This window comes from Theropithecus gelada, chromosome 3 (assembly GCF_003255815.1).
Source record: "Theropithecus gelada isolate Dixy chromosome 3, Tgel_1.0, whole genome shotgun sequence".
Lineage (NCBI taxonomy): Eukaryota > Metazoa > Chordata > Mammalia > Primates > Cercopithecidae > Theropithecus > Theropithecus gelada.
The window spans coordinates 151,909,065-152,053,243 of record NC_037670.1 but is presented as its reverse complement, the minus strand read 5'-3'; the positions used below and the strand labels follow the sequence as shown (position 1 = coordinate 152,053,243).

Genomic DNA, 144,179 nt, shown 5'->3' with positions numbered 1-144,179 from the left:
TAATCACATTTTAATAATATCGATTCTTCCAATCCATGATCATGGAATATTTTTCCATTTTTGGTGTCCTCTTCAATGTCTTTCATCAGTGTTTTATAGTTTTTGTTATGAGATCTTTCACTTCTTTGGATTAAGTTAATTCCTAGGTATTTAATTTTTTGTGTGGCTATTGTAAATGGGATTACTTTTAAAATTTCTTTTTCACATTGTTCACTGTTGGCATATATAAACACTATTGATTTTTGTATGTTGATTTTGTATCCTAAAACTTTGTTGAATTTATCAGTTCTAATAGTTTTCTTGTGGAAAACTTAGGTTTTTCCAAACATAGTATCATATCATATGCAAACAAAGATAATTTGACTTCTTCCTTTCCGATTTGGAAGGAAAGGAAGTGTGTCTTTATAGTTTTCTCTTGTCTGACTTCTCTAGTGAAGACTTCCAGTACTATGTTGAATAACAATGGTGAAAGTGGGCCTCCTTGTCTTGTCCAGATCTTAGAGGAAAGTCTTTTAGTTTGTTCCCAGTCAGTATGATACTAGCTATGGGTCTGTCATATATCCCTTTTATTTTGGTGAGATGTGTTCCTTCTATACACAGTTTTTGAGGGCTTTATCATAAATATATACTGAATTTTGTTAAATGCTTTTTCAGCATCAGTTGAAATGATTGTGTGGTTTTGTCCTTCATTCTGTTGATATGATGTATCAAAATTGATTTACATATGTTGAACCATCCATGTATTCCTGAAATTAATCCCATTTGGTCATGATGAATGATCCTTTTAATGAGCTGTTGAATTTGGTGTGCTAGTTTTTTGTTGAGAATTTTTGCATCAATGTTCCTCAAAGATATTGGCCTGTAGTTTTCTTTCTTTGATGTGTCTTTGCCTGGTTTTGGTATTAGAGTAATACTCATAGAATGAGTTTGGAAACATTCCTTCCTCCTCTGTTTTTCTGAAATAGTTTGAGTAGAGTTAATACTAGTTCTTCTTTAAATGTTTGGTAGAATTCAGCAGTGAAGCCATTGGGTCCCACGCTTTTCTTTGCTGGGAGACTTTTTATTACAGTTTCAATTTCATTACTTGTTATTGGTCTGTTCAGGTTTTTGATTTCTTCTTAGTTCAATCTTGGAAGGTTGTATGTGTCTAGGAATTTGTCCATTGCTTATCAGTTTTTCAGTTTATCGGTATATGGTGGCTTTTAGTAGCCTAGAAATTCAGAGGATCCTCTGAATTTCTGTGGTATTTGTTGTAATGTCCCCTTTTTCATCTCTGATGTTATTTATTTGAGTCTTCTCTTTTTTTTCTTTGTCAGTCTGGCTAAAGGTTTGTTGATTTTGTTTATCTTTTCAAAAAACCAAGTTTTTGCTTCATTGATCCTTCATATTTTCTTCATTTCAGTTTCACTTATTCCTGCTCTGATCATTATTTCTTTTCTTCTACTAATTTTGAGTTTGGCTTGCTCTTGCTTTTCTAGTTTTTAAAGATGTATTGATAGGTTGTTTGCTTGAGGTTTTTCTACCTTTTCAACGTAGGTGTTTATAGCTATAAACATTCCTGTTAGTACTGCTTTTGCTCTATCCCATAGATTTTGGTATGTTTTATTTCCATTATCATTCGTTTCAATAAATTTTTCAGTTTCCATCTTAATTTCTTCATTGACTCACTGGCCACTCAGGAGCATATTGTTTAATTTCTACGCATTCATATGGTTTCTAAAATTCCTCCTATTATTGAGGTTTTATTTTTTCTTTTTTTCTATTTTGTGTTATTGATTTTTAATTTTATTCCATTGTGATCCAAAAAGATACTTGATAGAAATTTATTTATTTGAATGTTTTATGATTTCTTCTGTGGTCTAACATGTGGTCTATCCTTGAGAATGATCTACATGCTGAGGAGAAGAGTGTATATTCTGCAGCCAGTGAATGAAAAGTTCTGTAAATATATATTAGATCCATATATAGTGCAGATTAAGTCCAGTGTTTGTTGATTTTCTGTCTGGATGATCTGTCTAATGCTGAAAGTGGAGTATTGAAATCTCCAGTTATTATTATATTGGGGTCTTTGTCTTTCTTTAGCTCTGGTAACATTTGCTTTATATATCTGAGTGTTCCAGTGCTGGGTACATATATATTTAAAATTGTTATATCCTCTTGCTCAATTGACACGTTTATCATTATATGATGACCCTCTTTATCTTTTCTTATAGTTTTTGTCTTGAAATATGCTTTGATAAAAGTATGGCTACTCTGTTTTTTTTTTTGGTTTCCATTTGCATGGAATGTTTTTCCATCCCTTTATTTTCAGTCAATGTATGTCTTTATAGGTAAAGTGTATTTTTTTGTGGGAAACAGATCGTTGGGTCCTGTCTTTTTTTTGTTTTTGTTTTTGTTTTTTAAACCTATTCAGCCAGTCTTTCTTTTGATTGGAGAGGTAGTCTGTTTACATTCAATGTTATTATTGATGAGTAAGGACTTACTCCTGCCATGTAGTTATTTGTTTTCTGGTTGTGTTGTGGTCTTCTCTTCCTTCTTTCCTTCCTTCTGGTCTTCCTTTCAGTGAAGATGATTTTCTTTGGTAGTATTAATATGGATTGGCTGTATCCCCACCCGAATATCATCTTGAATTGTAGCTCCTATAATTCCCACGTGTAGTGGGAGGGACCTGGTGGGAGATAATTGAATCATGTCAGTGGTTTCCCTCATACTGTTCTTATGGTAGTGAATAAGTCTCATGAGATCTAATGATTTTATAAGGAGTTTCCCCTTTTGTTTGGCTCTCATTCTTTCTTGCTCTTTCATCATGACTGTGAGGCCTCCCCAGCCACGTGAAACTGTGAGTCAATTAAACCTTTCCTTTATAAATTACCCAGTCTCGGGTATATCTTTATTAACAGTGTGAGAACAGACTGATACAAGTATGTTTTAATTTCTTGCCTTTTATTTTGTGTGTGTTTGTCATGTTTTTTGATTTGAGGTTACCATGAGGCTTGCAAATAATGTCTTAAAATCCATTATTTTAAACTGATGACAACTTAACACTGATTGTATAAATAATCAAAGGGAAAACTAACAAAAACTCTACACTTTAGCTTCATCCCCACTCTTTTTTTGTTGTTTCTATTTATAGATTATTGTACTATTACTTGAAAAGTTGTTGTAGTCATTATTATTATTATTTTGAGACAGGGTTTTGGTCTGTTGCCCAGGCTGGAGTGTAGTGGTGTGATATAGCTCACTGCAGCCTTGAGCTAGCAGGCTTGAACAATCTTCCCACCTCAGCCTCCTAAGTAGCTGGGACTACAGGCACTTGCCACTACACCTAGCTAATTAAAAAATTTTTTTTTGTTAGGAATAGGGTCTCACTGTATTGCCTAAGCTGGTCTCAAACTTCTGGGTTCAAGGGATCAGCCCGCCTCAGCCTCCCAAAATGCTGGGATTGTAAGAGTGAGCCACCAAGCCTGGCCTGTAGTTATTATTTTTGATAGGTTCACCTTTAGTCTTTCTACTCAAGATATGAGTAGTTTACATGCCACAGTTACAGTGTTATAATATACTATGTTTTTCTGTGTATTTATTATTGCCAGTGAGTTTTGTTCCTTTAAATGATTTATTATTGGTCATTAATATCCTTTTCTTTCAGATTGAAGAACTCCCATTAGAATTTTCTTCTTGTAGAACAGGCCTGCTGTTGGTGAAATCTCTCAGCTTTTGTTTGTCTGGGAAATACTTTATTTCTCCTTAATTTTTTTTTTTTTTAAATAGAGATGGGATCTCTCTGTGTTGCCCAGGCTGGTCTTGAACTCCTGGGTTCAAGTGATCCACCCACCTCAGCATCCCAAAGTGCTAGGATTACAGGCGTGAGCCACCAGACTTGGCCTCCCCTTCACTTTTAAAGGATATTTTCACTGGATACACTTGTCTAGGAAACCTTCTCTTTAATGCCAGGAACTCTTAGTTTGCCCTTTTGAGTTTATTTTTTAGATTTCCTAGGTATGTTTCATTCTTTTAAATACTTTTTCTTTTGTCTCTTGTGACTGTATATTTTCAAATAACATGTCTTTAAACTTACTAATTCTTCCTTCTTCTTCATCAATTCTGCTTTTAAGAGACTCTGGTGCATTTTTCAGTATGTTAATTGCATTTTCAACTCCAGAATTTCTGCTTGATTCTTTTAAATCATTTCTATCTCTTTGTCAAATTTTTCTGAGAGGATTCTGAATTCCTTCTCCGTGTTATCTTAAATTTCATTGGGTTTCCTAAAAACAGCTACTTTGAATTCTCTGTCTGAAAGATTACATATCTCTGTCTGTCCAGGATTGGTCCCTGGTGCCTTATTGAGTTTGTTTGGTGAGGTTGTATTTCCCTGGATAGTCTTGGTGCTTGTGGATGTTTGTTGGTGTCTGTGCATTGAAGAGTTAGGTATTTATTGTAGTCTTCATAATCTGGGCTTGTTTGTAATCATCCTTCCAGATATTGAAGGGTCTTGGGTATTGTGATACAAATTTTGTCATTGCAACCATATCTGCATTAGGGGGCACCCCAAGTCCAGTAATGCTGTGGCTTGTGCAGACTTGTAGAGGTACCGCATTGATGGTATTGGATAAGATCCCAAAGAATTCCCTGGATTACTAGGGGGAGATTCTTGTTTTCATCACTAAATTTCTCCCAAACAAATGTAGTCTCTCTGTGCTCAGCTGCCTGGAACTTGGGGAGGGGGTGACACAAATACCCTGTGGCCACACCACTAGGACTGCACTGGGTCAGACCTGAGACCAGCATAGCAGTTGATATTACATAAGGCCCATGGCTACTGCCTATGTTCCATCAAGGCCCTAGGGCTCTAAAATCAGCAGGTGGTGAAGCCAGTCAGGCTTGTGTTCTTCTTTTCAGCGTAGTGAGTTCTTCCTGGCCCTGGGTGGGTCCAGTGATGCTGTCCAGGAGCCAGAGCCTTGAGTCAGACATCTTAAGAATCTACCTGGTGCTCTATTCTACTGTGGCTGAGCTGGCACCAATGCAACAAGACAAAGTTCTTCCCACTCTTTCCTCCTCTTTCCACAAGAAGAGGAGTTTATCCCTGTGGCCGCCACCATCCCAGGCCCATGGCATGTACTGTTTGGCTCCCACTGATGTTCACTCAAGGCCCAAGGGTTCTTCAATCAGCATGTGGTGAATGCTACCAGGCCGGGGACTCTCCTTTCAGGCAGTGGGCTCCTCTGTGGCCCAGCGCAGGTCCAGAAATGTCTTCTAAGGGCCAAGACCTGGAATTGGGGATCCCAAGAGTCTGCTTGGTGCTCTGACCCCACTCCATTAAGCCATTTTTGCATTGCTATAAAGAAATACCTGAGACTGGGTAATTTGTAAAGAAATGAGGTTTACTTAGCCCACAGTTCTGCAGGCTTTACAGGAAGCATGGTACCCACATCTACACAGTTTCTAAGGAGGCCTTAGGAGGTTTCCAATCATGGCAGAAGGCAAAGGGGAAGCAGGCATGTCACATTGCAAAAGCAGGAACAAGCGAGACAGAAAGCGGGGAGGGGGATGCCATACACTTTAAACCATCCAGATCTCGTGTGAACTCAGAGTGAGAACTCACTTACCACCAAGGGGATGGCTGAAGCCATTCATGAAGGATCTACAACCATGATTCAAACACCTCCCACCAGGCCCCACCTCCAGCATTGGGGATTACATTTCAACCTGAGATTTGGGCGGGGACAAATATCCAAACTATATCAACCACTGTGGCTGAGCTGGTACCTAGGCTGCAAGACAAAGTCCTCTTTACTTGTTCCTCTCCTTTTCTCAAGCAGAAGGAGTCTCTCCCTGTAGTGACCACAGCTGGGAAGCCGGTATGTCTCTGAATCTCACCCAAGGCCAACGGTGAGCACTGCCTGATGCTTATTCATCAGTGCTACCACTGATGATTATTCAGTGCCCAGGATGTCTTTAGTCAGCAGGTGATACATTTTGCCAGGACTAGGTCTTTCCCTTCAAGGGAGTGGGTACCCTTCTGGCCAACAATATGGCTAAAAATTTCATCCAGGCGCAAGGGCCTGGAATGGGGCCTCAAATCTCTGCCTGGTGTCCTATCCTACTGTAACTGAGCTGGTATCTATGTTGCAAGGAAAAGTCCTTTTTACTCTTCCTGCTCTGCCTCTCAAGTAGAAGGAAAGAGTCTTCTGAAGCTGTGAGCTGCACTGCCTGGGGTAGGGAAAGGGGTGGCATATACACTCCCTTGGCTGCCCTGGCTAATGTCTCACTAGGTCACATTCCCAAGTCCACTGACTCTGAGCCCAGCACAGCACCAGGCCTTGCCCAGGCATTTCAGTCCTTATGGCGTAGACTACCTTTCAAGCTTATTTAGAACGACAGAGCATTTTACCTCATGGTGGCAGGACTTGCTGGAATTCAGGTTTTGACTGCTGGGATGGGCTATTACTCTCTGGCTAGGGCTGGTCTAAATCTTCCCTCTGTCAGTGCTGGGTGAATTCTGCTTGGTGTTCCCTTCTGCTGTGACAACAGTGTTGCTAGGGCAACACTGAGTTCCAAAGCCCCACAATTACTATGTTCTCCCTCCCCTAAACACCCTGATTCTTTCTCGGTGCCACATGGTTGCAGCTGGGGGTGGAGAAGGGGTGGGGCTGACAATTAAAGACCATCTTTCCGAGCCTCTTTAGTGCCTCTTTCAGTGATGTGAAGTAAAAACCAGGTACTGTCACCACTCACCTGATTTTTTTTCTTATGAAGGTGCAATTTTTTTTTGTTTGTTTTTGGCATGGATAGTTTTTCAGTTTGGTATTCTAGGGTGAACCATCGATAGAGGCTTCTATTGGGCCATTTTACTGCCAGATTTTCAGTTTTCTTCTAGATATTTTATAGTTTTAGCTTGTACATTTAGGTGTATGATCTATTTTGAGTTACTTTTTGTAAAGGGTTGAAGTTCATTTTTTATTTTTATCTTTTTTTTTTTTAAATTATACTTTAAGTTCTAGGGTACGTGTGCACAACGTGCAGGTTTGTTACATAGGTATACATGTGCTGTGTTGGTTTGCTGCACCCATTAACTCATCATTTATATTAGGTATTTCTCCTAATACTATCCCTCCCCCTGCCCCCCATCCCACGACAGGCCCCTGTGTGTGATGTTCCCCGCCCTGTGTTCAAGTCATCTCATTGTTCATTTACCACCTATGACTGAGAACATGTGGTGTTTGGTTTTCTGTCCTTGTGATAGTTTGCTCACAGTGATGGTTTCCAGCTTCATCCATGTCCCTGCAAAGGACATGAACTCATCCTTTTTAATGGCTGCATAGTATTCTATGGTGTATATGTGCCACATTTTCGTAATCCAGTCTGTCACTGATGAACATTTGGGTTGGTTCCAAGTCTTTGCTATTGTGAATAGTGCCACAGTAAACATATGTGTGCATGTATCTTTATAGTAGCATGATTTATAATCCTTTGGGTATATACCCAGTAATGGGATTGCTGGGTCAAATGGTATTTCTAGTTCTAGATCCTTGAGGAATTGCCACACTGTCTTCACAATGATTGAACTAGTTTACACTCCCACCAACAGTGTAAAAGTGTGCCTATTTCTCCACATCCTCTCCAGCATCTGTTGTTTCCTGACTTTTTAATGATTGCCATTCTAACTGGTGTGAGATGGTATCTCATTGTGGTTTTGATTTGCATTTCTCTAATGACAAGTGATGATGAGCATTTTTTCATGTGTCTGTTGGCTGCATGAATGTCTTCTTTTGAGAAGTGTCTGTTCATATCTTTTGCCCACTTTTCGATGGGGTTTTTTTTTCTTGTAAATTTGTTTAAGTTCTTTGTAGATTCTGAATATTAGCCCTTTGTCAGATGGATAGATTGCAAAAATTTTCTCCCCTTCTGTACGTTGCCTGTTCACTCTGATGGTAGTTTCTTTTGCCATGCAGAAGCTCTTTTGTTTAATTAGATCCCATTTGTCTATTTTGGCTTTTGTTGCCATTGCTTTTGGTGTTTTAGTCATGAAGTCCTTGCCCATGCCTATTTCCTGAATGGTATTGCCCAGGTTTTTTTCTTGGGGTTTTATGGTCTTAGGCCTAACATTTAAGTCTTTAACCCATCTTGAATTAATTTTTGAATAAGGTGTAAGGAAGGGATACAGTTTCAGCTTTGTACATATGGCTAGCCAGTTTCCCCAGCACCATTTATTAAATAGGGAATCCCTTCCCCATTTCTTGTTTTTGTCAGGCTTGTCAAAGATCGGATGGTTGTAGATGTGTGGTGTTATTTCTGAGGCCTCTGTTCTGTTCCATTGATCTAGATATCTGTTTTGGTCCCAGTACCATGCTGTTTTGGTTACTGTAGCTGTGTAGTATAGTTTAGAGTCAGGTAGTGTGATGCCTCCAGTTTTGTTCTTTTTGCTTAGGGTTGTCTTGGCAATGTGAGCTCTTTTTTGGTTCCATATGAACTTTAAAGTAGTTTTTCCCAATTCTGTGAAGAAAGTCATTGGTAGCTTGATGGGGATGGCATTAAATCTATAAATTTCCTTGGGCAGTATGGCCATTTTCACAATATTGATTCTTCCTCTCTGTGAGCATGGAATGTTCTTCCATTTGTTTGTGTCCTCTTTTATTTCATTGAGCAGTGGTTTGTGGGTCTTCTTGAAGAGGTCCTTCACATCTCTTGTGAGATGGATTACTAGGTATTTTATTCTCTTTGTAGCAATTGTGAATGGGAGTTCACTTATGATTTGGCTGTCTCTTTGACTGTTAATGGTGTATAGGAATGCTTGTGATTTTTGCACGTTGATTTTGTATCTTGACATTTTGCTGAAGTTGCTTATCAGCTCAGATTTGAGCTGAGATGATAGGGTTTTCTAAATATACAATCATGTCATCTGCAAACAGGGACAATTTGCCTTCCTCATTTCCTAATTGAATACACTTTATTTCTTTTTCTTGCCTGATTGCTCTGGCCAGAACTTCCAACACCATGTTGAATAGGAGTGGTGAGAGAAGGCATCCCTGTCTTGTGCCAGTTTTCAAAGGGAATGCTTCCAGTTTTTGCCCATTCAGTATGATATTGGCTGTGGGTTTGTCATAAATAGCTCTGATTATTTTGAGATATGTTCCATCAGTACCTAGTTTATTGAGAGTTTTTAGCGTGAAGAGCTGTTGAATTTTGTCAAAGGCCTTTTCTACATCTATTGAGATAATCATGTAGTTTTTTTCATTGGTTCTGTTTATGTGATGGATTACTTTTATTGATTTGCATATGTTGAACCACACTTGTATCCCAGGGCTGAAGCTGACTTGATTGTGGTAGATCAGCTTTTTGATGTGCTGCTGGATTCAGTTTGCCAGTATTTTATTGAGGATTTTTGCATTGATGTTCATCAGGGATATTGGTCTAAAATTCTTGCCAGGCTTTGGTATCAGGATGATGTTGGCCTCATAAAATAAGTTAGGGAGGATTCCCTCTTTTTCTATTGATTGGAATAGTTTCAGAAGGAATGGTACCAGCTCTTCTTTGTACCTCTGGCAGAATTTGACTGTGAATCCGTCTGGTCCTGGACTTTTTTTGGTTGGTAGACTATTAATTATTGCCCCAATTTCAGAGCCTGTTATTGAATCTCTATTCAGAGATTCAAATTCTTCCTGGTTTAGTCTTGGGAGGGTGTATGTGTCGAGGAATTTATCCATTTCTTCTAGATTTTCTAGTTTATTTGCGTAGAAGTGTTTATAGTATTCTCTGATGGTAGTTTGTATATCTGTGGGATTGGTGGTGATATGCTCTTTATCATTTTTTATTGCATCTATTTGATTATTTTCTCTTTTCTTCTTTATTAGTCTTGCTAACAGTCTATCAATTTTGTTGACCTTTTCAAAAATCCAGCTCCTGGAGTTATTGATTTTTCGAAGGGTTTTTTGTGTCTCTTATCTCCTTCAGTTCTGCTCTGATCTTAGTTGTTTCTTGCCTTCTGTTAGCTTTTGAATTTGTTTGCTCTTGCTTCTCTAATTCTTTTAATTGTGATGTTAGGGTGTCGACTTTAGACCTTTCCTGCTTTCTGTTGTGGGCATTAAGTGCTGTAAATTTCCCTCTACACACGGCTTTAAATGTGTCCCAGAGATTCTGGTATGTTGTGTTTTTGTTCTCACTGGTTTCAAAGAACTTATTTATTTCTGCCTTTATTTTGTTATTTATCCAGCAGTCATTCACGAGTTGTTCAGTTTCCATCCAGTTGTGCAGTTTTGAGTGAGTTTCTTAATCCTGAGTTCTAATTTGATTGCACTGTGGTCTGAGAGATAGCGTGTTGTGATTTCTGTTCTTTGACATTCGCTGAGGAGTGCTTTACTTCCAATTATGTGCTCAATAAGTGTGATGTGGTGCTGAGAAGAATGTATATTCTGTTGATTTGGGGTGGAGAGGTCTGTAGATTTCTATTAGGTCCGCTTGGTGCAGAGCTGAGTTCAAGTCCTGGATACCCTTGTTAATCTTCTGTCTCGTTGATCTGTCTAATATTGATAGTGGGGTGTTAAAGTCTCCTATTATTATTGTGTGGGAGTCTAAGTCTGTTTGTAGGTCTTTAAGGACTTGATGAATCTGGGTGCTCCTGTGTTGGGTGCATATATATTTTGGATAGTTAGCTCTTCTTGTTGAACTGATCCCTTTACCATTATGTAACGGCCTTCTTTGTCTCTTTTGGTTTTGTTGGTTTAAAGTCTGCTTTATCAGAGACTAGGATTGCAACCCCTGCTTGTCTTTGCTTTCCATTTGCTTGGTAGATCGTCCTCCATGCCTTTATTTTGAGCCTATGTGCATGTTTGCACGTGAGATGTGTCTCCTGAATACAGCACACTGATGGGTCTTCACTCTTTGCAATTTGCCAGTCTGTGTCTTTTAATTGGAGCATTTAGCCCATTTACATTTAAGGTTAATATTGTTGTGTTTGAATTTGATCCTGTCATTATGACGTTAGCTGGTTATTTCGCCCGTTAATTGATGCAGTTTCTTCCTAGCATTGATCGTCTTTACAATTTGGCATGTTTTTGCAGTGGCTTGTTCCGATTGTTTCTTTCCATGTTTAGTGCTTCCCTCAGAAACTCTTGTAAGATAGGCCTGGTGGTGACAAAATCTCAGCATTTGCCTGTCTGTAAAGGATTTTATTTCTCCTTCACTTATGAAGCTTAATTTGGCTGGATATGAAAATCTGGGTTGAAAATTCTTTTCTTTAAGAATGTTGAATATTGGCCCCCACTCTCTTCTGGCTTATAGGGTTTCTGCTGAGAGATATTCTGTTAATCTGATGGGCTTTCCTTTGTGGGCAACCCGACCTTTCTCTCTGGCTGCCCTTAACACTTTTTCCTTCATTTCAATGTTGGTGAATCTGACAATTATGTATGTTGGGGTTGCTCTTCTCGAGGAGTATCTTTGTGGTGTTCTCTGTATTTCTTGCATTTGAATGTTGGCCTGTCTTGCTAGGTTGGGGAAGTTCTCCTGGATAATATCCTGCAGAGTGTTTTCCAACTTGGTTCCATTCTCCCCGTCACTTTCAGGTACACCAATCAAACGTAGATTTGGTCTTTTCACGTAGGCCCATATTTCTTGGAGGCTTTGTTCGTTTTTTTCACTCTTTTTTCTCTAACCTCGTCTTCTCACTTTATTTCATTAATTTGATCTTCAATCACTGATACCCTTTTTTCCACTTTGTCAAATCAGCTATTGAAGCTTGTGCATGCGTCACAAAGTTCTCGTGCAATGGTTTTCATCTCCATCAGATCATTTAAGGTCTTCTCTACACTATTTATTCTAGTTAGTCATTTGTCTAATCTCTTTTCAAGGTTTTTAGCTTCTTTTTGATGGGTTCAAACATCCTACTTCAGCTCGGAGACATTTGTTATTACTGACCTTCTGAAGTCTACTTCTGTCAACTTGTCAAAGTCATTCTCAGTCCAGCTTTGTTCTATTGCTGGTGAGGAGCTGCAATCCTTTGGAGAAGAGGCACTCTGGTTTTTAGAATTTTCAGCTTTTCTGCTCTAGTTTCTCCCCATCTTTGTGGTTTTGTCTACCTTTGGTCTTTGATGCTGGTGATCCACAGATGGGGTTTTGGTGTAGATTACCTTTTTGTTGATGTTGATGCTGTTCCTTTCTGTTTGTTGGTTTTCCTTGTAATAGTCACGTCCCTCAGCTGCAGGTCTGTTGGAGTTTGCTGGAGGTCCACTCCAGACAGACCTTGTTTGCCTGTGTATCACCAGTGGAGGCTGCAGAACAACAAATATTGCAGAACAGCAAATATTGCTGCCTGATCCTTCCTCTAGAAGCTTCGTCCCAGAAGCTGCCTATATGAGCTGTCTGTTGGCCCCTGCTGGGAGGTGTCTCCTAGTTAGGCTACACAGGGGTCAGGGACCCACTTGAGGAGGCAGTCTGTCCATTCTCAGAGCTCAAATGCCATGCTGGGAGAACCACTGCTCTCTTCAGAGCTGTTAGACAGGGACGTTTAAGGACATTTAACTCTGCAGAAGTTGCCTGCTGCCTTTTGTTCAGCTCTGCCCTGCCCACAGAGGCGGTAGGCCTTGTAGAGCTATGGTGGGCTCCGCCCAGTTTGAGCTTCCTGGCTGCCTTCTTTACCTACTCAAGCCTCAGCAATGGCAGACGCCCCTTCCTCAGCCAGGCTGCCACCTCACAGTTCAATCTCAGACTGCTGTGCTAGCAGTGTGCGAGTCTCTGTGGATGTGGGACCCTCCGAGTGAGGCACAGGAGAGAATCTCCTTGTCTCTTTGCTAAGACCTTGGGAAAAGCACAGTATTTTGGTGGGAGTTTCCTGTTTTTCCAGGTAGTCTGTCACGGCTTCCCTTGGCTAGGAAAGGGAAATCCCCTGAACACTTGCACTTCCTGGGTGAGGCGACACCTTGTCCTGCTTCAGCTTACCCTCCATGGGCTGCACCCACTGTCCAACCAGTCTCAATGAGATGAACCAGGTACCTCAGTTGGAATTGTAGAAATCACCCATCTTCTGTGTCGATCACACTGGGAGCTGCAGACTGGAGTTGTTTCTATTCAGCCATCTTCTGTACCTCATTTTCTTTATCCAGCCCAACACTGATGGGCACCTAGGTTGATTTCATGTCTTTTATATTGTGACTAATGCTGTGTTTAACATGCAAGTTCATGTATCTTTTTGGTAAAGTTATTTATTTTCTTTTTTATGTATAACCAGTAATAAAATTGCTGGGTTGAATGGTAGTTCTGGTTTAAGTTATTTGAGAAATCTCCAAACTGCTTTTCACAGTGGTTGAACTAATTTACACTCCCAGCAACAGTGTATAAGTGTTCTCTTTTCTCTGCAGCCTCACCGACATCTTTTGTTTTTTGACTTTCTAATAGTACCCTTCTGACTGGTGTGAGATAGCATCTCCTTATGGTTTTGATTTGCATGTCTCTGATGATTAGGGATGTTGAGCATTTTTTTTTTCATATTTTTGGTGGCTGCTTGTATGTCTTCTTTCAAGAAGTGTCTATTCATATCTCTTGCCCATTTTAAATGGGATTATTTGTATTTTGCTTTTTGAATTGTTTAAGTTCCTTATAGATTCTGGATATTAGACCTTTGTTATATGCATAGTTTATTAACATTTTCTCCAATTTTTTAGGTTGTCTTTTTACTCTGTTCATAGTTTCTTATGTGGAGAAGAATCTCTTTAGTTTAATTAGGTCTCACTTGTGAATTTGTTTTTGTTGTAATTGCTTTTGAGGACTTAGCCATAAATTCTTTCCAAAAACTGATGTCCAGAATGGTGTTTCCTAGGTTTTTTTCTAGGATTCTTATAAGTTGAAGTCTTATATTTAAATCTCTAATTTATCCTGAGGTAATTTTCATGTATGGTGAGAGGTAGGAGTCCAGTTTCATTCTTCTGCATAATGACTAATGAGCTATCCCAGCACCATTTGTTGAACAGGGAGTTGTTCCCCATTGCTTATTTTTGTTGACTTTGTTGAAGATCAGGTGACTGTAGGATATGGCTTTATTTCTTTGTTCTCTATTCTATTCCACTGGTTTATGTGCCTGTTTTTGTACCATCCTGTTTTGGTTACTGTAGCCTTATAGTGTAGTTTGAAGATGGGTAATGTGATGCCTCCAGCTTTGTTGTTTTTGCTTAGAATAGCTTTGGCTATTTGAGCTCTTTTTTGGTCTATATGAAGTTTAGAATAGTTTTTTCTAGTTCTTTGAAAAACGACACTGATAGTTTGATAGGAATAGCTGTGACTCTGTAGATTGCTTTGGGAAGTGTGGACATTTTAATGATGTTGATTCTAATCCATGAGCATGGAATGTTTTTCCATTTGTTTGTGTCATCTGTGATTTCTTTCAGCAGTGTGTCATAGTTCTCCTTTTAGAGATCTTTCATCTCCTTATTTAGATATATTCCTAGGTATTTTATTATTTTGTGGCTATTGTAAATGGGTTTACATTCTTGATTTGGCTCTCAGTTTGAACATTATTGGTTTATAGAAATGCTACTGATTTTTTACATGAATTTTGTTTCCTGAAACTTTACTAAAGTTGTGTATCAGTTCCAGAAACCTTTTGGTGGAGTGTTTAGGGTTTTCTAAATGTAGAATGATATCATCCATGAAAAGAGATAGTTTTACTTCTTCTTTTCCTATCTGGATCACTTTTATTTCTTTCTCTTATCTGATTGCTCTGGCTAGCACTTTCAGTACTATGTTGAATAAGAATGGTGAGAGTGGGTTTTTAAAATTTTGAGGTATGTTCCTTCGATACCTAGTTTGTTGAGGGCTTTTGTCATGAAAGGATATTAGATTTTATTGTAAGCTTTTTCTGCGTCTATTGAGATCACCATATAGCTTTTTAAAAAATTTGGTTCATGTGATGAATCACATTTTTTGATGAGCTTCCATCCCAGGAAAGAAGCCTGCTTGATTGTGGTGAATTAACTTTTTGATGTCCTGTTGGATTTGGTTTGCTAGTATTTTGTGGAGGATTTTTGTATCTATTTTCATCAGGGATATTGGCATGTAGTTTTCTATTTTTATTGTGTCTTTGCCAGGTTTTGGTATCAAGGTGATGTTGGCTTTGTAGAACACGGTAGGGAGTAGTCCCTCCTCCTCGATTTTTTGGAACAGTTTTGGTAATTGGTATCAGCTCCTCTTTGTATGTCTGGTAGAATTCAGCTGTGAATCCATGTGGTTCAGAGTTTTTTTTGGTTGGTAGGTTTTTTATTACTGATTCAATTATGGAACTCAAATATTAGTCTGTTCAGCATTTCAGTTTCTTCCTGATTCAGTCTTGGGAGATTGTATGTTTTCAGGAATTTAGCCATTTCCCCTGGATTTTCTAGTTTGTGTTCATAGAGGTGTTCATAATAGCCTCTGAGGATCTTTTTTATTTCTATGGGATTGGTTGTAATACCACCTTTGTCATTTCTGATAGTGTTTATTTGGACGTTCACTTTTTTTTCTTTGTTAATCTAGTTAGCGATCTATTGATCTTGTTTATCCTTTCACAGAACCAACTTTTGGTTTTGTTGATTTTTTGTATGGATCTTTGGGTCTCAACTTCATTCAGTTCTACTTTGATTTTAGTTATTTCGTTTTTTCTTTTTCTTTCTTTCTTTGTTTCCTGTTTTTTTTTTTTGAGACAGAATGCTTTGTTGCTCAGGCTGGAATGCAGTGGCACCATCTCGGCTTACTGCAACCTCTGCCGCCTGGCTTCAAATGATTCTTATGCCTCAGCCTCTTGAGTAGCTGGGATTATAGGCACATGCAACCACACCTCACTAATTTTTGTATTTTCAGTAGAGATGGGGTTTTGCCATGTTGGCCAGGCTGATCTCGAACTCCTGACCTCAGGTGATCCATTGGCATCGATCGGCCTCCCAAAGTGCTGGGATTACAGGTGTGAGCCACTGCTCCTAGCCTGATGTTATGATTTCTTCTGCTAGCTTTGGGGTTAGCTTGTTCTTGTTTTTTTCAGTTCCTCTGGGTGTGATGTTAGGTCATTAATTTGAGATCTTTCTAACTTTTCAAGATAAGCTTTTCGCACTATGAACTTTCCTCTTAACACTGGTTTTCCTGCATTCCAGAGTTTTTGGTATGTTGTGTCTGTTTTCATTCATTTCAAAGAAATGAGAGACCTTCTTGGTATTGATATCTATTTTTATTTCACTGTGGTCCAAGAATATGGTGGATGTGAATTTAACTTTTAAAAATGTATTGAGACCTCCTTTATGGCCAAACCTGTGGTTGTTCTTCAAATATGTTCTGTGGGCTGATGAGACAAATGTTTATTCTGTGGTGGATGGGTGGAGTATTCTAAAGATGTCTATTAGACCCAACTGGTGAAGTGCTGAGTTTAAGTCCAGAATTTCTTTGTTAGTTTTCTCCCTCAATGATCTGTCTAATGCTATCTGTGGAGAGTTGAAGTCTCCCAGTACTATTTTGTGGCTGTTTAAATCTTTTTGTAGGCCTAGAAATACTTGTTTTATTAATCTGGGTGCTCCAATGTTGGGTGTATATATATTCAGAGTAATTAAGTTTTCTTGTCGAATTGAACTCTTTACCATTATGTAATGCCCTTTTTTGTCCTTTTTTACTGTTATTGATTTAAAGTCTATTTCATCTGATATAAGAATAGAGATCCCAGCTCTATTTTGTTTTCCATTTGCATGGTAGATCTTTCTCTAACCCTTTACTTTGAACCTGTAGGTGTCATTACATGAGATGGGTCTGTCAAAGACAGCAGATAGAGGAGTCTTGCTTTTTATAATCCAATTTGCCACTCTGTGCTTTTTAGGTGGGGTGTTTAGACCATTTTACATTCAAGGTTAATATTGATATGTGAGGTTTTGATCCTATCATGAAGTTGTTAGTTGATTTCTTTGTAGTTTCTATTATGTGATTGGTTTATGGGATCTTTGGGCTATGTACTTCAGTGTGTTTTTATGATAGCAGGTATTCTTTTTTCCCCATGTTTATGACTCCCTTAAGGATCTCTTTTAAGGTTGGTCTACTGGTAACAAATTCCCTTAGCACTTGCTTGTCTGGAAAAGTTTTCCTTTCTCTTTTGCTCATGAAGATTCATTTGGCAGAATATGACATTCTTACTTGGAATTTCTTTTAAGAATGCTGAACATAGTCCCCCCGCCCCCCCATCTCTACTAGCTTGTAAAGTTTCTACTAAGAAGTCCACTATTAGCCTAATGATGTTCCTTTTGTATGTGACCTGACCTTTTTATGTAGCTGTCTTTAAGACTTTTTTCTTTAGCATTGACCTTGGACAGTCTGATGACTATATGCCTTGTTGATGTTCATTTTGTATGGTATCTTTCACATGTTTTCTGGATTTCTTGTATTTGGATGTCTCTCTTGCAAGATTAGGAAAGTTTTCTTGAATTATTTCCTTAAATATGTTTTCCAGGTTGTTTACTTTTTCTCCTTCTCTCTCAGGAATGCCAATAGTTGATAGGCTTGGGTGCTTTACATAATCCCATATTTCTCAAAGACTTTGTTCATTTTTAAAAATTCTTTTCTATTTTTGTCTGCCTGGGTTCATTCAAAGGACCAGTCTTCAAGCTCTGAAATTTTTTTCCCCTGCTTGGTGCAGTGTAATGATAAAGCTTTCCATTGTATTTTGAAATTCCTTAAGTGTGTATTTCAATTCCAGAAGCTCTGATTGATTTCTTTTTAAGATATTTATCTCTTTCTTTGTTTTTTTGGATTCCTTTAGAAGTTTCTTTGGGTTGATTTTCAACTGTGTCTTGGATCTCACTGAGCTTCCTTGCAATCCGTGCTTTGATTTCTCTGTCATTTCTGAGTTTCCATTTTGATTAAAGACAATTGCTGGAGAGCTAGTGTGACCCTTTGGTGGTGTCACTACATTCAGATTTTTCGTGGTGCCAGAATTCTTGTGCTGGTTCCTTCTCATCTGGAGATACTGTCATATCTAATTTTTGTAATTATTTCCATGTGGGTAGGGTTTTTTCTTTTCTTTCTTCCCCTATAATAATAGTATTATGTTTTTCTTTCATTTCCTTTCCCTCCACCCCAGAGGTGTGACTGTAGAGAATGTTGGGTAGGGTCTTTTGGTTTTGCTTCTATAGCCCTATGTGCTTCTTTCAGCAGGTTTTATATTGCGCAGTGCAGTTTGACCTACAGGCCAGTAGATGGCAGTTATAGGTAAGAGCTGCTATGGCTATTCCTAATCTGGGAGAGTGGGTGCTCCAGATGCCTGAAGATCTGCCTGGATGTGGAGTAGAGAGGGCCCCCCCTTCACCAAAGTCTGCACAGGAAGGCTGGGGTGACTCAGGCTGCTGAACCAGGCAAGCAGGTGCTCTGAATGCCTGGAGACTTACTGGGGCATGGAGTGGAGAGTCACTCACTCTACCACTATCTATATCCAGGAAGGGCATGTGTGTGGCTCAGGCTGCTGAACCAGATGAGCAGGTGCTCTGAATGCCTGTAGATCTGCCTTGGCATGAAGCAGAGAAAGTAGAGAGGGCCCCCCCCCCAAACTAGGATCTCTGCATAGGAACAGTGGAGCAGGTCAGGCCGCTGATCCAGGTGAGCGGGATCCAAATGCCTAGAGATCTGTCTGGATGTGGAGTGGCGAGAGCTCTGCTGCACCATGATCTATGCCTGAGAAGGGTGAGGCGACTCAGGCTGCTGAACCAGGTGAATGGGTGCTCTGAATGCTAGGAAATCTGCCTTGAGGTGGAGCAGAGAGGGCCCCACTGCACCACAATCTCAGGGGAGCAGTCTAGGGTACCCAGCAATGGCACATGCAGATTGGTTCCAAGTCATCAAGCTAGCCCTGGCTGCAAGACTGGTTGCTGAGGAGAAACTGAAGCTGTAGCTGCTCTCCTCCAGCTCCAGGCTTGTAATAGGGGAGAGCACAATTGTAGCACCTACTGCTGAGGTGGTTTTCACAGTTCTGGCTGTGGAGGCCCCTACCCTTTTCCAGAGCAGGTACTCCAATCTCTGGCTTGAGACTAAAATGCCTGCACAGTCACGCTGCTGGATTGCTTAAGAATGGCTGCCTTTGTATGTGCCTGGATTAAAAATGGCATCCTACTCTTGGTCCCAGGTCTGAGAAAATGTCTGCAGCTTTGCCCACTGTCTTTCCATCACTGAGTCTCCAAGCCTCTCCCTAAGTTAGCTCCCAGGTTTGGGAGAAACAAAGCTTCTCCTTGACTGAGTTGCTTGGATTCCCAGTGGAAAGTTGAGTCACAGAGATGGACTCTCTGTCTCCTCACATACTGGGGCTTCACTCACTTTTATCAGCCAGATGCTATTATAGAGGCTGTTCCCACATTCTTCTCCCCAGAATCTAAGGTGTCCTTTATAATTCTGGTGGATTCCCATTTTCCTTCTTAAATTAAAGCTCACAGAGTTGATCTTTATAGACTATCTTGCTATTTCCAAGTGATGGAGGCACACTAAAAGCCTCCAATCCACCATCTTGGAAAAAAAATACTATCTCTTTTAAAACTCAAGGACAGAATGTCTGGATGATTCTGTCCAAATTTCGTATCTGCACATGGTATATTTTCACCAAGTGCTAATGAGCCTCCAGCCATTCTTAATAAGACAGGGTGAGATGTCTTCCCAGAAGTTTATAAGGGCAAGTGTCAACATTTGTACATATATGACTATTGTCCAATCATTAACTCTACAAATATTTATTAAGGGCATACTAGGTACCAAGTATTGTTCAGATGCTGTGGTTGCTGCTGTTAACAAAGCAGATGACAAAAATTCCAGCCCTAAGAGAGCCCATCTTCTCGCCTTGTGGAGAACTACCACTCTATAGGCTTGATTAAAAGTAGAACCTTAAAAATTATTCTTCTATTTCTGACCTTCTACAATCTCTTCTAAGAATTTAAACAAAGAAAATATCAGAAATTTATTTTAAATGTTCATTGCAGCATTTATGATGGCATTCTCTAGAAAAATTATAAATATTAAATGATAGGGGAATAATTAAATTTGCATCTGATGAAATATTAGGTAATCATTAAAAATTTAAATAAAAAATTGTAACACCATAGCACAGATAATTTAAAATGCCAAATTGTTTTCTAGTAAGGTTGAACCAAGTTATATGTCTACCCATGGTGTTTGAGAGTATCCATCTAACCTTAACCTTGTTGCAGTGAGTACTTTTAAAAAACAGAACATGGTATAATCCTATGTATGTGTGATATAATTAAGTAACAAAGCCAGTTTGGATGGCCGAAATGGTATTTCACTTTAATTTATAAATGATTTTTGTCAACTGTTTCATAAGGGAATTTGGATGAAGTTAGGGTTTGATTTATTGAGAGCATACCTGGTTAGTGAGGTTTTGGTATTTTCTTAAGAAGTTTACTTATTGTGCCACAATGTGGTTTACAAAAGATACTATAATTTTTTTTTTTTGAGACAGAGTCTCACTCTGTCTCCCAGACTGGAGTGCAGTGGTGCAATCTTGGCTCACTTGCTCAAGCAATTCTCTTGCCTCAGCCTCCTGAGTAGCTAGGATTACAAGCACACGCCACCACCCCAGGCTAATTTTTGTATTTTTAGCAGAGATAGGGTTTCACCATGTTGGCTAGGCTGGTCTTGAACTCCTGACCTCATGACCCAACCGCCTCGGCCTCCCAAAGTGTTGGGATTACGGGTGTGAGCCACTGCGCCCAGCCTACTTTAAATTTTTACTTTAAAATTCTTGAAAGTTTTTATGTATTCTTTAGGTTTACTGGGAAAATCACTAACTTACTTTAAATACTTTTAATTTGAGGAAGTTCACATCCAAACTAAGTTGAACAGTAAGTATTCATTATTCTTTACCCATATTTCTTTGTTGTTTAAACGGCCTGTTATTAGGTAAGGCATTGGTTGTTGCATTGTTGATTTTGCTTGTTATTTTAGATAGTTAAAAATACATATTTCTTGCATATTTGAGTACTATATATTTAACTGCTTTATTCTTCCTGTTCTTGGGAGCATCTGCTTCTATAACTTTTGACATTAAATTTTTGATTGGAGGAATAAAATATAAAACTAGTAAGCTAGGGCCAAAAGAAAATTGTTAAGTGTATAGCTAAGAAATGGAAAGCATTCACCATCTGTTACTACATTGCTTTTCTAAAATATAATGACAGGATGTAGAAATATACTACATTATTGAGTTTAAGCACTGAGTTTGGGCATAGCTTCTTGATTTCCCAACTCAGTCATTTGCCAGGAGCTTGAGTTGCAACATAATTTGAAAAAGCAGAGGGCGGGGGAAGGGGAATCTGTTTAGAGGGAGAAAAAGTCAGATAACTCCAGCAAATGCAGAGTTGGGAGTTAGTATAACACATTTGGGAGGCAGGAGAGATGGATACCAGGAAGGGTGTTGGTACTGAAAAAAGTTTGAGGGAAATCTGGGTAGAAATGTGGAACTAGATCACAGGAGCCATAGACCTCATGCTGAAGAGCTTGAAGTTCTTTCTGTAGGTGATTGATAGCAGTAGAAGCATACAAGTTTAGATATAATGGATAAATATATAAATGTTTTATTGGTGGTCTTGGTTCTATTTACAGCTAGACAGTGGAGTGTTCTTCTTTTAATATCTGGGTCACTCCCTTCCTCTCCAGACCACTTATGTTTTTTCCAGTTTTGCTTAGTTCCAGTCTAAGCAAAGCAAACAGAATGAGTCCAAGCACCACTCACTTAAGCAAAAGAAGATTTGCTTTTTTTTTTTTCCAAAAAGAATCCTGTTATAACCCCAAAAATTAGAGGGTCAGAGGTCAGCAAAGAAGAGTTCTGGTTTGTGGTGTCTTTGGTGGATCATCACAGTGATGAAGGCATCAGTGTCTGAGCCTTCATCACACCAGTCTTGTATGATCCTTGATGAACTGGCATCCATCTTCAAGATGAAGATAATTCAAAAACTATTGAATTATACACTTTATTTATTTATTTTATTTATTTGTTTTGAGATGGAGTCTCGCCATGGCTCCATAACCTAGGCTGGAGTGCAGTGGTGTGATCTCAGGTCACTGCAACCTCCACCTCCTATGTTCAAGTGATTCTCCTGCCTCAGCCTCCCGAGTTGCTGGGACTACTAGTGTGCACCACCTCACCCAGCTAATTTTTGTATTTTTAGTAGAGACAGGGTTTCACCATAATGGCCAGGCTGGTCTAGAACTCCCAAGTGATCCATCCGCCTTGGCTTCCCAAAGTTTTGGGATTACAGGCATAAGCTTCCACGCTTGGCTGAATTATACACTTTAAATGGCTGAATTGTATCTCAGTAAAGCTGGTGTGTGTGTGTGTGTGTGTGTGTGTGTGTATTTGTATATTAAATAAGTCCCAGAGGAAAGGAATAAAGAAGGGAAGAAAGAGAAAAGCAAAGAAAATAAAGAAGGGAGGCAAAGAACGAAAGAAAGAAGGAAAAAAAAAAAAGAATCCAGTGGGGAGGCCATTACAACGGGAACAAAGAGGAAGAGATGGCAGTGATAAAATATATACAAAGAAACCAGTGGATTCAGTGTCCATTAGTGTTCAATTCTCTGTTTCTAGAATGATGCTGATTGATAGAATTAGGAAAGGTTTGAAAAGAAAGTTTGTTTGAGTAGAAAAGCTAATGGTTTTAATTTTGGATAATAACAAGCAAGGGAAGTCATCCTGTTGGAAGCTGGAAATGTGTGAATAAGCATGGCCATGGAGATAGGGATTTGTGCCTTATTAGCAAGGAGATGCTGGGTTAAATCATTGCAGTCAGATTGGCTGAACAGAGAACACAGAGTGCAAAGCTCAAAGGTTAAGGACATGCACCTTGAGGAATAAACACTGTCAGGCAGTGGGAGTAGAAACCAGTAGAGAAGGAAGGCAGAGAAATAGGTGAAGGCAAAGTGTCAGGAAATCTGAGAGAGAATTTCAAGGAAAGGGATGATTGACTTTATTAAATGCTGCAGAAAAGTAGGAAGAAATAATTGAGGAAAGGCCATCACGTTTTGTGAGCAGGAGTCAATTATGATCTTTCAGAATGTGTTTTGTAGAGTGGTAAGGATGCCGACTAATTGTTATCCTTTCCCTATGAGCTGGATCCTTGCCATTAGAATTTAAATACATTCCAGTAGCTTCTGAATTGAAAAGTCACACATTGACTTCCATCTCTCCATAGCTACTTCTCTGCCTCTCCCTTATTGCTGTCACTGCCAAACTTTTCTGAATTTACGCTTGTCTCTACCTCTTCACCTAATATTCACTCCCCAGTCAGGTATTCTCTGACTTCTATACTGACACTTCACTGAATCTGCTGGAGCCAGGGTCACCAATTGTCCTGGTCAGTTTGGTCTACTTATAATAAAGATGCCATAGATGGGTGGCTTAATCAACAAACACTTATTTCTCATTGTGCTAGAGACTGGGAGTCCAAGATCAGGGTGCCAGCATAGTTGGGTTCTTGGGGAAGGCCCCTTTCTGGATTTTAGACAGCTACCTTACTGGATCTTCATATGGCAGATAGAGGCGGAGGGAGAGGGAAGGAAAGAGGGAAAGAGGGAGGGAGGGAGAGAGAGAGAGAGAGAGAAAGAGAGAGAGAGAGAGAATCTCTCACATCTCTTCTTATAAGGACAGTAATCTATTTATGAGAGCTCCGTCCTCATGACCTAATTACCTCCCAAAGTCCCACCTCTGAATCATCATTTTGGGGATTAGAGCTTCAACATATGAATTTTGGGGGACACTTTCAGTCTATAGCACCAATGATCATTTTGTTGCTAAATGCAATAAATTGTTGTATTAGTTCATTTTCATGCTGCTGTTAAAGACATACATGAGACTGGGTAATTTATAGAGAAAAAGAGGTTTAATGGACTCATAGTTCCACATGGCTGGGGAGGCCTCACAATCATGGTGGAAGGTGAAAGCCATGTCTTACACGGCAGCCAAAAAGAGAGAAGTGAGAATCAAGTGAAAGGGGTTTCCTCTTATAAAACCATCCGATCTCATGAGACTTATTCACCATCATGAGAACAGTATGGGAGAACTGCTCCCATGATTCAATTATCTCCTACCGGATCCCTCCCACAACACATGGGAATTATGGGAGCCACAATTCAAGAAGAGATTTGGGTGAGGACCACAAGCCAAAGGGGAACAGCATGGCATGATGTCACCATTGCCATGGGAAGAGAAGAATGGACTGGCAGACTGTGACAAAAGTGGCAGAGATGCCTTCTGCTTCTGTCTTTCAGGGGTGCCTCTGTTTCTCTTTGCAAGTCAATGTTTTTCTTAGTTCTGAACTTGCATCACTTCTATTCTTATTTACAAATATTTCCAAGGTGATCTCAACTAGATCAGTTGCTTCATTGACCACCAATAAGCTGATGACTCCCAAATCTCTATATTCAATCCAGATAGCTCTGTTAAACTACAGATGCTGAAATGTTGATTAAGGGATTATATTGTTGGAAAGGTGCTAGTCAAGGGTCTTGCTGGGATGAAATGTGGTATTTTGGCTAAAATATTTATCTATTTTAATGTGTGTGTATATTTAAACTGCAGTTATCTAAAATCCATGATAATCATGTGAGACTGTTCTAAAGGCTCTGGGAATTACTTTAATTTATACCAGTAACACATAAATACATTCTTGCTACAAATCCTCCCCCCTCCAATTCAACACAGTTTGCCAACAGTAAGCAACATGGGGGAGTTGGACGTGTATCCTTCACAGATTTTTATATACATGTCCATCTATTCCATATGTACATATTGAATTATATCACTAGGTGAGTCACTAGGACTGGGAGAATATAACCATCAAATTACACAGTAGCCCATAAAGGCAAGTGGTAAGAGATGGGCCAATGACACCATTTAACAATTTTTATAACAACTGTTTTCAGTTCTTACTGTATTTAATCCCATTATTCTTAGCTCTGGGCTAAACATTTTCTCTTTCCTCTTGGCATTAATATCTTTTACATATTTTTGTAACTTTATCTCTTTATTCTGTCATCTTTTGGCAGGTTCTGCATATTTAATTTCTTTCTTTCTTTGTTTTTTAATGAATGAATCCCTGAAGGCTCCTATTTATATGCTTTGCTAGACCTACTGTTTTCAGGTGTCTTATGTCCCCAGTTGGAACATGCATAGGACTGGATGGTCTCGGCAGGCAATCTTTTGCCTCTATACCTAGTCCAAATCAGCGCTGACCTGTTTTTCACTTACGTCGCTGGAAACTGATCTCAAACTTGTTATTCATTATCATCCAAAGATCTTACCCTGTTTCTCCATTGTTTTTCCTCCTTGCCATTTGTTGCTTTCCAGGCTTCTCTATTATTGAATAACTATGTGAAAAGAATTTCCCCAGAGGTATTGGATTACATTTTCTCAACATTTAAAAAATGTCCATGTTTATTAATGAACAATGTGGGCAGTTTGTGTCTGGGTTGGCCTGTTTTTGTATCATTCCCTATTGCCTTGCCAGGATACTATTTGAAATATGACTTAATATTCCTTGAACTTCCTTTTGGAAACTGTTAATATATTAAATAATGTCAGGCAGGGCGTGGTGGCTCACACCTGTAATCTCAGCACTCTGGGAGGCCAAGGTGAGCAGATTGCTTGAGTTCAGGAGTTTGAGATCAGCCTGGGCAACATAGTGAAACCCTGTCTCTACTAAAAATACAAAAAATTAGCCAGGAGTGGTGGCATGCGCCTGTAATCCTAGCTACTTGGGAGGCTGAGGTGGGGCCATCACCTGAGCCCAGGAGGTCAAGGCTGCAGTGAGCTGTGATTGCACCACTGCACTCCAGCCTGGGCAACCAGAGTGAAACCCTCCATGTCTCAAAAATAAATAAATAAATAAAAAAAAATAAAAAATAATGTCAGAACCAAAGCAACAATAGCCCATATCACAATTGCCTTAAACGGATAGAATTAAGGCTTTTTATTTTTTTACACGCAATTCTACCCAATGCCTGCATTTTCTTTTCTTACATTTTCTGATTATAAAAATAGCATATCATAATTAAGGCAAAATTGGAAATTACAGAATTTTTTTCTATAAAAATCAAATTTATTTTTCAGCATGTTTTAAATTTAATTTTTTTTTTTTTTTTTTTTTGAGACAGAGTCTTGCTCTGTCACCCAGGCTGGAGTGCAGTGACACTATCCCGGCTCACTGCAGCCTTGAACTCCCTGGCTCAAGCAATCGTCCTGCTTTAGCCTCCCTCCCAAAGTGTTGGGATTATGGGTATAAGCCACTGGGTGCAACCTGTATTTTTGTTTTAATGAAGTCGTTGGTGAACTATGCACCAATTTGGATATATACATAAAACTGTTCACCCACTTATTCAGCATATTTTCAGTGATTATGATAGTAGTTATTTGCTTTTTACCTTCTATTTTCTTAAATTATACTTCTATATAAATATCACTTATACTTTTAAATTATTTTGAATTGAATATGATTTTTTGTGTTGATCTAATACACTTAAATTAGACTTTTCTGGAAAGTGCAATGTCTCTATAGAATTTACCAAGCTTTCAGAAATTTATAGCAAAATTTCCTTTTAAACTGACGACACTGATTCTCTGTACTTAGTAGAAAAATATAAGCTGTCAACAATATAATTTCATCAAAGTCCTCAGTATAAAAAGGTTTAAGTGGTTGTAGTATGAACTTTTGAAAATGATTTTATTTTTATCATAAGAAGTTTAAGTATATGTGTAGAAAAAACTATACCCAATATACCAAAATATTGACAGTAGCTACTTCAGCATAATTATAGGCAATTTCCCTCCTGATTTAAAAAATGTGTTTTTTAAAAGAACCAGGATACAATCAAGTATGGTCATTAGGTTGTTATGTTCGTTTAGTCTCTTTTCATGACACGGACATTTGAAAAGGCCAGTCTTATATAATGCCCTACATTCTGGTGGGTGACTATTTCCTCAAGGTGACATTTACCTTGTTTTTCTGCTACCTGAATTTCCTATCAATGAAGTGAGATAAAAAGACTTGTTTACATTCAGAATAATGTTTTTGGCAAGACCGTTTCATAGATGATGCCTCAAGCAATCCTCCTGCCTTGGCCTCCTAAAGTGTTGGGATTACAGGTGTGAGCCACCACTCCTGACCTATACTTCTTTTTAATTAGTATACTAGAGTTAGCATTTTCTCATACTTGGGAAATACTGACTCATACTGATTTGTAAATTTCTTCTTTAATGACTGCATATAATTTTCCCATAGTGTTGCACCAAAATTTTCTTTACTGTTCTTTTCTAGTAAATGTTTAGAATGTTTTCAGTTGGTCAATGCCACAAATAATGTTCTAGAACATTTTGTGACTGAATCTTTAAGTGTTGAATTACTTCCATAGGATAGAATCTTTCTATTTTCTTAAAATTCCAATTAAGCATGTAACTACATAAAGTACCCTGGTTAGTGACTGGCTCACAGACATATAATAGGTTTTAATTAAATGCTAGCTTCTTTTTCTTTATGTCTAATGCCCATCTAGTGCTATAGTTTGCCTCATGCTACCTTATATTTTACTTCACTTTTTAATGTATATGCTCTTTTTTTTTCATCAGCCTTAAAAGCTCTTTGAGGTCAGATGTTGTGTTTTATTTGTGTATCCCTACAGCATTGATATGGTTTGACTCTGTGTCCCCACGCAAATCTTATCTTGAATTGTAATCCCCATAATTCCCATATGTCATGGAGGAACCTGATGGGAGGTGATTGGATTTTGGAGGTGGTTCTCCTATGCTGTTCTTGTGACAGTGAGTGAGTTCTCACGAGATCTAATAGTTTTATACGTGTTTGGAAAGTTCCTCCTTCCCTCGTCTCTTTTCTCTCCTGCCACCAGGTGAAGAAAGTCCTTGCTTCCCCTTTGCCTTCTGCCATGATTGTTAGTTTCCTGAGGCCTCCCTAGCCATGTGGAACTGTGAGTTAATTAAACTTGTTTTCTTTATTAATTACCCAGTCTTGGATATTTCTTTAGAGAAGTGTGATGGACTAATACAAGCATGTGTTATGTTTTAGTCATCATAGACACTACAGAAATGTTTGTTGATAATAGTGATTTAGTGATATTTAACTTTGTTGTGGCAAATTTAGTAGCTTTAAAGTGATTAGGCCCAGGTGCAGTGTCTCACATCTGTAATCCTAGCACTTTGGGAGGCCAAGACAGGTGGATCGCTTGAGCTCAGGAGTTCAAGACCAGCGTAGGCAACATGGCAAAACCCTGTCTCTATTAAAAAAAAAAATTAAAGTGATAAGAACTACCTCTGATTTTGGGGGCTTATGTCTAATGGAAGGCTTGCTTAGGTCTATTCCTCCTGTTAAAAGGCTTCATCCTTTTGTATGTATACAGTGGGATTGGGGAGGATGCTACTAATGTGTTTCTTAAATCAGTTCCATGTCATGGATAAGATATTGTTAACTTTGGTGGTCATAATTCTTTTATTTTAACCACAATCTACCATATATTTTGTGGTATGCTGGTGAGAGGCCCTTGGTGTGGACCAATGAGTAAGTAATGTGGCTGGATGTCCCCTCCAGAATGTGGCAGTGTCTTTTCTTGGGAAGATTTCATTGACAGATGAGTCTGCACAAAAGTGGTTAACATGCATATTGGGACAGCGAAATTAGGGGATGTAAAATGTTTATTAATCTAGAACAGTTATTATTTATTTGATATTGATAGACATTAATGATACCCTAAAACAAATACTTTAAAAACTTTTTGTAGGTTTAATTTTTTGTAGAGATGGGATCTCTCTATGTTGCCCAGGCTGGTCTCAAACTCCTGGACTCAAGTGATCCTCCCGCCTCAACCTCCCAAAGTGCTGGGTTATAGGCATGAGCCACCATGCCCAGCCCCAAACAACTACTTTTTAATGCCTTATTTTTATGAAATGAGGGTGGACCAATGGTAAATCTTTCTCTTTGAAGGTCCTTTGGTATTACTTCAATTGAATTAAAGTTGATATTTAATTCAATATTATTACTTATAATCTATTAAGTAATTTTTCTTGGTTATAGTTCACATCTTTTTTTTTTTTTTAACAGTTTACAGTTTACAGTTTTTAAAATGCTTCTTTTAGTTTGAAATATTTTATATTCAGAAATGTTTAGACCAAAAATTACAAATTGTCTTTCAAATTAAAACTGACATTCTTCTCCATGAGGAAACTATATTTTTGTTGCATAGACCATAGAATAAACTTTGAAATGGATGATTACATTTAACTTTTACAATTATTTTAGAATGGAAGAGAATTTTTAAAAATACACTTAATCTATATGGATAACAGGAATCATATGTTATTAATAAGTAGAACTACAAATAAATAATAAATGTTTCTTGAGTAAATGAATTTTTTCTCTGCTGCTATTGGTAAGGCCTAATGAAAGAATAAGCACACAGTCTACGAATAATATAAAATCTTCTGCAGTCTTTAGAATAGAGGATAATAATACCTCCTTTTAACTTAAAATAAAGAAGCATTTAATTTGCCTTTTGGGCCTACAAGATGAATATTGTTATTTTTCTTTTCAAGATGAGAAACATTCACAAAACTTCCTCTTCTCTGCCCCCATCATGGAAAAACTTGTCAAAGTGAATTAACCTTCAGTATTTTCAATGTTATAAGCATTAGCCCCACTCACCATCATAACATCCTTATAAAATAAGTATTATTATTTTTTTTGCACATAGGTAGATAAATTGAGAGACTATGTCTCAATATGAATGCATTGTGTTATTTAGTGTCATAACAGTTTTCTCATTCTTATATTCTTATATTAGGTACACAGAATCCATGCATACTTTTGATGGAATGCTGTTTTCCACTGTTATTAATTGTAGTTAGTACAAACCAATTTCTCATTCTGCAAAAATACCAAAAGACCTTGGAAAGTAATTCAAGTATCTTCCAATGGACAAATGCTTTAATTAACTGGGGGAAATAATACAATGAAATAGAAAGACTAAGCACTAAATTGCATCCATTCCTGTATTTGTACTTACCACCAACTACATCAAGTTCATTTCAAACTCCTCCTATATTAGTGGCCTAGGATTATTACTTTTGTTACCATTCTCTCAGACCTCCCCACATACATGTTTCTATTTTATTTGACAAACTCCTAGAAGTTTCTTTGGGACCATGTCTCTCACACATTTCATAAAGTTCATTTGTTCCTTACCTTCTAGTACTCCACTTGATCTCCATAAGACTAAGTGACCCTATACATATCTAAATACATACATGCAAAGCCATGCATCAGCTTTTATTCCTATCTCAAAATCCACATCTATCCCCAACCTGGCTTGAGGAGAGAATGTGGTAGTGATTTCTGGAGGGGAACTAGATCGGTTGGACAGATGGTGGCAGTGCTAGGGTGCATTTAAATTTTGCTTTCTTCTGGGATTTTTTTTTTACCACCAGTACTCAACCTCATCCTAGAAGCTCTTCAGTTTAGAAGATCTTCCCAGGCTTTGTTAAAAACTTCAAGAAAGCCACCTGAAAAAGATCACAAGCTGAAAAAAGATAAGGTATATGTCAAGTAAGTGCAGGGTGTATATGTGTAAATGAAAATGTGTGAAGGACAAATTCTAAGCTCTATTCTGAAGGCAGATTTTATTTCCTTTGAATTATACTCTTTCTATTCCCTTTACTTCATGCTACCTGGGGCACTTGAGTCAGGACAGAAAACAATAAAATTAATCACTCTAAAGTTTTACACCATTACTAGTATATTATTTGTTTTTATAACCTCTGTGATGTTAATATGACTCCCATTTTACAACTAAGAAAAGTGGGGTTCAAAGAAGTTAAGTGATTCATAGAATCAGTAAGTGGTGGAACTTGGACTTAATCCAGGGCTTTTGACTCTACTTCTGTGCTTTCTTTAGTAAGTCATAATAGGAAGACAATAGCACAGTATTTGGGAATTGCCAAAAATGAACATAAGAAAAAAGACCATATTTGGAATTTCAAAAGTTATTCTAACAACATTACATACAGAATCATTATTTGGGTAGGAAATTGTAGAGAAATAGACTGCCAAACTTTCTTCTAGCTCACTAGATTGTTACAAGGCAACCCTGTAAAAGGCTATGCTTTACTGGTTTCAGAAATGACAACCACAACAATAATAAGAATGGAGACCCATAAAATTCACAGGAAGTACCTAAAAGAAATCTAAATGAAAAACATTTAAAAATGAAAACAATAGATCTATGTAAAAGAAAACATCTTAAAGAATCAAAGTGAGGAAAATAAAAAACTTCAATCTCAGTTGCAGCAATAAAAAGCAAGCAGCTAAAATATGAACTCCTTTTTATTACAGTATAACTGCCAAGCAAACAAAGAGAGAAACAGCCCATGCATGACAAGGGATTATAGACAGTGACTCTGTGTATTATAGGAAGAATTTCTCTATAGATTCCAAAGCATATTCTTTATTTGGAGTAGGAAATATTTCAATATTTTAACAAATTCAGTTATAATTAAAATAAGTCTATTTGGACTTCTCTAGAATAATTTCTACCTAATTCTCACCTAATATTATCAGCCCATCCATCACATGTTAGAAGGCAAAAAAAAAAAAAAAAAAAGAAAGGTAATGGAAAATAATGTGTTTGTTCAATTTAGTTTATTAAAAATGCTTTTTATGTCAATTTAAAAAGCCTGGGGTACCTGGCAAGATGGCCAAATAGGAACAGCTCCGGTCTGCATCTCCCAGCGAGATCAATGCAGAAAGTGGGTGATTTCTGCATTTCCAACTGGGGTACCCAGCTCATCTCATTGGGACTGGTTAGACAGTGGGTGCAGCCCACAGAGAGCAAGCAGAAACAGGGTGGGGCGTTTCCTCACCCGGGAAGTGTAAGGGGTCAGGGAACTCCTTTCCCTAGAGAAGGGAAGCCGTGAGGGACCATGCCCTGAGGAACGGTGCATTCCGGCCCAGATACTACGCTTTTCCCACAGTCCTCACAACCCACAGAGGGGAGATTCCGCGGGTGCCTACACCACAAGGGCCCTGGGTTTCAAGCACAAAACTGGGCGGCCGTTTGGGTAGACACCAAACTAGCTGCAGGAGTTTTTGTTTTTTCATATCCCAGTGGTGCTTAGAATGCCAGTGAGACAGAACTGTTCACTCCTCTGGAAAGGGGGTTGAAGCCAGGGAGCCATGTGGTCTAGCTCAGCTGATCCCACCCTCATGGAGCCCAGAAAGCTAAGATCCACTGGCTTGAAATTCTCGCTGCCAGCACAGCAGTCTGAAGTCCACTTGGGATGCCCCAGCTTGGTGGGGGGAGGGGCATCCGATATTATGGAGGCTTGAGTAGGCGGTTTTCCCCTCACAGTGTAAACAGAGCCTCCTGGAAGTTCAGACTGGGTGGAGTCCCCCGCAGCACCACAAAGCCACTGTAACCAGACTACCTCTATTTTTTTTTTTTTTTTTTTTTTTTTTTTTGAGACAGAGTCTCACTCTGTTGCCCAGGCTGGAGTGCAGTGGCATGAGGCGTGATCTTGGCTCACTATAAGCTCTGCCTCCCGGGTTCATGCCATTCTCCTGCCTCAGCCTCCTGAGTAGCTGGGACTACAGGCGCCCACCACCACGCCCGGCTAAATTTTTTATTTTTTTTTTAGTAGAGACGGGGGTTTCACCGTGTTGGCCAGGATGGTCTCGATCTCCTGACCTCGTGATCTGCCTGCCTTGGCCTCCCAAAGTGCTGGGATTACAGGAGTGAGCCACAGTGCCACCTAGCCAGACTACCTCTCTAGATTCCTCCTCTCTGGGCAGGGCATCTCTGAAAGAAAGGCAGCAACCCCAGTCAGGGGCTTACAGATAAAACTCCCGTCTCCCTGAGACAGAGCACCTGGGAGAAGGGGCGGCTGTGGGCACAGCTTCAGCAGACTTAAATGTCCCTGCCCCCTGGCTCTGAAGACAGCAGCAGATTTCCCAGCACAGCACTCAAGCTCTCCTAAGGGACAGACTGCCTCCTCTAGTGAGTCCCTGACCCCTGTGCCTCCTGACTGGGAGATACTTCCCAGCAGGGGTCGACAGACACCTCATGCAGGAGAGCTCTGGCTGGCATCTGGTGGGTAACCCTCTGGGACAATGCTTCCAGAGGAAGGAACAGGCAGCAATCTTTCCTGTTCTGCAGCTTCTGGTGGTGATACCCAAGCAAACAGGGTCTGGAGTGGACCTCCAGCAAACTCCAATAGATCCGAAAAAGAGGGGCCTGACTGTTAGAAGGAAAACAAACAGGAAGGAATAGCATCAACATCAACAAAAAGGGCGTTGACACAAAAACCCCATCCGAAGGTCACCAACATCAAAGACCAAAGGTAGATAAACCCATGAAGGTGAGGAAAAACCAGCGCAAAAAGCCTGAAAATTCCAAAAACCATAACGTCTCTTCTCATCGAAAGGATCACAATTCCTCGCCAGCAAGGGAACAGAACTGGACGGAGAATGAGTTTGACGAATTGACAGAAGTAGGCCCCAGAAGGTGGGGTAGAACAAACTCCTCCCAGCTAAAGGAGCATGTTCTAACCCAATGCAAGGAAACTAAGAACCTCGAAGAAAGGTTAGAGGAACTGCTAACTAGAATAACCAGTTTAGAGATGAACATAAATGACCTGATAGAGCTGAAAAACACAGCACGAGAACTTCGTGAAGCATGCACAAGTATTACTAGCTGAATCGATCAAGCAGAAGAAAGGATATCAGAGACTGAAGATCAACTTAATGAAATAAAGTGTGAAGACAAGATTAGAAAAGAAATAATGAAAAGGAATGAACAAAGCCTCCAAGAAACATGGGGCTATGTGAAAAGACCAAACCTACGTTTGATTGGTGTACCTTAAAGTTATGGGGAGAATGGAACCAAGTTGGAAAACACAGTTCAGGATATTATCCAGGAGAACGTCCCCAACCTAGCAGGACAGGCCAACATTCAAATTCAGGAAATACAGAGAACACCACAAAGATACTCCTCGAGAAGAGCAACCCCAAGACATATAATCATCAAATTCACCAAGGTTGAAATGAAGGAAAAAATGTTAAGGGCAGCCAGAGAGAAAGGTTGGGTCACCCACAAAGGCAAGCCCATCAGACTAACAGCAGATCTCTCTGAAAAACCCTACAAGCCAGAAGAGAGTAGGGGCCAATATGCAGCGTTTTTAAAGAAAAGAATTTTCAACCCAGAATTTCATATCCAGTCAAACTAAGCTTCATAAGCAAAGGAGAAATAAAATCCTTTACAGACAAGCAAATGCTAAGAGATGTTGTCACCACAAGGCCTGCCTTACAAGAGCTCCTAAGGGAAGCACTAAACATGGAAAGAAACAATCGGAACAAGCCACTGCAAAAACATGCCAAATTGTAAAGACGATCAATGCTAGGAAGAAACTGCATCAATTAACGGGTGAAATAACCAGCTAACATCATAATGACAGGATCAAATTCACACATAACAATATTAACCTTAAATGTAAAGGGGCTAAATGTCCCAATTAAAAGACACAGACTAGCAAATTGGATGAAGAGTCAAGGCCCAGGCTGGGCTCGGTAGCTCACACCTGTAATCCCAGCACTTTGGAAGGCTGTGGCGGGCAGATCACGAGGTCAGGAGATTGAGACCAGCCTGGCTAACATGGTGAAACGCTGTCTCTACTAAAAATACAAAAAATTAGCCAGGTGTGGTGGCATGCATTTGTAGTCCCACCTACTTGGGAGGCTGAGGCAGGAGAATTGCTTGAACCCGGGAGGCAGAGATTGCAGTGATCCAAGATCACGCCACTGCACTCCAGCCTGGGGGAAAGAGCAAGACTCCGTCTCAAAAAAACCCAAAAACCAAAAACCAAAAAACAAAACAAAAGTCGAGGCCCATCAGTGCGCTGTATTCAGGAGACCCATCTCAAGTGCAAAAGCACACAGGCTTAAAATAAAGGGATGGAGGATCATTTGCCAAGCAAATGGAAAGAAAAATAAAAGCAATGCTTTCAATCCTAGTCTCTGATGAAACAGACTTTAAACCAACAAAGATAAAAAAAGACAAAGAAGGGCATTACATAATGGTAAAGGGATCAAAGCAACAAGAAGAGCTAACTGTCCTAAATATATATGCACCAATACAGAAGCACCAAGATTCATAAAGCAAGTTCTTAGAGACCTAGAAAGAGACTTAGGCTCCCACATAATAATAGTGGGAGACTTTAACACCCCACTATCAATATTAGACAGATCAATGAGACAGAAAATTAACAAGGATATTCAGAACTTGAACTCAGCTCTGGACAAAGTGGACTTAATACACATCTACAGAACTCTCCACCCCAAATCAACAGGATATACATTCTTCTCAACACCACATTGCACTTATTCTAAAATTGAGCACATAATTGGAGGTAAAACACTCCTCAGCAAATGCAAAAGAACAGGAATCATAACAAACAGTATTTCAGATCACAGTGCAATCAAATTAGAACTCAGGATTAAAAAACTCACTCAAAACTGCACAACTGCATGGAAACTGAACAACTCGTGAATGACTGCTGGGTAAATAACAAAATGAAGGCAGAAATAAATAAGTTCTTTGAAACCAATGAGAACAAAGACACAATATACCAGAATCTCTAGGACACAGCTAAAGGAGTGTTTAAAGGGAAATTTATAGCACTAAATGGCCACAGGAGAAAGTGGGAAGGATCTAAAATCAACACCCTAACATCACAATTAAAAGAACTAGAGAAGCAAGAGCAAACAAATTCAAAAGCTAGCAGAAGACAAGAAATAAATAAGATCAGAGCAGAACTGAAGGAGATAGAGACACAAAAAACCCTTCAAAAAATCAATGAATCCAGGAGCTGGTTTTTTGTAAAGGTTAACGAAATAGATAGACTGCTAGCCACACTAATAAAGAAGAAAAACAGAAGAATCAAATAGACACAATAAAAAATGATAAAGGGGATAGCATCACTGATCCCACAGTAATACAAATTACCATCAGAGAATACTACAAACACCTGTATGCAAATAAACTAGAAAATCTAGAAGAAATGGATAAATTCCTGGACACACAAATCTCCCAACACTAAACCAGGAAGAGGCCAAATCCCTGAATGAACCAATAACAAGTTCTGATATTGAGGCAGTAATTAGTAGCCTACCAACCAAAAAAAGCCCAGGACCAGATGGATTCACAGCCAAATTCTCCCAAATATACAAAGAGGAGCTGGTACCATTCCTTCTGAAATGATTCTAAACAATAGAAAAAGAGGAAATCCTCCCTAACTCATTTTATGAGGCCAGCATCATCCTGATACCAAAACCTGGCAGAGACACAAGAAAAAAAAGAAAATTTTAGGCCATTATTCCTGATGAACATTGATGTGAAAATCCTCAATAAAATACTGGCAAACTGAATACAGCAGCACATCAAAAAGCTTATCCACCACGATCAAGTCAGCTTCATCCCTGGGATGCAAGGCTGGTTCAACATATGCAAATCAATAAATGTAATCCATCACATAAACAGAACAAATTACAAAAACCACATGATTATCTCAATAGATGCAGTAAAAACCTTCGATAACATTCAACACCCCTTCATGCTAAAAACTCTCAATAAATTAAGTATTGATGGAACGTATCTCAAAATAATAAGAGCTGTTTATGACAAACCCACAGCCAATATCATTCTGAATGGGCAAAAACTAGAAGCATTTCCTTTGACAAGACAAGGATGCCCTCTCTTACCACTCATATTCATAGTATTGGAAGTTCTGGCAAGGGCAATCAGGCAAGAGAAAGAAATGAAGCATATTGAAATAGGAAGAGCAGAAGTCAAATTGTCCCTGTTTGCAGATGACATGATTGTATATTTAGAAAACCCCATCGTCTCAGCTCCAAATCTCCTTAAGCTGATAAGCAACTTCAGCAAATTTTCAGGATACAAAATCAATGTGCAAAAATCACAAGCATTCCTATACACCAATAATAGACAAAGAGCCAAATCATGAATGAACTCCCATTCATAATTGCTACAAAGAGAATAAAATACCTAGGAATAAAATTTACAAGGGATGTGAAGGACATCTTCAAGCAGAACTACAAACCACTGCCCAAGGAAATAAGAGAGGACACAAACAAATGGAAGAACATTCCATGCTCATGGATAGGAGGAATCAATTCGTAAAAATGGCCATACTACCCAAAGTAATTTATAGATTCAGTGCTATCTCCATCAAGCTACCAATGACTTTCTTCACAGAATTAGAAAAAACTACTTTAAATTTCATATGGAACCAAAAAAGAGCCCATATAGCCAAGACAATCCTAAGCAAAAAGAAAAAACCTGGAGGCATCACGCTACCTGACTTCAAACTATACTACAGGGCTGCAGTAACCAAAACAGTATGGTACTGGTACCAAAACAGATATGTAGAGCAATGGAACAGTACAGAGACCTCAGCCATAATACCACACATCTACAACCATCTGATCTTTGACAAGCCTGACAAAAACAAGAAATGGGGAAAGGATTCCCTATTTAATAAATGGTGCTGGGAAAACTGGCTTAGCCATATGTAGAAAGCTGAAACTGGATCCCTTCCTTACGCCTTATACAAAAATTAACTCAAGATGAATTAAAGACTTAAATGTTAGATCTAAAACCATAGAAACCCAAGAAGAAAATCTAGGCAATACCATTCAGGACATAGGCATGGGCAAGGACTTCATGACTAAAACACCAAAAGGAATGACAACAAAAGCCAAAATTGACAAATGGGACCTAATTAAACTAAAGAGCTTCTGCACAGCAAAAGAAACTGTCGTCAGAATGAACAGGCAACCTACAGAATGGGAGAAAATTTCTGCAATCTATCCATCTGACAAATGGCTAATATCCAGAATCTACAAGGAACTTAAACAAATTTTCAAGAAAAAACCAAACAGCCCCATCAAGAAGTGGGCAAAGGATATGAACAGACATTTCTCAAAAGAAGACATTTATGCAGCCAACAAGCGTATGAAACAAAGCTCATCATCACTGGTCATTAGAGAAATGCAAATCAAAACTACGATGAGATACCATCTCAGGCCAGTTAGAATGGCAATCATTAAAAAGTTAGGAAACAACAGATGCTGGAGGATGTGGAGAAATAGGAATGCTTTTACACAGTTGGTGGGAATATAAATTAGTTTAACCATTGTGGAAGATAGTGTGGCAATTCCTCAAGGATCTAGAACCAGAAATACCATTTGACCCAGCAATCCCATTACTAGGTATATACCAAAAGGATTATAAATCATTCTACTATAAAGACAAATGCACATGTATGTTTATTGCAGCACTATTCACAATAGCAAAGACTTGGAACCAACCCAAATGCCTATCAATGTTAGACTGGATAAAGAAAATGTGGCACATATATACCATGGAATACTATGTAGCCATAAAAAAGAATGAGTTCATGTCCTTTGCAGGGACATGGATGAAGCTGGAAACCATCATTCTCAGCAAACTAGCACAGGAACAGAAAACCAAACACTGCATATTCTCACTCATAAGTGGGAGCTGAACAGTGAGAACGCATGGACACAGGGAGGGGAACTTCACACACTGGGGCTTGTTGTGGGGTGGGAGGCTCAGGGAGGGATAGCATTAGGAGAAATATGTAATGTAGATGATGGGTTGATGGGTGTAGCAAACTACCATGGCAAGTGTATACCTATGTAACAAACCTGCACGTTCTGCATATGTATTCCAGAACTTAAAATATAAGTTTCTTTAGCTATTTGGGAACTTTTGTGGTTCTATATATATTTTTGGAGTTTTTTTATTTCTGTGAAAAATGCCATTGGAATTTTGATGGTGATGGAATTAACTCTGTAAATCGCTTTGGGTGGCATGGGCATTTTAATATCAGTTCTTCCAATTCATGAACACGGGATACAATTTTACTTGTGTGTTCTACATTTTCTGTCATTAATGTTTTATAGTTTTCAATGTGGAGATAGTTCATCTCCGTGGTTAAACGTATTTGTAAAAATTTTGTTCTTCATTAAGAAGCAAACAACAGACACTGGGTTCTACTTGAGTGAGCAGGGTGAAAGCAGGGAAAGGAGTAGAAAACATAAAAATTGGGTACTGGGCTTAGTATCTGCATGATGAAATAATATGTTCAACGAAGCCCCAATATACGTGTTTAGCTAATATAACACACCTTCACATGTACCTTCAAATGTAAAATAAAAGTTAAAAAAAAAACCCCTTTCTCTACTATTAAAAGTGGATCTGGCTATAGCCATTATGAATAATGGCTTTTTATTGAGTTTGATAGACCCTCATATTGCTTATTTAACCTTACCTTAATATTTTTAAGAAAAAATATTTATGTAAAATATTAAGATGAGAATAAAACTCACCCATAATTCCCTTGCTCAGAGATAACCATTGTTAATATCTTGGTGTATTCCTTAGATTTCAGAATACTTAATGGAACAGATAATGTTCCAGAAGGATATTTTTGTAGGAATATCAAAAATTTAAGAAAATTAAGTTCCAATGATTTATAATTACACAATTATTTTTGTGTATTGTTCTCCCGCAATGCTCACAGACTTTTCGTGTTCAAGGGCCACATACAGGAATCATTTCCAGAGATGGTGTTGCATCTTTGACAGAATATGATTTAACAATTGGTAAGGGTCATTCTGACAACTTTCCCTTTAAAAGCACTTATTAAAGATTTTGGAGTTTGGTATTTCAAGACTTTTAAAAACATTTTAGTACCTACGGAGGAGTGTTTCTAAGACATATATGTGCGTCAGAATCACCTGGAAGGCTTATTAAAGCACAGATTGCGGAGTTTCTCATTCAATACGCCCAGGAGAGGGGCTTGAGCCTTTGTGTTTCTAAATTTTCACCTGAGTGATACTGATGCTGCTGGCCCGGGAACTACACTTTGAAGACTTCTGACACATGAACACAGTTTAGAGGAGGCAATTTCTCCTGCAAACCTAGTTTCATTTTTCATTTGCGATACTTCACACCACAGTCATAAACTGTAGGTTTTATTTTGGATTTTTAAAATGAAATTTTATAATCCAGCTTTAATGAGAATGTCAAGAACAAGCTTGAATGTAGACTACAGGAGTTCAATTTAAAGTGGAGTTCAACTTAAAGCTCTATAAGCATGACAGAGGAAAAGCAATTCCTTCAAAAGAAACCCTCCTAAATCCCAGAATTTCCTATTTAGGTACCAATTGTATAAAAGCATTTAGGGTATATGTGAACTTATGAATCTGCAGGTATGGCGAAAACTGTTCCTCATCTTCTAAACCCCACTACTTGAATATTACTCTTCAAACCTTAAACCTTGTCGGCATGGCCTCTCCCACTTCTGTTATGTTTGATCAGTGTCCAGACACTCTTACACATGTCCCTAGTCCTTAGAAACTTCACACACTTTCCAACGTACTCATCCTCGATACTCATTGAAATATTTGTAAAGATATTGTAGAGCGTGAGGCATGTCCAGTGGATCTCACAGCTTTACCAGGCAATGTGTTCTAGCCCATTCACTTTATAAAACTTTGTATTTAAAAAAGTCCTTATAGTAATTGAGGCAGGATATGGTTTGGGAGTTAGGTGACCTCCATTCTAGGTCTAGTTCTGCTGTGACTTAGTTGTTAAATTTATGCAAATTGCTTAACTCATTTCTATGTAGTGTTCCAGAGTTCAGGAATTTGGTGTCAAGCAAATCAGTCTGAATCCAAGTTTCTGGTGTTCACTCACTCTGGGAATCTGTAAAAATGGGGACGACAGTAAATACACAGCAGAGTTGATGTAAATATCAGAATATATTATATGTCCCTTACAGTGTCTGTCACACTAAGATCTCAATATTGCTAGTTATTATTATTATACATAAAATGATAGGTTGGACTGAATAATGGATGCTTGGGCATTTTCCAGCTCTACAGCACCATGATTTTTAAGTGAAAATACGCTGAAAAATAATGATGGCCTGTAGTAGTTTGCTAGGGCTGCTGTGGTGAAGTGCCCACAAACTGGGTAGCTTAACAACCAAAATTTATTTTCTCACAGTTATGGAGGCTAGAAGTCTGAAATTAGGATATCAGCAGGATTTGTTTCTCCTGAGGCCCCTCTTCTTGGTTTGTAGATGGCTGTCTTCTTCCTGTGTCTTCACATGGTCTTTTCCCTGTGTGTATCCGTGTCCACATTTTCATTTCCTATAAGGACAGCAGTCTTTTGGGATTAGGGCCCAGCTCAATGACCTCATTTTACCTTAATTACCTTTTTAAAGACTCTATCTCCAAATACAAGCACATTCTTAAGTACTGGGAGCTAAGACTTCAACATATGAATCTGGGAGAACACAGTTCAACCCGTAACAATGGCAAAGCATGCAATTTTGGCCCTTTTCCTCTTACTGGGGTTGATAAAGGATTATGATGAAGTTATCCTTAACTTTTGTTTTTCAGTTTCTGTTTTGGCGAGTCATTTCATGATGAACTTTTCTCTATACAAGAGCAAAAAAACAAACCAAACCAAACCAAAACAAAAAAACAAACCAAAACACCACCACCACCACCATCAAAACCCACAGGGAAGCATCTGGTTGTGACTTTGCTTTTGATACTAATATATGTCTCACAACAGATGTCCTTGTTTTCTGCAAATGAATACTGATCATCCACTAATTAAATGCATTAGTGGCAAGAAGCAATGTTCACATCCCACGTTTTCTGCTGTGTGGGCATTCATTAACCAACAAGGTAATGCCCTGATGAGTAGTTCCCTGGCAAAGCTCTGAGATCCACTGGACCACTCGTTCCTGACTCGTGCTCTTAATTTGAGGCATTAATGATTGCCTGACCAGTAACTGTGCTTGTTAAGACACATTTACACATAGTCCATTGGCAAACCAATTATTTTATCATTAGAATTGGGAAGAATTCATTGGCTTACCTTGGCTTGGAAGCTGTTACAACAAGGAGGTTCTCCTAGGTGTGAAAGAGATCATGTTTAAATGAATGCCAGCCTTAAATTGCTTGAGATATACTTAGTGCTCAGTGAATGTCAACTTATTGAATTTATTATTCATTCTGTCAAAAAGTCCCAATTCGTTGTGGGTAGAAACATGAAATGATTTTATCTTTTCAAGTGATGCTCTGTCTTTGGGTAATGGGCTCCTTTGAGGCATAGTAGAGTGCTTCCACAACTTTGAAGACGCACATTTGTTAAGACAGTTTATTAAACATGTTTTAAGATTCAGTGGTATTAGTTTTTAAGTATTAAACTCATGCTAGGCCCAAATCTCTATCCACCCCCTAACATGTACCAGTAAGACCTCTGACCCTAGGCTGCTTGGTACTGATAGTGATGGTGGGGACAGTGCTGGTGGTGGTATGGTAGTAGTGGTAGTGATGTGGTGGTGGTGGTGGTGCTGGTAGTAAGGGTGGCAATGGTGTAGTGGTGGTGGTGATGGTGGTGGTGATAGTAGTGGTGGTGGTTATGGTAGTGATGGTGGCAATGGTGTAGTGGTGGTGGTGGTGATGGTGGTGGTAATAGTGGTGGTGATAATGGTGGTAGTGATGGTACTGATAGTGTCAATAGTGTAGTGATGGTGGTGGTGGTGATGGTAGTGGTAATGGTGGCGGTTGTGGCAGCTGTGGTGGTGGCAGGAGCTGGAGTGGCGATTCGGGCATGGCTGGCAGGAGTGTGGAGAGAGCACACACAGTGGACACTATCTGAGACACCTCTCTTCATCCCTCCTTTCTCACTGCTTCCCCTCTGGTACTCGGGTGGGAAGTGAGTGGGAAAGGTAGAAGCTGAGGTCTCCTTACAGAATGACTTATGGTGAGGCAGTAGTTTCCACTCCGTTGTGACTGAGTTACTGATTCTCTAACACTGACTGGTGCTTAACACATTTGCATATTTGGTAGCAAGCACATATGGATTCTCTGAGGTGCGTTTGTTGGTTCCTGTAAGGGTGCTAATAGAGACCTCGTCTTTGCATAGTCCCTGGCACTGGCAATCTGGCTTGGACTCCACAGCTATCATGTCTGCAGCCCCTGCCCCAGTTGGTTCCTGCCACTTGCCTCTTGCTGTTGGGGTCTCATTGGCTCTTTGGCCATTGTTCAGTGGAGTAGATCACTGAGGATCAGGCTCCTTTAGCAGTGTCATCTTGGCCCACAGGCATTCAGAAATCCTTGTTGCTGCCGATAGTGGAAATGCAGGTTGCCCCTCACAGGCAAACCTCTAAGATCTATCATCAGTCTCTGAAGCAGCATCAGGCCCTTTGCTAATCCAGTTCTTGATCCACTCTTACATAAGATGCTAGCTCTAGTCCCTAGCTTAGTTGAGGTGGGGGGAGTTTGGGAATCCTCAATCTCTCTGATGAACTTTCTTTGGCTTTCCAGAGGTAAAGGAAGAGAATACCCTCATTTCAATAAGTGTAGCCTCCTAAATTGTGACCTCTCCTCTCCCAAATCTTTCCTCCTTAGTTCTTTCAGAATGTTGGAGCCCTGTGGGATGGTATCTTGGCCTTCAGCAGCTGCAGCTGTGACTCAAAATGTGGGGATTTTCTGGATCTTCTTTTTCAGCAGTGGCTCTGAACTGCCAGTTCTGTCACTCAGAAGAAAGCCATGCACTTGCTTTCATTTTGTTACACTAAGCAGAAATAGAAAATGAAAGGGCTGGATCAGATGGTCTTGAATATCTCAACTAACTCTGAGATATGAAAATCACTTGCTAAAAAAAGAGGATGAAACCTCGAGAAATAGTTTTGCTAAAGAAAGTGTAATATTAGATTTTATAGGGCTGGGACTACCAATACATTAAGTAATGCTCCAAATATAATCAGAGTAGGTAGCTACTTGAATAACAGCTTTTCATTTGTTGGGTGCTCTAGGCTAAGATTTATGCAGTCTCTCATCTTTACAACATACTGCAAGGGGGTGCAGTGGGGAGGGCGGTTACTATCAGCTCCATTCATTCCATGGATGGGGAAATTGAGGTTCAGAGAAGTTAAGTGGTCCAAATTATGCAAACTTTTTGACTAACAGCATCAGGAGCGTGAATATTCTCATTCCAACATTTGTATTATGTTGTACAAAATACTTTTCCTAAATGTGTAAGGGTAGTCTAAGTTTATTTGGTAGCAAATAAACTCAAGCACACAAACTCAGCACAATAGAAGTTGATTTCTTTCTCACATGACAGCCCTGAGCAGTTGTTCAGGTCAGTGGGTGGCTCTCCTTGAAGACATCATGCCAGCTCCTTTAATCTTGTGACCCTGCTATCTTCTAGCAGGGCGGTTTTTTTTTTTTTAAAGTTACATTTACAAAACCTAGGTATAATTTAGATATATTAAAATTCTCTCTTTTTAGGTGTACAGTTCAATGAATTCTGACAAATGTATACAGTTGTGTAACCGCCATCATATTCAAGATATAGAATATTTCCATTGCTTCAAAAAGTACTCTTGTGTCTCTTTGTAGACAGTTTCCTTCCTTCCTCACCAATTTCTGTACTGATAAGTTTGCCTTTTCCACAGTGTCATTTAGATGGAATCACATAGTAAATAATCTTTTTTTTTCTTTTTCTACATAGAATTTTTCTCCTTAGTGTAATCCTATCAGGGTTTCTAAACTTTTTGTATCATGGGCCATGTAAGGAGGTCTGGTGAAGTCTCAAGACTTCCTTCTTAGAATAATGCTTACAAGTGCATAAAATTAAATATTAAGATGACATAATGAAAACTATGTTGAAATAGTTTTAAAATATTAAAAGATCTAATTTGTCATATATAGTATATGTACTTTTTATTCATGCTTAAATAATTAACAGTGGATCTAATTATTACTATAATATTACAGTAGTGATGAGAATACATTGTATTTTGAGATGTCTGCAGCAACTGTAATAAAATATGACAGCACTGGTGATTTTTATTGGTTAAAGAGTCAGTTACTGGTCATCACACTGTGCTTTGTTGCCTATATTAATAGTGAAAAGAAATGCTACATCCCAAATAGAGGTCAGTGAAATAAAATTTTAAAGGTTTTTCTCATCTAAATCATAGAGTCCACGAATTCTATCTAGAGAATTTCTGGGGTTCCATGTACCCCTAGTTAAGAATTCCTCTTTCTAGGGCCCCGCTATCACCTACAACCAGTCTAAGAAGGGCACAGAGAAGCAGCTGTGGGAGATTTTTCTGGGCCTGGCCTGGAAGTAGCATATGTCATTTCCAGTCACATTCTGTTGGACAGAAGTCAGTCATAGGACTCCACCTATCCGTAAGAAAGTCTGGGAAATCTAGTCTATCCTGTACTCAAAGATGAGATGAATAAATTTCGGTAGCTAGCTCATGGTTTGTGACACTAACCTTATTCAGTTTAGCTGTTAGAGGATACCGCCTAATATGAGACCATCATAAGGTGGAAAAGGCATGGTTTTGTGCAGTTTAATGATAATATCATTTCTTTAATGATAAAGTAAGTCTGAAACTCAGGACACAAATTTGAATCTCTCACTCCAAATCCTATACTATTTGCAGGATGTTTTGATGTCTCTTATGATGACACATGATTGAAGAAATACCACGAAGGTCTACTTGTATGAAAACATTGTTCCCTTTTCTGTGGAGTCCCTGCACTTGGGGTTTAATGCTCTGTGGCTTCTGTCTTAAAACTTCAATAATTTTATTTTTGATTTTGTGTTTTGTGAGTGAAGTCTGATAGGACAAAGGAGCATTTGCTGGAGACATGGGGCCCAGACTTACACAAAGTGCTGCCTCCCTACCTCTCCTGGACAGGTTCTCTGGCTGCCTGCCCTCTGGCCCCTGGTGCCCTGGGCCTGCCCTGCTATCTCCTGCCCAGTCTCGCCTTATGACCAGTGCCACCCTCTGCCTGGGCCAGGAACCAGGTCCTGGGTGCAGGTGCAAGGAGGGCCAGAATCTGGTACATGCCCTGTGGTATCTCAGGGCAGGACAAGGTGGCAGCTGTCTCCATCACAAGCTTGACACCATTTCACATTGTGAAATGCCACAACCCATTTCACAGGTGACTTCATGGAAGCCTCTTGAACAACACCCGATCCAGGCACTGAGTATATATTGACATGGAAGTGACAGTCCTTTGGGTTTGCCTGTTGCCCCAGGGCTGGGATGCTGACCATGGGGCCCCGCGTTTTCATTTTGCACTAGATCTTGCACATTATGTAGCTGACCTTGCCTGAGATTCCCAACTAAAGGCACTATACTGAATTATATAACAGGGTCATCCCCATTGTCTCCAGAAGTTTTTTTTTTTTTTTTTTTTTTTTTTTTTTGATACATGGATTTACCTAGAAGGTATGGAAGGATCCTGGGTAACTCCTTTATCTGTCTTCCACTGCCACATTAGTATGGATCAATTCATGAGTTTTGCTAATTGTGATCAAAGAAGGCATGTTAGTCTGATCCTAAAGAAATCCAGGGCTGTCAGATTTCTGCAAGTAAACTCATGATAAGAAATCCTGTCGTAGAGGGAGGCTGGGCCAAATTGCAAGGCTGAGGCAGAATAGCTAGAGGACCTCAGAAGATCCTGGCCGGGAAAGGCAAATGAGACACAGTGAAGTGCCCCAGGCATGCTGTGCAAGGAGAGGAGATGCAAGAGTGGAGGGAAAGGGGATAGGCGAAAAAGGAATTCTCCTTTGCCTGGCAAATTTTCTTGGGGTGAGCTTTGCTTTGAAGATTCTTAACCTTGAGGAAAATGGCAGCTGGAAGGTGAGGTGTGTATCAGCAGTGTTTATATGCACAAATCTAAAAGAATCTTTGAAGTTTGGCTGGTAATTTTGCATATTCTTCTATGACAAGTAGTTGTAGCTCTGTTGGTATTATGTTACCTCTCACACAAAAACAAGCCACTCAGAGTAACTTATAGACATATAATTGTGCCAGACTTCTGGTGTTTTTCTACTTCAGTATCAAGAAGAAAAATAAGCAGGAGGCCTAGAAATTGAAACTAGAAGTTGTGGTTGCTATACCACTATTCAAAACCACTATTTGACTTCCTTTTGTATAGCCATACTTTCTCAGATAAGTCATTACTGTTTTTAACAAAAAGGTGTTTTGGGTTGGACTGTGTTTCCGTCCCCAAGAAATTTGTATGTTGCATCGTGAACCCACAGTATCTGAGAATGTAACATTATCTGGAGATAGGGTCATGGCAGAGTAATTTCTTAAGATGAGGTTATACTGGAGTAGGGTGTATCCCTAATTTAATACTGGTGTCCTTATAAAACTGGAAATTTGGACACAGAGATACATACACACAGGGGAAATACCATGGGATTATTGGAGTTCTGCTCCCACAGCAAAGGAACTGCCAGAAGCTAGGAGAGAGGCCTGTAACAGATCCTTCCTTAGTGCCTTCAGAGGGAGTATGGCCATGCTGAGGCCTTGGTTTTGTACTCCTAGTGTCCAAAACTATGAGACAATACATTTCTGTTGTTTAAGCCACTCAATCTGTTTGGCGTGTTGTATTGTAGCCCGAGAAAACTAATACAGTAGGCAGAAGTATTTCTGAATCTGTAAGATAAGAAGTCGTATTTCATAAAGATTCCCCATTTTATTAGGAAGTGACTGATTCAAACAAGAGAAAAGAAACAGGAACCATGTGTCACTAAGGTATACAGAATAAACCAGCAATTTCAATAATATAATCCACCAGTAGATGACTCAAAGAACCCTAAATCTATTTTAGTTACAGTTCTTAAAGAATCACAGAATCCTCTGTCTGAAAGGGACAAAGAAATCCAGTACTCCTGTCCTTTCTATTTCCAATAGACATAAATATTATTGAATATTTCTCATGAAAAGATTCTATGATCCTTCTCAGAAATTTTTCTTGCCGGTCATTTGGACTTAGTTATTCCATATCTACAGTTTATACCCATTTTCTCCCCAAAATGATTCAAGGCAGTTGATGACCCTATTCCTGTCTAGTCTGGAAAGTTACAGCCATGTTGGTGGCTGGATCAATAATACAGTCTTCGTTAAACCATTTACAGGGATCAATGTGACTCTTCTTGCTATAAAACCATGTAATAATTATAGGAGATGTGTTGATATTGTATTTAATTCAACTTTATTAAATCATATATTAAAACAAACACAATGGGAGAGAAGGCGAGATGCATAAAGTCTCTGTATTTTCCAGTTCATGCAGCAGCAACTAGACTCCCATTCGAGTCATTCCCTTTATTAGTGAGAAGTGCAGAGCCCCAGACCACAGCTGAGCAACTATGTTACTTGAAGATAAAATCAATATATACATTTAGGATATAAAGGAGCTAGATTCTTAATATCATTCCTTCACAGCAGCTGGAGATTATCGTTGCTTCCCATCCTGCTTAAAACATTTATAGCTAGCAATCATTACAATAATACATTTGAATCTGTCCCTTAAATCGTGAGTTTTATTGTCTTCCCTTTCTGAAGCTGAGCCTTGAGACTCACTGCAGTGGGAATGAGAGAATAGTTACTTGACTTCTTTCATCATGAAACTAGGCTTGGGCTAGAGTTGATTATCTAAATTCTTTTAGCATATCAAGTACCAAGCCTACTCACCCGAGATCATCGTGCCTGCCATAGTGCAGAGAAAATGTCCTTTTCTTGTGTGACAGCCAGCCCTTGAAGCTTGCACCCCTGCCTTGGATAAAGATACAATGTAGACCAGTGATTTTTAACGCAGAGTCCCATTTTCATAATTAATGTTTTGTAATACCTCCTTTCTAATTCTGAAATGAAAGTCATAGGTAACAGAAATTATCTCTACATACAATTTCCAAGAATCAATATAATAACCTAAGCCTAATATAAAAGAGACATAGAGAGAAAGCAATTTGTTATAAAATAATAAGTCTTTCAATGTGTAAATACCTGGGCATGTCTAGACTAGAAGATATAATGAAGCAGTTAGATGCTTCTCTCTTGTTATAATGAAAAAGTTTAAATTTAAGAGAAGTAAAAAACTCTTGTGTATAAGAAATACAAGAAAATGAAGAGCAGAAGCACAATGGAAATGAAAATGTAAACTAGAATAATAAAAGATCAGACTTATTTGTATGTGATAAGAGAAAGAGGAGAAATAACCATAATCGAAGTGTGGATAACAGCCAGTTACAGACAGTTGAAAAGGAGAAAATGAGGAAGTATAACATTTGTACAAATGAGTTTGGTCTTGTTGGTTAGTACAATGTAAAATGAGTCTCTTTATTATGACATTGGACAGATTGTATCACACACACAGAAAACATATCTCCTGTCTTAAAATCCTACTGCATTCCATTTTTGGTATTTAAAAAGACCTTGGATACTATATCCTAAGATAGGCAAAGAGGATGAAGGCAGACTGAAAAAGAAAATAACATCAGAAGAGGCATCCAATTGCTTGACAGGCTTCTGGGAACAGAGTCAAAGAAAGATTGAAAACCAACAGACCATTAAAATTACTTAATTTTCATAATTAAGTAACTTTCACAACATAGATAACATTTTATACAACATAAATACATAAGTTGGAAATTATATAAAATATTTTTAAACAACCCTTATTGTTAGCATTCAATTATAGTTCTGGGTTTCTAAGTCTGTTGAAAGGAGTCTCAAATTCCATCTGATACATATTTGCATCTCACAGCAACAAATGCAGACTGATAAAGAAAAGCATGTTGCGCCAGCAATTCAAATACGACGAGGGCACTGCCAGTAGTGATGAGATATTCTGAAATAACGAACAAACCTTACTAAGCTTCCAAATAAAACAAGGTATAATTGGCACACAATTTAGATGGTGGTTGCATTCCTTGAATTCACTGCATATTAAAACCATGCAAAAATACTTCATGATTCCACGTAAACTGGAGTTAGATTCTAGGCTCAGAAAATAAGCAATGTTTATGAAAGTCCAGTGAGATATTCAAAAGTCAGCCATGATATTTATTGAGAGAAGGTATACAAATGGCCAACAAACACATGAAAAGGTGCTCAACATAATTAGCCACCAGGGAAATGCAAATCAAATCACAATGAAAAAAAAATCACAATGAGGTACCACTTCATACCAAGTAGGTTGGCTATAATAGAAAAGACAGACAACAAGAAGTATTGACAAAGATGTGGAGAAATTGGAACCCTCATATGCTGCTGGCAAGATTGTAAAATGGCACAGCTACTTTGAAAAACAGTCTGGCTTTTCCTTAAAAGGTTAAGCATAGAGTTGCCATATGACCCAGGATTATACACCTAGGAATATACCCAAGAAAAGTGAAAACACATGGCCACTCAAACACTTGTACATGAATGTTCATAGCAGCATTGCTCACAATAACCAAAAGTGAAAACAACTCAAATTTACCAATGGATGAACGGATAAATAAAATGTGGTATGTCAATACAATGGTATATTATCCAGCCATAAAAATGAATGAAACACAACATGGATGAACCTTGAAAACATGCTAAGTAAAAGAAGTCAGGCATGAAAGGTCGTATATTGTGTGATTCCATTTATATGCAATATACAACATAGGTCATAAAGGTAGAGAGTAGATTTTTGGTTGCCCAGGGATAGAGAGTTCGGGGGAAATAAGGAGTGATTGCTAATAGGTACGGGATTCATTTGGGGGTGACGAATGTTCTATGATTCTGGTGATGGCTGTGTAACTCTATGAATACACTAAAAACCATTGAATAATACTTTAAATAGATGAATTTCCTGGTATGTGACATGTATCTTGATAAAACTGTTGCTGAAAAAGCATAAGGCACAATGTTGCAAGGGATGGTCCTAAACACTGCGAGACATCTGGTATTCCGGAGTCTGTTCAACTAAGTGCTAGTCACACTTCCCAATCATTGGGCCAACTAATAATACCTCCGCAGAGTTCCAAAACATTCCCTAGTGAGAATCATTGAATTGTGTAAGACATAAAAAAATTCTACCAATTTTGGTGGACCAGAAAGGAGGAGACAGAAATGAGGGTGGGAAGATTGTTGAACAAATTCTCATCTTTGTTCTGAGGCCTTGAAACTCCAAATGGAGAAGAGACATGCTGGCTTTTTCCTAACCTCACCAATTGTGGAAAAATATATTAGATAAATTGAGGAAAGTATCACAATTGGATGAATTATCCTTTCATTCACTGTTTGGGATCCCGGGAGGAAACCATAGTGCAGGACAGTCCTGCACCCACTTGGGGGAGTGCATACCATAGTTAAAAGGGTTATGTGGTGTGTTCAGTAATGGTGTGCTCAGTAAGAGAGAGGTTTAATTTGCATTCCTGATTCTCTCTCAGTTCCTGTGTGGCCTGGATGCTGAGTTTAGAGTTGGCAGGCCTGCTATGTACAGTCTGGGCTGCGAGCTGGATAGAGTATGTGGCAAACACACAGATGCCAGCATGATCCCAGGAGAGGCTGAGCCTGGACCATGGGGCAGTAATAGGCTCTAAGCAGAGTGAAGAACAGGCCAGAAATTCATCTAACATAGATGTTAATAGTGAACACTAGCAAAAGATCCACATGACCCAAAAATTTCACTCCTAGGTATACACCCTAGATAAATTAATATATACATCCACATAAAAACTGATGCACAATGTTCATGCCAACATTATTTGTAATAGCCAAAAAGTGGAAACAACCCAAATGTTCATCAATGGATGAAGAGATTAAAAAATGTGGTATGTTAGTACCATACACTACTATTTGGCATTCAAAAGAAATGAAGTATTGATGCATGCTACAACATGGGTGAACCTTGAAGGCATTAGGCTAAGAAGCCAGACACAAAACGCCACATATTCTATGATTCCATTTATATGAAATGTCCAGAATAGGTGAACTGATAGAGCTAGAAATCAGATTAATGTTTGCTAGAGACTGAAGGAAGAGGGTAATAGAAAGCAACTACTAATGAGTACAGGATTTCCTTCTGGGGTAATTAAAAGGTTCTGAAATTAGATAGTTGTGATGGTTGCACAATTCTATAAATGTACTAAACCCCACTGAATTGTTCACTTTGAAAGGGTAACTTTATTATATGTCAATGATATCTCAATCAAAAAGTGCACACATACATAACAACTCCACATTTTGTGTGCACATTTGAGTGTAGTGAGCACATCTATAAATTTGCTACATACTCTGATGTTTTTACTTTGCTGTTAAGATAAATGACCCCTGTATATGGCCTATAAGGGTCTTCTTGATCTCATCCTGTACCATGCCCACTGTGCAGCAGCCACACTAGCTCTCATTCTTTCATGAAGACTTTTGCACTTGCCAGACCCTCTGCCTAAAACATTCTTTCCACTACACTTTAATTGGGCAATTTCTTATTTCCTTAAGCAAGGCTTCCCTGACCTCCCTGGCAGGCTCAAATCTCTCTGTTATACCCTCTTCTAGCACCATATTTCTTACCACACCACTGATCGTATTATGTATATTATATTTGGTGATTTTGGGTTAATATCTGTCTCTTCAATTAGACTGTAAACTCCTTGAGGGCCAGTGTAACCATGTCTGGTTTTGTTTACCCATACATACCCTAGAACAGTATCTGACACACAGTGCATAATCTATGTGTAGAAATCAGTCAATATTTATTAAATGAGTCAATGAGTGAGTCATTTTTCTCCTTAGTCCCTGTTATGCCATTTCTGAGTTTACTTCCACTTCTGTCCATTTGTGCCTTCACTCAAAAATGTTCATTGAGGCTGGGCACAGTGGCTCACACCTGTAATCCCAGCACTTTGGGAGGCCAAGGCGGGAGGACTGCTTGATCAGTCTGGGCAACATAATGAGACCTGTCCCTACAAAAGAAAAAAGAAATTAGTAGGTGTGGTGGTATATCCCTGTAGTCCCAGGTACTCAGGAGGCTGAGGTGGGAGGATCGTTTGAATATAGGAAGTCAAGGCTGCCATGATTGTGCCACTGCACTCCAGCCTCTGGGTGACACAGCAAGTCTCTGTCTCTAGAATATATATATGAATATATATATATATGCCAGAAACTTAAGGCTTCATGGACTATCCCTATGGACTCTTCAATATATTATTTTTGATAATGTTAGTCAACTAAATTATCTAATGTAACCTTGAAAGATTTTTTTCTAGCTCCTAACCTAATCCTACTTCCAGATTTCTTGCTCAACTGCAAATTTAGTTTTGTAGCAAATCAAACTATCAGTATGTGTAAGAACTAGACATAATAACCACAAATGTTTCAAATCCTGACCTAGTTATGTATCACCTATATGAAGACTGCAAAAAGCCAGCTGATTAACTTTCATCAGTGACTTTTGATTATACAAGTAATTGTATTCTCTTAATGAAATCATATTTTAGGCAAATGACGTAGTCTATATAAATTAGTTATAGCAAAACAGATTTTCACATATTATGCATATTTGTACAAACTTCATTAGTATAAGCAGTAAGGTATTTTCGGTAGAAGTAGAGTTTCTCAAATTATGTAAATTGGACACTTCTGGGTTGACAATCATGAATTTTCTGCTGAGTGTTTAATAGAAGGAAAATGCTTTTTTCTTTTAACAATTATTTTGAAAAACAGATTATTTTTAATCAGAAAGTAAATTAATGAAAACCTATGCTAAAAAAGTAGACTTCATATCACCTGTAGGAGAAAGCAATTATACTAGACTACAAATGCCATGAAGGTGGAGATCACGTTTTTTTTTTGTTGTTGTTCACCATTATATCCCCCACACTTTAGTACCGTGATTGGCATATAGTAGATGCTCAATCGTGAATTGTGTGCTTGATATTTATAGAGGATAAACTAACAATGCTTGATCTCGGTGTTGGTGTTAATAGGTCAAGTTGCTGGCTTGTGTCTCAGTGTACGAAAGAACCCACAGTAAAAAGTATATTCTAACTTTGAATTAGGAAGGTCAAAACAGTAAGTCTGACTTCTTATTGCATGGTTCATGTGAGAAAAGTTTATTCAGATTTGTTATATTTCTACCTATATGAGTTCAGAGGCATGAAGGTTTGGTTCAATTACCAGTCTTATCCCTTTCATTTTTGCTCATTGTCAGGGTGGGAATTAATTTTAAAACTACCCTTTTTACTCCAAGTTTCCATCAAGTGTTTGAATCCCTTTCACCATACATCTACTAATGTCCTGGCCAAAGTCTGAACATTTCCTAGTGGTGGGAAACTTGACACCTCCTGAGGCAATCCATTCAATTATAGGATAGCTTAGTCAGAAAATTCTTTATTCTGTTGCATTGGAAGTAGCATTCCTGTGCTTCTCACACCCCAGCAAGGATGAGTATATAGAACACATTCCTTTTCCATACAACACTCTCATATAGAGCTGAATACTTTGCTGGCAAGGCAAAATCTCCCCACTTCATGCGAACATTCCATGCAGGACATGGTTTCAATTCTCCCTCTCCAGGTCCTCTCCCAGTGTGAATGTGTATCCATTTGTTTATATCTCTTTTAAAGTTGGTGTTCAGACAGATCTCAGTATTTTAGATGTGGTTTATTTGCAGTAACCATGATCCTGCCAAAATCCTGGGTTTGTAGATAGCCATGTGTCTCACACATTTTCTTCTGGGTGCATAGTGACAATTTCTATGAATCTGTAACAACCTCCTGTGTAAGTAAAGCTAAAGAAAGATTGGAGAAAGTGATTCTTTCCTAGGTCACATAGAAAACTACTGGAGAGAATATGTAACTCCTTTTATCTCCATGCTTAGGGAACATATGAAGGCTAAAATAAAGCTGGTTAATGCTTTTGCTTTGTTTTGGTTCATATTTCCCTAAGTAAGGTAATGGATATAAAGTGTCTAGCCTGGTGTCTCATACAGAATAGTGATTCAACAAATGTTAATTAGCTTTTTCTTTTTCTTAATCTCATATGTCTATATATATGTACACATCATATATGTACATATAGATACACATATATGTACATATCGGTACACATCATATATGCACATACAGGTACACATATGTTAATATGTAAATATCACATATATGTACATATGTATTTTTTGAGATCCTCAAAAAAAGAGTCTACAGAAGATATTTTATAGTCCACTTGAACAGCTGGGCTCAGGTGATTCTCCCACCTCAGCTAAGTAGCTAGGACTACAGGAAAATGCCAGCATGGCTATCTAATTTTTAAATTTTTTATGTAGAAATGAGGTTTTCCCTATGTTGCCCAGGCTGGTTTCAAACTTCTGGCCTCAAGCGATCCTCCAGCCTTGGCCCCCAAAAGTGTTGGGATTATAGGTGTGAGCCAATACACTCAGCCTGTCTTCATATTTTTTCTTGGAATTTTTCTGTCCCTTTTAAACACAAGGATAATGTAGGGATGAACAAGTGGACTATAAAATATCTTCTGTAGACTCTTTTAATTATTTGAAGACAAGAGTTCTTGGTTTTTTTTAAGTGAAATCCTAAGGAACAGTTAAATGAAATACAAGTCTAGATATGTTTCAAACATTTCCAAATAAAATATAGCACTTTCAGAATATTTATTTTTATTTGTATAAATTTAAGGGGTACAAGTGTACTTTCGTTATATGGATGTATTGTGTAGTCTTGAAGTCTGGCTTTTAGTGAGTAATTTTTAAGAGATTAATTCTACTTACCTAGCTGACTTGAGCGTTATTTTGTATCTTTATTCATCTGGCTGGGTTGTGTGTTTAAAATGAGTTTCTTAAGACTAGAAAGACAAGAGTTTAAAAAAATAAGGGGTTTCAATGATATCTTTTTGCACCTTCTTGAATTATAGTTGTCAGTTTAATAAATGATTAAGAGAACTAACATTGTTGGGGAAATTTTTAAATATCCTATAATAGTTGTTCCTTAAAAAAAAAAAATCTTCTGAGAACCGTAAAGCTATTTCGTTCCCACAAATGAAACTGCCACTAATGACAGCTAGGGCACATGGTCTCTTCTAGCAATGAGATCATTATAAACTCATTGAACTTTGACCCACTTTTTTCCAAAGGCATTTATTTTATAAATGAGAGTGACACTAGATTTAGGTATTCAGCCACAAAGAACCAAGAAAAAAATGTCATTCTATGCCATTGAAAACAGTGCTATTAACTCCAGCATCTAGGTGTTATGGGATAATTTAGTACTGCCTGGCATCACAGGTCTTGCCAAGAATGTGGACACTATGGATTCTGTGGGGCTTTTTCCTAACTAGATAAAAACAAATCTGCCTGAGTGGAGGGAGTAATTTCTTGTTGTTCTTTTTCAAAATGCTCAGCAATATACCTTTTCTTTACTCTGTATATGAAGATCACAACACTGAAAATTGCTTTCTAGTCTGTTGACTGTCTATAGCTGATGACTTGAAAGTAGAAGTAACACTCACTAAGCCCCCTGACTTTTTGTAAAGTACCTTCGTGTGCTCTGACTCTAGAGATTTCTCAGATTCAAGATATACAAGTTTCATCTGAATAGAATATAGAGTTTGAGAAAAATCGTCAGCTGAAAAAGATAAAAAAATGATCAGTTTGTAAATCGGGGTACTATTTTAGAAATTACTTAAAATATTAGAGAGAGCATCTATGCAAATACCAGACATCTAACTAACATTTTAATTTTGTTGTAGGTTATGGTCTGGTACACAGTAGTCTGTGTGTTCAACGAGAATTAAGACTTGAGATATGGGTATGAATTTTTAACTTTTCACTCAATTCCTATATGCCAAAAGTGAATTTTTTTTCTGACATTTTGTCATTGGAGATGAGACATAATCTCACTTTTCCAGAGAAGATTTCGGATTTGCTGGTTGAGAACAGGATGTGATTGAAGTTAGAGTAGCAGATTCATGCATATAAAAGAGCTAACTTCATTCTATTCCACAGTCTTGAACTGCTGGCTTTTTGTCAGTCTTGCAAGTAAGTCTCCTTGGCCATAAGGAGGAGCAGTTGAGAGAATCAATGAAAAACTCAAAATGCCTTTTGATGATATGATATCAAATACAAAGCTCTCCAATAATTACCTATTCAAATAGAATCACATATCATTTACATCTTATGATTTAGGATTAATTACCCTGCTTACATGTAACAATAGATAATCTATCAGTAAGGTGTCTTTAAGAAATAAGTCTTGGTAACATGATACTATTTACTTGGAAACAAACCCATACTATTATCATCAATTATTATTATCTCCTCCCTAATTCAAGTGAGTTTACAAGCTGATGCTGCAAACACTCCTTCCTTGTGTCCAAAAGCTGCTGCTGTCTATTTAAGTGCCTTACAAATTCCATGGTTTCGATAATCTCTTGTGCCTGGCTTATGTGATTATCATGAAAAAATACACCCCTTGCATGCCTCCACTGTTAGACTTCAGTAATTAGACTAGAAACCCCAGGAGCATAGGAACTTCCTGTCTTATTTATGGATTTATTCCTAGGACCTAGCACATAGGCACTAAGTAAATTTTTGTTGAATAAAGGGAAAAGACCTTGTCTTACTCATCAGTTTCGAATGATGTTTGGAATATAGCAGATACTCAGAAATATTGTTTGAATCGATACTGATAATTATCACAGGGTAATGGTATGCTTTTTCTAACTTCATCTTACATATAAGTATACCAAAAGGTAGTTTCCAGTTACATAATTGATCATTAGTTTCTAATTATATTATAGATTCAATTCAATTCAGTTTACTCTTTTACTTTTGCTTTGACCCTGATAATTTCTAAAACCTAAGTAAGATTATCAAGATCATTATTTAAAAGGAGTTTCTGTGCTAAAGCCATTGTTTCCTCCTCACAAATTACTTGTTAACAAAAGGAAAAATAGTAACTATGCAGTGGAGACACTAAATAACCCCTTAAGCCAGTGATGAAGATTAATATCAAATAGACATCGCATGCCTCTGGATGTGATACCCTGTGAAAGATACCAATTCTTTTAAATATGCTGTCAATATTTTTTCATTATCCCAATAGAAATGGAAAGTCATTCACTCAGGCCCATGCGGTAACTTTTAATGATTGCCTGTTATGTGCCAGGTACTGTGCAAGGGGAATATGTTTACTGAGGAAATTGAGACTAATGGGAGAGTCAGATATTTAATCAGAATGATGTAGTACACGAGCAGGAGGATGGAGAAATTAGTTATCTGTGGGAGTTAGTTTCACAGGAGTCACATCTGAGGTGGATCTTGAAGGCTGGAATAAGAGTTCTCCAGGTGGAGGGGAAAGAGATCTCCGGGCAGGAGGAGCGGCATGTGTAAAGGAACAAAGCCTTGAAAAATTCAATAATCATGTCTAATTTTATGCCAGATGTAGTTCAGAGGCATTAAAACTGAGTTCAGCCACTTAAAAATACTTTCACTATGAAATATTACACACATAATAAAAGTGCATAAAACAACTATCAGCTTATTGAATTATTATGAAGCAAATATGCATGTAACAATCATTGAGGTCAAAATCTACAAAATGTCTGGAAACCCCAAAGTCAGTATCCCTCCATTCAATACCACTTCTCTTCCTCCAAATTATTTTTAATAGTTGCTTTAGAGTTAATAGAAGGTAGACTTTTCATAGTCTACCTTCTAGTGATATACCACTTTGCATGTGGTATAAGACACTATTCTGATTTATCCATGTCTTTACATTTATTTAGTTTGAGATGGAGCTTGCTCTGCCACCCAGTCTGGAGTGCAGTGGTGCAATTTCAGCTCACTGCAACCTCCACCTCCTGGGTTCGAGTCATTCTCCTGCCTCAACCTCTGGAGTAGCTGAGATTACAGGCACCCACCACCATCTCCCTGGCTAATTTTTGTATTTTTAGTAGAGACGGGGTTTCACCATGTTGGCCAGGTTGGTTGCGAACTCCTGAACTCAAGTGATCCACCTGCCTCAGCCTCCCAAAGCGTTGGGATTACAGGTGTGAGCCACCGTGCCCAGCCCAATTCATGTCTTTACTATTTAGAAATGCATTTCTATGCAAATCAAAACCATAATGAGATACCATCTCATGCCATTTAGAATTGTGATCATTAAAAAGTCAGGAAACAACAGATGCTGGAGGATGTAGAGAAATAGGAATGCTTTTACACTGTTGGTGGGAGTGTAAATTAGTACAACCATTGTGGAAGACAGTGTGGTGATTCCTCAAGGATCTAAAACTAGAAATACCATTTGACCCAGCAATCCCATATACCCAAAGGATTATAAATCATTCTACTATAAAGACAAATCCACACCTATGTTTATTGTGGCACTATTCACAATAGCAAAGACTTGGAACCAACCCAAATGCCTATCAGTGTTAGATCAGATAAAGAAAATGTGGCACATATACACCATGGGATACTACGCAGCCATAAAAAGAATGAGTTCATGTCCTTTGCAGGGACATGGATGAAGCTGGAAACCATCATTCTCAGCAAACTAACACAGAAACAGAAAACCAAACACTGCATGTTCTCACTCTTAAGTGGGAGTTGAACAATGAGAACCGATGGGCACAGGGAGGTGAGCATCACATACTGGGGCCTGTCGGGAGGTGGAGGGCAAGGGGAGGGATAGCATTAGGAGAAATACCCAATGTTGATGATGGGTTGATGGGTGCAGCAAACCACCATGGCACACGTATACCTATATAACAAACCTGCATGTTCTGCACATGTATCCCAGAAGTTAAAGTATAATTTTAAAAAATGCATTTCTAAACACTATTTACTTAAAAATTTTAACAGGTGTAAAATATACAGAGAATTATGCACAATCACATATGACTGCTTAATGATTTACCATAAAAGGAACATAGCACCATCACACAGCTATTGGAGTAGAATATCAACAATTGCCCAGAAGCATTTCTTGTGATCTTTTCCAATCAATTACTGCCACTGTCTTCTTCCTCACAGGAATAAAACCATTCATTAGTTTTGTGGAATCATATAGTCTATGTGTAGAATTATACATTATCTGTATATTTTGTGTTTAACTTTTTTATTCCACATTGTTGTTTTGATTTCATCCATTGTTTTGTGTAGCCATACTCTTGCATTTTCAATGATCATATTCCAGTGTATAAACTTAACGTAATTTATCCATTCAGTTGATGAACGTTTGAATTGCTGCAAAGTTTTTGGATGTCACGAATAAAGCTTCTGTCAAGGTTATTGTACCTGTTTTTTGGTGTTTATGTGCATACATTTCTGGTGTGACATACACCTTAGGAGTAAAATTACTGGGTCAAAAGATAGTGGCATCTTCAAATTTAGTAGATAATGTCAAAACAGTTCCGTACACTCTCATCAGCAATTTATGAGTGTTCCCATTGCTCCACACCCTTTCAATGGGAATTCCAAATCAGCATTTGGAATTGTCTTTACTTTTAGCCATTCTGCTGGGTGTATAGTGGTATCTCATTGTGATTTTAATTTCCATTTTTTTTGTTAGTAAGTTTTAACATATTTTCATATTTTTTAACTTACAGAAAATTTTAAACATATGCAGAATAAACAGAATAGTATAATAAATCTTCCTGTACTTATTACACAGCTTCAACTGTTATCAACATTCTGCCATTCATTTTTTTTTTTGAGATAGAGTCTCGCTCTGTTGCCCAGGCTGGAGTGCAGTGGCGCCATCTCGGCTCACTGCAAGCTCTGCCTCCCGGGTTCAACGCCATTCTCCTGCCTCAGTCTCCCAGTAGCTGGAACCACAGGCGCCCACCACCACGCCCGGCTAATCTTTTTTTGTTTTTTGTATTTTTAGTAGAGACGGGGTTTCACTGTGTTAGCCAGATGGTCTCGATCTCCTGACCTTGTGATCCTCCCGCCTCAGCTTCCCAAAGTGCTGGGATTACAGGCACGAGCCACCGTGCCTGGTCAACATTCTGCCATTCTTGTATCATCTATATAGCCACTCATATCCACTCCCACTCTATTACTTTTTACATTTTTAAAGCTAAATTTGCATACATTGAAAAATGTTAGTAGTCCAATTTTAACAAACGGACACACTTATGTAATCAACAGCTCTATTATCTTCCCCTAAAATTCCCCTGTGTCCCATACTCCCTCCCCACCCAGTTTAATTAATTTTTGCTTTGTTGAATTTCTGCACAGGGTAAGAAATCTAGTGTGTTTGAAACACAAAGTGTGTGAGGTTATGGCAGGACCAGGTATAATAGTATTTTTTTGTGTACTGTATTTTAGGTCCTGCTGAGTGCTTTCTTCATTAACTGATTTCTCAAGAGAGGGTCTCACTAGAGTCATAAAACTTGTGATGGAGACAGGATGCTCAGATTTTTTCTGACTCCAAAATACAATCTTTGCACTAATGTTTTTTGTTGATTTATTAGTTTATGCAGTTGGCAGTCAAAAGGGATTTTGAAATGCAGAGTAATGTTGGGTTTGTTTGGACTATAATTCTGTTGATAGTGTGCAATATTGGAGTGAGGCTGAGATCAGTGGTAGTAAGAGCACAGAGGTGTTTATGGCAATGGTTCAGAGGTGAGGTTTGGGACTAGAAGACTGATGGTGCATATGAAGAGAGGAAACTGTATTTCTTAGGTCTTTTTGAAGTATAACCAATAGCTTATGGTTCCAGGTTAGGTGTTGGGGATAAGTGAAAAGAGAAACCTTGTAAACAGGTAATTCATTACTTTGCATCTTTCCAGATGCTCCTCTCTATAACTCCAAGGCTTCTACCTTCGGTTCCCAAATTGATAGCAACACTGTTATTAAAATCTGGAAGAGGAAGAACAGGTTTGGTGAGAAGATAAATTCAGTTTTGGTCTGGCTAATTTTGATATGCCTGGGGAAACGTAGATTGTCTGTCTTGTGGGCAGTTACAAATAGAATTGAGAGGCTCTAGAAACAGGTCTGACCTGGAGATAAAACTTTAGGAATCATCAGAATATATATGTAACTGGAAGCACAGGCCCTGGACTCAGATAGATTTAGGTTTAAAGATCTAGGTCTAGCTCAGACACCCATTGTCTGTTTCCTTATTGGTAAAATGGGATAATATCTAACCCAGGATCTTTGTAAGGATTTGATGGAAAAATAAACAGCACTTAGCATGGTGTCTGAGTTCAGTAAGTGACAAAATTATCATTAGCTATTATTAGATTGCAATACAGCTAATATTTTTATTATTATTGTAATAGCTAACTTACTATAACAAAAACCCTTTTTTCCCCATGGAATTCGCTTAAATGCTACATGAAATGCATTTAAATGAAAGATCTGTAAGGTATGGTTTGATAGCCACAAGGCAGCATGGTACATGCATCATTGTGTCATTTGGTCAGCAAGACCTATGAGTGCCTTTAGCACAGGGAATGGAAGATACGAAGCCATGTCAGCAGTTCTCCAGTAGGCAGCTTACCTCCAGGGTAGCAACCCAGTTATATCCACTCCCCACCCTCCTTAAAACAAGCATTTTAGGGAAAGGATTATCTTCGTTTTTCATGTTATGTTGTTTGCAAAATACTTAGGTGTTATATTCTACATAATTGATAACAGATCAACAATTTAATATTTGTCCTTCTAAATCAATTTTTCCATGACCTTTCTACAATCTCAGACCCTATCTTGGCTCATAATTTGATTTCTGTATCATTTTGGATTTAGTTATGTGTGGTAAACTGCCACATCATAATCAAAGCTGTCAAAATCAGGACCAGAGTACACAGGTCCTTTAGGAACTATAATTGCTTCTACTTGATGTTAGGTTCTTATGCTGTGTTTTAGTGGGATCTGCTTAGAATAGATGGAAAACTAAGAATGAATCTTAAAACAACATTTGATGAGAAAAACAAGTTCAGCAAGAAAACTTAAGGAATCACCAAAATGTATTTATAGAAGGCCACCAGACTGACTCAGTCAGTTGTAAGAATAAGTCTGACTAGTGTTTCCTTGTTTTACTGTTCTTAAAAAAGCATTTAAAAAAATCAGCAGCTTTAATTAGCTAGTATTATTTTCAAAATAATTATATACTGTGAGAGATTAAATGTGAAAATCATCACAATAATTCCTCCTATTCCTGAATGCACATCCTTTTGCAATGTGATTTTGCTGCTTCTCCCAGCAAGAGGCAAGTCTAAGTGTCTACTTCCTGAATTTAGGCTGGCTCTTTGACTTGACTAACAAAATGTAGTGAAAGTGTTGTCATATAAATTCTGAACTGAGGGCCTCAAGAAATCTTGTAATTTCTATTCTCTACTGGCTTGGCATGCTGCCACTGTATGAGGAAACCCAGGCTAGTCTCCTTGAGGTTGAAAGGCTACAAGAAGAGAGGTCCAGCCAACAGCCAACACCAAATACCATGTGACTGTACCCAGTCAAGCCGCTAGATGACTGTAGCATCTGCGTGGGTCACCCTAGACAAGGCTAGCCCAAATTACTAATCTTCAGAATTGAGAGCACATAAAATGACTTTAAGCCACCAATTCTGGGTGGCTATACAGCAATAATATACCGTATATGTGTGTGTGTGTATAAGAGAGAGAAAGTGTTCTTTCATCTTGAGGACGAGAGAATTTTAAACTATAAAATGGATTTACGTTAACCATTACAATGTACTTCTAGACTTTTAGGATGAAAAAGTAATGTGTCACCTAGGTTGCTGCAGTGAACAATGAAAGGGAAGGCAGATCATATTTTTGGGATGGTTTGTGTGCATTGTTTTTAGAGGTAGGGTGACAATTCTAGATGATGTCTAAGGTTCCTTTAAGCTCTAGAGCCCTGTGAAATTTCAATTAAATTCTTGTAATTTAGCAACTCATTTCCACTTCATGAACTTGCACATAGCATTTTAATACGCAATACCTTTCGCAACTGGCAGGATCTACTGGCTTGTCTTTCACATACAATGTGAACCAAAACAACTATGGCATAGTGAAGGTAGCATAGTATAGATGGTACAGTGTGATGGCTAAGTTCACGAGTTCCAGAGCCAAACTGCTTGCGGTCAAATGATGGCTCAGCTACCTATCAGCTGTAACCTTGGTGTATTAGTCCATTCTCACATTGCTGTAAGGAAATACCTGAGACTGGGTAGTTTATAAAGAAAAGAGGTTTAATTGACTCACAGTTCTGCATGCCTGGGGAGGCCTCACTTACAATCATGGCAGAAAGCACCTCTTCACAGGGCAGCAGGACAGAGAATGAGTGCCAGCAGGGGAAATGCCACATGCTTATAAAACCATCAGATCTCATGAGAACTCACTAGCAGGAGAACAGCATGAGGGAAACCACCTCCATGATTCAGTTACCTCCCACTGAGTCCCTCCCACAACACGTGGGGATTACAGGGACTACAATTCAAGATGAGATTTGGGTGGGAACACAGCCAAATCATACCACTTGTTAAGTCATCTAAACTCTCTTTACCCCAGTTTTCCCACCTGTGGAATGGAAGGATAGCAAAACCTCATTAAATTGTTGATAGGATTAAATGAGCTAATATTGAGTTTAAAACATATTAACTACTCAATACATGTCAAATAGTAGTACTGTTAATTATAGTAGGGAGTAATCTAGGTCCTGACCCCAAGTTCCTACTGACTGGCACATTACTTAATCTCTCTGGGTCTCAATTTTTGATTCTTTCTTTCTTTTCTTTCTTTCTTTTTTTTTTTTTTGAGACGGAGTCTCACTCTGTTGCCAGGCTGGAATGCGGTGGCGCGATCTCGGCTCACTGCAACCTTCGCCTCCCGGGTTCAAGCGGATTATTTCATTTTTATAGATATGTTTAATATTTGTTTTACCCACACGCACATTTAATCTTGACTCTAATTCTAATCATTCAGATTGTCTAAACTTACTCTGTTAGCAAGCAATTTTGAGGACTCTCCAGTACCGACCACTTTGCATTAGAATATAAATAACACTACATTTGCTCACAAAACATACTGTTGTTGTTGTTGTTTTTCTCACACCTGGTCAGCAAACAACTGATATATCTGAAGCAAAGCTTTTTCAGGGTTAGGGCAATTTAGACTTGCATATTCATTTTTAAGCCTATGATAAATATGTTTATTACATAAAAGTAGGAAAAGATCCTCTGAAAATGCAGAAAATATTTTACCTCACATTTTACCACTCAAAGATCTCCGATATAGATATTTTTATGTTTCTTTCAGTCTTTTTTCACTGCATTTTTTGGAGTGACATTGCGCTTTATTATTGTGTATCATTTTTCATATGATTACAGCCTTCTTACTGCGTTTCAAAATCAATTTTTCTGCTTATTAAAGTTTTATATGCTTAATTTACAAATTTTGCAAAGTATACAGAAGAATAAAGAAAATAAAAATCGTTCGTAATTGCACCGTTACAGCCCACTGTTAAAGCATCACACTTCAAAATACTTCCTTTGTGGCTTAAGCATATCCCATACAACTAAATTTTATACAAAATGTGATTTTTATTGGTTGCATAACAAACACTATCACAGAAGTATCATAACTTATTTTACATTAATTTATAAACTGTGGCATTTCATGTTTTAGTTTCACGTTGTGATGCCTCTCGACTATTGGACTGATATATATCATCATACCGCTTATGGGACTGGTTAGTGTGTGTTTAAGATCACCTTTCTATCCTTTTCTTGTCATCCCCTATAATCAAGCTGCTGCAATCCCCGGAGACCTAATGCAAACGCTTCACCTCCTGGACCCAAGCCGTCCACCACCGTCCCCCACCCTCTGCCTCAGCCTCTTATGTAGCTGGGACCACAGGCACGCGCCATCCTGCCCGGCTATTTTTTTTTTTTTTTATTTGGTTGAGAGGGGGTTTTGCCATGTTGCCAGGCTAGTAGTCTTTTAACTCCTGGGCTTAAGCGATCCTCCCGCTTTGACCTCCCGAAGTGCTGGGATTACAGGCACCAGCCACTGCGCCTGGTTTTTAAAGTAACAAATGTATTAATTTACAAACTTTCCTTTGGATTTTGAAAACTAAACTTTTTCTCTTCTAAACAAAGTCTATCTACTAAACTTCAGTTTTTCCAGGACCCCGCACAATGGCAGCTTAAGTTGGACCAACTGGAAAGGTTTTCAGTGGATCTTGGGGAGGATCGGAGATAAGGCGAATGGGCTTTATTCTCTTAAAATTTCCTGACAGTGGACACATATTTGCTTGATGTCACCAAGAGCAAGAATTACGTTCCAGGAGCTGGGAGGAAAACGACGGGGGCGGTTCCCTCGCCCCCAAGAAGCGGTCCTCGGTTGGCAGAATTTGACAGATGTCTGGGATCTTCGGGGATTTTCCAAGCAGGATGCGGGCGCAGAAGAGGAGGGAAAGGGCGTGAGCTCACGTGACCCAACTCCACTTTCAGGTTTGAGAAGCGGAGCTGCTGGGATAAATACCCATCTGCTACCAATAGATGCTCTCCCTCCCTTGGGCCTGATAAAACAACCCCCAAGTTCCGGGAGGCACGCTTCGAAAATTGTTGGCAAGAAAAAAATAAGTTCAACTTTTGCCATTTAGCAACGCACTTACAGCCTTTTGGGGATCATCACTACTTACGGCTCATACATCTGCTCACCGCTTCCTAAGCCCTCTCCTAACCCTCCCCGAGTTTCAGTTCCACTGTACAGAGAACGCCGAGAGCAAGTTTGGTGGCGGAGCAACCCGTCTCCGTGGGCGCGCACGCCGCACCGCAGACCTCACACCTCACCCTGGGCTTCGGCTCTCGGTCGGCCCGAGACTCCGGCCGCGGCCCTGGTGTCCCCTGCCCCGGTTCCCTCCCCTTGGACACGGCCCTCGCGCCCGCGGACCCGGTCCCCTCCCAACCCGCCGCAGCGGGTACAGCGCGTCGCCTCCCCAACAAGCGGGGGCGCCGACCGGGCGCATGCGCGCGGCGCTCCCGGGCGTGCCGGCCACACTCCCCCCACCCTCTCGGTGAGCTTGTCACTTCCTGCCCTCGCCCCATCTCCGTCCGGGGTCAGTCAGTCGCTCCCTGTCGCTGCCGGAGAGTCTCTGCTTCCCCCTTCCTACGCGCTCCGCGGCGGTAGCTCGGGCTCTCCGGAGGAGGGAACGACAGAGAAAAAGAGAGACTGACTTAATAAAGTTTCCTGAAACAACAACTACCACCGAAAAGGCCCAAGGTGGGGGGAGACCCCCATTCTTCCCCGCCCCTCTCCTAAAGCCTGAGGGACCGTTGCAGGTGGAGCGGCGCTGGAAGGACCCGGGCTGCGGCGGCAGCCGTTGCCCCGGCGAGGGGAGCCTCAGGTCCTACCCGCTCCGGTTCCGGCTCCTTCGGTGGCGGCGGCGGCTGCTGCCGGGCGGTTCCTCCTGTCAACTGCCTCCGCCCGCGCGCCACCCGCCTAGCCACACAGCGCGGAGGACGCCGTAAGCCGCCGCCGCAGTCGCCTCGGCCCGCGGAGGGACGTGGTGAGCTGTGGCGCTTCCGCGTCAGCGCCCGCGGGGACTCTTTGGGAACGCGTCGGGCCCGAGTCCCGGTTCCCTCGCGTGGTCAGCGGAGGCTGCGCCAGGTGGGGCCCGCAGCAACCTCCCACGCCAGGCTGTCCCCGCGGCTGCCCGGCCTGCCTTCCTTCCTTCCGCCCGCCGGCCCGCCCTAGGAGTTGAGTAAGTTGGGCGCACTTGGTTGTGGGAACGGGGTCTCCGCCAGGGAGACCCCAACGCACGTGCGTAGCGGGAGGGCGCGGCGTGAGCCCGCAGTCGGCGGGAGCGGCACCTCCGTAGTCTCAGAGCCCGGCGGTGCCCACCGCGCTCCGCGCTCCCTCTCCGCGCGCCCGCCCGGGACGGCGAGGCCGCAGCCGCCCGCGCAGCTGGCCAGGCCTTCGCCCTGCGTTGCGCACCCGAAGCTGCGTTTCCGGGTAGGGCGATGAACCTGTGTGGGGAGTTTGGGCTGCAGGAGGGTTTGTGCGTCTTTCTGTTTTCTTTTCGAGAGGGAGGTGCGGGTCCGTGGAGGGAAAACGGATGGCTGATGATGGGAACGTATCTGGAAAATGCAACCAGTACCCCCCAGGAAGTTCAGGGCGAGTGACGGGTTTGTGCTTCTTTCAACAGCCACGCCGCAATGAAGAGCTTCTTACAGTGAAAGGAAAGTAGGTCGAGTCCACTGAAAATGCCTTTAAGGGACAAATACTGTCAGACTGACCACCATCATCACGGATGCTGTGAACCAGGTAGACCCCTCTTCATCCCCAGTTGCTTTGCCCTCCATCAGAGCCACTCTGCCTTCTCTTTCTTTTTAGTTTTTTTTTCCTCCTGCCCCAGTAGTTATTCTTAAGCAGGCTATAATATTCCCCAGCATAAGCCAGTTATGAAGCTAAAAGCTTGTACAAACAAGAGGTCTCCCCTGCTTGATCCCTTAAAAAAAGTACTGCAAGTGTCACCTTAAATCATTTCCACAAGATCAGTCGCTCAGTCTTTTTTCTTTCTCTTTCAAGGCATCCTGCGGTTAATATACTCCTATGGTCTGTAAGTGTTTAAAACTGAGGAGAAAGGAAAACGTAGAATACTAGATTTGTTGTCCTGAAATTGTTTCACTGAAACTTTAAAAATTAAAAGTTTCTTAGGCATTTTTATCAACAAGTAGTTCTGAAAGCCTAAAAGTGAGTTTAGTTTGGGTTTTAAAAGTTTGTTGAACTCATTGGGAGAATCAGGTTTTGCTAAATGCAACCTTTAAAAAAATTTCTTAGGCAGGAACATATTATATTGCAAAATAAAAAGAGAAATCTCTTTTTTTATTTAGGTAGAATACATAATTATTTCCAGGGTATTTTATGGAATGAAACTTCCTTTAGTTGAATTTATCATATGAAAAAGTTGTTTTTCGGACTGTCATGAAGAGTAATAGCAAACTTTAATTTGATAAACTTGATATACTGTTGACAGTTTTTTCTACCTAGAACTTTGATATGCTTTATGGCAATCATTAAAAGGTATAACTTAAAAGGGAATCATTGAATGCATACTATCACTAAATCAAATAAAGACTGTGCTATTCTAATTAAAGGCAGATGTTTATCATTATTTTTGACCTAAAAGTTATTAGATTTTTAATGCATTTGCTTGCTTTTTGTTGGAATATTTTAACTGCACTTACGTGCTTGGATTTTATCACAGTAGAGTTCATTTTAGGTAATTTTCTGATTAATGGAAAAAAATGTCATCAGTAGAAGGGAAGAGCTTCCTTTTTAAGAAAACTTTGCTACAGATGAGGATAAAATTCGTACTACAACCCTATCTCTACTGTACTTTGCTGAGATCAGTAATAACTTACCGCTACTAATAAAACAGGCAATCCTTGGATGGGATCCAGTTTCTATTGAACTGCTTTAACCTGTTTAACTTTCAGGACCCTTTCACATTGCATATTTTGTGTATTTGAACTGCAGATATATCACTTATGTTTTACTGATGTTGAATGGAGTTTGCTAGTTTTGAACTATACAGATGTGAATGCCATTTAAACTCATGTTCCACTGACCTTTTCGTCTAGCTTTTTTTTTCTTTTTTCTGAGAACACTTCTAATCATTGAAATTGAATTAGTTAATGAAACCGTCTTATTTAGGAAGAAATTTATTTGATCATTCATTTCTTTAACAAATTGTTATTGAACACCTATTGAGAGCCAGACACTGTCGAAGGCAATGGGGATATCAGTGGTGAACCAGACAGATAAGGTCCTTTTTAAATAAAATGTTTGAGTGGGAAGAGATAGACATAAAGAAGTAAACAAAGAAACTAATTTGTGATTATACCTTTTTTAGTATGTTCTGGTAATGGAAGTTTTCTGAAGACTTTAATGTCTTTTTAAAGATGTTTTCTAGACTTGAACTTTTTAATGTGTATTGAAATGTTTTTGCTTGTTTTTTTTTTTTTTTTCCTCTCCAACTAGCAGAAACTCGGATAAAATTGTATTAGTTTAAAATTTTCATCATCTTTTACTAGAAACTTTTTCCATGCAGGTTAATTTTCAGACTTACCACGTCAACAGTAGTTACTGTTTCCTTGCCTTCTTAGCTTGAATCAAACTTTCTGAGAATTTTGTTGAATGGAAGGCTAGAAGTTTGTTAACTTATAGGGTAGTTCACTGTCATTATTTTAGGGGAAGGTATATGCTGTGTGGGTAGGATATTTCCAGGACTGAAAGAAATATGTTGTAGTGTGATAGCTTTTAAAAGAGCACGTCCACAGATGGAGGGAAGATGACATAATGTTTAATAAAAATCTGTCCACATTTGGTTTATGAATACTGGATGAGTCTCCAGAGGAGATTGGTATATTCCTGATGAGGCCATTCTGCCTTGAAGAGATAGGTCAATTTATAGTGAAGGGTGGCACTATAACCCTGACGGTGTATGTATTTTCTTAGTTATGTTTTAAGATTTTATTAATAGAAATTTCCAAACCTTCAAAACTAGATGATATGAGGAACTTGATGTAACCATCACACAACTCCATCAGTTGTTGTTACATGGACAATCTCTTTTCTTCTATGTTCTTTCCTCCCCTCTTCCCCTAACCACTCTGTCTACCTTCCACCTACTCTCTCTTCCCCTAGTATTTGTAAGCAAGTCCCACACATCGTAAGTAGAAGAATGTTTTAAGGGCCTTGTTTTAAGGGAGGAGAGACTCTTACAAAAGTCAGTGTTATATTCTGGGAAGTGTGTTTTTGGAAGAGTGTAAGGAAAGATGTTCTGAGGATTTGGGTTTTTTGGTTAGAGAAAGTTTTTTTTTTTCCCCTAAACGATCATGTAACCTGGGTGGGTCTGATATTGGGAGGATGATAGGATATGTAAGAAGCAATTTTATAAAGTATTAATATAATAAAGTTTTCTAGAGTTGAGAGTATGTTTTCAAGTGAAGGAAGGATTGTTTCTTTAGAGTGGGAGCTACACAGATGTGTATACCAAGTGGTTGTGTCCAGGCACAGCTAAGCTAATCCCGGGCTTATTTTGAATCTTATCTCAGGATGTGTATGTGTTCTGGTGGTAGCAGTGTTCTGAGGGTGATAGGTAAGAATATTTTGCTTTAGCTTTAAAATGAGGTGCTGTCATGTGGAAGTGGAAGTTGGTGTATTTATATAGAAGGTTTTCTGGAACACATTTGTAAATGAAGGAGCTCTAAGGAGAAGAGTCTGTTTTTCCCAGTATCCATCCCTTATTTATTTCGGTTTTTTCATTCTCCAATTCCAGAATTCTTATAACTGATAGAGGGAGACTTTGAAGCATTTAGTTTTTTACAGTTGTGTGGGTTTTCACCCTCTTTTTTGTAGTTATCATTTCTTTTTTTGTAAGTAGTTACCAGTTGCTATAATGTACAAATAGGAGAAATCAATTTATTCAAGTATATGATACTGGTCTGTTTACAAACTTCTGTTTTCCTAAGAGGTTTAATTCTCTTTGATTTTGAAAAAAGATTTTTTAGTTTTTGGTGTCAGGAAAGCAGTTGATGGATACATGTTGATGATAGTGATGGTAGAATGTTTATTGAGCACTTACTATGTCCCAGATTCTGTTTTAAGCAGTTGACCTGCATTAGCTTATTTAACCCCTATACAACCCTGTAATTTAAGTACTTCGAAAATCTCTATTTTAGATCTGAGAAAAGAGAAATCAGAGAGTTTAATTTGCCCTAATTGTATCTAGTAAATGGCAGAAAAAGAATTTAAACACAGACAGTCCAGGTCTGGATTCTTATGTTCTTAATCACTGCAGTTAGTGCCAATGTCAGACATTCTCAAAATGAGTGTGTGTGTGTGTGTGTGTGTGTATGTTCTTAATTAATCTAAAATACACCTAAATTAATTAATTAATTTAGAGACAATTTTGCTGTGTTGCCCAGGCTGGAGTGCAGTGGCGTGATCACAGCTCACTGCAACCTCTCTGCCTGCCGGGCTCAAGTGATCCTCCCAGCTCAGCCTCCCAGGTAGCTGGGAGTACAGGCATGAGCCACCATGCCTGGCTAAGTTTTGTATTTTTTGTAGAGATGGGGTCTTGCCATTTTGCCAGACTGGTCTTGAACTGCTGGGCTCAACTAATCCTCCTGCCTCAGCCTCCCAAAGTGCTGGGATTACAGGCGTGAGCCACTGCACCAGGCCAAGTGTCTCTTAAAATTGGGGAAAATTTGCTTGATGAAATGAGTTGGTGCCAAAACATCATTCTTCTTGTTTGTGTACACTGAGCACTAAATTTGAAGCACAAAGGAGAATCTAAGCCTGTATCTATATACATAATACAGTAGGCTAGTTTAGCCCCCTTATCAGAAAGCTAAGTACTGTCCAAGCCTAAACCCTGAAGCAAGAGTAGCACACGCTGTTGAAATCACCCTTCATTTCTCCTCACCCTAAGCAGATGGTCCTGCGTTACGATGGTCATAGTTGAGTAGAACATTATAGCATATTTTAAAAAGAGATAATTAAAATGGTCAGTTTTTCTCCATGACAACCATCTCTATTTGATAACTGATGAGGAAACCCAGTTTTCCTTTTCTTTTGCCTTTATTCATATTACTGTAATTTAGTATGTATCTATACTACAAATCTGAGAATCTTGGGAATTAGGGATAATATAAACCTCTTTATGTAAAAATGAAATTTTTAATTTTTAAAATGGAAAGATTAGTTTTACTTACTATAAAAATGTGTTCTTTCTAAAATGCATACTTCTAAAAACCAGACTCTGAAGCAGCATTGAAGTGTGAGGCAGAAAGCAAACATCATCCCTGAAAATCCACCCTAACAGCATTTGTACATATACAGAAATATATATTAAATTTATAAATTTCTGCATGTACCTATGTATTAATGTAAATAGGATCATATTCTATAACCTGTGTTTGTTGCTTAACAATTATTGCCATGCTTTGTTGTGAATACACATAGAACTAGCTCATCCTTTCTAACAGCCATGAAAAAGTCTGTTCTATGGACATTTCATAGTTTATTTAATCTGGTCACTATTAAGAGACTTTTAAGTTGTTTGAAATTTCTCTCAATTATATACAGTGCTGCAGAGCATTACAGTGAACATTATTCTGCATCCATCATTGTGCACTTGTTCAGTTATTTCTTTAGGCAGTGATTTTTGACATTTTGCTCATAAATATCCAGAGTTATACCAGATTATCCAAAGGATTTTGGAATGGTTTATGAAGTGTGGCTAGGCCACCATTGCCTTAGAATTTTGATTAAATGTAGTGGTTCCTCTTCAAGGGGAATAAAAAGGCAAACATGAAGAATGTGTACTAAATAATACCAAAATAGTAAAGTCTTTGTATTGAAACCTAATATCTAGCCTTAAGTAGCCTTAATTTAGCCTTTAATGGAGAATAGTTTTAGTTTTTTTCTCCATTGTTTCATTTTGCCTTACAAAGATGATGGTTAATTACATGTATATCTACATATTATATATATGTGTATGTGTGCGGGCACAAGTGTGATTATCCTTAATGTAATTGTAGAAAGCCATTGTTTTACTTTAATAGTAAATGATTTAAATAACCCTTTTTTTGTGGGGATTGGGGTGGGTGTTTGTCTTCCATGTAGTTTATATCCTGGAACCTGGAGATCCTCCTTTGTTACAGCAACCACTACAGACATCCAAATCTGGTATTCAGCAAATAATTGAGTGCTTTCGATCAGGTATGAATGTTTTAGGATGTATTTTTCAATCTTCACATAGTAGTTAAAAACTACCTAGAAGTCCTTAGAAGTAATTTTTAAAAAACATTAAAATGTATATGTTGGCTTTCTTTATAGAATATTTAAAATTTTCATATTTTAAAAAAGTGGATGTATAAATATTGACTTGATCTAGAGATTATTCTTCAGTACTATATATGGTATATTAATTTTAAAATATATTTGTTTAGTATGATTTAAAGAAATATATTATGTGGTGTATTTTCTGGTAAAGCACTTCTTAAAGATCCATTGATATCTTGTGGCATGTTTTGTGTAAACTCTCAAAAGGCAGTAAATTATTCTGGGTGTTCATGAGCTTTGGTACAGTAGATTACTTAGAGTGTCTGAGATGTCACTTGTTCTAAATTAATTACCTTATTTATGTTTATGTGATTCGCCTTCTTCTCCCTAACCCTTGAGTTTGTGGAGTTTTGGTATCTTTAATAGAGCACAAGATAGAAGAAAGACAGTATTCCCGCCCTGATATCTTCAGATACATTTGCTTAGATTTTATTTTCGTTAGCTGATAATAAGAATTAGTTTTATAATAAATATAATTGTGTAATTGCAATCCAGTGTTTTAAAATAAGTGTTACTTACAACATGTAAAATGATTGGGAACTGTTAGCACCCCTATGTTATCAGTAAGATGTTAGGTTGCTGTGATTCCTATAATCCACTTGGCCACCCCTTGTATATTTGACTTCTCTGACATTGCAGACTATTCACTCAAATGTGAACAAGCAAATAAATATGACTGATGAACACTTAGAGGATTAGAATACCTCGTCATTATTTTAAATCTTAACTACCTTAATGAAAAATTTCTGAGGTTCAAAGGAAAAAATGATTCATATGTAACTACTTGTTTTGTATTCATGAGAAATTTTTTGAGATGCTTGTTTCTAAATTGTTATAAAGGGGGAATCATATATTTGCTTTACTTTAGGATTCTAAGAAATAGAATCTAAATTAAAACATTTATTTTTTCTCTGACTCTCCAAAAGATCCATTTCTTAGACTTTTCATCTGTAGTACTCATGGCATTGCTTTTATCTATATTTAATTTAGGAAGTATTGAGTGTATACCAAGTGCCTATCCTTATATTGGATGGTGGTACAAACTGCTTTAGGGATTTTTTTGTTGTTTGATTTTTACTTTTGATAATTAATTGCACTCGACTAACGGATAATTTATAGGTCAAATTTTGTTGTGATAAGTTCAATTAAAATAGAATTTTACTTATTAGGGACAGTATTTATATTTCTGGCATAACAGAAAAAATAGTATATCTGTTTGTTTTAGCTACTTTTAGAATAGAGTTTTAAAGGGATTTTTTGGTTCTTTCTCATACCATGGAAATGAGAGCAATAGCTTTTCATATTTAGTAATATTACTTGTTATAGGTTTATTTTTAAAAATTCTTAATTTGGAATTAATGAAGTTATACTGTGTTAGTTTATTATAGTGTTTTTTTATTAAGAAGTTAGAATTAGTTAAGTCATAAGTGCTTTGACTTGTAAAAAACTGTCTTTTGAACAAGAACCTGTACCCAAAATCTGTGGGGGTACAGAATTTAAAAAGATTTTTGAGTCTTTTTTAGAAGGCAGATATTTAAAAATTAAATTAATTATTTTCTTATTGTGTTGTGATCATATCTGTTCTCTGTTTTTTGTCGTATTTTTACTCTCTTAGCTAAAGAAGTAAGGCAGTGAAACAAGTAATTTGAAATGGTGCAATTCCAAAGCCATTTTATGTTGATGTTTTGAATTGCATTCCTTTTAAAATGATATCAGCAAATTTGCCTTTTGAGTTATATTTTATTCAGGCAAATTCTGAAAATACTATTATTTTAATTTTCTGAGTACACAACAGTTTAAGTTAGAGGTGATTTAGAAATATGCTGAGTGGTACAAAGAAACTAATTTTGGATTAAAAAAATTATTTTACTTCATTACTGTATCCTGTAACTAAGAAATTTTAATATCTTCAAGATAGTAATCTGTTGCATTTCTGGTTAATCTAATGTGTACTATGGTAGCCCTTCTGTAGCACTAAGGCATTTAAGTTGATACTAAAACCTTGGGAGAATGGTACGGAAATCTGGACTGTATAACTTGGGGACAAAGATCCCTTCTAGCTCTGAGGCTCTGTTCTTCCTATTCCACTCTACTCCCAAGTACACCCTCAATGACTCATCTATTTCTAGACTCTTTCCATTACAATTAGGTCACATACATTGCATTTAAAGAACTATCCTAGTGGTGCTATATATCTTTGACAGATATTTGAAGATAGAACCCTGAAGTCCATGCTTTTGCTCTTGTTAACCTATAGAGTATAAATCAGTTAAGTCATAACAGGGTATAAATCAGGTTGAACAGTAGTAACATGTTAGGTTATCTACCTTTATCTTCAAGCTCAGATAGTTATCTTCAGCTGCTGTATCATCTGCTTTTATGTCTCACCTTCTGCCTACACTGGGCTGTCTATGACCAGGTATTAATTCCTATGCAAGCTAGAAGTTCATAAAAGGTTCTGTCTTATGAAGGAGTTGACTCGTTTTTAATGTCCACCACTCCATGTGTGCTATACTGACTGCTTGACCAGTTTTAACTCATCCTGTTTGCCTGATACTTCAGCTTTTGCTTTGAACTGTTTTCTTGGATTGAAATGACAAATTCTTATGGACTTCTGGTATCCCTTAATTAGTCTGCTTAACTTGCAAATTTAAATTAAATGGGTTTTTCTTTTTATAATAAGTAATACATGTCTGTGATTTTAAATAGTAAAGTACAGAAGGGTATAGAGGAAAAAATAAGTTTCTATGCTATTCTGTTCTTCAGTTCCCCTTTGCTCAGGCAACACTGCTACATGGTTTATGTGTCTTCTTCCAGAGACCTTTTGTACATATACAAACATATATCCCTCATTTTCTTCTTAACACGAATGGTAGCTGACTCTGCATACTCTTGTGTACCTTTGCTTTATTAACTGTAGAGTCAACTATTGTTGATATCAGTCAATAGATAGATGCATCATTTTTTAGGAAGCCTGTGTGTTTTGCAGCTGCAGTTTTTCCTCTTGGAAATTCCTGATGATTGGCTGACTTGAGGCCTGCTGTTTGCTCGGAACCACTGGTTTCTTGTACTACCTTGACTGTGCCTTACCCTTTGTGTAGTCTTGCTTTGGCTGTGTTGTCCTGCTAGGATCATGTTTGTAATTTGGTGTCTTCAAATTTCCCTCCTCTCTATAACACTTTCAGTTTATCTTCCTTCCTCTTTGACCTCTCTCCCCAAACCAAAACAAAATTTTAAATAGCAGATAAAAAGTGTACTACCTTTACATGTCTATTAAATGTCTTTTATGTGTTTATTAAATTGGTTTAGTTGAGTTCAGTATTCTTTCAGAATCTCTTAGTTGTCTGCTAGAGGCAAAGGAACTATGGAATGCCCCTATGGTTAGACAGAGAAAAATGAGGGGAAAAGAGAAGGATAATAATTTTGTATGGTGTTCAAGACTGGTCTTTAATATGAAGCTGACATCTTCTTTTTAAATTCTTGAAATATATAATATTGTAAGAAGAGAAATGTATAATTTGTAGAAAAAAGATTCTACATGTAGAATATGTTAGAGCAGTACATGCGGGGAACTCTTTTTTTGACTCAGGGAGGAATAAATTGTAACTTTAATAGTATGGTAATGAAAAATGAGAATTAGCTTCATGTGATGTTTGCTGTCATTATCTTTCTAAATTTGGGTTTGGTCATTTAACTTAGGCTTTTTTTTTTCCTCCTTAAAACAACTTTAATTGCAATTGGTTTAATCTCTGACTGAATGGTGATGCTTCAGTCCTGATTCTGAAGGCAAAGCGTAGGGTGGACATGATTTTTCTGAGGTACATAGGAGAATGCAATACTTATGATGGCTTTTTCTTTTTTTGTTGTTACATAGCAGTTATAGGAAATTTAAAATGGGACTAGTTTTTTTTTTTTTTAATAAGAAAAAAGTAGATTTGGTTTTCCTTACATTCATATTCAAAGCATGTCATCTGGTGTTACGTTCCCAAGACAACAACTGTTTATATTGGTCTGTGAGTTTCTCAGCGGGGGTAAGACTGTATCTTTCACATTTCCAGTGAGTAACAGTGAACCTGGTATTTAATATGTGCTCAGTAAGTGTTTGTTAGATTAAACTAAAAGATTCCCAAAGTAGGTGCCGCCATAAGATAATTTTATTCTACTTATAAGTTTATTGTGGTATGTGGCAGTGCTGTATAATGAACACATATATATATATTTTAACCAACCCTTATAGGTGATAGTTTTAGGACAAAACTTTCAATTTCTTAAGTTTTCTTTGTATCTTTGAATCCTTATGTTAAGGATGATCAATAAGAAATTTCCTTCAGGAGTTGTGATGAGGAACGTACATTTATTTGCTTGCAGTGTTTGGATGATATTGTAATTAAGTGGTCATCCTAAAGAAGATTGAGTTTATGTTTGAGCCAATAGTAAGCAAGCAGTATACCATTTAAGAAACATTCTTGTCATCACTTAAAATGGGCATTGACCAAAATGTCAGTGCATTAAGAAAATGAAACTTTATCTTTGTCTAGCATAGAAGAGTTAGAATTAATATTGTCATATTGTAATGTGACTGCCACCCAACCTAATGTAAAATTGAATACTGATTCCTTTTGAAAACATATTTTAAACATTTTCATCAGTACATGCAGTGCACTTGCTATTAAAGAATAACACAAGATAAACCCTTGATGAAGTTTAAGTAGTTTTTATTGAGCACCTATTATGTGTGAAAATCTGGAATATATATAGTCATTAATCTTTAGCTATCAAAAGCCTTTCCTTTGGAGGGCTGGATGTTTGAAAGGTACTGATCTATGTAAGCATTAAGTGGTGATTTCTAAGATAATTTAAAACCCTCAGGCAAGAAAGAGAGCAATATAGGAAAAGAAGAAGGAAGTCAGCATGGCTGTCTGTTTCTCAGCATCAAGAGCTGTGGAGGAACTTTATGTTGCTGTCTAGATGACCGTGTCTGTTGTCTCAGGTGACAGGAAGTTTTAGCTATTGACAGAGGCACTTAGAGTTGGCTGTGTCCAATTGTAAGTGAGCAGAGCAATCAGAAAATTGTAGCTGACTTTGAATAAAGTCATTCCGTCTCCATGGGAAAAAATAACAAAATCTTAAATGGTGACTGAAGCTAAGGGAAAAACTTTTATTATCTGTTTGTGGACTGAGACATACCTTATTTTTCTCATTTGTTAAATATGTAAGTGGAATTAGAAAAGTTTTAAAGTCTCATTTTTGACTCCTCAGTTAACATAGATTTAAAAAATCTTATTTTTAGAGAAGGTTTTTTTTATACATAGAGCTCTGTAGTATTTCATTTAGCAAATGTCAGTCATACATTATCCTGAGGGCTGGGGTGACGGTGAGCATCAGAGTTATCTTCTCTGTTCTAATCTTCCAGTTTAATGGTGATATGGAAAAGTAATTAATTACAAAATTGTGGATAAGCTAGTATAGGTGTCTAGTGTGCTATGAGAGTGTAGGTGAAGGATTTTTAACAAACAACGACAACAACAACAACAACAACAAACAAGAAGTTGATTATTGAAGGCTTCCTGGAGGAAGTGACATCTATACTGGGATCTGAAGGATTATTAGAAGTGAATCAGATCAGGAAAGTGGGAGAACGTTATAGTCAGAGAGGATAAAACATAGGTGAAGGCCTGAAAAGTGAGGGAAAGGGAACATTTGGTGTATCTGTGGACCTGAAAGAAATCTGGACTGCTTGGATCAACAATAACACACTTTCTCTCCCTCTCCCTCTCTCTCTCTGTGTGTGTGTGTGTGTGTGTGTGTGGAGAGGGGGTGGCGGGGGTAAGGGGAAGCATTTGTGATTGATAATTAAGATTGATTAGTTAAGGTTAGAGGCAAACACTTTTTTTTGGATGTTTATTGAGAATAAATATACAGTCCCTACTGAATATAACTAACTGTATAATTAGGACTAGCTAAGAAACTGATAGCCTCTTTATTTTTCTGTGATTGAAAACCTGGTAGGCAAAGTGATATGTCTGATTTAGGGATGCAGTCTTATATTTTACACTTGACTATTTTTTATGTATAACCTTATGTTGTTTACAGACTGATTACTTTATGCTTTAAATCTGCAGCCATGTACATGTATCCTATTTAAATCTTAAGTTGAATTCTTAAGTTAAACCTAGTTCACATGTTTTGGCGTTCCTCTTCAATCTTTTTTGACTATCCTTAAAGGCAGAACTGAATCTGTTTTATGGGTCTAGCAGGTTTTGTAGTTTAGAATCAGTGTACAAAAGTTTCCTGTTTTCTTCCCACTGCTGCTATACTCACCTACACTTCCTGAGAACTATATATAGGTCAGTTAGAGAGGCTGAGCCAAAGCATTTTCTAAAATCAGTCTACCTCTCATAGTTTGTCACTCACTTATGAAGTTAACTATGAGCTAAAGATATTAGCAGTCCGTTGCCAGGATATTTTGTAATGTGAAATGGACTTCAGAAATATATATATGATAATTTACTTTTATGTAAAGAAAAACACTCAGGCTATTCTCTGAATCTTTTTAAATTTATGTTTTCAGATTTTGTGGTAATAAGGACTAGTGGAGTAAACATAGATTTGGATTTGTGAAATGGTAGAAATTATTTTATTCTATACATTTTTTCCAGTAGAAACTCAAGTATATAATTTCCCTGGGATTTAGGTTCATATTTTCTTTAATAATTCTTCAACTTAGGTTTGGTTAGGTTTGTTCTATTTTACAACATGAGTAAACCAAAGTACAAAGATTATAAAGCTTTTTAAGGTCACAGAAGTAGATAATATCAGATTTGGAATCTCTCAAGACTTAGTAAAGTTGTGATAACCTGGTAACTTTTTTGCAGTAGAATTTTGAATGCTTGGATCAACAATAATTCTCTCCCCCACCCTGTGTGTGTATGTTGGGGTAGGGGAAATGATTTATCATCGTTTTCAAAATGATAAAATACACTTCAAAGATTAAATGTAAACAGATTGCAAAAGATTGAATCTGAGCTATTTAACTTTTATAGACCCTACTATATTAATTATTCTTCTAAGATAGTTGATACTCTTTAGTAGTCCCAGTGCTTATTAAATGGTTAAATGCTTCTTAAATGACACAACACTTTGCACCTCGACAGTCTTAAGGATATTTTTCAGGGTACTTGGGTCTTTTCCTGTTCAATCAATATATTGTCATTTAAAAAAATTTTTAATTTGAGAAAAGTAAAGGTACATTAATTAGTAAAGTACTGCAGATCAGTTTTGCCACCTTACCTGTGGCAAAGAGCTGTAGGAAAATAGTGACTAAGGACCTTTCGTTTGTATTTTATTTCTGATGGATGTGTTTATTTTAAAGATCGTGTGCTTTTTGCCATTTATTTTTTCTCTGCCTAAAGATATTCTTTCATAGTACTTAGATTCCGTAGATTAATAGCGTTTCTTCAACAAATAGTTTTTGAGCATGGTAAGAACTGAATATGTTACACTTGTAAATAAGGCTTATTCTTGGCTGCTTTGGAGTGTATAATCTATAGAGAAGATAGGCATTAAACTAGTGATTATGTCAATAATTAATTGTAATTGGGGTGTTTTAAGGGAGAAAGGCTTTGAATGAATTTATAGTGCTGTCAAGAGGCGTAAGCAAAGTTCAAAATTATGTCTCACTATGGACAAAGATTCTCTACTCTGTAGAGAATCACGTTAAATAGCCATAATCCCATGTTGGCCCAGAACCTGAAGTAATTTGAACTGAATTTAAAAAGAAAAGTCACAGGCAATCCTGTCATACAGTTTTGACTTTCTTTAAGGAATCAGGGGAAAATGTATTGAAAAACTCCTTGCTTACTTCCTTATACAGAAAAGAGCTTGAAAGAACCAGCCAAAAAGTTTGCCAGGGAATAATGGGGGAACATTTAATTTTTCTGCCCTACTCCAAATCTATTAAATCAGAACCTCTAGGGGAGGGCTGTGCACATCTTTATTCCCAGCTCATTGTAATGATTAACCTCATGTTGGAACCACTGCCTTGGGATATATCAAGAATTAATTGGCTGCTAAAGTGGGAACGAAGCATCAATTTTAGTTGTCCTGATTTCCAAATGATAGTAGAGTTTTGCTTAGAATTTAGTCTGTAACGTAGTTCTAAATATACTGTGGTAGAAATTGGCAATGCCTATATTTTGTTTTCAAAGAGTAACTGCACTTTTGGTCTGTCAACAGTGTAGTCCAGTTTAAAAGTGCATGTTAAAGGTACCTTTTGTGTTAAGTTTTTCTTTTCTTTTTTCTCTCAGGAACTAAACAACTTAAGCATATTTTATTAAAAGATGTGGACACTATTTTTGAATGTAAGTTATGCCGCAGTCTCTTCAGAGGATTACCAAATTTAATTACCCATAAAAAATTCTACTGCCCACCAAGTCTCCAGATGGATGACAGTAAGTTTTTTTCATATATTCAGTTATGCATTTTACAGCTAAGTATTCTTATACTGCAACTATACATTTGCATTAAAATGGTATCTAGTTACTGATAATTTGATAATGATGTCTAGTTACAGATAATTTTTAGGTGGAGATGGAGAATAAAATTAAATACTTGACTCAATGTTACATTCAGTTTCTTAGGTACTTTCATATCAATGCTTTCCACTTGGGTTTTCCTAAAGATGACATTTAAGAGATTAGATTTAAGAGGATATTTATTTGTATTAAAATATTGGATATTGTTTTAGAATGTTTATATGGGCCATAAATAGATATTTCTTTTTACTCCTTTTTTCTTTAACAACTTGCAACCAGATGTGATTGATCACTTATTTAGATTTCCCTTAAGTAAATGAGAAAGTTGGGAATAAAGAACAAAGAATGAGGCAAATTTGTTCATTTCTTGGGAATGGTGGAGAGCATCAAAAAGTCTTTATTAATCTTCCTAGTGTTTTCTAGGTCTTGATTTGAAGATCAGTTTTGTTCTCAGAAAAATTTATATAAGTCATTTTCTCAGAAATTACATTATGTTACAGGCTAACTTGAGATCCAGTATAACTTTATGTGATAAAGGCAGATAGCAGACTAATATAAAGTCTTTCTGGAATAGAATGTTTGTTTTGAATGCAGTATATTGTCTTTGTGTGATTAAGCTGGCAATATGTCTAATGGTATTTTTTTTCTTTAAAGAATTAATGTAAATTTAAAAAATTCAGTATTGGGTTACCTTATTATTTCTTGTTTAGGGATTTAACTCTTTGTTGACTTACAAAATATAGAACTTACTTTGTCAGTCTGATACCATAGATGCATTGTGGATTCTGTGCATTTTTCAACATAACCGTTTTGGGATCGGTATGAAATGCAATCTCCAAATAAGTATGGCTTTAATTATAATGAAGCTGGCTTAAAGTATATTATAGAGCATTGATTAAATAAAAATTTTATATTTACCTGGAAATTTTTCCTACTACTATTTGATCTTTCTATTCTCTCATTGAGATACAAATTAAAAAGCAGTCTGTAGAGATTCATTCCAAGTCTAAACTTTAAATTAAAATACTAGTAGAAAATTAGTTTGTCTTTAGGTAGTTATTTATTTTTTAGTTGTAGAGTTAACTTATAGAGTGAAATGGATAAATGGATTTGCTAGATTATTGTGCACTTGTCTTGGCAATACTCATTCTAGAAATACTTTTGTGAAAGTATTTTTCTTATAGACACTACTTTATTCATCTTAAGAAGCAGATGAATAGATTAGAAGAGCTATAATGAATCACTTCCTGATTGGTATAGATACCAGATTTGGTACTAAATTTGTAGCTAGATTTTAGAGTAGTAATACGTGGAACCCTAACCAGTGTTAGACAACTCTGTTACAATAGGATAGTTGATTGCCTATAGAGGGTGTAATTATTGTACAAGGAAATAAAATTACCTACGGTTTTTAAATAAATCTGTATAGTTTTTAATCATTTGTTTTAGTAAAATTGTGTCATGTTAAGACGTGTAATAGGACTGAGTTTAGCAAATACTTCTACACATCATCCCATTTATGTTTATGTATTTTATTACAAATCTTTCATTTTCATAAGATGCTCAAATAGATTAGATTAGACTATTATGGATTAAGCTAATAGGAATGCTGTTATGTTTTCTAAAAAATACCATTTTTGGTTATGTAGTAACATTTTTATGCTGTTTTATCAATCTTGAGTTATGAGAATTTGAGTTGCCTTTGCTAGTCTAAAACGTTCAGACTAAATATGAAATATCATTATTTAGGACACTTAAGTGCTTATATATTTTATATTAAGTGCATTTGAAGCAAAAGTGGTCCTTCAGATTATATATGTTCCTTAACATTTTTGTGTATCATGATGAGAATTTAAATTAAAGGAAATTTTAGTTTAATACTAGTTTTTGTCTTTGTAGAATATTGAAAAGTAGATAATGCTCTTATAAAAATAAACTGGTAATATGATAGATTCTGAGAGGTTCATATATCTTAAAATATTAGAGGGCTAGAGCAGGCTAATTACTTCAGATTAAAATGTTGTTTTTTCCTTAACAGACCTTCCTGATGTAAATGATAAACAAAGCCAAGCCATAAATGATCTCCTAGAAGCCATATATCCAAGTGTGGACAAACGAGAATATATTATTAAGCTAGAACCCATAGAAACTAATCAAAATGCAGTGTTTCAATATATTTCGAGGACTGATAATCCTATTGAAGTCACAGAGTCAAGCAGTACTCCTGAACAAACCGAAGTTCAAATACAGGAAGCTAGCACTGAACAGTCAAAAACAGTACCGGTTACAGAAACAGAGGTGGAAACTGTAGAGCCCCCTCCTGTTGAGATTGTTACAGATGAAGTTGCACCTACATGTGATGAACAACCTCAGGAGTCTCAGGCTGACTTGGAAACTTCTGACAATTCTGATTTTGGTCACCAGTTGATATGTTGTCTTTGTAGAAAAGAATTCAATTCTAGACGAGGTGTTCGCCGTCACATTCGAAAAGTACACAAGAAAAAGATGGAAGAACTAAAAAAGTACATTGAAACACGAAAGAATCCAAACCAGTCCTCTAAAGGACGCAGTAAGAATGTTCTAGTTCCATTAAGTAGGAGTTGTCCAGTATGTTGTAAATCATTTGCTACAAAAGCGAATGTAAGGAGGCATTTTGATGAAGTTCATAGAGGACTAAGGAGGGATTCAATTACTCCTGATATAGCAACAAAGCCTGGGCAACCTTTGTTCCTGGATTCTATTTCTCCTAAAAAATCTTTTAAGACTCGAAAACAAAAGTCGTCTTCAAAGGCTGAATACAATTTAACTGCATGCAAATGCCTCCTTTGCAAGAGGAAATATAGTTCACAAATAATGCTTAAAAGACATATGCAAATTGTCCACAAGATAACTCTTTCTGGAACAAACTCTAAAAGAGAGAAAGGCCCTAATAATACTGCCAACAGTTCAGAAATAAAAGTTAAAGTTGAACCAGCAGATTCTGTAGAATCTTCACCCCCTTCCATTACCCATTCTCCACAGAATGAATTAAAGGGAACAAATCATTCAAATGAAAAAAAGAACACACCGGCAGCACAGAAAAATAAAGTTAAACAAGACTCTGAAAGCCCTAAATCAACTAGTCCGTCGGCTGCAGGTGGCCAGCAAAAAACCAGGAAACCAAAACTTTCAGCTGGCTTTGACTTTAAGCAACTTTACTGTAAACTTTGTAAACGTCAGTTTACTTCCAAACAGAACTTGACTAAACACATCGAGTTGCACACAGATGGAAATAACATTTATGTTAAATTCTACAAGTGTCCTCTTTGCACTTATGAAACTCGTCGGAAGCGCGATGTGATACGACATATAACTGTGGTTCATAAAAAGTCATCTCGTTATCTTGGGAAAATAACAGCCAGTTTAGAGATCAGAGCTATAAAAAAGCCTATTGATTTTGTTCTAAATAAAGTGGCAAAAAGAGGCCCTTCGAGGGACGAAGCAAAACATAGTGATTCAAAACATGATGGCACTTCTAACTCTCCTAGTAAAAAGTATGAAGTAGCTGACGTCGGTATTGAAGTAAAAGTCACAAAAAACTTTTCTCTTCACAGATGCAATAAATGTGGAAAGGCATTTGCCAAAAAGACTTATCTTGAACATCATAAGAAAACTCATAAGGCAAATGCTTCCAATTCACCTGAAGGAAACAAAACCAAAGGCCGAAGTACAAGATCTAAGGCTCTTGTCTGGTGAGGAACAGTTACAGAGTTTTGCTTTTTTCCCCCCATCGAACTAAAAAAAAAAATCATTTGACCATAATTTATAGCTGGTTCCATTTTAACACGTTTGCTTCCATATATCTCATGGCAATGGGAACTGCAAGAGTAATGTGCATATTGCATTTACCTCTTCAGTGACCTTTATTCCAGTGGCTTGGGAACAAAAGTTAACTTCAGAACTTATCTTCCACAGGACAATGCAATTAGTTATAGGTAGATGGCACAGGGTCAGTGCTTTCCTTTTAATGTTGTAAAATATATACATTTATATTGGCTTATGTTTACAATAGAAGTCTTCTGTTTAACTAACTTTGCACAGGTTTAATTTGATTCAGTGACTTAGTCTACTAATTAATGAATTGTAGGAAAGTTAAATATATTAGAATGAACTTGTGAAGGCGATAATTATAGGAAAAAATATTTTGAGGCACTGTAATTATTGTAAAAATTAATCTGTGACGGCTAAATAAAGTGCTGCACTCAGAAAAAAAATCCCCAAATTGAATTAAAAATGATTAGCATTTATCATTTACTTTTAACATAGTGCTTCCAGGCAAAGGGGGAAAGTTGGTAAATAGAAGTTTGGATTTTTTTTCCTTCTCCTTGGGAGTGTGTGTTAGTTACTGTTTTTTAGTTTTGATCTATGGAAACAATGCTTATTTAGGTTTCAGATGCTCTTATTTTTCCCTCTCTTTTTAATAAACTTTTTGGTGATAATTTTAACATAGTTAATATTGTTAACTAGGGTTTTTTTGTGGTTGTGCATTGTAAGAAAAGTAAAATTAAAATTCGTATTTGGAAGAAAGAAAAATACTGCTTTTTTTTTTTTTTTTTTTGAGATGGAGTATTCCTCTTGTTGCCCAGGCTGGAGTGCAGTGGTACGATCTCGGCTCACTGCCTCCTCCGCCTCCTGGGTTCAAGCAATTCTCTTGCCTCAGCCTCCCAAGTAGCTGGGATTACAGGCATGAGCCACCAGGCCTGGCTAATTTTGTATTTTTAGTGGAGATGGGGTTTTATCGTGTTGGTCAGGCTGATCTCAAACTCCTGACCTCAGGTGATCTGCCCACCTCAGCCTCCCAAAGTGCTGGGGTTACAGGCATGAGCCACCGCACCCTGCCAAAAAATACTACTTTTTAAAGAAGTTTTGGAACAAACGGAGATTTTTTAAAAATGCAATATAAAATGAGTAGACTCGCTATACTTGTTTTCACAAGTCTATATATATTTTAAAAGTTCACCTTCTGTACCTGTGTCCCTTGTATTAAGGCATTTAATGTATTTAATGAGTATTAAATTAGTTTCAGATTCAGGTTCTAAAGCAAAATACTAGTTTGAGTGCTGTGTAGGTCAAATGTTGTGGTTTGATTATCACACATTTTTTTTATCTGTGTGGAAAACTTGAGGTGAAACCATCTTTTAGAAGTAATTTACTGTTGCGTAATTTTAAAAACAAGGTTTTATTAGTAAACTCAAAAGTGTTCATTTATTCCCATTTCTCCTCAGATAACTTCAAGTGATGTACGAAAAGGTTTGGAGTTCATTTTTGTGGAAAGACTTTAAATTGGTGTTAGAACCACTAAACATCTTCAAATGGTACTAAGAGGAAAAAAAAGAGAAACATTTTTCTAAATATTCAACTATAACTGCTGTTTTCTGACTAAAATATAACCATCTAACCACTTGTTTCTAAGGCACTGCCTATTCCAGCACTTTCAAGTAGCTGTGACATTACATGTTGTCATCACAGTCCATCAGCTAACCGCCCTTGACCTTGTGCATTTGGTCTACAGTTTCTACAAAAATGTTACAAATTTTGTTCTCTAAACAATTTGTTGATTAAGTGATCAACAACCTGAAGAAAATATCAATTTTTAATTGACAAAGACTTTATATCTTAGTGATTTTAGTTTTATTTCACTTTATTTGGCAACATTTTCATCTGAATTGTATAGATATATGATTTTCTAGTGAGTATATGTTAGGAACAAAAGACAAAATAGTATCAGCACATTATAAATATTTAGCTTACTAAATATTTGTAATTATTTTTACATCCATTTATTTCTAGCTTGTTCTCCAGCACTTAAGTGTTTGAAAGTTTCTTCCTAAAATATATACTACAGGAAAGTTCCAGTTCATTTTCATGCATGGATTATTACATTTTTCACTTGTAAATGTAGGTTTTTATGAAAATTAAACATTCCCCTATTTTTCTTTAAATTTTATACAAAGCACTTTAATGATAGATGCAACCTTATTTTTCAGTTCCTATTTTTTTAAAGACCACACATTTACTAATGTTAATATAAAGGTAATAAATAGCTTACTGATATTTTATGGATGCAGACAATCCATGCACAACCACTTCTTATGATACTAGTTTATTTCCTTAAATATTGCTACAAAAGGAAGATGCGGGTGTAAGCCCTGATTTTTTTTTCTCCCAAGAAAAATCTTAAAGGACCACTTTAGATAATATTTGATTCCTACTGTAAAATTTAGAAAATGATTAATTCTTGTCCATTTTTGTAATCAAGATTTTAGGAAAAACAGAAATACATATATCTTTATGAAATTTTGGGCAGGTTTTTGTGTATCAATATTTTGTACTTTTTAGGGAATATTTTATTTTTTAGTTATTTGTGTCAAATTATAATTATAAAAGGTACAGCAGAAAATATACCATGTTTTTATATAGGTTCACACCTGTACTTAGGAGGGACCCTGTCCATCTATATACTTTTTGTATAAAATTTTAAAATGTTAAAGATCCACAAGGTCTTAATAAAATGATTCTATAGCTAGAAAAACATTTACCTTCCCAGTGCTTTGCACTAAAATATACTGTGAAAGGAAACTAGAAAGACTGTAACTATTGCTGGAAATGTTCTATATTGAATGTACATGCTCTTGTTGGAAAAATGTACTATATGTGATGGAAATAAACCAGACTCGAAGTTATTTCAGCTAAATGTGCTTCAGCAAAGGTGCATTGGTTGAAACTTAAATGTTTTATTATCAAATTTAAACTTATTCAGTGACTATGAGCAGCTACACTTGAATTATATTCTGATAGTTTTATTTCTAAGAAATAGAGTAATAATTTCTCTTTAATTTAAAAACAGAATTACTTTCCAACATATTGAAAATTTGTACTTATAGATCTAACTTTAATAACTAATAGTATAATATATTTAGGGAACTAAATGTGTAGGTGGGTATTTCATTTATAAGCCATCTTCATTAGTTGCACATTATTAAACCTATATGTTTGACTTTTGCAAGGTGTTATCTTTTATGCATTCCTACACACAAGACATATTCCAAAGATATTTTCCAGATAAATGCGGATAACCCCTGAAAAGATATGTGGATTCCTAAAAAGCTTGGGGTTGCTCTTTGCAGCATCCTCTCATTTGTATGCCAGCCTTTTCCTCTCTGCTTGCTTGTTAAATACTATAGAGAAGAAAGAAAAATTGATGTTGGAGGTGGGGAGCCCATTGCTAGAATTCCCTTACTCTACCCACCTGTTTCTACAGGACCATTCACAGTATGTCGCCTCTGTAGTCATTCTGGGGCCACAGAATAGGAATCTACAGGAGGAAATATATGAGAGTTCTAGGGCTGTCAAAAGATTTCATCTGGGTCATGTAGGAAAAATAGCACTGTGTCAGTACTTGCCTAAATTAGAGAGATTGGAAACATCATAATAGCTGGATTAATTGATAATGGCATATATAAGAGAAGCTGAACTAGGACCAGTTTAGAAAGGTAGAACAAACAAGTGACCAGAAAGTATTGTTCTTCGTATTCCTTTCTGGTCTTCATCCTTCCTGATTTGACTTGAGCTCTGTCGTTTCAGGGGCTCAGGCTTAAGGCTCTTGAGAAGAGGCCTAAGAAGTTTGTGCGGGAAGCTTTTCTGCATGTAGGCTACGTAAACACATATTTAGGTGACTTTTTATTGTTACAGTGCAGATTAAAGCACACAAAGAGCCATCATAAACTGCTTATTTTATATAAGACCTATCTGGCTATAAATTATATCTACTTTTGCTGCTATTTGTTCAGTTAAGAGTTTTCCTATAGAATTCAACTTACCATCCTTCCTAAAGATGCCCTAAGTGTGGTGGAAGAGGAGAAACAACAGGTGTAGGTTGCACTTCAACTTCATAAGTTTGAATAGTACAAATGAGAGCTGAAGTATAGCTGACATTGGGCAGATGTTCACTAGACATACCTTGAATACACAACAACCGTTTTTTTTTGTTTATGTCTCCATTCCCTCCCCCTCCCCTTTACTCTTTAAGAAGAAAATCTTTGAAGAATGTATGCATTACCCATTCTTAGGTTTTAGTTTTTTGCCTAGTTTTGTATATATGAATTAAGTTTTTGGTTGACACAGGTTGCTTTAGTTGTTGAAATGTACCTTCACATTTTTTAGGAACATATTATATTACTTTATGGTCAATAAATAGTCTGTTGTACTTAGTTTGCATTAAAGAGCCTATGGATGCAGTAGTGGGGAGTTAATGATTTTGCTATGGCATGAGGCTGTGGGTATAGAAAGAGGAGTTTCCCTATAGGTGTTATGGCAGATACATGTGGAGATAGCTACAAGTGGCTATCATTTCCTGTTGTGAAGTTGCAAAAGATCTCTTCAAACAGCGTGACTTCTGAAAATGAGATAGAGATGCTTCAAAAATTTTGGAAATTATGTTTCCAGGTTTCCTGCAGTGACCCATTGAAGTATTCTAGATCCCTAGTTTGGAGTTGGAGAAGTTATTTTTCTAATGGAATCCATAGATTATCAGGATTATGATTTAGCCATGGCTTTCAGTTGATCTGAAGCCAAGCTCTAAGATATATGCGGCAGGATATTGGCTGTGCTGTTAGACAAAATCCTTCTGTACTGTGTGCTATCCTTTCGTCTCTTTGACTTTAAGAGCTAAAGGGATCCTTGATAAAATTGAAAAGGAATAAGGATCAACAATTTCAGGAATAGCTGTTCTGTGGTTTTTTAAGGCGTTAAACACATGGTAGAATGCAGATTAAAAACATGTCTCACTTAAAACCTACAATTATTTTGGCTTTTCTAACTAACTTTCCAGATTCATTTCTCTCCTCCTGATTTGTTTCTATACCCTATTCCTCTGAGCTTCCAGCTCCTACCTTGCCTTTATTTCTTCTAGTTTAGTGGAAATCATTAGTACCAAGATAGCTAAAGTGTTTTTTGGAAGGGTAAGAGCGTGGAAAATGCAGCTCATTTCCTCCTGAATTGTTACTGCTCCATACCAAATTTGGGAGGCTTATTATTTTCAAGCCTCTTCCTCTACATATTTGCACCACTACAACACCACAAACAAAAAGGGACCTAGCATACCATAGGTGCATCTGCTTGAGAAAATGCCCAAAGTTGGAGGTTTTGATGTTTGTGTCCACTCAGCAGAATTAATTTACTTGATTGTCCATTTTTGATGTCAGGGACTGTCTTGATAATTTTGTATGGTGCCTAGCACATTTTCATCTATACCAAGACACTTTAAATAAATATTTGATAATGGCATTAAGGCAAGGAAGCCTTTTCCATCCTAAATTTTACTATCATGTATTTTGAGACTTCGAGTCTTAAAATTTTATCTTCTCAATATTGATGAATTTCACTTATTTTTAGGAAATTTTACCAGTGTTAAGTGTTTATAAAAAAGAAAGATAATTCTTAGTAATAGCTAATAATAATGAATATTTATGGTGTGCTTGTTATATGCCAAGCACTCTGCTAAATCTACACACGTAATGTCCCTAATCCTACCAACAACTCTATGAAGTAAAACCTATTCTTTCATTATCCCTATTTTACGGAACAGAAAATAGAAACTTAGAAAAGTTCAGTGATTTACTTAGGTTCACATAGCTGGTAAGAAACTTACACTAGATCTGACAAAACCTGTGCCCTTAGTGCAACCTTACATTTGCACATTTTAGTATTTGCAAAGCACATTTACTACATTATCATTTTGTCAGCTTAATGTAATGATCTGGAATTTTAGTTGGTGAAATTTTTGGATCCATAAATTATTTCCTATGTGAGACCTTGTGCAAGTTTACTTAAACCTTCCATGCGTTAGTTACCTATAAGGGGGATTATAGTTACCTATAATGGGGCTATTATTTCTTATAGGTTTTTCTGAGGATAAAATGAAAAATACCTATAATGCACTTAGAATAGTTTCTGGCATATCACAATAAATGTTATATAATATTGCTGTAAATGACTTGCACAACATATTCAAGTACGGATTTTTTTACCTATTGTGCATAGAAATTTATGCATTAGATGAGAGAATTTTATTGCTACACATTCAGTTTTATCTGCTGGTTTTGTATTTAATTGGGACAGTGAAGGCAACCAACTATATTATTTGCTGCTAATTCTCTTCTAGTCAGATACTAGTAGTTTATCATTCTCATACATTTTTCATTTACTTTGAAAAAGACATTAGGGAGTTTTAAGCACATTGATTTTAAGTTAGGCTTTGTTTTTATGGTTTCTCCCCAGAATAATACATATGTCTCAACATTTGCATTAGTTATTTGTCTCATCACACAACTGTTTTACTTTTGGTCATGTGTAAGATACTGACATGAAGCAAATATTAATTGGATAACATGCTAAAATATTTTGATGAAACAAAACTTGTAGCAATGTAGTACTGCTTGAAAGGAAGCATTCAATTATGGAAATAAAAGGTTCTTCAGGAGAGCACGATTTGGGCTGAATCAGAAATTTCTTTGGTGAATGTGTCATGAAAAGATAAAAAGAGAATAGCAATTATTAAAAGTCCTGTCAATGGTTGTCATTTGTGGCAGTACTCCACATTTTAGCTAAGGCCCTAGTACTGTTACATTATCTGCTGAGAGAGTTTACTCTCACACCTGACTGTTTTTGATCTGGCTTTTTAAATGATAAGGTGATGATTTTAGAAATGTCAGTGTTCAGGGACTAGTATAATTTGCATCTCCAGAGAACCTTTGAGTCCCTAGATTTGGATGACTCTTCACATCTTGAACTTCAGATCAAATGCTGGTATTCTTATACCTGTGCAGCTTCTTTATGTTTCTGATACTCAAGTGCTTGTGTCAGGTAGCGAGAACATATTCCTGGGATGCAAAACATTGTAATGTTTAAACAGTAGAATGTTGTGATTGAAAAAATAGCCAAAATAAACAAAACAACTTGTCTTTGGATGCTTGAGCATCCTATCTGGCTGTCCTGCTCTGTATAATCTGGCAACATTTTCAGTACAAGAGTATGTAATGATGTTATGTTCAGATGAGAAATTATTATACCGAAATGAACCTTAGGTGCATTTAGCTTTCATTACAAGTTAGGTTTTGGAAATTGGATTTTAATCCCATCTGTTTGTGGGACTGTCCTGAAAATAAATTAACTCTGAGAAATAGAACTGTGGCTTTTAGTCAGACTTTCCCAGCTGTGCAAAAGTGTTTTTAAAAACAATTGAAACTCTTCTTACTTTGGTGTACCTGAACCCTAAAGTACCTGCTAGTTGTGACTAGTAGCTTTTATTTTAGATGGACAGAAAAAGCAAAGAATACTTTTCTTCTAAGAAAAAAAATAGTGAAGCATTAGGAACATAGTGTGCACAAATGATTGAATTACCTGAACCACCCAGGACTTTTAGGGAAATAATTTTTATGTAGTTTCCTTCAGTTTTGACATAGAAGTTGTTAGGGAGGAAGATGTTAGGGTAGTTTTATATAAACTTCTGTAGGAGTGTAGCCATGTTATTTGCATGCCTCTTGCTTATTAGATATATATCAAATTCCTTGTGATGCAGTGCACTGGGCATTTGTAGATGTTTGAGAATTTTTTAGCCTCATTCTCCTTTCTTTGTGTAGGTAGGCTTTGAGAGGATGATAGGGTAATGAGGCCCCACAGAGATAAACAAGAACACATTTAGTGAAACTTAACAAATAATTTTCTGGACTTAGAAGTTATACTTTCCACAAAACGTCTTCCCAATTTTCCGATTTTTCCTTTCTTTACCTGGCCATCTTGACTAATCAGCTATTGTTTATTGTGACTCTAAGAGAACAACTTCACTTATTTCCCATAAAATTCGGCCACAGACAGATTTACACATACATATGGGCAAGAAATTTTTAAAGGAGTTTTTGGTTTTGTTTTGGTTTTGTTTATTTAACTGCCCTGGATAACTTTTTAATTTCAAAGTACACAATTGTAATGGTAGGAGGTGTTAATTTTTAAGGTTCAGGATAGAGGCCCTTCTCTCTAGAACAGTTAACTAGGGGTAAGTAACACTGTTCAAACCACAAATGCTGCAAGATGGAAGTCAGACCTACAATACTTGGATTGCCAGCCACCATCCAGCTTGCCATGTCATCTAATTGGAGGTGTGTGAGTGCATATGTACCCATATATACAAATGTTATGTTATGCTCTTTTTTTGAGTTGCAAGCACAGAATTTTACTTGGTAGCTTCTAAGGGGAGTTTTATTAGAAGACTTTATTTGGGATAATATGGGAGATGTGAGTGACCAGGCCTTATAGGAATCCAAGGGTAATTGTACAACTTGGCTTCACCATTCAGATTTCAACTAGGTAGGTGTTACAGAAATTAGAAAAAAAGAAATCAGTGCAACTCTAGTGTCTGGATGTTGGCCTCGAGCAGCAGAAGTATTGCTTCTCTGCTGCTGTTAGTCCTTTTCAGACTGCTTTATTTTTTTTTTAAATGAATTACCTCACCCTGTGTCTTCTCGATATGGTCGTAACTGCCTCGTTCTGCCCTCTGCTCTATGTCTTTCAGCTACTTTCCCCTTCTGTACAGCTTGAGTTCAGTCTCCTATAAGAGGAAATCTAATTAGTCCAGTTAGAGACATTGCTTGTTGGGCAAATCTCTCATGTCGGGCCCCTTCATAGGTTGGTGGTCAATCTGTAGATTGGCTGCTCTTGGGACAGTTGCTCTCTCTTGGTCCTGTCACTTGTGATCATGGTGGCAGAGTCAGTGGCATAAAACATGGCCCTGGGCCCCATAGTAGGAATCTTTTGGTGGGAATCTTTTAAAAGACGATAGTCCTAAAATGTGATGAGCTTTCCAGTATACATGTTTTTCTTTCTTTTGAAAGGTGACAGAATGAAAGGCAAGTTGTGATCTTGACTGTTATGTCCATGCAATATCAGCAGTCCTTTCCATACTGAGAAAACATCTTTTGATCAGTATCTGCCTTTCCTTTTCTAAACTGCCTGATGATTCTTTCTTTGGCTTTGTAGATTCATAGACAGCCTAAAGTTTTCACTCAGAAAGAGCCATCACATTTTTTGTAGCAGCATATTAGGCCACTGTATCAGTTGCTGCTATTTTCCAGACATCCACAATTATGCTGCACAGTTTGAGTTGGTGATTTAGTGAATCCTCAAAGTATTGTTTCTGCTTTTCTATTTGTGCTTGCCACATTTGGGCTTACTGTGCAATGGCTGCTTTATATCCTGTCATTCGTTCCTTCGATGACAGACACTATCCAGCATCCATCATATGCCTAGCATCATTCCATTCTTTTGGGGAAACAATCATACAATGGTTAAAGCACAGATTTTTTAAGAGTCAAGAAGACCTGAGTTCAAGTCCTGGCTTCTTTGCTTACTAGCTCTGTAGTGTGGGCAAGTTACCAAATCTTTCTAAGCTTCAATTTTCCTGTCTGTAAAATGATTATATTAGAAACTACCTTATAGGTATGTTTATTGTGGGAGTTTATAAAAGCTTAAATGATGTATATAATGTACTTAGCACAATACCTGGCTCAGGGAAGAGCTCAGTAAATATTGCTGTTGTAGTGGTCACTGAACTTGTATCAGTTTCTTTCTGAAATACTTTCTAACACTTAGCTTCTGATTATCTTGCTTTGCCATTTGATGTTCGTTGCCTTCTTGTTGGCAGTAATCCAACCGTTAAATGAAAAGTCAAATGTAACATCTGTGATAAAGATACACAGAAGTTTATTAAGTTAGAGCACTTCGTTATTTTATGGGCCTTTATGCTGGAGTTTGATGCCATTTTTGGTGGCACCTTTTGCTAATTATTCAAGAATTTGCTGATCTTTTATGATATTATTTTGCTTCTTCATGATTAATGTCTTATTGAACAATATGTAGTTTTGAATAGCAAACTCAGGACACTTTTTTTTTTTTTGTAAACATTAGGCTGTGGGTGCAGGAATGTATTTTGAGTTTACAAGCAAGAATTGTCTTCTTTGTATCACCAATGCCTCATAGTGTACCTAGCACACAACAGTTGCTAAGAGAATGATGGAAGAAGAAAGAAGGAAAGCAGGAACAACACTTCAGTTATCTTCAGGCGTATCATTAGTCAATAGTCTGTCTTGGCTTTTACTTCTTTTCCCATCACATGATCTAATTTGTATAGCTTCTCTACATGTGAGATTCCTCTTCATTTCTGGTTACTTATGGTTTCTGTTGCCTGCCTTCATTGTGTGAACCTTCTAGATTCTGTCATTGCTACTAAGTAATAGTGACAGGTTCAAACTCATGGTATGCTACATGGACTGTATTAGTATTAGCCCATATATAATTGCATGCTATATGGGTGTGCATTTAGTGATTTTTCTTGATAATTCTTAATATTTACTTTTGTTTAATTCATACTTAATCTAATTCCATGAAATGCAGCTCACCTTTCACTTCATGTTCCACTTCCAGATCCAAACAAAGCATGCCTACAATACTTGATTGATGGTACTTTCTCTCATTTACATAATCTTAAGAAGTGGAGTTGATTGGTTATCATTTCATTTATCCTTGCCTGTTTCAAACTTTTCACACTGTTCTTAAGCCTTCAGCCCCATCTTTGCTTCCTTTGTAAAAGTCAGATCTTGCTTATATCATGACAAAAAGTAGAGGACATTTGTTTATGCTCTCTTTTCACATCAGGACTATTTTTTATCTGCTGTCCCTTCTTTGGAGGAAGAGCTGTTCTTCTGTTCCAAGTCCAGCACTTCCACCCTTGCCTGTCTGCTTCACTGGACTTTCTTCCAACAACTCCTCCTCTTTACCCCTCCCCAGCTTCTGTCTCCCTGTCCACTAGCTCCTCTTCCTCAACCTACAAACATGTTCAAATTCCTTTCAGTAAAAAAATAAACTTCTGTACTACCTTGAACCTAGTTACTGCCATCTAGTCTGTCAAACTTCCATGTTCTCTCATACTCCCCTGTGTTAGTACTGATTCTGTCACACTGTAATTGTTTATTTCCTTCTTTTCCTTCTACATCAGACTGTAAGCTTCTGAGAAATCTGTCTCTTGATCATGGTTGATTCACGAAAGTCCATGCTAGTTCCTAGTGCATCATAGGCATTCAGTAAATATTTTTTTGAATGAATGAATGAACAGTGCTAGAGCCATGGCTATGCCATTCACTTTGTGAACCATCTGTAATTTTTTTCTACCCCTATATTTCAGTTGAAAGTTCACTTGAAGGTCACCACATAAATGTGAAATCTAGTGACTTCTCTCTTTACATCATGCTTGACCTCTGCAACCATTAGTGCTTACAAATTTACCTTTTCCACATATTCATGGTCACGTATAACTGGGTCACTTTGGGCCAGTTCCAGTATTGCATTCAAAAGAAGCAGACAAGCCCCAAACCTTTGGAAAGTAATGAACTTCTGTAATATTTTAGTGAAATCTTCTAATGAGATAGAAATACACAATTAAATAAAGCTCAGCAAACTTCAAATAAGTTCTCTTTACCCACCTTTCTTCCCAAATCCTTACACAGCTTGGCACCTTCAATCTCTCTTTTGTAACAGTTCACCCAAAACTTGGACACTTTTGGCCAAAAACCCCTTGTCCCTTGTCCCCTTTTTTCATATTCTATGTTTATTTTCTTCCAAGAACAGATTATTCTTTCCAGTTTAAATCACTTTAGCCTCTTTTGACTCCTTCCAACCAAGTTCTTTCCTAAACCAGTTATCTTACTCAGTATTTTAGAAGTCCAGGAGCATTGTCTTGATTTCATTTGGTTTGCCCTTACCAACTTTCTTTGCATAATTTTATTTAATCTCAATGCCTCCCATCAGTGAGTTTTCCCTGACCTCCTGGGTGTCTCCCTTCTGTGTGTCTGTGGTGCCCCATTTATAACTCTCTTGAAATAATCTATTTCTATCTCTTCTCTAAGCTATACATTTCTTAAGGGTAGGGGTCCTGTCTTTTTTTTTCAATACCCCTGTGTCTAGCATAGTACCTAGAACATGGTGGGTGTTGATAAATGTTCACTGGACTGATGTTTCTGTGAAATTTAATACTTTCTCTTTTGCCACTGACTTTTGTTTTGTTACTAGGTCTTCAAACATGGATTAAGGTTTCCTTAATGTCTTTTTTTCTTTTTATATACTCTTAGTGATTCCTCTATTCCCAACGTGTCACTTACCACTTCTATAAAGATGACTCCAGGTCTGTTTTCTAGTCTGGCCATTCTCCTTAAGACCATTTTTTTTCAAAGCTGCATATCAGACATCTCCACATGAATGTGTCACCGGTATCTTAAATGCAACAAAAAACTCAGTAATCCAAACTTATCTTCCTTTTAAAATTGTTCCTCCCTATGTGCTGTTTGTCTCAGTTATTCTAACTCCTACCCTTCCGGTTACCTATGCTAGTTGGAATCCTGGCAAATGCCTTAACTTCTTTCTTTTATACTCTCCCTAATCTGTGATCAATGCCTATTCATCCTGCCTCTGCATGTTTTTCACATTTGCTTCCCCTTCCCATCTGTACTGTTAGTAGTTTTGTTATCACTTACCTTCACTATTGCCGTAGTCTCTTAACTGACCTTCTCTAATCTGTCTTCCATTGTGTTGTTAGAAATATCTTCCTAAAACACAGATCTGTTGTTACTGTATGTTCATCACTTGACTAATTTACTTATCTTTCAGGTCTCTGCCAAATGTCATTTCTAAATAAAGATAAAGTATGTCTGCCTTCCTTGTTTGTTTCATGTTCCTTTCCTACTGTCATCTAATACCATTTGTAATTATGTTTATATTTGTGCATTGATTTGTTTAATGTCTTTCTTCCCACTGGAGAGATTTATGTAAGGGACTAGGGAGAGTTATGTAGACCCTGAGGCCTAGCACAATGCTTGGGACATAGTAACACTTAAAACATATCTGTTGAATGAGTTAATGGATAATAGCAAAGTACAGGCAGTACAGGCAAACAGATACCAAGAAGCAAAGGCAGGGAAGTTACAGGGTCCTAGACTCTTACTACATTCTCACAGACCTTAATCTGTAGTTTAAAATAGTAGTGGGTTTCTCCCTTTTGCTTTTTGCATTTATTTCCCTAAAGATGAGAGTGAACAACTTAACTACTCCACACTGACACTTTAGTGAGGGCACTGTGGAACCTTTTTAACCAGAAGATGGAACCAGGCTTGATGATGATTCAATCAAAGCAGTTTTAGTGTCACACTTGTCTGATGGAGGCAATTTGTATTTCTGAGGAAATTCCAATCAAATAACAGATTACTAGATTTTTTTCCTGGTCTAAATATTATTTTTGGGCATTTCCACAAAAAGCTTTTTGGGAAAGGTAGTTCTTACACTGGGGGTTGGAATAATTGTATCTCTGTGCTTGGCCTTGGAATAATTCTGTCTCTGTTGGAATTGTGCACACGTTGAGGCCTGAGGCGTCATCTTATATAGGGCCTTCACTGTGTGGCTTTCATCTATTCAGCATCTTAGGAGAGAATCATGTTCAACACAGTTTTGCTTTAAGCTTTTTACTTGGTAACAGCAGTTTTGCCTTAAGTTCTAAAGCTTAATAACGAAACTGTGTTGAATGAGAACCTTTCCAAACGATATACTTTTCGACGTAAGCTGAGTTTGTTCATCCAAAGTCATCAAGAATAGGTTATGTTTAGAACACATGGAATGAATAAATATTAGTGAATTCATGAATATAGTTCATGGGCTAAACTTTATTGGATTTTAAATTTCTTTATATGTAATTCCATTCACCTGTTTATTCAGCCATCTACACTTGAGCAACTACTTTATGCCAAGGACTGTACTAAACATTTAGGATTTGAGGAAAAATACAACTTGATTACTCTCAAGAATTTTATAAGTCTAGGCTTTTTTAATGTCTGAGGCCAGAGTGATTTTTCCTTTCCTTTTTTTCACTCAGGATGAAGTACATAGTGGTGTAATCCTAGTTGACTGCAGCCTCCAACTCCTAGGCTCAGGTGATTCTCCTTCCTCAGCTTCCTGAGTAGCTGGAATACAAGCCTGTACCACCACACCTGGCTAATCTTTATTATTTATTTTTCGTAGAGATGGGGTCTCTCTGTGTTGCTCAGGCTGGTCTCGAATCCTGGCCTCAAGCAATCCTCCTGACTTGGCCTCACAAAGCGATGGGATTACAGGCACACACCACCACACCTGGCCTTAGAGTGATTTTTAAAGTGCAAATTCATGCACTTTTTTCCAAGACCTCAGCTTGGAATGTCCTCTTGTATTACCCACCTCTCTTCTTTCAGGACTCATTTCTTAGGAACCCTCCCTGTCTCTCCAAGGCAGCTGAGTACCCTTCAATATACTCATCCCACCCTCTCCCTCTCCTGTTGTGGCAGTTAGTGCCGTGTTTTGTAACTACCTGTTTATTTGGGTCTCCCCAGCTAGACTGAAAAAGGCCCTTGAAGGCAGGGCTGTGTCCTTGTGTCCTGAGTGCTGAACACAGTACCAAGTACACAGTTTGTGAGCAATAGAATTTGTGGAGGGAATGCATTTTGGATGGAGGCTATTGGTTAAGTGACCTGCAAAACTGCTCCAGTATCATGCCAGGATCAGTCTTCTTTGCTCATTATTGATGAGAAGCAATACTAACTTATGTCTTTATTCCTAACTTAATTACACTCCCAAGTACACATTTGCATGCTTCATTACATACCTGTAGTGATATCAGTGACACTGATAAAGTATTTTTTCATATTTTAGTTCTCATGTTTTTGACTCTTTATTTTAACTTTGTTGTTGATTGAATTGAGTATTTGAGTTGCTGTTAGTATAAATAAAAGTTTCCCTTTTGGATGACTTACCATGTTAAAAAAAAAAAATCACAAGTAATATTATGCGCTAGTGATACCTTGTGATTTCAGATTTATTTTGTTCCAGCAAAGAATCAGTTTGGGTCTCTTTGGAGAAGGGCATACATCTGAGTTGACCTCAACTTTTCTGTAGGAGAGATTATTGAATCTCCTATAAAGGATTATATGTAAATATATAAATTAACATTTGTCTGTTTTACAAAGTAGAGTGCCTGAAACATGAATATATAAAATGTTATTTTCAGTGTACTAGAGTAAAGGAGTTTGGTATTTAAAGGAGTTCTGTACTTCGGTAAAGCCACAATTCTTTTGATTACACTAGTGGTTGGTTATTTAATCAGGATATGAATTCAAATAGCTGACAAAATTTTGAAAAAATGCAGATGTCTGGCTGACTCCACATCTATCAGATTGCAATTTCTGGTGGTAGTGTCCAAGCTCCTATATATTTAGTACCAACTACACAGGTAATTTGATGGGATAGCCAGAACTACTCAACTATATAAACCAGAGAACCTCGAACCTTAACATGTGATCATGTGGGACCTTGTTAAAATGCAGATTCTGAGTCAGGAGCTCTGGGTGTGCCCTTTTTTCCAGTTCCAGCGAGCTCCATGTGATGTTCATGCTGATGGTGCATGATCCACACTTTGAACAATAAGGCTATAAATAATAACCACCTACATTTTAAAAGATTTCCTTTTTTTTTTTTTCATTTAAGTGTGGTGTATCTGTTCCTACTCTTGCTTATTCTATAAGACAAGTGTAATGGGCTTTAGATCCAGTCTAAAATAGTTTTGTTTTGGATATTGTCTTCCATTAACGTTTCAGTATGCAGAGGATGAAACTTTGTCCTTTTTTTCCAATGACCATCAGATAAATGATAAACCTGAATCTAAAAGTAATTTCTCATTTCCTATCCTCCTGTCAGCTATGGTCCTTTGAGGTCAAATAAAAGTAGAAGAAGCAAGTCATCTGTTCAGAGACTCTGTTGCCTCTTAAAAATAAAACTCAACTCTGAAGATTACACGTGCTTAATTTTCATTATGATATTGTTAGGACTAGGTGTGTTTATCGTTTTTAAGGCATTGACTGACAAGTTTGTTTTTGAATAAGCCCTATTTTAAAAATTAATTTATTTACTTAAAAATATTTTGCTTTCAGGTCCTCTTTGTTAGAATTTTAATTTGGTATGTTCCATACAGAGGTGGAAATAATGTTATAGCTTCTAAATAACTAAATTAACTTTGTTGCTAAGAATTAAAAATAACCCAAACCTTACTGGGTTGATCATAGGAAGCTGAAGGGATACTGGGGCATACGTGACAGATTTACTGATGTGCCTGTAGTTGATTTGGGGGCTGTGGGGTGGTGACAGCTAGATTTGTTTACATGCTACTGATGCGTAAATGGTGTCCTAGATATGCAGGCAAACAGGTATTTGCTAGGTTGAATTAACCCAAATTCCTTTTAGTCTCTTGAGTAATGCAGGCCTTTTTATTACATGTTAATTAAAGAGTTTATTACTTGTAAGACTAGTTGTGTTTGAAATGAGGTATTTGCCTTTTAAAGGTTGAAGATTTCAACTTAGCACGCTTTATTGAGTAGAAGATGAAATAAATTATTTAAAAATATGATGGGGACAGATTAGTAATAATAAGCAAAGCAAATTATACAATTTTTTTTGGCAGAGCTTGTTCAGTATCAAAAGTTAAAGCATTCCATGAGTATTCTTCAGATTTCACTGTCTTACATTGACTTATTTCATTCAGTCAGTAAACAGATAAGCTCCTGCTTCATGTGAGGCACTGAGTAAGGTACAGAGATAAGCAGTGCAGTTCCTCTTCAAGTATGATGGAGGAGGAATACATTTTAAGGACACAGACGTGGAATATTAAGGCACACTGAAGAGTTAGGAAAGACTTATAATTCCTAAATTCTTGAGTTTTGAAACAGATAGGCAGAAAAAGTTTCCATGTAGGTACAGAGACATGAAATCACATGTAGATTAAGGGAAGCAGTATGAGACAGGGAAATGGACAAATCAACAAGGCTTTTATGTACCAAGTAAATAGTTTGAACTGTATTTCAAGATTAGGAGTACTGTTGAAAGATTATAAACAGGGACGTATAATAGCACCAAGGGAACTGAATTGGAGTGGAGGTGGGGATGTAGGACTGTGTGAGGGAAATCAATTAGGAGACTATTTCAGAAGTCTACGTAAGAGTGGTAGGACGTAAATTCAGGTTTTGGCAATGAGACTATAGAAAAGGATACAGGTGAAATAATTATTTCAGAAATGAAATTTTCCAGGCAGTGGAGACGAAGAAAGAATCTAGTATGATTCAGTTTCAGGCATTCTAGTTGAGCAGGTGGGTGGCACCATGCTTCAAGGCAAAGAATACAGGAGGAAGAAGAACACTTTTCCAGGGGGAAATGCTGAATTAAATTTTAGATATGTATGTTGAGTTTGAGGTGGTAGTGGGACATCTAATTGGAGATGCTTAATAGAAGTAGGATATACAGGTTAGAGGTCAAGATCGAAATTGCCCAGGGGCTAGAGATTTAGAAGTCATTAGTGTTCATGTAGTTGTTGAAGCCATAGACTTTGAAGGGATTGCCAGGAAGAATAAATAGAATCAACATATTATACTACTACATGGATTCTTTTCATTTATTATGTGATTTATGACAATACCTATCTATTTTAGTTTTTCATTTGGGAGCAGGTATTTGGGTAGCTCTGGTTCACTCTCTCTCTCTCTGTTACCCCCATCCCCATATAAAATATGTAATATAACGTGTATTTAATGTTACTCTGAGAAGTACTGAATAATTAAATTGTAATAGTATTAGGCAATATGAATTAATTTATGTGTTGTATTCAGAGAGGTTTTAAGATAAAATCTGTAAGACCTATTTTAAAAGATTATTTCTTGAAAAAGGAAAAACCTTATTTTAAAAATAAAGCAATTTATTAGTGTTCTTGGACTAAATAAGATTTATTTGTTGAGTCCCATAGCTTTGATCTGTCCAGGAATTTTTATGATTTACTTCCCATGCCTCTGAACTAGGCAGGTACTATGTCTGTGTGCCTAATCTAGTCAAGGAAAACTAGGAGAAAGCCATCTGGCTGATCCTGATAGAATTTGACATCATCCATACGAGAAACTTAAGCAATTTAGTATCTATAGCCAGAGTCTAAGGGAATAAAGGTACTATTAAAGGTTGAACAGATGATTTAAATATATTAATTATACTTTGCAAAGCTGCACTTTTTTGACTGGTGAATATTTAATGAAATGTAGATCCTACATCGTCATCCTGTGGCTCTCACTGGTTTTTCCCGTTTCCATCTCCTTTCTGGAGGAAGAGCATAACAATAAAACTGTTTCTGATCTTGCCATCTGGAAAACACTAGTATTAAAGTGGAAATTTTTGTCTCCTTAAAAGTGAAATGAAGCAGCCTATTTACCACCACGCATCCCCAGGCCAGTGGGTACTTACGAGGATATGCAAGATGACTTTTCAGAAATCAGCCTTGCTTGGGATGAAACCATTGATTTAATAAATAAAGCATAGGTCTGTATACCACTCAAGATGCCAGTGGTCTGTATCCAACTTTTTTGGCATTAACTTTTAAAATATGCCTTTAAAGGAAAGAGTTCCCAGGAGACTTTGTCAAGTTTCAATACAGTAAATGTTATGGCTGAGTTATAACTCCTAAAAACTGAAGTTAATAATAGAAATGACAGATCTGAATTAGAAGAGGATAGCTATAATAAAACAATTTTTGTTATTCCCTTATGATCTATAGTAAACACACACACACATATTTTAAAAGTTTTTTGTTTTAATGCTTTGAAAATGATTTCTCTTTCCTGTTATTTATACTTTAATCAATGATGGGTATTAGCATTAAAGCCTAATATCCACATCAAATAATACAAGGCACACTGCTGTAACACACAATTATATTAACCATAAACTTTTACCTGTTTCAAGTCTCTCATTTTAAATAAATTTGTTTAAACATCAGTTTTTTTTTTTTTTTCCTGGCAAGGCTCTATATTCTCATTCACACCCCAGTAAATCACTAAGAGATTATTGATGAAGATACGTGTATTTGGGTGTTTGAAGGATTATAACAAAAATAAAAAGTAGAATAGAATTTTAGAATATATGCTTTCTACATTGAGGACTTCATTTGCTTTATAGCCTTCTTTATATTTGTTGATATTCTTTCTTGCCCTATGCCAACATTTTAGAAATACATTTTTAGAAATTTCTTACAAGGTTTATCAGTATGCTACCAATAACAACACACACACTCTCTCTCTCTCTTTCTCTCTCTCTCACACACACACCTTTTTATGTAATAACAAATATCTTGAGTTTATAGTGTGTATTTTGCTAGAAGTTAAGTGGTTATACATCTTTGCTTTAGCTTTACAAAATCACTAGATCACTGCCAGATGGTTTTTTTGGTTTGTTTCGACATTTTTTCATATAGTTAAAACCCACAGCACTCAATTTCATCACCCAGGCCCAATTCACAAGCTTAATCAATGGCAAAGTAAAACTGGCACCTCTTGATTTCCTGGTTTGTGTTTTTTGGGTGGAGTTGATTCCTGAGTATGAAAGTTGTGTTAGGAAATAATATTAGGTAGCTGCAAGAAAATACTGGAAGATGGTTACCAAACATCCTGTATAAGTGTGATTTTCTCATACCTCAGGGCCCTGCTTATTAAAAAGTTGGATCTAGATATGTGTTGATCTTGCCTAGTCAGCCAGTTTTGATATACTACTAGCATGTTACCATTCCTATGTAGTATTCTATAAAGAAAATTTGGCAACCCAACATTTGAAAAATTTTTTAACATTTTTAGCCAAGTTACTATTTAGAATAAACTATGTCTAAAAGTAAATTCATCACCCTGTTATGTACGATTACTGCTCCCATCCTACTAGAACTGACTCTCCTTGCTTGACTTCTTCATTTTATCCATGTTGCCACCACCACTTTGCTTATTACGCAGACTTCAAAGTCTTATTTCGTCTATGAATCTGTTCTTGAGAGTTCCAACTCATGGAGACCTCTTCTGATAAACTCACATTTACCTTACCATTTATTTTTTACTTCTATCCTTTGTGTTATTATTGCATTATTAATTATATTGCGCCCCCAGATTAGACTCTAAGCCCTTTGAGACCCACGGCTAGCAGTTTTACCCTGCAGCATGTAGAATTATGAAATAATGGATCACCAGGCTTGTCCCCATTCTCCCTGTTCTGTAAGGTATCAGTAAGTTTTGATTTCTTTTTTGTAATGTCTTCTTCATGTCCTACTTTTCCTGGTCTAAGCTTTCTATTGCTCTACTCTTGGCCTTCTCTGGTTCTTTTAGTATCTTCTGTTTATAAAGATTATGGGTGATTTTTAGAAGATTCTTGGGATAATTTTTTGGAGATATATGGGTGATTTTCAGCTTTTTCCTATCTCAGGTTCAATTTTGAAACTTTACCACAAAAATTCTACCTCTTTATACTTGCATTTAATATTTATTCAATAATTGAAATGTTTTGAGAGTGTGTATCTCAGAAGCAATAGTTTGGATATGTTAAAAAGTGGGTTAACCACACTTTTACTTTCAATACAGAATAAAAAGAAGAGTAAATCTTTGCAAATTAAGGCTAATAGTTATTTTATTTCACCACCTGATATTTTGTATATACCTTCAATTGAGCCATAATTCTGTTGAGTTGTACATGGAGAATCTAGAGATTTAGTATTTTAAAATGGAGAAAATTGAGGTAAGTGATTGCACAAGGTCAAATGTGTAGCTGATGAAGAAGTCAGGAATAGAAGCCAGCTATCTCTTTAAGATTATTTTAATATGTAATAACATGTTTTTAAAAAGTACAAAAAGGAATACTGTGAAAGGTAAGTTTTTTCCCTACCCCATCTCTCAGTTCCTCCATTACCTTCCCCAGAGGCAAGAAGTTACCAATTTCTTGGACTTTCAAGAGCTAGTTCATGTATGTAAAATCAAGGAAATGTATACATTGTCATTCACACAAATGGTAGCATCTTATACATGCCTTTCTGCACCTTGCCTTTTTTTACTTAACAATGTCTGAAAATTGTAGAGCCTGGGATTTTTTTGTTCCTTGGTCCATGAACTTTCCATTTTACTATACCGCTTATTATTATTAAACAACTTTTTTATTAATATGAATGGACAGAGTTATTAAATTATTTTTTACTTCTAGCATATTGAGTACCTCACATGCAACATGATGTAGTATTTCACATTTCTTTCAGGAGGAGAGGGTCACTGATTTATGATACATAATGTTGAAAGTTAAAACATAATAAGGGAAATTTATAAATAGCTGTTACTGCTGGTTACCAAAAATAGCTAATTGTACATTTACTTTTCCATTTGAGAAAGAATTGGCAGATGAAGTTTTCAGGGAAATCATTTACCTTCAGACTTGTGTAAAAATTTGTACGGTTTGTACAAACAGTTTATCTCGAGGCCAGTGAGAAGCAATGATGTTATAAATGTCAAACCACAAATGTTTGTTTCATTTTCTAAATTTTAAAATCTCCAACGTCAAATTTGTATCACAGAAATAGTTTTTCATTTGTTTCTCAAAACAGTTTGTAACTATATATTTTTATCTTGATATGATTCATGATCATCTATATAAAAATACACCATTAATTTTGATCATTCTGGGTTTTTTTTTTTTTGGCCAACTTATCTATCAGCGCAATTATTGCTTTAATTCTCAGAGAAAAATAGAGCCTGTCAGAACTGTTTGATTTTAGATCTTATGGACCAAACTGTATCACAAAAGACAAATCCATTAAAAAATGTGTCCCATGCCAAATGTCCATGATAATATTCATAGAGGTTGAGTACTTATATTTGAACTTCATGTTAGATAATTAGTCAGTAATTCTGCTTTCTTCCTAAAGATGGCAGGCCTTCTCAATGTATTGTATACTTGGTAATTCTGTTTGAAAAAGTATTAGACTCCAACCATTGTTGATTGGGAAAAAAGTTAATCAGACTAAAAATATATTTTCATAACACCATCATCATAGTTAAAATTCAGTAGTTGAATAAGTAAGATCGTATTCTTGATGTTCATAGCTTTAGTGCAGCTTTTACATGTGTTGTCCTCAACCCTGAACACAGGGTCCTAATGGTTCTTATTGCATTTTGACTTTGGAATTCTTGATGTAAGATAATGAACTAAAAGTCTTGTCAAGAATTGTGATAAGTCATGTTAGGATCCTGCTATATTTATAAGTTTCTCTCCTATAGAGATGATGTCAGGAAACAAAAACTGGTCAACAAAACATCCCAAAAGGAAGCAACACCCTTAAGTAATGATGTATTGCATATATTTGTGAACATCTGAAATATTTTTATATTTATTCTTTGGTAAAAATTTATATGTCCAAGTTCTACTTGAACTTTTTCTTTTTGCTTAGGTGACTGATTCTTTTAATAAGCAAAATAAGTACTTATCGGTGCCATTGGAAAAAAAAAACACTTTGGCCTTATCTGCTGTAAAAACTAAGCTCACAAGGTAGTGCTCTAGAGCATGGATAAACACTATATTTTGTTCCTCCTTTTCCCATCATTTCCGTTTCTAATTAAAATGGTGTGTGTGTGTGTGTTTGTGTGTGTGTGTGTGTGTGTGTGTGTTTAATCATGTGGGATTTTGCTGTTCAAAGAAGGCAGACAGCAGGACAGAGGGCAGGCTGGCCTCCCTGCCAGGCCTCACAGGTAACTTTGATGTGGCCACCACTTACTAAGGCTGACCCTGATTATTAGTTCATCCAGAGAGGTAACTAGGTACTAGAAGACTGCACCACTTTAATCAGCTTCATAGATAGTAGTGTATAAATACCACAATTCAGTTCTTTAATTTGTGATGGGAAGTGTCAGGCACAGTGGTTTCTCATGTTTATGGTTCAGTGCATTTTCTCTCAATAGGCAAATCTACATGGAAAAATAAATTATAATCAGAAGGTTGCTTGGTGAGCATTGAATCAGCTCTCAGCAACCAGTGTCAGCAAGCTCTGGTAGTGCAACACACTCATCTTCCCCACAGGAATGCAACTGCCACTCAGACCAGATATTGTTCAATATGCAGAGCATCCTTTCTACTGGTCCAGGCCGCAGATGCATGGCCAGCTTTTGCTTTCTTCATTTCTTTTCCTACAGAGGTATTGTAGACTTTCTCTTTTGATACTTTTTTTCAATTAGAATTTAATACAGTTGAGCTGATTAACATATGTAAAACACTTAGCCCAATTCCTGGTATACAGTAAGTACGTGATAAATAGTATTATGAATAAGCATAACTGGTTTTGAGTCCAAGTCATCTTGTTACTTGTAATATCAAAGAGTCTTTTGGGCCATTTTTATAGATGAGTGTGATCCATCTTTTGCATTTTGAGTTATTTTCATCCTTTAATTCTTTTCATTTAATTCTTCAATTTTATTTGTCCTTAATGTTGAATCCATGAGCTAATTAGGACAGTGCCTTTGACTGTATGTGATTTTGCTATTGTTTTAACTTTAAGATTTTTATTCTTTTAAATTTCAGTTTCTTGCTCTGAAATACCCCATTCTCCACATTTCCCCCATCTGTAATGTGAATCTGTTGGAAGAGATCACCTTGAAGTTGCTGCTCGGTTCCAGAATACATTTGATTTTATATCTTGTTTGAGTATATGATGTCAGTTGTAGCCATGTCCATCTAACTGTGCTTGCCTTCATTTTAAGCTCTGCTTAAATTGTTTCTCATAGAGTATGAAGTTATTTTGAAAATGGTAGCAGCACTGAATCCTTAGAAGGATGGCCATGACACTGGGAGGTTGTGATTGAAAAATCCATGGGTAAATGTAGGATTTCAGCAGTCAGCAATGACACTACAGACCTGACAGATACACAACTGACAAATCAAAACATTTTGTGTGAAAATGAGCACAGAAAGGAATGATTCAGATGAGTCAGTTGGTCACCCCAGTAAAAACAATCATTGTCAGTCTTCTCTCCATCCATCTGGGAAGTGAGTTTTTCTTTTAAGAGTCGCAAAGAAGATTCGGGAAAATGATAGAAATTACCACAGCTCTTTCTGGTGCTTGTAAAAATACATATTATGGTGCATTTTTGAAGGTGGTGGTCTCAGAACCACATTTTGAGAACTGTCAAAGATAGGAACCATTGTCAGAGTTCAGAAGAGAGGTCATTTCAGGCTGCAGTAATCATGGAAAGCTTAATGAAAGAGACTGGCTGTGGTCTGGGTCTTGAGAGATGGACAGGATTTGAATAGATGAGAGCAGGGAGAAAACATTTTTCGGTGGGTGAAATGCCAAGAACAAAAGTACAGAGGTGGGAAACAATAGTGTAAGGGGAGTGCGGAATCAAATAGTTTGACTCAAAGGTTCTTAAATGTGGTCCATGAAAGAAAATTGAGGCCCTACTTCTGTCAAATGACATCACTCACTTCAGACTTGGAAGAAATGGGCATCTCTGCCTATTTCTCTTCAGCATGCAACTGGATGAAACTGTTGATGCCTCTCAGTGCATCCAGCTTCACATTTTCATGTGCTTGCTGATGTCATCAAAATAACTCCATTTTAGAACACCTTTTGGAAACTGGAAAGACTGTCAACATCTTCAAAATAATCTTTCTCAATAAATATTCAAATGGAAGAAGAAAAATTGCACTCTGGGGGAAGCTGGTGCACCTGTGATGTCAGGAACACAGCATGGTTTTCCTGCTTGATGAGGAAAGGATTGCCGCACGTCATTGTGTCTCAGTACTTTCCATATCAGCAGCTGTCACCACCTTTCCAAAAGGTGTTGTCAAGAAATAGGAGCAGGTTAAGATGTTTTTCTCTAATCAGACAGAAATCTGTGGACTTTCCAGAAGTCTAATTGAACTTGAAGGCAGAGGAAATAATGTGACTTGAGTCTAACTTGAAAGTCTTGGAGGAATTTGGTGTTACAGTATGCAGGCCACCTTAACCTGGCAAATTCCATTCTATGTGATTCTGCTTTCATTCTATTAAATATGTACCTTTGTGAGTCAAGGATTTCAGCACTTGTTGCCATAGGGAAGAAGTTGTAATGGATTATCAAAGATGAAGCATATGTTGCTATGTCAAAAGCCAAAGCACAATTTCAACTCATTTAAACTAAATCTCTTTGAGATGTACTGCTGAACAGTCAGAATTTTCTAAATTTTTTTTTTCCAGGAAACAGTCATTTTTCTTTCAAAAGAGAAAGGAGGCATAACCCTTTATAAATATTGCTTATGTTCAGGAAATCAGCTTCCAGTGCAGTGAAACGAAGTATATGGTGTATGCATTTCTGCACATGTTTCTGGAGGAGGAAGTCCATATCTTTAGTTAGAATCTCATACTAGTCATTGACTTTCCTGAATGGCTAATAACTATTGATTTAGCTATTGTGGAGGCAGTGGGTTGCTCTGGATAAATCTGAGCATAGGAATGAGAGAAAATCAGCTCATTTGAAGAATATGGGATGCGAAGCTTTGGCACGACAGTGGCGGGTAATGTAGGGATTCAGGTTATCCCCCGCATCTGAGTAATCTGAAGGTAATTTTCTAGATAGAGCTTCTCAAAGGTAGGAACCTTGTGTTATCTTTTTTGTTCATACTGTCTGAGCACAGTGCAGGAGACATAATAGGGACTCCAAAATTGTTGAGTTAAATTGAAATCACTGTATGAATAGTGAAAGCTGGACTGTAGCACCAATAATAAATGCTCTTCTGTCTTATCTGTATTTAACGCTGTTTGGTTACATCATCTGGTGAATACTAAGGTTTTTGAAAGTGTTTTATTAAAAGCTCCTATAACCTTCATTTTATTCAGGAGCAGTTGGTTAACACAAACTTTTGGCCTTAAGAGGATTTGTTCTCTTTGGACATTTTTTTTTTATTTCTGATAATTTTTACCTAAAGTATGCTTCCAGACACAATAATTGTATCCAGTACCTTCAGGGTGCAGGAAACTTACAGGATGGTGTGATTACTTATGTCATCGTTTGTTTAAACAACAAAGCAACATTCCAATAAATAGTATTGGATTTGCTCATCATTAAATAAAATCAGCCTGACAACTCTGAGCTCACTTTAGCTTAAAATATATTGGAAACTTATAATGGATCTTCTATCAATCTAATAACAAAGCCCTGGAACCCCTCTCCTGTGTTATATTATTATAATTTTATTATCACTTTTATGCATGTTCCCGGAACAAGGTTTAGCAAAACAGACTCCCTAGGTATTAACTTAAAATTTTAAATTAATTTATGATTGGGAGACCGGGATGTTAAGCTTAGATTCTAGTTCATTGTCATATTTTAGTTTTGATCCCATTCAATTATTCCAAACTAAAGAGAGATTCATTGAATCTAAAACATTGGTATGATCTAAAACATTTGTCTCACATTTTTCTGTTTTTAGCAAACTTTGTGTTCCCAAGTCTGGAAATTACAAATCAAATTACATTTCTCATTTCTCAAAAGCCCAGAATTTTTTTTCTAAAGTGGAAATTATTACTAGAGTTAAATAAGGTATAACGTCACAGAAGACAGTGGCTTTGATTAACTGCAAAATGTTTAAGCAATAAACTCTTCTGTAATACTGTAATTTATGCAGAACTTTTGAGGAAGATAAACTACTTTTGTGGACTCTCTATTCATTTTTAAAAATCTTTTGATGTCCACCACTTTGCTACACAATAGAAGAGAAAGATTTTCACAAATTTGAATTGAGATAAATATAGAATGGATACACAAGAATGGAGTAAAATTCCTTGTATTATATTTTTTACTATAAAACATACTTGTATGACATTTGGGAAGCATAAGTTAAAAAAGGGTTACCTGCAGCTTTATCACTTGGAGATAACTGCTAAACATTTTGGTGTGTTTCTCTCCATTTTTACATATGTGATGTGTCATGTGTACACACATGTACACATAAGTATACACTCACACATGGTACAAATGGGGATGAAACTGATTTTTTTCATTGCATATAGTATCAATTCTTTTCCATGTCATTACGTATTATTTCACAGCATTATTTTAATAACAGTTTAGTATTCGCTGTAAGAAAAAGACTATAACCATTACCTTATTGTTGGGTATAGGGCATTCCCAATTTCTTTTTTTGCCATTTTTTTTTCTGGCATTTTTTTTTCTATTATAGATACTGCACTGAACACCCTGTATGAAAAATTTGTGGTATTCATAATTATTCATTAAGGGAAAATTCTCAAGCTAGACTTTCTGGGTCAAACTATTCAGACATTTAAGGGTTTTGATACATTTTCCTAAATTGCCACTAAGTTGTTGCATGAGACCTAAATTGGATCTGTTTTCCTATGACCAGCGCAGTTTTCTCTCGTGGCACCCTGTTGGGCGAAAGTGGCACCGCACTGCCCGTGGGTCTGCAGCTCTTGCGGGGCTGAGAGGCGTCGGCGCGATTTCCCTGGTGTCTAACCCGCATGTCTTTGTCTTTCCTCCCTGGGGACCGCTGCCACCCGTGCGGGCCGAAGCCTTACGAAGCCGTCGCCCCGCAGCGCTGCCGCCCTGCGCCCGGCCGCCCCCGGGAGCCGCTGCCCGCCCGCGGGCGCCGTCACCACGCGTCAGGCCGCTGCCAGCTGCCGCGCCAAGCTCCGCGGCGGCGCCGCCCGAGAGCGCCAGCACTCGGCCCGGGGCCTGGGGAAGCTCGCGGCACCGTGAGCGCCGCCGCCTGGCCGCCGGCGGGACCTCGCCCTCGCTCCGCACCGCGGTACCTCAGGCGCCTCGCCGCGGCGGTCTCCACCGGCGGACCAGTCGTCCGCAGACCCCTGAGTCCTCTGCCTCGCCTCAAACCCCTTTTACTCCTTGCCCTCGTCGGCCCTGGGTCGAGCCAGAACTCTCCCGTGAAGCCCTCTAGAGGACCACGTGCCTTAGGGACAGGGTGGGGGCGGCCTCCGTGCGAGTCGTGGCTGCTCGCAGAGCAGCACGTCCTCTGCCTGCCAAAATCGCGGCTTCTTTGAGAATCTTGTCACTGGACAATACCATCCTTTTCCTTTCAGCCTGTAATTTATAGATTTCCTATTCCTAGTGAGTTTTGTCATAATTACTTATTCAAAGACTAGCTTCTACTTGAACCTTCACCTCAGATCCTGGCATCAACAAGCTAGTTTCCCCTGCCCACCTCCCCCGCCCCCCCGCCACAACCCCAAATATTGCCATCTGCCAGAAGATTGTTTTAATAACTGTCCAAATCCTCAGTGACTGTGGGGTACTTGACACAACTTGGAGTTGTGTTATGCACAACTGTGGTTGAACTTGAACTCCAACATCCAGTCCCCTCCTTCCTGTAACTTCATTTCCAGTGATTATTTCTCCCCTTCAGAATCAGTCCTTGCTACCACAGTCCTAGACCGTGTCATTAGAATCCGCATCCTCTCTACAGTCTTGTCTGTGGTGACCATGACCTCTCAGATCTCCTGCTCCAGGGAGCGGAAGTGACTGACAGGACCCCTGCCTTCCCAAGGCATCCACTGCTGGGTTTGCACTTGAGGTCATGCTTCTCCAGCACTATCCCAGTCAGTGAGTGGGCACAGCACGGGGTGTTGGTGGTGGCACGTTCATGGAAGATGTAGGACTCCTCTGATAAGCAAGTTGGGCTTGGGAACACCTGAGCGGCCTGGTTGAAACTTTCTGAGAACTATGCTGCATGAAGCCTGAGGCTCTTGGGCCCAGTTCCCCTCTCCTTTCATAGATGTCATACCTGTATTATGGTATGAAGGATCCCTTCCCCTCTCCTGCTTCCTTCCCTTTATCCTTCCCAGGAGTTCCCTCAATAAAACTCTTGCACACTGAACCCTGTCTTGGTGTCTGCTTCTAAGAGGACCTGAACTAGCACATCATCAGACATTCCATGCTCTGATCACCATCTTCCTATCCTAGATTCCTTGCTCACTGACAGCTAATTCGTTTGCTTCATTTTTTCCCACTGTTTGTCAGCCCCTGTCTTGCATTCTCATCCTTGGTTAGTCTAGATTCTGTGATCCATTATCATGATCATTCTCCTTGAAATGCATTGCTTTCAGCACTCTTGAACCGCAATTTCTTCCAATTTACTTTCCTGACAAAATCCCAACTCTGGATAAATCTTACCATCTGCCTTTCATGGGCCTTACTGGGACACTGAACATTTTCTTTGAGAAAAACACACAATTCAGCCAATTCACTTTTACTTCCAATTCGTTCACTCAAACCTCAAGTTGGTGCTGTTGTTCCTACTGTAGTCTCAGTTCTCCACATCTGAGACTACTCTTCATACCTTTTCATCTCCTCAGAATGTTCTGATCTTTTCCTCCCTGTTTACTTCACATTTCCCTGAGAAAATAGAATTTACTACATACAGACTTCCTCATCTTGTCACCACAAGACCCTCCAACCCAGTTACCTTGGTAACCTTCCTTTTTGTGATAATAGAGGGAGCTTCACAGATCAGCCCCACCTCTCATGCCCCGAATCCCAGCCCCTTTGCCTTTTCAAGGACTTCCTCCTTAGGTTTTCCCCTTTCTCTCTTTCGCTTCATCGATCCAGCCTCCTCTCAACGGATTATTCCCCGCACGCACGCTCCAGTGTCTTTCATCTTAACCACACCTTCCCTCGTGCACGTCTTCTCCATCTGTGAACCATTTCTCAGCTCTCCTTTAGAACCAAACTTTTTAATGGAGTCGTCTATTCTTTCCTATTGGGATATTGTGACACCAGTTCCACCTGGTCTCTCTGCTACCACTCTTAACCACTCCAATACATTTTTGATAGAGTGGTAGCAACAACCTTTCTCACAAATTGAATTAAGCAAATTGTTGCTTTTAGGATAAAATCTAAACCCCTTCACCATGGCTCACATAGCCTTGCACAATCTGACCCTTACCTATCCTTTCTCCCCTATCTATGCTCCTCTCTTTATTGCCCACTCGAATGCAGCCACACTGGTTCTTCCAATGTGCCAAGATATTTTCTGCACCTCAGGGGCCTAGGTAATGCTGTTTTCTCTGTTTAAGCTGCTTTTCACAGCCACTCTCTCTCCCACCACAACCATATCCTTTAGATAACTGATTAAATATAACATCTTGAGAAAGACCTGCACGGAGCACTCTATTGAAGTAGACCCTACCTTTCTGTCCTCCCATTTGCTGTATCAGTCCTTTGTTTCCTTCATCACTCTAATCCTGTATCTCAACTTGTAGTGTTATTTATTTGTTTATTTACCTTTGGGGGGATCTATTTCCCATACTAGAATGTATAAGGGAAGAGACCATGTTTGGATGTCTAGACTCTTCAACGTTGTATTCTCTGCCTGTAGCACAATATTTGACACATATTAGGTGCACAAAAAATATCTGTTGAAGGAATGAATGAACATATTTGATACTTTTTCTGTTGAGGTTTCCACTTTTCGTTGATTTGTAAGAACTTTTTATATATTGAAACCACTAACCATTTGTTTGTTCCGCATGCTGCAGACATTTTGCTCTTTGTCAGATATCTATCAATTTAATCCGTGATGTCTTTGATAAACAGAAATATTGCATTTTTTTATTTAGATAAATCTGTCTTTCATGATTTCTGCTTTTGGTGTTATGTTTAAAAATGTCTTCTCTTTCCCAGTGTTATATAAATATCTGTCTATGTTTTTTATTTTATTTTTTTAGATTTGAATTTTTACTCCAAATGGAATTTATTTTTGATATAGGTGTGATTAAAGGTCTAAATATTTATTTAGTTGTTGCATCATTTATTGAAAACTCCCTTTTCTACTGTTTTAAAAATTCCACATTTATCAAATATTAAATTCTTACACACACTTGGAGTAGTTTCTGAATTTATTGTTTGTTTAATTTTTTTAGATCCTCTATTCCTGAACCATGCTGTTTTAATTATTGCCATTTTATCATTTGTTTTACTGTGTGTTTAGTTTCTCAATTAATGGGGTAAATATTACTCTTCTTTTAAAAAATATTTGTGGCTATATTTTTGCATGTATTCTCGCAGATAAGCTTTAGATATGTTTTGGTCATGTTCCAAAAGAAATTCTATTGCCATTTTGTTCGGAATTGCTTTAACAGTACAGACTAATTTGGGGAGAATTACCAACTTTGTAAAATAAATTTCTCATTCAGGAACTTGTCATATGTTAAGGTTACTGAAGACAATCTCCAAATGTTCTTTAGTAATTTTGTATGTCTTGCATATTTTTATTAATTGTATTGTTAGATATTTCATTTCTTTGTTGCATTTTAATGGGATCATTTTTCCATTATTTTTTATTACTGGCTGCTCCTTCTGGGGTCAAGCTATTGATTTTTGTATTTGATAACTTTTGTGAACTCTTTCATTAATACTCCCTAGTTGATTCTCTTCTAAGTAGCCAATCATTTTAAGTATAATTAATGGTGATTTTTCTCTCTTTCTTTATAATATTTATACCTCATGTGTTAAATAAATGACAGTAATAACTTTGCCCTTATTCCTGACTTGTTAGGTATGCCATTAAATTTTACCAGCTTTTAAATGTTAGCTCTTAGACTGAAATTCAGGTCTTTATCAGGTTAAAGATGTGGTTTGATGGTTCAAATATGCTAAGCATTTTATTAGAAGTTGTTCAGTTATATTAAGCATATTCTAGGTAATTAGAAATGATCATGTGGTTTTACTTCTCTGGCCTATTATCACAATAAATTATGTTAATAGTTTCTCAATATTGGATTATTTCTGTATGAGATGTATCCTGTTAAATAATGGTGTTTTTCCCCCTTTTTTTCATATAACAATGTTGAACTCAATTTCTTACATTTTATTTGGATTATTGCATTTATATTTATGAATAAGATTGGGTTGTAGTTTTACATTTTTGAATTCTACCTTTATCAGCTTCAAAATCTAGATTGGTACATAGCATATGAATTGCCTATTCTTTGGGGTCTGGGGAAACTCACCCATAACATTATTTAGGCCTCAATGTCTTTAAGGGAGGATGAGTAGAAGACAATTCTCTGAAAACTTAAAAAACTTTTTCTGTGGTTTTAAGTATCTCTTCTTGAGTATCAATTTTTAAAAAATCATATTTTTAAAGAAAAACCTGCATTTTCATAGAATTTTAAAATTTGTTGTCTATATATAATTATAATTAAAAATATTTTTCTCTGTATCTGGTTATGGCTTCTTTCTCATTTCTGGTCTTTTTAGTTACTTTTTTCCTTCTTTTATTAGACTTGCCAGTCTTTTTAAGGAACCAACACTTGAGTATTTCATCAGTTCTATTTTTTCTATTTGATATAATATTAATATAACTTTTCATCTTTAATTCCTTATTTTTTATGTTTAGTTTGTTGTTTTATGAATATTTTGACTAATTGATGGCTTAGTTCATTTATTTTCATGTTTTTATTTAATAATAGGACACATAAGACTATAACTTTACCTCTGGGCACAGCTTTGACTGCATCTCAAACATTTTGGTATGTAGTCTCTTAATTGTTGCTATTTAAAAATAATGGATTATAATTGCTGTTTTTATTTTATTTTTGACATATTTTTTCGGATAGTGTTGTGAGGTTTTTGTCATTGTTAATCCTACTTTCTTTTTATTAAAGAATAAATTTATTAATATTTATGTTGCTACTTTAATAAAGAGCTGATTTTGTTTGGAAAAAGTGAAATTATCTGTGAAGTGGTCTCTTCTGAAGTTGTATACAAGCACCGTGGAGAGTTCCTTGTTACAAGAGTCTACCAATAGCACCAGCTAGTGGCAGTTATACTAATTACTGACAGCAGGGACTTGGTGTACCACTAATGCCAGTAATTTACAGGAATTCTGATTTTATAAAGTCCTATTTATCCATATAAAAGTTAAGAAAGAACTTTAAAAATGTTTATTCCACCAGAATTCCTCAAGTATGGTAAAACTTAAAAGGTCATCTGGTAACTAGAGTAACTCATCAAAGTTTATGAAATCGAGAAGGATTTGAATATTGTGAAAATGGACTTCGTCTCAAAATTTTGGCATTAGAACAATTTTTCTTTTAGACTTGGCAAAAGTAGTTTTAAAAAGATTCGTTTTTTATAATTACAGATGTAATTTATGAACATAAAGAAAATAAAAATACCCTGTAACTTCATTACCCAGGGAAAAGCATGGCTAACATTCTGTTGTATTTCCTACTAAGATTGTTCCTGTAAATCTTTCTCTCTTTCTTTTTGTTGAATTGGGCTCATGTTCTTTTTGCTTTTTCTTTTTCACTTATTATTTGTGAGCATCTCCCTGTGATGTTGGAAATGGAGATGATTGGGAACTCATTGATCTCAGTAACTGTAGCTCTAGGGCAGGGCTTTTCTTGCTCTGGTTTCTACTGTCCAAGCTGCTTGCTTTTCAAACTGGAGACTTGAAGGCTCCCTGATACCCTTCCGCTTAATTCCTTTTTTCTTTTAACTGGTTATAAGTAGTTTCTATCCTGTGTACTCAAGAACTCTGATACAGTGATTTTTTTTTTATTTGATTGATAGCATTTTCAGAATTCTACTGTCAAGAGATATATTATGCATACATGTGCAGGCATGTGTGCATACACATGCACACACACAGACATACACATGCATGCACACACACACACATCATACAAGTCTGGGAAATATAACTTAATTTATTTGTCTATTTGGGGATTCACAGGCCACATTCTTATATTAAAGCCTCCCGGACAGGTGCGGTGGCTCACACCTGTAATCTCAGCACTTTGGGAGGCTGAGGCAGGCAGATCACTTAGGTCAGGAGTTTGAGACCAGCCTGGCCAACATGGTGAAACCTCGTCTCTACTAAAAATACAAAAAAAAAAAAACAAAAACAAAAACAAAAACAAAAAAAACCAAGCATGGTGTCACACACCTGTAGTCCCAGCTACTTGGGTAGCTGAGGCAGGAGAATTGCTTGAATCTGGGAGATGGAGGTTGAAGTGAGCCGAGATTGTGCCATTGCACTCCACACTCCAGCCTGGGTTACAGAGCAAGACGACGTCAAAAAAAAAAAAAAAAAAAAAGGGTCCTAGAAGTTCTGCATTAAAGAAAAAATGTTTGCTTCAAAATATGTATTTCTTTCAAACATTTTGTTATTGAATACTTTCTTCTAATAAGACCTGTTAATAATTTTTATACAACTTTGGAAACAGTGAGTTTGTTGTTTGTTTATTGGCTTAGCAACATACTCATGGGCCTTTAGCTTTGCTTCCACATATCAGTGTCTATTAAATTAGCATTAATAGTCAACTCTCAATTGATTTATCATATGGAGAAAGTTTACTTTCTTTTTTTTTTGAGATGGAGTTTCACTCTTGTCACACAGGCTGAAGTGCAATGGCGCCGTCTCAGCTCACTGCAACCTCTGCCTCTCAGATTCAAATGATTCTACCACTTCAGCCTCCCAAGTAGCTGGGATTACAGTCATGCACCACCTAAATTTTGTATTTTTAGTAGAGACAGAGTTTCACCATGTTGGCCAGGCTGGTATCGAACTCCTGACCTCAGGTGATCCACCCACCTTGGCCTCCCAAATTGCTGGGATTACAGGTGTGAGCCACTGCACCCGGCCAGAGAAAGTTTACTTTCTGATGCCTCTTGTTGCTTAGTGATTAGTTGGTTCCAACAGAGCTGTAGGATGTGATCTCAGGATTGCAGTCAGACTCAGGCAAGACAGGCCCTGCTTTGGACTCATACTTTACAGGGCTCTGCCCTGGGCCTCCTTTGGGTACTTCTGCTTTGCCACAGTAAAGCATCTGTGCAGCCAAGTGAATATGTCCACCTGGAACCTAAGCCTTCTTCTTTAGGCTACATTCTGGGCTCCTGGGGCCCAGAACTCTCAATCCAAACAGCCCTACCTTCAGGTCCATCCTATTGTGCCACCAGTTGAGTACCCCAGGACCAAAGGGAGGCCAAAGGATGGCCATTTGCAGGGGTGTGGACACAGCCTGGTTCTGCAGGCTGAAGAACCACACACAGGCATGTGAGGCCCTTTGGTGAGATGCAGTGGGGGTGTGGGATCAGGACCTATACTTACCAGGCCACCGTATTCTAGCACGGGACTCCAAGGAATCTAAAAATTCTTAATTTGAATGTGGCCTTTTAGGAAATTATGTAGGTATATTTGTCAGCATACAGCAATAGAACACATTTTATTTAACAATTCATTGGCTTGGTTTGCAATTTTGAAAATATTTGGGGCTGGGTGCAGTGGCTCATGCCTGTAGTCCCAGCTACTGAAGTGGCTGAGGCAGGAGGATCTCTTGAACCCAGGAGGTGGAAGCTGCAGTGAGCCATGATGGAGACCCTGCCAGAAAGAAAAAGGGAAGGGAGGGAGGGAGGGAGGGAAAGAAAAGAAAAAGAAGAAAATATTTGGCCATATGGTATATAAGCTTCCATTTTACTCTGCAAATATTAGGGGTGAGATTGGTGCTTGGAGGCTACAAGCAAAAGTTGCAATCACAACGGCACTGTGAAGTCTTGGGACCTCAAGGAAAAGTGGCTGCAGGGTGCAACTTGAGGGAGAACCCTGGGTGTTGGTCACAACACTCAGCCTGATGGAGCCCCAAAGCTTGGCATGAAGCACCAGAGTCTTCAGTCTTTGAATAGACCATACACTGAACAATGAGTACTTCAGCAGGGACCTCTGACCACAGTGGACTGAAGACTAGAGACCCTTACCCCAAGTCCTAGGCACTACAGAAGCCTCCAGAATTCTGTGCTCTTGAAGGCCTGCCAAAACATGACTGATTTTGATTTTTTTCTACAATGGCGAGTGAGAAGCTCAGAAATCAGACTGAATTTTATTTAGAAAATTAAAGTAATAGCACATCTGCTAAGCCCAAGTGTAATGGTATGAGAGTCACAGTAGCCAAATTGTAGTAAGTACAGAATAGTACAAAATGAAGCACAGGATGCCTTGGAAGAATGAAACAGAGGGAACTCTCTTGGTCTGGAAGTTCAGGGAAGGTTCCTAGAAAGGGAGACATTTAGCTAAAAGGTAGAAAATGAGCAGAGTTTTCAGAGACAGTGTTAACAGTAAGAAAAGAAGAAGAGCATAGCAAATAGGAGAGAAGACCATATGGGGAGGTTGGAGGTGGGAGAGAGCAGGATGAATTAGAACTGAATAGAGGCCTGCAGGCTTTGAGAGTTGAAAGCGAGACAGAGAGTGGATGGATGAGACGAATAGGAATGACACAATGATGCTGTATCACATCACGGTGCTCTATAAACCGCATCATGAACTTCTCCAGGAAAATAACCAGACCACGATTTTTACCTTCAATGAATGAGTTCATGGTTTAGTGGAGACAAAATTCTAATATGAAAATAATTCAAAGAGGTAAGTGCTGCACTAAAGATCTACTCACTGTTATCTAGGAGCATGGAAAAAGGAGCACTTCAATATTGCTGAGTGAATCAGAGAAGGATTTGCAAGAACTTGAGTGCTTAAGTTGAGCCTGAAAGTTGAGTGGGAGTTTTCCAGGACACAAATGGGTGCTGAAGGAAAGAGAAAGGGAAAGGGAAGAGCAACAGCAAAATCTTAGGGGATAGAAAAATGCAGTATGGATGGAGGCTGAGGTGCATGTCTTGCTAAAGAGCTTGGATGTTTTCGTCTGGGTGATGGCAAGTCTTTAAAGACTTTATGAGAAAGATCATTCCTAGAAAAATGCAGAGGATGAGTTTGAGGGATCTGAAACTGGTGCAGGGGGACATGGTAAAAATTGCCATTATATGGGTGAGAGGTGGGGTCCCTGAACGAGAGAACTGGTGCGGGGGTGCCGTTGGGGAGAAGATGGTCTCAAGAGATGTTTCACCAATGGAAGAAACCAACAGGCTTCCCCAGATCTTTGTGCCTCACTCAGCGTGGCTTCCTACAGCCGGTAAGTTATTAATGGGCCAATCTGTAAGAGAGAAATCTGATTATCCCATTCACACTAACCTATCAATGATAACAGCTCAATGTCCTTTCTCAGAGGATGTTGAATTCAAAACAGTATTTCTGGAATGGGCAAAGAGTGTGTTGAATGATGGAATTTCAGATGCTTTGGTGCTTGAAAGGGAGGTAATTACTGGATGTGGGAAGGGCAGGAAGAAGAGACACTGCTTCCCTTAAATCAGTGCTTCTCGACTAGGGGCAATTTAGTCCCCCAGTGTACATGTGGCAGTCTGGAGGCACTTCAGGCTGCCATAAACTTGGAGTGGATGTTCTAGACGTCATTGTCCTTGCAATGCATGGGACAGCTTCCTCACAGCAAAGAATTATCAAGCCCAATATGGCAGTAGTGCTGAGGTTGAGAAACCCTGCCCTAAAGTATACTTTGAGTGGCGCTACATGAAGACTTGCCCTATATCTGAGTAATGTAATTATTAGGTTAAACAATCATAACTTGTGGGACAAAACCAGAAAGTAACTTCTGATAAGAACAGACACTACACTTGATCTTAGCCAAAAGGCGGACAAGCGATCAGAAAGTAGCTTCTAATCTGGTCTTCAGCTGTTCCTTTAAAATGATTCTGTGGGGTTTGTTCTTGACCTGTTATTGGCTGAAAACTTGGACAGGCCTCATGAATTTTCTGGTCACTACTACACAATGAAAAAAAAGCCCTACATTCACTTGAAACCACAGAGTACATTCTCAGTTCAGTAATTACATGTCTAGTCTCTTATAATAATAATAAACTTGATTTAAAGCGGAGCCTTTCCCTTCCCCTGGCATGGGGAAGGCTGCACTGGAGGAAGCGGCAGTGGCAGGCCTTTTCTCCCTTTCTATGCCCAATGCTCCGACTCCTCCCCAGCTTGCCAAGCCTCTGGGGTTGGAGAATGGGGCAGGAGTTGGGGAAAGGGCACCAGGAAAGTTCTTCCTAGACTGATAGTGTAGTGAGTTGGTACGGAACTCTGTGCCTGGCAGGTATTTAAAGCTGATTCCATCCTCTTGGATTTTTGGGGGGAACTTTATTACCTAGAGTTTCCTTTGGTGAATGATACACTCTCTCCTAGCTTGGGGCTTCTTGAAAAAAACCATCTGTGGTAAAGAACCAACGGATTTTATTTTTGTTTTGTTTTAATTTCTATTCTGCCATGGATTGATACTTTTGAAAACACACAGTAAAAATGAATTACTGCGAAGATAAAATGAAAAAAAGTAGCACAAAATAGAAGCCTACATTTTAAATCATCACATTGAATAGACATAAAATTACTGTCAAGCTGCTATAAAATTTTCTAAAAGCTTATTTTCGAGGGCGTGCGCAGTGGCTCATGCCTGTAATTCCAGCACTTTAGGAGGCCGAGGCGGACAGATCACTTGAGCTCAGAAATTTGAGACCAGCCTGGCCAACATAGCAAAACGCCTGTCTTTACTAAAAATACAAAAATTAGCCAGGTGTGGTAGCCTGTGACTGTGGTCCTAGCTACTCAGGAGGCTGAGGCAGGAGGATCACTTGATCCCCGGAGGTGGAGGCTGCAGTGGGCTAAGATCACACCACTGTACTCCAGCGTGGACGACAGAGTGAGACCCTGTCTCAACCACGACAACAAAGCAAAGCTTACTTCCAATTTCTGTACTATTCCCACCATAGAGCAGTAACAGTCAGTGGACCAGCCCTGAGCCTCACGCCCCACATGAAGAGCACTGATCTGACTCATTGCTCCTTCCCTTGTTTCCTAATGCCTGGGAGATGGTGATATTTGGCTTCTCTCCTCTGAAGCTTGTCTGCTCTCACAGTGACTGAATCTCTCTCTCTCTCTCTCTCTCTCTCTCTCTCATTGTCCACTTCTGGTCCATGGAAAACAGTGAGGCATCTTCTGCCCTGATGTGACCTTGGAGCACAGGTTGCCCAATGAGACTTCCTCCCATGGCTCACTGACCAGGTGCTAGCCAGTGGGTGCTCCTCAGGAGTGGTTGGATAGAACAATCGTTCCCTGCAAAGATGTCCATGTCTAGTCCCCAGAAGCAATGAACACATGTTGCTTTACATCACAAAAAAGACTCTGTGATAGGGACATGATTAAGGGTCTTAAAACAGGGAGATGATCTCAGATTATCCAGGTGGTCCCAAATGTAATTATAAAGGTTCCTCTAAGTAAAAGAGAGGCCAGGAGAAATCAGAAAAGAAGATGTGGACAACAGAAGCTGAGGCTGGAAGGAGACACCAAGGAATGCCAGCGGCCTCAGAAGCTGGGCAAGGGAAGGGAGGTGATTCTCCTCTAGAGCTCCCAGAAGGAACACAGCCCTGCTGACGCTGTGATCTTATCTACGGATGAACAGAGACTTTTGACCTCCGGAACTGTTTGTTTTGAGACAGTCTTGCTCTATCACCCAGGCTGGAGTGCAGTGGCGCGATCTTGGCTCACTGCAACCTCTGCCTCCCAGGTTCAAGCAAGTTTCCTGCCTCAGCCTCCCGAGTAGCTGGGATTATAGGCGTGTGCCACCACACCTGGCTAATTTTTGTATTTTTAGTAGAGACAGAGTTTCATCATGTTGGCCAGGCTGGTGTTAAACTCCTGACCTCAGGTGATCCACCTGCCTCAGCCTCCCAAAGTGCTTTGACCTCCAGAACTTTAAGGTGACAAAAATGTGACTCCAGCCTGGGAACAGAGCAAGACACGGTCTCAAAAAAATATAGATAATAAACCCACTAAAATTGTGGCAATTTGTGGTAGCAGTAGTGGGAAACTAATCCAAGCAGGACTAAGACCAAAGTTCACTATAGCCTCAAACTTGAAGGAACGCATAATAACTAATCTGAGTGATCCTTTAAAGTCCCTCTACTTTGACTTGTTGTAAGTCAGATTTCAGTTTCATTTTTAAACTGCATGGTGCTTGGAACCTTGGCATAACTCTCTCTTAAGCAGCTTCATAGCTCTTTGTGGAAAAAGAAATAAAGCCTCAAACTTAACTGCCAGTCCTTAATGAGCAGTTTACCAATGTTGAACTGAATGAAAAAGCTTCCCAAAATTACAAGCCTCACATCTGCAGTTTTACTTCTATGTCTTTTTTTTTTTTTACTGATACAGAATATCTGTGCATATTTTGGGGATATATGTGATACTTGCATACATGCATAAAAGTGATGATCAAATCAGGGTAACTGGAATATTGATCACCTCAAGCATTTATCTTTTCTTTTTGGGGGAGCATTTTAATTCTTCTCTTCTAGCTAGTTTGAACTATACAATATGTTATTATTAACTATGGTCACCCTACTGTATTATCAAATACTAGATGTTACTCCTTCTATCTAATTGTATTTTTGTACCTGTTAACCAACCTCACTTTATTCCCCCACCCCCTATTCCTTCCCTAGCCTCTGGTAACCACCAGTCAACTCTCTCTCTCCATGAGATCTACTTTTTTAGCTCCCATTTATGAGTGAGAACGTGAATATTTGTCTTTCTGTCCCTGGATTATTGCACTTAATATAATGACCTCCAGCTCCATCTATATTGCTGTAAATGACAGGATTTCATTCTTTTTATGGCCAAATAATATTCCATTGTGTGTATATAGCACATTTTCTTTATCCATTCATCTGTTGTTGGACACTTAGGTTGATTCTATATCTTGGCTATTGCGAATAGTGCTGTGATACACATGAGAGTGCAGATATCTCTTCAATATTTTGACTTCCTCTCTTTTGGAGATATACTCAGCAGTGAGATTGCTGGATGATGTGGTGGTTCTATTTTTAGTCTTTTGAGAAACTTCTGTACTCCTTTCTATAGTTGCTGTACTAATTTAAGTTCACACCAACAGTGTGTGAGCCTTCCTCTTTCTCTGCATCTTCACAAGCATCTGTTATTTTTTGTCTTTTTGATAAGCCATTTTAACTTGAGTGAGATGATATTTCATTGTGGTTTTAATTTGTATTTCTCTGGTGATTAGTGGTGTTGAGCACTTTTTCATATATCTGTTGGCTATTTGTATATCTTCTTTTGAGAAATGGTTATTCAGACCTTTTGCACATTTAAATTAAATTAAATTAAATTAATTAGTTAATTTTTTTGGAGACAGAGGGTCTTGTTCTGTCACCAGGCTGTAGTGCAGTGGCACGATCTTGGCTCACTGCAACCCCCACCTCCCTAGTTCAAGGAATTCTCGTGCCTCAACCTTTTGAGTATCTGGGATTACAGGCATGCACCACCACGCCTGGCTACTTTTTAAATATTTTTAGTAGAGATGGGGTTTTGCCATGTTGGCCAGGCTGGTCTGGAACTTCTGCCTTTTGCCCATTTTTAAATCAGATTATTTGTTTTTTAGTGACTTGTTATTGTTCCTTATATATTCTGGCTATTAGTCTCTTGTCTGATGAAATATTTTCTCTCATTCTGTAGGTCGTGTCTTCATTTTGTTGATTGTTTCCTCTGCTGTGTAGAAGTTTCTTAGATTGATACAATCTCATTTGTCTATTTTAGCTTTTGTTGCCTATGCCTTTAAGATCTTATCCAAAAAGTCTTTGTTCTGATCAGTTTCCTGAAACATTTCCCTTATATTGCTTTCCAATAGTTTCTTAGTTTCAGATTTTAGATTTAAGTCTTTAATCCATTTTGATTTTATTTTTTTTTTTTTGTACAGTGAGAGATAAGGGTCTAGATTCATTCTTCTGCATATGGTTATTATGTTTTCCCAGCACCATTTATTAAAGAGACTGTCCTTTCTTCAGCATGTGTTCTTGACACTTTTGTGGAAAATGAGTTGGCTGTTAATGTGTGGATTTATTTTTGGGTTGTCTATTCTGTTCCACTGGGGTCTATGTGTCTGTTTTTATGCCAGTATCATGCTTTTCTGTTTACTATGGCTTTGTAGTATATTTTGAAGTCAGGTAGTGTGATACCTTCAGCTTTATTCTTGTTGCTCAGGACTGCTTTGGCTATTCAGGGTCTTTTGTGGTTTCAAATGAATTTCAGGACTGTTTTTCTCTATTTCTGTAAAGAATGTCATTGGTATTGCATTGAATCTGCAGATCACTTTGGGTAGTATGGATATTTTAACAATGTTAATTCTTCTAATGTAGGAGCATGGATATTCTATGTCATTCTTTAACATCATTGTTTCTAAGTAAAAGGGATATGCAGTTAGTAATCTCACTTCTTTGATGGTTTTAATTATTTTCTCTGACACTTTTAAAATCCAAATATTGTAAAGTGCCTTGTAGAAATGAGATTTCATGCAAATAATGTCATTTATCTGTCTGTAGGTTTTTGTTAGCAGAAATCTGAAAATGATATATGCAAACTCAAGTTTTTTAGGATAAAGCAACACTCAAAGGAAAATACAGTTTGCTATTGTTTTACTCAACTGACTCTCACAACTCCATAATATAGGACGCTTTATCATTGTGCATAATACATCAAATACAATGGCCTAATGCTAATCTCCTGAAAGCACTTCAGCTATTATAATGGAGATTCCACTTCTTTAAAGTCAGTAGAAGTTCTGTATTTAATAAGGGTAGGCTGAGGTTCAGAAAGAAAGAACAGTGAGGGCAAGACTTAAAGTTCCCAGCTCTCAGAAATGTTCCTATTCATACTTCATAATGTAGCTATTTGCTGACTAGTTAAAATGTAAAATAGCATATTAAATTCAATAGAATGTCAGAAGTTATTTCTCTAGATTAATTGCCCAGGAAATATCTCCACATAATAGAATGATCATCCTCCTCCATATAACCATTTCTAGTAGTTGCCCACGTCAGCACCATATCATATACAGAAAATCAAAGGAACCAAATGAGGAACTAGAGATATGTTACTTGAGAAAATCTATTTTGAAAGGACTGATTTTCTGGCTGAAGCAAATGCTTTATGATAATCACATTTTAAAAATATGTTACACTTCATTTATTTATTTTTTCGTTTAGACCTCTGCATTCTCATGTAAGTTGAAAAAGATGACAAAGGAACCAAAAAGAGGAGAAATGATTTGCTTTTGAGCTGTCATCGTTCTGGAGTCCCCATCCAAAGAACTCAGTTCATTTTGATTGAATGAGTTAATGGAAATGAATACAGAGAACTGAAGTACAAATTGAAAAAGAGTGTGACTTAATAGGATAAGCAGGGCACTGGGACATGGATCTGACATCTAACCGTTTTTGGTCACAGACACTATTCTATCTTTTGATGCTGACTTCTAGGTTTTGAATAAAGTGGAATCCATGGAACTCATTTAACTCAGTGCTCCTGGAAAACATAAGTGAATAAAACTGAAATGCTCTTAAAACATAATGAGGCATAGAAAGTTCAACTATTTTATGTGTATGGTTAAAGCCTGAAAGAAGGCTTTAGCCTTCACAACTGGGAAAAGTAAAAGGAAACCTTGAATCTACTAGTTAAAGTACTGTTTATACTTTGTTTTCAACACTAATCTTTTTTAAAAAAACTTTTAAGTTCAAGAGTACATGTGCAGGTTTGTTACATAGGTAAACTTGTGTCCTGGTAGTTTATTGTACAGCTTATTTCATCACCCAGGTACTAAACTTAGTACCCATTAGTTATTTTTCCTCATCCTCTCCTTCTTCCCACCTTCCACCCTCTGATAGGCTCCACTGTGTGTTGTTCCCTTCTATGTGTCTATGTGTTCTCATCATTTAGCTCCCACGTTATAAGTGGGAATATGCAGTATTTGGTTTTCTGTTTCTCAGTTAGTTTGCTAAAAATAATGGCCTCAATTTCTATCCATGCCCTTGCAAAGGACATGATCTTGTTCTTTATTAAGGCTGCATGGTATTCCATGGTGTATATATACCACATTTTCTTTATCCAGTCCATTATTGATGGGCATTTATATTGATTCCATGTCTTTGCTGTTGTGAATAGTGCTGCAATGAACATACACATGCATGTGTCTTTGTAATAGAACAATTTATATTCCTTTGGTTATATACCCAGTAATTGGATTGCTGGGTCGAATGGTATTTCTGTCTTTAGGTCCTTGAGGAATCGCCACTCTGTCCTCCATAATGACTGAACTAATATACACTCCTACCAACAATATGTAATGTTCCTTTTTCTCCACAACCTTGCCAAAATCTGTTATTTTTTGAATTTTTGATAATAGTCATTCTGACTGGTGTGAGATGGTATCTCATTGTGGTCTTGATTTGCATTTCTCTAATGATCAGTGATTTGAACAGTAATTTTTTTACTTGTTTTAGGTAAGGCTTTTTCCCCCTTAATTGCTTGGAAACTTGAAATAATTTATTTTGTATTTAAATGTCTACTTATAGATTTGAGTTTCACACTTTTGTATTGTGGAAATGCAAGTCATCAGTACTTTTCTAGGCTGCCCCTGGAAACCACATTTTACGTAGTCCTTTAAGTTAAAAAAAAGTCCTCTTTCTTGTTAGAAGAATAAGCATAACCCTAATTATGGCCCACTGTTATTTCTAGCAATGCACATTGGTATTCATCTTTAAGCTCCACCTATATTAAATGTATTCTCATTTTAGTTGTATAACTGAAAGAGAAAATGTTAAAGATAATTTTCACTTATGTGTAAAAATGATTCCTGAAATGACAGCTGAATCCTTTCAGAGTACTCAGAGGAGATAAGCCCTGGTATGAATACTTCTGAAATCAGGGCTATGCCTTACCATAGTTTTCCATTTTTAGATGGGTTGTTTTTTATTTTTACATTTAAGATTCCTGACATTGGTGGCAGTGGTGATTCTTTTGTCTCAGTGCTACTTCAAGAGAGAATCCAGTCTCTAACAAGATACTTAAAGCTTAAAAAGAGGTAGACTTGTCCTAAATTCTGTCTTGTCTGGAATAAAGATCAGGTTGTTCAGAAGGTAGCCGGTTCCTCAGAGTTCAGGTAAAGGCCGAAACTGGCCAATACAATCCCAAATCTCCACGAAAATTTTTTTGTAAACTCACTGATTGAGGAAAAAGTCTTCAGAAATGATACATTATGGTTCAGCATTGAAAAGTTAGTATGTACAAGGAAAGGCACAGAAACAGAGCAATAGGACATACATTTGATACTGGTGAATCAGATACTCATTGTTGGAACAACAACTTCAATTCTGTACTTCATTTCAAAACCAAGTGCTTTAAGGTACTAAGAAAGGAAGTCTCTACAAGCAAAGGAAGGTGTGGTACTTTTCATTCCTGAGATACAGGTAAAAGCGCAGCCTGTTTCAGCTCAACTAAAACCTCTGAAAGCAGAAGAACTTGCCACATCTCTCAGAATAGGTAATAGAACTTTTTAAAGCAAAAAGAGAAGCAGGTGGGATCAATCCATGCCTGGTGTAACTCTATCGTTAAGGCATCAAACATGAATTTATTGCAGACTTTCTGCTTACCTTTGACTAGACACTCCTTAGCATCAAGCGACATGTGATTTCATTGAGGAAGAAAATTAAACTATGAGTTTAGTCAAAGTGGCAATGCTTGTAAAACCTAGGTGTTTTACAATCTAAGTGGCACCTTAGAGTCCATGGCTTGTTCTGGAATCCTATGTCTAGCACAGCACCATCATCCTGGGGGAGCTCAGTGAAAGGGTATTGACTGGCTGGCAGAATGAATGGCACAGTGCACCCTGGAACTGGGCGCTTTTTACATGGGCACTCAGGAAGTTTGCAAAGAACACCTAGGTTTTATTAGCATTGCCACTTTGACTAAACTCATAGTTTTAATTTTTTTCCCTCAACTCAGGTGGGTTATCTCTGGCTGTATGGATTCCTATTATGCTTGGAATGTGCTCCCATTATTCCACATACTAACCAAAGAAGACATGTGTGTCACATTGGAAGATACTTTAGTTATGCAGAAGAAAGGAGAGGCAGTAGCTCTATATGTGAATTCTTCTCTGTCTTAGCACCAGCTTTAGAATGGGGTATAGTAGACAGACTAAGACCACGGACTTTGGAGGAGTCAGGTAGGGACAGGTGGTACCACTGACTTGACAAGTGGCTTTCATGAAGTTGTTATCTAAGTCCCAGTAGCTTCCTCTGTGAAAGGATAATAATAAAGTAGCTCCCACATAATGGGGGTGTGTGCTTAGCACAGTATCTGGCACGTAAGTGTCCAATGAATGTGGTAATGATTGTTAAAATAAATATAGAAGGAATCAGTTTTCCTTCTCTAAATTATGGGAGACGAAAATAGATGAAAAGTCACATGAATGAATTTTAGCCACTAGACTGGCTAAAATTATAAAAAACTGGCAACACCAAATGTTGGCGAGCATATGGAGCAACTAGACTCTCCTATATTCATTGTTGCTGGGAGTGAAAAGTGGCACAAATACTTTGGAAAAATTTCTGGAAGGTTCTTGTGAAATTAAATATGTGTCTTTCTGATGACTCAGAAATTGTGGCCAGGCTCACACCTGTAATCCCAGCACTTTGGGAGGTCAGGAGTTCAAGACCAGCCTGGCCAACATGGCAAAACCCTGTCTCTACTAAAAATACAAAAATTAGCCAGGCATGGTGGTATATGTCTGTAGTCCCAGCTATTTGGGAGGCTGAGGCAGGAGAATTGCTTGAATCCTGGAGGCAGAGGTTGTAGTGAGCCGAGATCGTGCCACTGTACTCCAGCCTGGGCGACAGAGTGAGACTCTATCAAAAAAAAAAAAAAAAAAAAAAGAAAAGAAAAAAGAAAAAAAATTGTGTCACTAAGTATTTATCTAAGGGAAATAAATGCATATGCCCCCTCAAAGACTTGTACAAGTATATTCATATCAGCTTTATTTCTAATAGCTGGCTGGATACTGGCAACATCTGAGGTGTTCTTCAAGAGGAGAAAAGACCAACTGTGGTGTATCCATACAATGGAATACCACTCAGCAATAAAAAGAATGGACCTCTGGCACCCCAAAAAACATGGATCAATCTCAAAACACCATGCTGAGTAAAGGAAGCTTTACACAAGAAGTATATAATGTGTGATTTTATTTCAATAGTTTTAGAATGGGCAAAATTGATCTATGGTAAAAAAAAAAAAAAATGAAAGCAGTGGTTATATCTGGTGTGGGAGATAGGGATTGACTGGAGAGGGACCTGAGGGAACTTTCTAGAATTATTATAATGTTCTAAACTTTGATAGAAGCTTGGATTAGATAGGTGAGTGCATTTGTCAAAACATAATGAATGACTTAAAATGTGTGCATTTCACTGTATGTAAATTTAATCTCAAAGAGAGGAAAGAGTTACAGACAAATATTGAACTCTAGCTGGTGATATGCATGCTGATGTGTTCAGGAGTTACAGGTACTAATGTCTGCAACCTACTTTGTGATGCATCAGAAATAAGATGAATGGAAGGATGACTAGACGGATGGTAAATATGTTATAAAGAAATTATAGTAAAGTGTAAGGTGTAAATGTAGTAAAATGTAAAAGATCAAAAAAGATCACTAGAGGGATAGATAGATGGATAAATATATTATAAAGCAAATGTAGTAAAATATTAACTGTCAGATTTAGGTGGGAGAATTCAGGATGCATAGTACAATTCTTCCTATTTTCCTGTATATTTCAAAACTTCTGTAGTAAAAAGATGGGGAAATATGGCATATTTGCACTTGTCTAGTGGTGTGTTCCTCTTCCTAAAGTTGAGAGGTCAGGTCATGCAACTCCCAGTTAGGCCTGCTCCTCCTCAGTTTTCCTTCTTCCGACACAGTTCTATTCTATTCCCATTTCTTTGTTTTTGGGGTTTGATTTCTAGTTCTTCCTACACATTAGGCAGAACTTGAATGTTCTGTCTTGGCCTCTCTGCTTCTCAGCTGTTATTGATGACAGTTTCTTAGGCCACTCAAATTCCTGTCCTCACCTAATCTCACCTGTGTTTCCTGAAGTCTTCTGAATTCTCCCAGGAATTCGCCGCCTGGGATGGTTCTGCCTCCACAACCCATAGACACCACCTAAGATGGCACACGGAGGGAAGAACGAGGTACTCACCTGGTGGCTTGGTCTATCCAATGCCACTTCTTCATGGATGTATATGTATGTGCTTGATAGTGCTGGGTGCTTTTTTTTTTTTTTTTTTAACTCTAGGAATTGGAATATTTATCCCACAAGAGATAAGGGCTGTTATGTTAACCTTCTATAGTGTCAAGGACAACTGACTCAGAAGCCAGGAGACCTGTTTTCTTGCCCTGCTCTTCCACTAACTCTAGTCACACAACCCTGGATGAATCATTTGCACTCTAGGCCTTACCCCCTAAATCTGGCAAATGAGAGATTGGAGTAGAGACTGTGTACTGTTTTAGTCTTAAAAATCTGAAGCCAGGTGTTTAGATCAGTTCTGGGTTCAAATCTTGTTTTACTGCTTTTTAATTATTGGTCTCAGCAAAGTTATTCATATTTTTTGAAAACCTAGTTTTTATCTGCAAAATGGGAATAATACTAACAATGTAGTATTTGTGTCTTAGGGTTTTCTTATGGATTATAAGAAACAAAGCATGTAAAAACCTCAGCACAGGGGCTGGCACACAGTGAGTATGCTCCCAATGGTAGCTGCTACCAGTGTTACTAGTATTGCTGCTTCTGCTTCTGCTACGGCTACTCCTACCATGAGAATAAACTGGAAAGGCTATTGTGAATATATTTAGCTGTAGAAGTCCTCCGAGGGCTTCATGTTCTTTCTCTCTCTTGGAGAGACCTTTATTGTTATTCTTTTTCCATTTAAATAAAGTGAACTTAAGTATTTTCTCTCTGATTTAGAATCGCTTAGATGTATTTTCAGCAACTTTAAAAGTGTGCTTTTTAAAAAACCATATTGATTTTTCAGGAAGGATTTCATGTTAAAAATAAGGATCCATTTTAATTCCACATTCTTTTCATGATCTTTCATCTTCGAAAGGCAACAATCTTCATATTCTTTGTTCTGCAAATCATAAGGACTAAACTGAAAAATCAATTCTTCCTAAGAAAGGAGAAAAGAACTGTTATTAAGAAGTAAAGAATAGTCTGAGGATGGTGTGAGCAGGAGATCAATGGAACCATCGGAGATGTCGTTAGTTCCTTACTAGAAACTAAACCATCACCTCGGGCTGTTGATGATGAACGTCTAATCCCACTGGAATCAATCCGTGGACATACAGGCAAATACCCATCAGCTTCAGCTCTCAGGATCTCTGCCTTTTTCTTTTCACTCTTAAAAATAAAAACAAAAACAAAAGTCACAACAACTCAGAACATTAATTCCGTTAGATAAATGCAATATTTAAAAAATAATTTTAGCATAAGACACAGGATGCTTTTAGCGATCTAATATCCTCTACTAATTTGAAGCATTTAATTAGAACTTGTAGAAGCCAGAGAGTACAACTTTTAACCCCAAAGTTGAGTTATATTTATAACATAAACAATAACACAGTATTTCAGAATGCTAGGAATCTAGAATCATGATTACACACAAGACAGGAGTATTTGATCAGAAGTCCTGTATGTATATATATGTATATGTAACCTTTGTCTTGAAGCATCTTGCCATCCCTTTGAGGGTCTTGTGGGAAACATGGCGCAGAGGACATAACCTGCAAATGTACACTTGTTAGCACTGTGGCTCCAAATCCTAATGTAAAACCTTAGAGTGGAGAATTCCTTTGCTGCTACAAGAAGCATCTGTGAAGTGTGTACTAAGGCAGGCAGAACAACCGCTCTTTCTTTTAAGCTCATTTTAAAATCTCAGGTCTCACCACTAATGGCAAGGAAAGGCCAGTTTAAAGCAAGCCAACTCCTGGGCCCCTACCTAGGTCTTCTCAGGCTGGCACAGAAGTTCCTTGGCTGAGAGAGAGTTTGCATTTGAACTTGGGAGATACCCAGACCCTGAGGCTCCCTGGACACAGGAGATCCAGTTGGGTAGAAAGAAAGCATGGGGAGGAGGAGGAGGTGAAGATGGCACCCAGGAACCTAGCAGCTGCATCCAGGCTGCCAAATCCTTAGTTCCATGCTCCAGTGGATAGAGAATGGTTTCAGCATCTTTTCTGAGGAGACTGAACAGGTGTAAGTTATATTCCTCAGTTGCTCCATCTGTACAATGAGAATAATAATCGTAATTGTCGCATAGGGTTGCAAGAATTACATGAGCTAATTTATATAGTTATTTCTATCTCCTGACATAATTATATCTTCAATAAATGTTAGCAATTATTATTATGCACAATTCCACATAGCATGATTCTGTGCTAGATTATATGAAACAATAAAGGTGATATGAAAGGTGCTGAATTGTGTCAAAGCCACTGCTTAGGTAGAATAAGGAGTTAAAGTCATTTTCAGAAAGAACCTAAATTTTGAAGTTGTTAAAATTAAATATAGTTGCTGATATTAAATGTTGCCTGTGAAAGAAAACATTTCATCTTTTATTCCTTAAGTTAAACAGTACACACTATAAACACCATACTTTATCCAAATCACCATCACCGTTGGAAAAGTACATTCAGTGGAGAAGTTCATCCTAGCACCATTAAGATCTCCAGGGTTTTGAGCTCCAGAATGTTGTGATAAAGATGCCCTCCCATGCATGCCTGACTCTTCCTCACTGCAGCATTGGGCATGTGGCTGGGAAAAGATTCTCTCTTGTCCACTTTAGATCAGGAACGTAACTTGATTACTAATCCCTTTTATTCCAATTTCTTAAAGAACCATGTTATTTCCAAAAATTTTTACCACCAGTTACTCTATGAGAATGAACAGGATAAAATAAATGGGAGGAGCCCACAGTTAAAATGCAAATGTCTGAAGTTTTACAAAGTTAAATGTTCCTCTTGGGGCTAACTATGAAATTCGAATTCCAAGCCTGCAGCAGCAGGAGAGGTGAAAAGTGAAGAGAAGGAGACACCTGATAAATACAGAATGAGTGTTTTGTTCATGGCAGGCATGATGTTCACAAAGTCACAAAATTCAAGCGGTCAACACAAAATAATTGTCTTTAAAACAAAGTAATTAGAAAAAATATATATTCTTGCCAATTCAAAGTAGTGCAATCACTGTCAAACAGGGTCCTCCTTCCTCCTCTCCTTGCCTGCTCCCTGGCTGTGATCTAAGTCCATGGGAGGTCTTACCCATCACCCGTAGGGACTTAGATCACCGCCAGGGAGCTGGGGAGGAGAAGAGGAAGGAGAACTCTGTTTGACAATGATGGGGTCTTACCCATCACCCCTAGGGACTTAGATCACAGCCACGGAGCAGGGGAGGAGAAGAGGAAGGAGGACTCTGTTTGACAGTTATGGGGTCTTACCCATCAGTCCCAAGGACTTAGATCTCTTAGGTCTGTGCCTAAGAGAACAGATACCACAGGGGAGCAAGACAGCCCAGATTCTCTCCCCAGACACCAGGGCTGTCTTGCTTCCCTGTGGCATCTGTTCTCTTAGGCACAGACCACACATGGCAAGTTTTCCTCAGAAGCTCAGCATTTTCCTCTCCAGATTTGGTCCTAACCATAGCTCTGGTTGGCACTTGCCATTCTGACGGTCAGCAACATCCTCCCAGACCCTACTGGTCCATCTGCAGCCTCAGCTATCAGTCTGCTCACCTGGAACCAGTCACTCCTTAGTAGCTTTGCTGGCTTTCGATCATCGGCTGCCTTCAATGCCTCTCTGGATTTCTTGGAGGCCTCAAGAATTGAGGTGGGAGAGGGATGTTCATCTCTGACCTAGTTCTGCTTACAGGGCCAGCTGCCAGGGTCCATGCTACTGCAGCTGCATGCTGGTGGGGATTGCACGGAGGCTGCCTCCTTCCTGAGATCTCTGACGGCAAGCAGGGCACAGTTCCCCTCTGGTCTCAAACCCCCAGTCTACCAAAAATTTTCAACTCCTTCCCCTCTACAGTGGAGAGGGAGCAGGCAAAGAACAGTGTGTGCCCCTAAGGCCTTCATGAAATTATTATGCACCGCAGGACAGCGGCACACCTGAGGGAGCCCTACTCACATCATAGACACCATTGATTTGTACATTTATTCTGATGATTTTCTGGAAAATAGAAGTTACATATCTTGAGGAAGGAGTGCCTTTTTTTTCCCCCCCTAAGTCACATAAAGATATCACATAGACAAATGGTAGCCCAGGTGTCCTGGCCGGTATGGAAACCCTTCTCCTCCTCTCCAGGCTCCTCTCCCCAGCCCAGAATCTGCTCTTCATGTGTTGGAAACTTGTCACTTACATCAACACACACCATTTCCCTCTCTCTAGATTGTTGTTGAAATGCTGTGCTTGTAGTTCTCTTGGCCTAGTTCTTGGTATTCAAGCAAAGATCTGGAAATCCACCCCATCTGACCACTGCCCCTAAGTATTTCCTTTTACAAATACCTGCTCTTAAAATGAAAAGTCAGAGCTATCAAGGCTCTAATTGGGAACTCAAAGCTGGGAATTTGACTCCATTCATGCTGAGCATGACGTTTCAGCACAGACAAAAGAGATCTTGGTGATGAAAAGATGAGGAACCACCTCATCTTGGCTGATGAGCTCTTGGCTCAGGGGAGATAGATAAAGAAACCAGCATGATTCTCCACACTTGTTGGATGAGCAGAGCAGGGAGAGAGGCACTGAGAGAATCGCCATCTAGGGATAAAGGTAAAGTGCCACTGGCTGGTGGGATGGCAGGAGGGGCGTCCGTTGTGTTAAGTCTCACAAATGTGTTCAGAGTGGACAGATCTGGATCAAGAGTGAAGAACTACCACAATGGTCCTGTCTCAGCTGAAGTTCTGTATAAGCCTATCAAGCCTTGGGACGTGACCATTGGCTTCTGGGAAGCAGCCCTGTAGGAGAAACATGCCGTAGGATGCAGGCTTTTTCTGGGCACAGGTATGAGCTGTGTGAGATTCATGGAGGAACAGCCATCAACAGAGACAGACGGGGCTTGTTACAGCTTCCGAGGCTCACTAAGGGACGCATTAAAAGTGCAAACAGGATACGGCAGGCAGCAGGCTACTTGCAACCTTTGATCTCCTTCTTACCTATTAGAAACCACATTGCCAGATGCTTCTGTTTCAAACGGGAGGGGGATGTGATATAATCACCTTTCTACAAAACCTCTGCGAAAGCACCTGAGCTCAGCACTGCTCAGCTTGCAGCCTGGGTTTGTGAAAAGCACAGCCCTGCTCTCTTCATATTTGTTTTTTCTGCTTTGTTCATCACCTCCTACCTTACCACCAACTCACACAGCTAAGCTCCCTCCCCTGGCCATGTCAGCTCCACACCAGCCTGGGAGGAAAGTGAAGTTTCAGAGTTTCATTATTACCTATAAGTCAGAGAACTAGAAAAGCCCTGCTGTGCTGCTACTAAGGTTTGCTGTATGTACATAACAGTTTCTTAAGAAGATAAAAATTTAAAAACAAGAAAGGAACAGTAGAAAGGCTATACAATTTTAACTATTCTTTCTACAATTTTGATTTCTATTAATCTGTGGAAACACAGTACTAATCATATGACTTTAAAGATATGTTTTTTAAAAGAGTAGCTAGGAGGTCGACATTAACCTTCTCTTCTACTTAAAAAAAAAAAGGAGTGAGAAATGTAAAATGAATCCTTGCAAGTCCAACTTCCACATATTGCTAACATCTGAGTTGATGTCAATGGAGTCCTTTATGTGAGAGTGAGAGATGCCATCATTTGGGCTTTATTTTTATTCTGGTGATGTGGCTACTTGCATGGGGGAGAGAGAAGAGAACTGTCATGTGTGCCTAATATGAGCTGAGCTCTGTGCTAGGTGCTCAGTATTTGTCATCTCATTTATTACCCCCAATAGTTTTGTAGAATATGTGTCTGTATCCCCATTTTATAGGTGAGTAGAAGGAGACTCTGAGAAACTATGTAATTGGATTAAGTGAACATAGCTGGTAAGTAGGATCTGAATCAGGACCTTCTAATCTAGGATCTTCTGACTCCAAAGTTCATGATATTTTTATTACATCTATGACCTTGGATGGTCCAAATGGTCTTATCTTGTACTAGATTCCAGTGCATAGAAATATTTTACCATTTCTGCAGAAAAAACTAGTTTCCCCAGTTCTACTTGGTTCACAAAATTCATGCTAGCCCCATTCTATTAAATGCCATTGCCTATCCATCCTCTTAGACCTTCTGACCAACTCCTAATTTTTTAAATGCTAATCTAAGCCTCTGTTTATGGCAAATACAAGTGTTCCCATCAAACAGATTTATGTAATTATCTATAAACATCACCCAAAGAAAGCTATTCACACTTCTTTTTAGGTTTGTTTTTTTCATTGGGTCACTGATGTTTTGATATTAATGGCTAGATTTACTTCAGTAATACTCGTTACACAGTAGAGACACATTTAATTTCTTTAGTCCAACATTTATAACGCTTCCCCCACTACTCACTTCTGAATCTTGTCAATTTTTTTCATGAAGAATGGTCAGCTTTGAATCATTACATCATAAAGGGCACCCACAGTTATATTGCTCAAGGGACAAATGCTGCCCAGGTAAATAAACCATGATATCTTGTATCTTAACATGAGTAACGCTGCTTGTAAATGACAGTACCTCCAGAGATCTTTGTTAAAGTGAGTGGTAAACTGTCAGCAATTTTGATGCATGATCTGTACATTTCAAGTTTATTTGTTCATTCATTCTTTTATTCATTCATTTGGTTTCAAAAGACAATTGTGGTCTGGAATTTTGGGCAGAACTATAGGAGAAACTTCAGTTAAACAAGCAGGCAAAATATCGGGACTTTTCTAATGAAGTGCATTGACTGTTAAATGGCTGCTTCATTGGGTGGAAAGACAATGCTGCCACTAAGCACTCCCTCTGCATGATTTTTTTTTTTTTTTTTGAGATGGAGTCTTGCTCTGTCGCCCAGGCTGGAGTGCAGTGGCACAATCTCAGCTCACCGCAACCTCCTCCTCCCAGGTTCAAGCGATTCTTCTGCCTCAACCTCCCAAGTAGCTGGGACAACAGGCATGTGCCACCACGCCCAGCTAATTTGCTTTTTTTTTTTTTTTTTTTTTTTAGTAGAGGTGGGGTTTCACCATGTTAGCCACGATGGTCTCCATCTCCTGACCTCGTGATCCTCCCACCTCAGCCTGCCAAAGTGCTGGGATTACAGGCACTTGATCTGCATGATCTTGAAGTGAATGCTTTGGACCAAACTGGAAAAACTCAGTTTTAAGCATTTAGTCTCCAAAGCTGGAGAAGTCCAGAGGCTGGTTTCCCGAGGTCTAGATCCTGCTTCTTCTACTTTCTGTATAACTTTGAGCAAGTTATACAACCATTCTGTGCTTCAGTTTCCCAAATAAAAAGGAGTTAATCTAATTCATGGAGTGAGAATTAAACGTGTTAATCCATTTAAAGCACTTAGAAGAATGCTTGGCACACAGTTGATGCTCGATAAAAGTTAATTATTGTTAAGAACTGAAAGCAGAATTCATTGAGAATTCTTCAAAACTTCTTTGGACTTCTACTTGGACTTATCGGCCTAGAATGAACCCGAGATCAGGCCACATAATGAGGCTCATACCTATTCACAGCTGTGACTCTACTACCATTTGAGTGCTTCTAAAGTTTTGTTTTTCTTTAGTTCAGGTCCATCAGGGAGAGAAGTAAAAAGCGGTGAGGTTACCCTGTGGTAAAATGCTCTTCACTGAGCTGACAGAGACATTTCCCAAATGCATTATTTGGGCAAAGTGAAACATTAAACAAATACGTACAGAACAAGGTACTGCAAAGAGAATCTTGAAACAGAGTGTCAGTTTAACATAATCTGAAGAAGCACATTTTGTCTCTTCACTTTTCAGAGTCTTCTTGTGTTTGTTTTATAAGTCTGGGCATTTCATAGTCCTCATTGGAGAAACGGGGAAAAGTATGTCTACTACATATTCCCAGAAGCAGAAGTCTCCTAGAAACTATCTTTAACACAGAAAAGTATTATATTTAATGCACTGAATGACTACCATATGCTAGGGAGTGAAAAGTACTGTTTTCTGATAAGAAGGCCAATAATCACACAGCTTTTCACAGAGCAGTAAAATATCCATAACAAGGCACTTCATTAAAAAAATGCTAAATACTTACATGGTATGATGGTTAATACTATCAACTTGATTGGATTGAAGGATGCAAAGTATTGATCTTGGGGGTGTCTGTGAGGGTGTTGCCAAAAGAGATTAACGTTTGAGTCGGTGGGCTGGGAAAGGCAGACTCACCCTTCATCTGGGTGGGCACCATCTAGTCAGCTGCCAGCATGCCCAGAATATAAAGCAGGCAGAAAAATATGGAAAGACTAGACTGGCTTAGCCTCCCAACCTACATTTTTCCCCCATGCTGGATGCTTCCTGCCCTCAAGCATCAGACTCCAAGTTCTTCAGCTTTGGGACTTGGACTGGTTTCCTTGCTCCTCAGCTTGCAGAAAGCCTGTTGAGGGACCTTGTGATCATGTGAGTTAATACCACTTAATAAACTCCCCTTTATATATATATATATACTATTTAGCTCCGTCCCTTTAGAGAACTCTGACTAGTACAGATTTTGGTACCAGGAGGGGTTCTCTAGACAAACAAAATATTAAGGATGGAGTTCTTTCATTGGTTTTGGGGTTTCTGGAGTGGGCTTCTTAATATGATTAGACCCCAAAATGCTAAGAACTCTACTTCTAATAGCATAGAGAACACTGGTAGTCCTTGGTGTAAACTGTTTAGAGAGTTATGCAAAATAAATGCATTTGACACTCCTGATTCACTGCTCATGACAGGCAAGGAGTTTAGAGACTCTACACATAATACCTTTGACCATATGTGGAGAACCTAGGAGCATAATGAAACTGGTTGGTTGCTCTTAAGTTTAGTGGACAAAGAGATGAAAGAAAATGATGAACTCAGGGANTACCTTTCTCCTACTCTATGAAAGCCCTATATATTTAACTATGGGTGTATCTCCTATTAGTTCTGTTTCTCTGGATATATGTGATCTCTTGCTTTATTTAAGTAATTGACATATAGCTATAGTCCATCTTGAAAACACTGTTGGCATCTACTTTTAACATTATTATTTGTCTTTTTTTCTTGTAACAGGAGGAAAGAGCTTCTGCTCTTCAGTTTCCATAAATGTGAAGCTCTAGAGTAGGGTAAAGTCCCCACTTTGTCTGCATCCTCCCCACTCATACTCCATAGTCTGACTCTATCAGAGAGTACCCTACTCCTACTCTATGAAAGCCCTATCACATGGAGGGTTGCCTGTTTAGCTTCCCCCATAAGAGGAAACGAAAGCTTAAAAAGAATCCATTATTCTTGGTTTTCCTGTCCATCTACATGGCCCTAGAATTGTGGAATTAATAGGTCCTGAATTTGCAATGTTCTGGAAAGAAACTTCTCCTTCTGTCCTCCTACTATTCTCTATCTCCTAAAAAAAAGGTTAGGGGGTATGGCTGAATTTTTCTAAAAGTCTCTCAGAATACAGGATAGAGTTGAGAGCCGGTAAGGAAACTTATTACTTTTTCTAATGTGCTTTTCAAAATTGTGATAAAATATACAAAACAAAACATAATATGTATCATCTTAACCATTGGTAAGTATGCAATTCAATGACATGAAATACATTCTCAGTGTAGTCATCACCACTTTCCATGGTTAAAACTTTCATCATTCCCAAAGAAAATTCAATATCCATTAAACAATAACTCCCCTTTCTCCTCTTCCTCCTCCAGCCTCTGGCAACCACCATTCTACTTTCTGTCTCTGAATTTGCCTATTCTAGGGGCTTCATGTAAGTGGAACCACACAATATTTGCTCTTCTGTGTCTGACTCATTTCACAATCTGTAATGTGTTCAAGGTCCATCT

The 144,179-nt window shown here is 37.9% G+C and overlaps 1 protein-coding gene and 1 pseudogene across 3 annotated transcripts; one reads left to right on the top strand and one right to left on the bottom strand.

Moving 5' to 3' along the window:
• The first annotated feature begins 66,948 nt into the window (after positions 1-66,948).
• On the top strand, positions 66,949-115,152 carry ZNF800 (zinc finger protein 800). 3 transcript variants are annotated; one of them, XM_025380929.1, is made up of 6 exons: positions 66,949-67,679; positions 68,124-68,242; positions 73,613-73,708; positions 82,138-82,281; positions 84,404-86,096; positions 113,909-115,152. In XM_025380929.1, the coding sequence occupies exons 2-6, from the start codon at positions 68,182-68,184 to the stop codon at positions 114,093-114,095; spliced, it is 2,181 nt and encodes a 726-aa protein (XP_025236714.1). In that variant the 5' UTR covers positions 66,949-67,679; positions 68,124-68,181; the 3' UTR covers positions 114,096-115,152. The 3 variants fall into 3 exon arrangements, with proteins under 3 accessions (XP_025236714.1, XP_025236716.1, XP_025236715.1); XM_025380931.1 differs by lacking the exon at positions 113,909-115,152 and adding an exon at positions 87,630-89,406 and having other exon boundaries at positions 66,949-67,674; XM_025380930.1 differs by lacking the exon at positions 113,909-115,152 and adding an exon at positions 87,630-89,406.
• An 8,534-nt stretch (positions 115,153-123,686) lies between these two features.
• On the bottom strand, positions 123,687-123,899 carry LOC112622008 (annotated as a pseudogene).
• Positions 123,900-144,179: the final 20,280 nt, after the last annotated feature.

Excerpts from the sequence above, each read along its gene's own strand:
- ZNF800 (XM_025380929.1), top strand. The coding sequence starts at position 68,182 with ATGCCTTTAAGGGACAAATACTGTCAGACTGACCACCATCATCACGGA. Across the intron at positions 82,282-84,403 it reads AAGTCTCCAGATGGATGACA|ACCTTCCTGATGTAAATGAT; the intron begins GTAAGTTTTTTT and ends TTTCCTTAACAG. Across the intron at positions 86,097-113,908 it reads AGATCTAAGGCTCTTGTCTG|CCTTACGAAGCCGTCGCCCC; the intron begins GTGAGGAACAGT and ends TGCGGGCCGAAG.